A 103,863-nucleotide genomic window follows, 5' to 3' on the forward strand; every position below is an offset into this window, starting at 1 on the left:
CCTACTGCCCAAAGCCAGCTGAGATAGGCGCCAGCACCCCCGTGACCCGTGTGAGGAATAAGGGGTGAAGAAGATGCATTATTAGGGATGGGCGAATACCGATACAGTATCGGTATCAGGTTGATACCCAACGGGCAATCTCTTGTGGTCGTTGTACAAATTAGAAGAATAGAAAATTGATATTAATTTCATGCAATTTTAAGGGAAATGCTGTAGGTTTTTCTTTAAAATTATTTCATTGTTTTTGGGTGAAATTTTATGTATGAAAAATACTAGTGGTATCGGTACGTGGTATCTATCAGTGACAAGAGTTGAGTACTCGTCCTGGTATCGGTCTGAAAAAAAGTGGTACCAAACATCCCTAGTCATTGTCATTTCTCAAGGGGAGTTTCAGTGATATTATTTATTTGTTGTTGCTGCACTATTACACTGTAAAAACGTTTTCCTTTTAACCAAAAGTCAGAAACTATAAATGACACTTTTACAGTAAATGTATACTGTAGTGTACTATTTTTTTAAAAGACTTTTTTTTAGGCCCATGATGATATGTTCAGATACACTTAATGCTTTATGACTTAGAATGCCAATAATAATGTTTCAGTAACAATTATTATTGGCATAAATAAACTTTCTCGTCAGTGCCCTCATATGGAAACTCTGGTCCCAAGACTTTTTCCTTGTCCAAAATTCAAATATTATTGTGTGACTGGATGCGAGCAGGAACAGGAAGTGATCATCACATTCAGCAAATGCGACTGTTTTAATGACGGAAAAGGGTGTAGGTGGCAGACAAGGAAGGGAGAGGAAGGGGACGCTGTGTGGACAGTCCCATTATTATCGTCGTCTTGAGAATTAACGTCGGCCTCGCACTGCGCACGCGTGATCCCAGCTGAGCCTGAGCCCCGCGAAGAGCCGCTAAGTTGCGAGTGGACGTCGCTCCCTCATCACATTTTTTTTGGTGTGTGTAAACTGATGTAGCTCCTCGTGCCTTTTTGTGGATAAAGTGCGCTCTGCCCCACCTCCCAAGGAGGAAAAAACAAACAAAAAAACAGCACTCTACATCTTCAGTTTATGAATGGCCCCGACATGGAGGAAGCGCCGTTTGAGAAAGTCCGAAGCAGGCGGAAGAGAAGTCCGTGTCCGCCGGGCTTCCCCGTGAGCAGCATCGCCTGCGAGGACGAGTTCGACTGCAAGGAGCTGGAGTCCCTGTTCCAAAACTACAACCTGAAGCTGGAGCAGACGTCCACGCTCAAGGCGCTCGCCGTGCTCATCTTCATGTCGTCGGCGCTGGCCGGCGCGGAGCTCCTGGGCGGCCCCGGCCACCTCACCATCTCCAAAGGCTCGCACCCGGTGCACTGCGTCGTCTTCACGTCGCTCTTCATCGTCACCAACGTCAAGTACCTGCAGGTGACCCAGTTGCAGCAGATCGTCAACCTGAGCCTGCTCTTCGGCTTCACCTTCGCCTTCCTTTGCTGTCCCTTCTCGCTGGGCGCCGCCGGCTCGGAGACGCAGACGTCGCCCGACCAGGGCGTGTGGCAGCTGGTCCTGGTCACCTTCGTCGCCTACGCGCTGCTGCCCGTCCGGACCCTGCTGGCGGTGCTCTTCGGGCTCATGGTGTCCGTGTCGCACCTCATTGTGACGGCCACTTCCGTCAGGACGCAGAAACTGTGGCGGACGGTGAGTACACAACACGCACACTCATGTACAAAACAAAAACGTATACAAACAGCACTCACGCTCACGACAGGAAACTAAACTCACACTTGTACGTTCACATTTACATGTTGCCTACATTTATCAAAACATCGAATGAGTATTAGTCACATGTACATTTGCACATACTTATTGAGTGGGATGAGGGCTGACTTATTTTTTTTTCATCATCCAGAGGCGATTCTAGGATCAGTGGTTTAGGGGTGCTCGGGTAGGCTACTAAAAATGGGGGGTTCTTGGTGAGGGTATGTGATATGTAGCTTGTCGTGGTTTGGGGGTACTGAAATTAACTAAATGAAACACACAACACATCAAATATAATAACTAGGGGTGTGAATTGCCTAGTACCTGACGATTCGATTCGTATCACGATTCACAGGTCACGATTCGATTCGATACCGATTAATCCCGATACGAATTTATAAGTCGATTGTTGCGATTTTTTTTCATTCAAATTTAGAAAATACTAATCAGTAAGCTTGTAGAGTGTAAGATTTATATGAAAATGTATTATTTATTTATCTGAAATTTCAGTCTTATAGAGGTTGTAATCTGTTTCATGTTTGAACAGCATTAAAATAAAATATTAAGGCTTAATGTTCCGTTCATATAACATTCTTCCATGCTCAAGGTGTGAATCCTAAAAAAAAAAAAAAAAAAAAAATAAAAAAAAAATTAAATAAAAAAAAATCGATTCTGCCCTTATTGAATCGATTCGAGAATCGCGCGATGTAGTATCGCGATATATCGCCGAATCGATTTTTTTTTAACACCCCTAATAATAACAGACATTAAATTAATACATAATGTTTGTTTTTTACGGAAGCATAGAGCTGCCATTGTGGAGTAAACATTTTTGGCTGGTCTGTATGTTCGAACATACTTGCAAATATGTTCGAACATACTCACAAATACGTTTGAACATACTCGCAAATATGTTCGAACGTACTTGTAGGCTACACGCTACAAAGTTAGCATACCTTCCCATAATGCCATGTGGTATTATTTGCGCATGCGCGAGTGGAAAAAAATGATGAACCTAAATCATGCACGGCAGACCGAATAAATCATTTTTTGTTTACTTAATTTTCTAATGAATTGGTAATGTGGCCCACATGCCTAAAAAAAATGTGGTTTTGTTTTCACTCGCGCATGCGCAAATAATACCTCGTGACATTATGGGAAGGTATGCTAACTTTGTGGCATGTAGCCTAAATGTACGTTCAACATATTTGCGACTATGTTCGAACATGTTTGCGAGTATGTTCGAACGTATTTGTGAGTATATTCGAACGTATTTGCGAGTATGTTCAAACATATTTCAATACGTTTGAACATATTTGCGAGTATGTTCGAACATATTTCAATACGTTTGAACATATTTGCGAGTATGTTCGAACATATTTGCGAGTACGTTCGAACATACTCGCCAGCCAAAAATGTTTACTCCACATTGGCAGCTCTAAGCTTCCGTAGTTGTTGACTATACTTGTCTGTACTGTTATAAAACATGTACATTAACATATACATAAAAAAAAAAAACAAATGTACTTGGATCTACAAAATAATATTAATGCATGTACAATGGGTGAAATTCAGACATCATATAAAACATTAACAAAACAAATTGACTTTAGCGCTGTTTGTGTCTGCTTTTTTACATCTTAGCTTTAAAGCGATACAACTCTTGTTAATCATTTTCCAGTATTGGATTAGGCATTGTGTACGAAGAATAAAAGTGCAAATATCTTCCGCATCTTATTCCCTGAATTTTATTTTAAACCAACTAAGTGTCCGAATTTGATCATACGGTGTGGGATGCCATGTTCCTGGTCACGTGATCGTGATGACGTATCCCGTGGGTAACTGCAAGCCGTCTTCGTTCATTTCATTGGGAATTTGCTGACGTAATGAGTGAGAAAATGACGTCCTGGATCCCAAATACTGTTCAGAGTAAAGTCCTCAACACGTCCGGTTTCATGTCATTCCGTGTGGGGGTGGGCGCTCCTAATATCAGCTAAAATGTGCTTAGCACACGACATGTAGCTTCGTCAAGTCACCCGGATGTTTACCATCCACTTGGACTCGCCGACGGCTGGATCTGCCAGTTTTATCCGGCTTTCGGCTGGAAACAAATCTTTGGCGTGTCCTCCATGGCTGTACTGCTTTTGAAGAAGTGCTTCTTTGCTCTAAGGCGAAATCCAACCTTTCATGTCCACAGTTGGACGCGATAATTCCTTGTGAATTCTTTGTTGTCATTCATTCAACGTGTATTTTACGCACGCGATACGTCAACACTTTTCCCCCTGATTAGCAACATGATTGTGAAGCAAAAAAGCAGACTACGAATGAAAATGATGTGTTGGTGTTGAGTGGTAGAAAGTCGGAAACGTTTCGCATATCCATGTGAAAGTAAGGAGCACTTTCACTCGACTATACGTACCCTGTGACTGAACTCAAGGAGGACTACGCGTTCCGCTTTGCTGTCTGCGCTTGTAAGCAAAAGCAGAGGTGGAAGGGACTGAGGTGGATCAAACCATTTTCAATCAAATGGGGTGGGTGGAATGTGTTTTTGTTGTTTAAATATTACTTTGAAACTATGGTTTATATGGTATATGGTTTATATATATATATATATATATATATATAGCTATGCGTCTAGGTTATTAACTCATTTGCTCCCAATAACGTGTAAATACGTTTTTTCAATGTTTTAAGTGTTCCAAAGACGTATTTATCCGTTTTTATTTTTTATTTTTTTATTTTATTTTTTTATGCTAGAGCATACAAAAGGCTTTGATGCAGCCTCTCAACTGCAAAAAACGGTTTCAGATATGGTAGTTATTACACAAACGGCCAGCAGGTGGCAGCAGAGCAAGAGATCAACCAGAGCCTGTTATGGGGGGCCGGGGTAGCCGGCGAGAGTGGATCCCAGAATACGCAGACCAGAGGAAGGATGATAAGGAATTTATTCCGCTGAGATGCGCGGAAACAAACAACCGAAAAAGCTGGTCAGACAACCAGTACAAAAACAACTCAACCGAAAACACTTGCAAAAGGCAAGGAGAAAAATAGTGATTAACGAAAAACACTTGCTTACAAAAAGCAAGGATTCACAACAAACATCATACAACACGAAATAGAAAGTTTAACTTAAGAAAACGTGGCCAACAGCGCACACGTAAAAGGTAACACTACAAGTCTAGGTGAGAGAACGGAAACTAAAATCCAAACATTTTACAAAGTACAACAAAGGGCGACGTAGTAATACATGACACGTGAAAAACTATGAAAGACTATGAAAAACGCTCGAATAAACACTTGGCAGCACAGCAGTGAGCAAGATGAATAATCTGGCAGTCAGCAGTAGTGGCGCAGTGGCTTTTAAAGTCCATTGATTGTCCACGAGGAACAGGTGCGGTCATTAAGGTGGGAAACGCCCACCAATCACTTGGGTGCTGGAAAGAAACAAACAGAGGCCTGAGAGCCAAACCATGACAGAGCCACGTAGAAAAAAAGCTAAATTACTTACAATTTTAAATAGATTTGCGAAAACTGATGAAACTTAGCTCTGTTCTAATGCTAATTGCTGCAAAACGGAAACAGATAGAAACATACTTTTTTTTCCTGATGAAAGAAGAGACTTTAATCTTGCTTTTATAGCAATAGAACACAATATTCTGTGGGCCTTGCAAAATCAGTCAAAATCCAGTAAAACAGCCGGGAGCGAACGGGATTGCTTCTGTGAAAATGGCTGGGAGTGAATGAGTTAAAAAGAACACACACTAAAAATATATCTTCATATATACCGTACTCTAAAAATTTGGGGGTGCTATTTTTCACTTTGGGGTGCCGAAGCACCCCCAAAAATGGGCTAAATACCGCGTATGATCATCACTTTGGAGTGGCAAGGGGCTGGGTGTGTTCAAGAACCCGCCCCGCTGCAGGTTTTCCAGAGGCGGTCCTACGGGAGGCAAAGGTCAAGGAGTGTGCAGTTGTCCCACCGCCCTCTCCTGAGGCTCTGCGTCACTGTCACAGCCCCGTGTCGCCTTGACAGCTTCGACATCTCCATGTACTACTGTGGATCTTTTTCATTTTTTTTTGAGGAGGTGACCTTCCTTGCATTTGAAATGAGCCCTGCTGCTGTTTTTTGCCGATGTTATATCAATAGTTACTGTCTTCTTATTGGGTCAGGGTTCACTGCGTACTCGCAAGGGAACGCATGCAGTGACGGAAGCTGCCACCAGTTCGCTCTTTCCTGGCGAGTTGCGAATGTGATTTCACTGTACGTCTTTGCAATATACAAGAGCTATACAAGTCATATTGTATTTACATTTGAACGTCTTTTTTGTATGCACAAATAAATACAGGGTCATTTATCACTATTTGAACTTGATTCGTTCCGGGAGGTGATTGACTCTTGCGACTGCGGAGAACCTTGAACAAAAGCTTCTTTCATCTGAAATGTGAAAATATATCACTTGACTTCAAACGGTTCAGTACAAATACAAGCAGTTGCTCTTCTATTGTATTTGTGTCCAGCAACAGCACGAGTGGCTTTATCATTCTGGTCGCTTCTCTTTGGCTATCGTTCCGTTTCATGTGGCAATCATTGAATCACGGGCGAGTCAAACTTGTTGACTTCACACAGAAACATTTATGATGGTAAATATTGAACAGGGTTAACATTTACAGATGTTGTCCCTGATCGTTTTCCGATCGGGTAGCGGGGAAAAAAAAAATCACTCTACCCACACTATAAAATTATCTGGGATCCAGGATAATCTTTTTGAGATATCCGATAATCACATTTTTGCTGGCTTTGATTACAAAGGAAAGGAAAATGTTTTGTTTGTGGCAAATGTTTTATTTGCGGCAAATGTCTGATAGTTGACTTTATTTTAACTGATGATTTGTTTGAGGCAATTGTCTAATGTTTGGTTTTATTTGTTTTATTTGAACTGATGCAATCGGCTTGTAACTATGTGATGTCAAGAATCTTTTATCTCTCTATATGGTTAGAAGCCAGTCAGCAGCGAATCAGATACCAATCAGCAGCGAATCAGATAAATCCAGGTCAGTCCTGTCTCAGCTCCTTATATGGTGAGGAGCCAATCAGCAGTGAATCAGATCAATCCATGTCAGTCCTGTTTCAGTGACCTATCAGGGTTACCCACATGTCTAGCCTCAACCAATGAGATCGATTCACTGTCTATTTAAGCTATCTGAGAACTGTGTGTGCTGCCGGATTATTAACTCTGCTCCATCTGTGCTACTTCGCAGCCCAAGAGGGCTTGCCGTCTTGTGACTCTCGATGCATTCTTGTTGTTTTTCGTTTAGTCAAGTTATGTGAATAAATAGTCAAAACCTTATTTGTGTCTGCGCTCTGCGATCCAACCCTTCAGCACACAACAAATTTGGTCCATCATCAGTTATCATCACTTATACTGCCATTTTTACATTGGAAATTAACACTCTACAATTGTATACATTGAGTAGAGTAAATTTTACTCTAAACAAATCCTGTGTTCCCACTCTAAACACAGTAAAATTTATACTTGCACGAGAGTAAAATATTTAGAGTAAATTTTACTCAAAGTATTTTTAGTGTGTACTTCAGAATTTGCCTATCACATGAAAAAAAAAAATATATATATATTTTTCACTGAGGAATTCAAAGTAATTTTTCCAATGAGAGATTTTAACTAAATTTTACTAGTTTATTTAAAAACAAACAAAAAGAAAGTTGCACAAGGGTTGAGGAACGAACTCACGACCTTTAGCTTGGGAGAATTCCACTCTACCACCTGAGCTATGCCATTCCTACTGCTTGCTTATATCCAAACGGAGACCAAAAACAGTTTTTAGCTTAGGGAGTAGATTGGCTGCATCCCAACCTGAAGTTGCGGGTTTGTTCCTTAACCCTTTAGTGACTTTTTTAAAATGATTTAAAAAATTTTTTTTACTGTCTTCCAAGTGTAAATTTTACTCTATTTAGCGTGGGAGTAAATAGACTCTGTTTCGAGTAAAATTTACTCTACAGAATTTACTGTGAATATTTGTCTTATATAGTTCTATTACTGCAAATATTGATGATAGCCATAACTGCATAACACTAAAAGAAGATATTAGGAGGGGACAATGTTAGTGTTATTACGATACATAAAAAAACAAGACATCAAGTCACTTATTAGCCTTTCACGCCCACCAGGGTTGGTGCAGGTGTGGTCCGTGTGTTCCGGGGTCATGCCAAGGGGCTCATCTCCAAGCTTAATGGATTAGCTCTCCCTCTCTATTTATCTGCGGCCAACACTGTCCTTCACACGGCTGCCGAGGCATCTCGTCGGCCGCAGCGACGCGGAGGAGGGGAAACAATCTCCTCGGCAAATACGCTGTCATCGGCCGAGCGCGTGATGAACTGATCGAATCTCAATTTGCTTTTCCCCCCCGAGAAGCGCACGTGGCGTCCGCGTGCTCAGGCAACAATGTTCCGCCGTGTCTGACTGACTGACTGATGTGAATGTACACGAAAGCAGGGGCAGGGGGTAACCAAGTACAAATATGTTATTATTGCACTTGAGTAGAGTTTGTAGGTATCTGCACTTCTAAAACTGCTGGGTCCAACATATAGCTAACCCACACTCTGAAAACAGTTGGGGCCAAAAACAGACCAATCCACTACTTGGCTCAATTTGGCCCATATTTATAGGCTGTTTTGCACAAAACAATAAAAAAAATAATAATTGTGCTGTGTGTTTGATCCAAATTTGGGGTTGTTTTATGCAAAACGACCTAATTTGGGTCAAAAATGGACCAATCCGCTTCTTTGGCCAGTTTTACCCAACTTTATGGGTTATTTTGTACAAAACAACAGAATTTTCTGCAATGTTTTGGACAATGCGATCCAATTTTTGCATTGTTGTATACCAAATGAGCCAAATTTTGGGGGTTGATTTGTGCAAAACAACCCCGTAAATTGGGTCATTGGGCCATTTCTGACCCAAATTGGGTTATATTTGACATAACTGTTTTAAGTGTTTGGTCAAAAAAAAGGACCAACCCAACTTTTCGTGTTCATAGAATAACCCACAAAACAGCCCCCAAAATTTGGTGGTTTTCTACAAAGCAACCCTCCCAAATTGAGTTGTTTTGTAAATAAACAACCCAAACAGTTTTGGGACAGTCCCGTTTTTATCCTAATTTGTTTATTTCGATCCAACTATTTTTAGAGTGCCTCATGGGATCATAAATGGACCATGCCAATGCTGGGTTATTTCCACCCAGCCCCAGTACATTGGATTGAGTATTGGACCCAGCACATTGGGTCAAGATTTTGATCCATAATAGAGGGGTACAAACAACCCATGCTGATGAGTTGAAACTACCAAGAAATCGTCTACCGGTATAGCTATGGTTAAGAATAATACTAATTTTAGTGCCAACATTTCCAAGAACAAGAAGCACCTTTTCCCTGGCAGGGGTCACCTACTTGGTCAAAATAATTAACCGAGGGTAAAAGCAACCCAGTCTGCTCAAAATCTACACATACGATTGTGTAGTTTCGGAAAACAAACAAACGTGTACTTTACTTATTCTTCTGACAACTTTCTACTTTTACTTACCACATTTGAAAACAGTGTAAATGTAAAATGTTTTTTAAATTTAATATAATATAATATAAATAGATTCTGTACTTTTTTACTTTTACTAATGTATAGTTGAATCAGCACTTCTACTTTTCCACATCTTTGTTTTCTTTATGCACAAGTATCTGTACTTCTACTTACGTTTAGCACGTGAGTACTTTTGCCATCACAGTGTTATGGTGCCAAAAAATTCCAGAGTTCCATTATAGCTTTTAAACATGTCTCGAGTTGAATGGTTAAAAAATGACTGGTGTGGTGCGTAGTTTTCAGACTTGCCCTACTTCTGCTCCTGCTGGCAGAATGTCGCTCCACTCCTTCATTTCCAGCCATTCTCCTCTGGGGCTGATTCATATCCCCCAGGGTAACAGTCACACGGTTTCTCCCTCCCCATCATTCTTATTTGTATGCCTCACCAGTAGCTCGGGCCTGCTGAAGTTCACAGTTTGTGTCAAATCCCTCCCAGGCTTGTCGTTTCAAAGTATTTTGCGAGGAAGAGACTGCACAAAAAGTGTATTTTCTCTGGCGCTACAGCTGAATGTGCTGTGAGGAGCTGTCCTTAGTGCTGAACTAGCCTGCAACCGCTCTGCTCTGCATCCTTCGCTGTCAGAAAAATGATTACGGCAGGAGTTCCTCAAAAGGCATGCTCTCTGTGAATGTCGGCATGGCTATTGGACTAGAAGTCATTCACATGGGAAGAAGGGCAAGGAGAAGAGTTTTCAACCACAACGTACTTAGTAGCTAAGAGTAAACCTAGCTTCTAATATTTCTTCTTCTGGCTACTGCTTTTCTTTTACCTATTCCTTTCTTCCTCTTCTACACCAGCTACTCTTCTTCTTCTTCTTCTTCTTCTTCTTCTTCTTCTTCTTCTGCTATGCTTCTACTATTTCTTCTCCAACAAATTTTTGTACTTCTACTTCTTCTGTTACTTTTTACGAACTAGCGAGTAAGCCTAGTTTTGACTATTTTGTCTTCTACTACATTTTCTACTACTACTACTACTACTACTACTTCTTCTTACTCGCTAGCAGTAGCCTAGCATCTACTATTTCTTCTTCTACAACTTATTGTACGTTTACTACTTCTACTACCTGTTGTACTCCTACTTCTTACTAGCTAACGGTAAGTCTAGCTTCTACTTGTTCATCTTCTGCTTCGACTACATTTTCTTCTTTTTCTTATAGTAATACTACTACTTACTACTATACTACTTACTATTTCTACTACTACTACTACTACTACTACTACTACTACTACTACTTCTTACTCGCTAGCAGTAGCCTAGCATCTACTATTTCTTCTTCTACAACTTCTTGTACTTTTACTACTTCTACTACCTGTTGTACTTCTACTTCTTACTAGCTAACGGTAAGTCTAGCTTCTACTTGTTTATCTTCTGCTTCGACTACATTTTCTTCTTTTTCTTATAGTAATACAGTACTACTTACTACTATACTAATATTTCTACTACTACTAATGCCTCCATTTCTTACTAGCTAACAGAAAGCCTAGCTTTGACTATTTTGTCTTCGACTACATTTTCTTCTACTACTACTACTACTACTACTACTTCTTCTTCTTCTTACTCGCTAGCAGTAGCCTAGCATGTACTATTTCTTCTTCTACAACTTCTTGTACTTTTACTACTTCTACTTCCTCTTGTACTTCTACTTCTTACTAGCTAACGGTAAGGCTAGCTTCTACTTTTTCATCTTCTGCTTCGACTACATTTTCTTTTTCTTATAGTAATACAGTACTACTTACTACTATAGTACTATTTCTACTACTACTAATGCCTCTATTTCTTACTAGCTAACAGAAAGCCTAGCTTCTATTGTTGTTGTTGTTTTTGTTGTTGTTGTTGTTGTTGTTGTTCCTCTTCTTCTTCTTCTTCTTCTTCTTCTTCTATGCTTCATAATAATGAGTATGTAACATGTTGTTGGGATAGGCCCCTCCTTTTGTCCATGCAGGTGTCATATTCGATTAATGCTGAGAAGTTAACATAGTGTGACTGCAGCTCAACTTTCCATAGCCGTGTGATGTTAGTCTTCTTTAGACAGCAAACTAGTTGGGATTTTAATGGCGAGGACAATCTATAGGAATGTTCTGAATTCCTATTTTCATGCAAGTATCATATTGAGCAAGGACTGGGAGTTGTTGTATTTCAGTCTCCATAGCTGATGTTTCGTAGCTACTTCTTTAGACTGAAATTTAGTTGAGGCATGAATCAACCGTACCTCTTTTGGTTGCAGCCAAGTACTGCACACCGACTTGCCTCCATTGCTGCAACACATGAATAGTCAACCATCAATTCCACACAATCGCCAAATGGATCCATTATTAAAAGGATGGCGGTATTATCTGCATATTCAGAACTTCCTGTGGTGTATTTAGTAAGAATGATGTTATATCTGTTGTGTTGTCATAGTGTGGAAGTCTCACAACTTCAAGCAGTTCAAATGTACTGCAACAACACACAATTCCAAAGCAAACACCCAATTAATATATACAGTTACTTTGTAATGACATCCATTAAAACGGACGCTTCGTCAATGCAATTTACAAATAAAACAACTGTTATTGCCTCGCTCATAATTCCTCCGCAGAATGAGTTTATAAAAATGTCAGTGCACATGTCCTTGTGGACGGCGGTGATATGGATGCACTAACTCCAGTTATTGCAGTTTGAAGGCTGGCCACAAAAGAGCGTCCGCATCCTTTGTGGTGAAATACGTCCATACTTATTCACTGCACGTGTGTGGTTCTGGAGGTGTATTTATTAGGGCTGGGAATCTTTGACTGTCGCACGATTCGATTCGATTACGATTTTTGGGTCTATGATTCGATTCAGAATCGATTTTCGATTCAAAATTATTTGATTGACAAATGATTTCTGCTTCAATTTACAGATATGCACAACATTGTCATGATGTACTCCAGTCGGCTTTGCAAGACAAAATGACAACTAGACATTAAAATGTCTTTTTTTTTTTTTTACTTTTATTAATTTTGTATTGTAAGTGCCTTTTTTTTCCACAAAAACAGCATGTGGGCTACAACTGCCTTTTCCCCTTCTTCTTCATTTCTAATTTAAATAAAATCGATTTTTGGATATTAATATCGATTCGATTCAATTAACTCATTCACTGCCAGGACATTTTCGCTGTTTTACTGGATTTTGACTGATTTTGCAAGGCCCATAGCATATTGTGTCCTATTGCTATAAAAACATGGAACCTACCAAAAGAAAGATTAAAGTCTCTTCCTTCATCAGGAAAAAAAGTGTATTTCTAGCTGTTTCCATTTTACATCAATTAGCATTAGAACATGGCTAAGTTTCATCATTATTCACAAATCTGTTTAAAATAGTGGGGAAAAGAGCTTTTTCACCTCTTATACTCTGCTGCCATCTGCTGGCCGTTTTTGTAATAACTACCATTGCTTCAAGCATTCTCTTCAGTTCAGAGGTTGCATCAAAGCCAAAACGTATAATTACATCTTTGGGAGCATGGTAATATTTAAAACAGAACGTATTTATACGTTTTGGGGAGTAAATGAGTTAATGAATTAGAATCTCAATTCTTTTATGAATCGATTTTTTGGCACACCCCTAGTATTTATTGTGAGACAAATCAGCACTAATGTGGCATTATGGCCAAGTTATGCATTGAAGTAATTCATTGTGAATTTTGTTTCTTGTTAAAGTGAATATTAATGATGAATGACCTAGAAATATGCTGATAAATTCCTTTTGCACCATGAATACTTGGGTATCAACGATGTCACACTGCGAAAGTGAATGTGCGGATCTTGTTTGGTTGATGTTCAGTCAACCAACCTTGGTGGAATGAGGGGTGAGGGGGGGGGGACCAAGGTTGAAAGCAGCCATGCTGGTGTGCGGTCATCCGCTGTGATGGATGAAGCAGCTCACACATCCACTCATGCTTTAATGTCGCAATCCCGTATACTGTATACACTATGGGCGAAATTTACATATTCACATTTTACTCTCTTCCAAGTATAAAGTTTACTCTGTTCAGACTGGGGCCAAATATCATCTTTGTCAGACTAAAATTTACTCTACAAAATTTACTGTGTACATCTGCATAATCATTTTTAAGTTTCCACAGCATCCCTTCACCTTCTTCTGAGCGTATAAAGTAGCATTTTGTTTTTCCTATTTTTGTGTTGGTAGCTGGTGGCCAACACGGTGCTGTTCACCAGCGTCAACCTGTCGGGCCTGTTTGTGCGCATCCTGACGGAGCGAGCGCAGAGGAAGGCCTTCCTGCAGGCGCGCAACTGCATAGAGGAGCGACTTCGCATGGAGGACGAGAATGAGAAACAGGTGCAAAAACTCTTAGACGCTGTAGAATCAAAAAGAGTACAGTTTGGCGGAATTGAATAGGAAATATCGAGACTATGTATACGTTTGCAACACCAGGCAAAAATTACAAATAGTTCGATTCCCGAGTAGAGAATCACAAATATGGGGGACTGTAAATGCGTGCAGATGTAAATGGCAAAATATTCTAACATTGATGGTGTTTTTGTTTTTCCTGCATCCAGGAGCGCCTCCTGATGAGTTTGCTGCCCAGGAACGTCGCCATGGAGATGAAGGAGGACTTCCTGAAGCCGCCAGAAAGGATCTTTCACAAGATCTACATCCAGCGCCACGACAACGTCAGGTAAAATTCACGCTCGGCTCCATGCAGCTCCACTGCTATCGAAAAGAACCCGCGTGATTTTTTTTCTTTTTTTTTTTTGGTACCCGGTCAGCTGGGGTTCAAAGCAGAACTACATGGGCGAATGTAAACCACTACTTTTTGGTCATTTACAGTATACGGTGAACATTCCAGATCCACCTGCAGTAAGTGAAAATCCACAATATAGTGACACCATATAAAAACACATTTTGTATCATTTTAACTAGGGTTGACCGCTATTGGATTTAAGGGGCAGATTCCGATATTTGGCAGTATAAAATTTTGATAACCAATTAATCAACTGATTAATAAAAATATATATGTAACTTGACTAAGTGCAATTTCTGTAGAAATTGCGTGGGAATGCTGAAAGCTAAATGCTAAGCTGAATGCTTATGAAGTAAATTGAAAGATAAATTATGTGAAAATTACAAAGTTTTAATTGAAGTTGAAAGATAAATGTATAAAAAGAAAACTTGAACTGCAATCTGTCTAAGGTGGGATTTAATCATTTCAGAGAAATTATAACCCATTTACTGACACGACAGTCAGTTGGTATCGAGCCATCGAATGTACTAAAATGTGGTCCAGGCGGGGTTTGATCCAGGTCCTCTGTGGTCGAGGCAATTCCTCTAAGGACTGAGATCATTTGCCTTGTTCAGATTCATGGCTAATAGTGTATTTATTTAGAAAAGTGTCATCTGAAACAGCAAGCCAACATGCATTTAATCATTACAGCAACATTATAATCCATTTCCACATACATTTAATAATTTCAGTGAAATTGTAATGCATTTCCTGATATGAGAGTCACTTGGTATACATTTATATCACTACGCATAATTGCCATGGATATATTTGCAATGTACAGTTGGAGGTGGGATTCGAACAAGTGCACCACTAAGCAGTGTCAGAGAGCTGGTAATGATGATCTGTTATATGTATGGAAGTGGGCGTGGAAAGTGAGACTTAGAAAAAGTTCAATGTCATTCACATTGAAAATGCATGGGGAAAAGTTGATATTTAACGTTAAACTGTGCGAGCACTGTAAGTAATGTGGAATCAGATGATATATACCCTGGAGGCCTTAGGAATTTTTTAAGCAAGTTGATATTTGAACGGTGTAAATCGGAAGTATTATGTGGGAGATGTTTCTCGGCAAAAAAGTGAGGAGAATACAAATCCGAATAACATATGTGGGATGCTTTCAGCGTTCCCACAACAAATAAAATAACACATTTTTGGTCTCTTAATGATAAAACAATGATATAAGTTACAGGCAGAAAAAGTGACATTTTTTATATGACTTTGTCCTTTAGTTTTTGCAACTTTACAACAGAAAGAAAAATCTGTTTATTTGCATGCATGTCTTTGAATGTTATCTTTGCCTTATGTTTTAATGTGTTAATATGTAAAAAAAAAAATAACCAAAGATATCGATTTTACAAGTGCTAATATCAGGTGATATTCTGTTGAAGTTTATTTTTAAAACTTACACATAAAACTAAAGAGAGTTAGTCATTGATAGTGGACACCAAATTGTTTCATCAAACCATTTACAGTAAAATAAATGGAAGTCTGCTAGCTAGCTTGTTTCAATGGGAAATGAAATAGAAGGCCTAACAGAAATTAGCATAGCTGTGACGGTGATTAAGCTTAGCTTACTTAGCTCACAAACCTAGCATGCAACAATTCTCACAAGAATAATTATATTCTGTCTGCTCTATGAGAATGACTATTTTTCTTGATCTTGATTACATTGCACCTCTTGCAGCGTCACGACACAATGTGGTGCTACATTGACGGTGCAAAACTCTTTGGACTTGAAAGATATGAGCACTTAAAAATACGCCTTAATGTGCGGCGGAAATGATCAAAATGACAAAATTGCTTTCAGTTTGTCGCGGTTTGGAAGTGGGAAACCGAAACGATTGTGGCAGTGGAAAAGCAGCGTCAGATATGATCGTACGTGCATATCACCGTGACCTTGATCATCAGAGCCGTCTGGGCCCTCCAAGGAAATGCACCAGAGACACATTGAAAACTTGCTTTTGGGAGATGTCTGCCCACTAGCATAAAAACTGCCTTTGTGCATTTAAACATTTGCCATTTTGGATCATTAAACAGAACCGACCCAACGTCCGCTGACATAAAAGATCCAATTAGGGACTTGCTCGGAATAGGATAATAGGCCACTGGTGGGCAACTTCGGGGTCATCAAGACTCAGCAGCACCCTGGAGGGAAAAAAAAAGGGCTTGTGAGGTTTCGGAGAAAGAGAAATTTAAATGAGGTTTAAGCCGATTTCTGTGGTAGTCAATTGAGCAAATGATGTTTCAGTGGAAGGAAGGCACCTAATGATTATTATGTTTCTCAGCAAGTGACACTCCAGAGAAGCATCTTACTGTTGCTGATCAACAGACTGTAGTTCCTCTTACGAGCTCATAAAACAGTGGTAGGAAACCTACGGCTCACAAAATCATTTAATCGAGATCGCCAGGCAATTAAAACTCATTGACAAATATACCTGCGCATAGATGCTGCTTCGTTGGGAATTTCAAACTTGGAAACAACTTAACTAATGCACAACCACCAGTAGATGGCAGTGATGCTCCATTTTTGACATGAGATCAGCACAGTTTGAGCCTCTGGGAGAAAAGAAATGGCTGCGTTTTGTGCAACCGTCCTTTTTTTCAACTGCTGATTCTAAAAGAACAGGAAAAGGACAGAATCATTTTTTTTTTCATACTGAAAAGACAATCTGTTCTTTCTTTTCTAGATTCGGTATATATTAGGGGTGTGAATTGCCGAATACGATTCGATTTGTATCACGATTCATTGGTCACGATTCGATTCGATACCGATTAATCCCGATACAAATTTCTTAGTCAATTGTTGCGATTTTTTTTAATTTAAATTTAGAAAATGCTAATCAGTAAACTTGTACAGTGTAAGATTTGTATGAAAATGTATATTTATTTATCTGAAACTTCAGTCTTATACAGGTTGTAATCTGTTTCATGTTTGAACAGCATTAAAATAAAATATTAAAGCTTAATGTTCCATTAATATAATATTCTTCCATGCTTAAGGTGTGAAAGTTAGACGTTTTGGTGAATATTTTTCCATCAAAAATGGATATTTAAAAATCGATTCGGCCGCCTATTGAATCGATTCGAGAATTGTGCGATGTAATATCGCGATATTGCCGAATCGATATTTTTAACACCCCTTATATATATGTAATCATTGAACACAATATCTTGTGGGTCTAAAAAATGTCAAAATTCTGTAAAAATGCTGGCTGTGAATGTTAAAAAACTAACAAATAAATTAAAAAGTCCAGAAACATGCCCCAAATATTTCGGTACACATTCAGATCCAATGCGAGAACTAAATCTAAACTCAAATCTAAATAAATAATAATAAATAATAAATCAATCTAAAACTAAATCAAATCTGTGGTCGGAGATATAATTAATAAAATAAATGTCATTTTTAGGCGGAAGTATTTGTTTTTTTTTATAATTTGTTTCAATCAAACAATGATTTAATCAAAAATAATTCGCTAAATTAAAATTGTACAAAAATTATGTTTAAAGGGATGCTTTACTTATTTATTTAGCCCATTATAGCAATAAAAAGTTAATATTTTGTCTATAATTGATTTGATACTTTCATTATTTTTCACGTACAATTAGTACCTTTAAAAACACATTTTGCAACTTGCTGTCGACTGAAAATGACATCACAAGAGCTCAGGTAACCAATCACAGCTCAGCTTGTGAATGTCACATAACCAAACCGAGAAAACAGGTGAGCTGTGATTGGTCACCTGAGCCCTTGTGATGTCATTTTCAGTCGATGGCAAGTTGCAAAATGTGTTTTTAAAGGTACTAATTGTACGTGAAAAATAATGAAAATATTAAATATAAAATACTAATGTTTGACTGCCAAAAATGGCTAAATGAGTAAAGTATCCCTTTAACTGATAACATGTTTTGATCACATTCAAATTAATTCCAAATAAAATATTTAATTATAATGTAATGTAATACAGTGCTTCTCAGTTATTATTTTTATTGTTCACTCCCCACACCCCCAGAAAGAAGAAAATATTCTGAGCCCCCCAAAACTCTTAAATACTATCTGAACTCTTAAATACTATCATTTGTCTATAAAATTGTTGCAATTACACCATACCCCAGGCTTTAAGAAGGACTGATCTTAATAGTATATTTTAATATGTATTTAGTTAATTCAAATGATCAAGTATTTGAATAAAATGTGGCAATTCTTCAACTTAAAAACATACCTCATTATTATAATGTATTTGCGTGATATTTTACTGTGGGCATGTACCTAATGTAGTGTCCAGTGAGCGTATGTTCGACTATAGTTAAATGTGTTTGACTTTTTTTTCCCCCAGATAATTTTTTCATGAGCAAGCTTAATTCCTTTCTTGAGTGCTCTCGCTGTCAGAGCATTAAAATGTGAAAAAGAAGGAAGAAAGTTCAAGTTAGTTTCGCCTCGGGTTTGAGACGCTACGTCGGAGACATTGCAATCGAGACGACGAGATTTTTGTCGCGTAACGCTTGAGTGTATGAATATGGATCCCATTTCTAAGGCATTCCCCTCATTGCTTTTGTGCCTTCCCTCCAGATCACGTGCTCCCCCACAAGGGAGAAACAACCATATTGGACGCGAGACGGGATTTATGTCATTCGGGTGGAATTTAATTAAAACGTATACACGGTGCGTAGCTCAGGATACTCCAAGCTTTTCTTTATTATGCTCGGCCGAGGTGGGCTCTGTTTTGATCTGATTACAGTCCGGCCAGGCGGATATTGTTGTGATCAGATGCTAAAAATAAAAAATGAGATTCAACTCCTGCAAAGGTACACAGGCTTGACATATAAAACACCTACATTTGTTTTATTTATTTTACAATTTAAGGCACTTTACTGTGTATAACATTTCTGTGACCTCATTGGTGTCGCACCAAGCTATAAAAAAAGTCACTTTTTCATAACATGTCCACTATATAAGTATATACTAATAACATCTTATGTTTTAAAAAACACATTCATGCCTGCTTTTACAGTACTTTCTAAATAAAGTGCCTGTAATATCCCATCTCAAATCATGCTTTTTAAGTCATTCCCAGCACCCCAGATTTAGTAACCAAATATGCAAATACAAAATGTCAGCTGTGAATAATTATAGCAGAGATAGAGGACATTGGAAATTTAGCATTTGTGGGTTCAGTGTATAGCACATGTATGATTTACAATATATAAATGCCCTTTTCTTTGACCATAAATGACAAATGAGAATATTCATTCTAATTTGAATATATGTCACCATTGCTAAAATGTGATGGAAACTGCAATATTGTGTCTCTTTACTGCAAACTAAACACTGGAGAAAAAAAACAATATTCATGATTATGCTGATAATATATCATAGACAAGTGATTACAAAAATATTTTAATGTATATTATGTATTTAATATCAATATTCTATCTATTTTTGGCATCTTTACTAACATTTGATTTCTGTATTTTCCGCACTATAAGGCGCACCTAAAATTCTTCAATTTTTTCCAAAGCTGACCGTGCGCCTTATAATCCAGTGCGCCTTATTTATGGATCAATATTGAGCGGCAACAGGTCTTGCTGTCAAGACGCTGTCGGTGACCCTGCACGATCGGTGACGTGCATGCGCGGAAGATCCCGCCATCTTGGATCACTAGCTAATACTTTACCTCAGAGAAAATAATAAAACAGCTGTTTATTCATTTTGGGAGTGAATGGAGTTGTCAGAAAGCTGGTTTGTAATCTATTAATAAAGTTTGACTGACCTATCTGACTGTTTTGTTGACATTCCCTTTAGCGCAGCACCATCTAATGGATACATAACGTAACCCCAGCCTCTACTGTAGCGCCTTATATATGGGAAAAGTTTGAAAATATGTCATTCATTGAAGGTGCGCCTTATAATGCGGTGCGTCTTATAGTGCGGAAAATACAGTAAATTAATAAAAATTCTATAAATAATGTAAAACATCTTTTTTTTGTATGTAAACACAGACTATTTATTTCATATGAATTAATTTCATCATCTGTTCAAGCCGGATATTCAATCCACACCTACACATACTTCAACTTAACAAAATAAATTTGACAAAAAGGACATTTTAGCTTATTTTGCTTAAAATAAACAACATTTTGCTTAAAAAAAAAACAACAACAATGATGTGTTTCTTGTTTATTTAAGTCACACACGTTTTATGCACGCATTACAAAGTTTATTTTGAAATTTAGCAAACAAAGTTACATAAATTCCCCTCTCTGAAAGTAAAATTGTTAACCCTAACCCGTGCTTATAAGAAAAGAACTCACCTTGGACGGATTTATTAGGCAATATATTGTATGATGATGATGAGCCAGAACATGCTCATATTCCAGGCCTTAAATCATTTCAGTTACACTGAAATTTCCAAAATGGCTCCAAGTAAAAGATTTCTTCACACAAATGCTCGTTCCCACAGCGAATTTCTTTGCCAGCCTTACAGATCACAAGTTCACATTAGTGCTAAATGCAGCTTTTACACCTCCGTGTTCCACGCCGGTTTTAAATAACCTTAATGCAGAGGCGAAATGTGCAACAATTAAAAAAATGGGGGGAGAAAAGTTTCATCAGCGTCTCTTGAACAAACTTTCTGTTATGACCAACAAATTTTAAATGTTTTACCTGTTTTTTTTTTGTTTTGTTTTTTTTTTTGTTTTTTTTACATCTTTAACCACTTTTTGAAATGTGAAACATGATGAGGAAAACAATAAAATAAATCACTGGTTGCACTTACGTCAAAGGACCAACACGACACACCACACCAAAAACCAGATCCCCTATATTTCTGCTGCAGTACCCAGTTAACCTGTTAGAGGCAGTATGGTGCCACCGAGAATCCAGATTTCCAGAAAATAAGAGCAAAAAAGTAGAAAAGGAAATACAAGCTAAGCTAAAACGTACACTGCGATCACAAACAAAAGATATTATAGTCAAGGGAAGCTAATGAAAAGACAAAAACTTAAATTGAAAACACATTTTCGTTTGTAAAATAAAATAAAAATGAACATTCTTTTTTTTATAAAAAAAAAAGAAGAAGAAGAAAACTAACTGAAACTACAATTTACATGGTTTATAACGAACTAAAGTATAATTAAAGCTAAAATTTCCTTTTTTTGTCATTAATATTTGAGCTATCAGGGTTAAATTTACATGTATTTATTTTGGTATTACGGCTGAACCATAAGAAGGAAGGTCAAACAGTCATTTGGGAATTGTTATTTATTGTACTTTGTTATGCAATACTTAAAGGTACTAGAGAGGATCACGTGGCAAACAAGTTGCCCAACGGCCGTTTGTGGTTTTCTCGATAGTGCTCACGCGTCAATAACAAAGCACCTTCGAATATTCAATAACGAAGCACCTTCGTTATTGATTGGCTACAATCTCACATTCCCCGCCACGTCCACAATTTATGAATAATATATTTTTTTCTGGGGGGGCATAAGTACAAGTCTGCTACAGGGTGACAAAGCGATTTTTATGTAGTTGGACAATTTTATTTATTTTTTTTATTTTTTTGTAAAATCTCCTTGATACTTTTAAGTGACTTTTTTTTTAAATCTGGCAATCAACAAATATTTCATATATTTAAAAAAAGAAAAAAGAAAAAAACATTAAAAACAAAACTAAAATGAAACATAAAAAAAAAACAGACTTGGTCTAAAAACTAATTAAAACCAACTGAATTAAAAAAAAAATCTAAACAAAATTTATTTATTTATTTATTGATTGAATTATTTTTTATTTTATTATCTGTTCTCATTGCTGCTGGACATGTAAATTTCCCAGAGGGAGCCATCCCAAAGACATCCATAAAGTCAAGTCTAAGTCTAAGTCTAAAAATTCCCAAATTATTAAACCCTAACTCAATTTTTGTAATTCATGTCACAATCAATGAGCGTGTGGCTCTGCCCCAGTTTTATTCATCTTTAAAATTGTTGGCTTGATAGTTTTTCAGGGAGGAAAACAAATTCCACTGAACACACCCCACACCACAGGATAATCGCTCATTACAATCTCATCGAGATATTTGTTGACTTTGATTGCAAGGGTCCTTCTCAAAATTGTCAGTATGTGTGTACCCTGCTTAAAGGATTCTTTGCTGCTGAAAATAACTGGAAGGGAAATATTCACTTCAGCAAGAACTAAATGGAAAAAAATAAAATAACTAGATTTGGCAGGGAAGCTTAAGTGGGCCCCGTGACAGGATCTATTGTGTTATCTTCAGGGATTAGATAACGGGACATGTGTTGTGTAGGCTGCCTATTCAAAATCAATTTGGGTTTTCTCCAGTTCTTCGCTCTATTATTGGCTGCTGTATGTACCCACAATGCAGTTACGTGTCGCATTAGGCCCACTGTTTGCAGATTTGCACTAATGCAACATTCAGCGTTCTAAATATTTGTCCGTCACAGATGGCGGCCAATTTGAGTGTTGGCATGAATTAAACCGGAGGCCCTCTTCTTTCGTGTGTCGCTCTCACACACGAAATGGAGGATCAACGTGAAACTGGCAATTTTCTGGTCTAGGAGGTGGAATGTCAATGTGTAATGGTATTCCGCATCTCATTACTTTATTGTGGGATGGCGCGTCGCTGTGAGGAAGCACACAGATGATTCTTATTATGGCTTTTAGGTGGCAATTTTATGGGATCTCCGTGTTAAAAGCGAGAACAGACGAGGAACAGGACTCTTTTGGTAGCGTAACAACAAATTTTTGTACCACTGTGAACTGGCCTGCTTTGTGGAAACTGTGCTAACAGGGATGTCACGATAAGGGCAATATCGTGATATCGCGATATTAAAACTGCCACAATATCGTCGTCGTCATGTTCACAATATTTAAAAGGAACACATTTGTTAAAAAAGTCAAGTTGATTTCCATTTGTGCAGTTATAGCACCCTCTAGTGGCTGGTTTATTAGTGCAATTTAATTTTCATTAGGGATGTTTTGGCCTTCTATGTTTAAAATCTATGCTAATTGTCAGATGAAGGGGAACCTAATTTGCTTGTGAAGCGATCAATGTGTGCTTGCATTAGCAAGTAAGTGCCTCAATGTTGTTATTAGCGTTTGTAGGTGGTTTATATGCATTGCTGTTATGTACAAAAGCACAATATTGTTCTTTTTAGCATTAGCGCTGTTTTTTACAATATTGTGATCTTTTTTAAATATCGCCAATATCGCGGTAATTATCGTATTGTGACCTTCGTATCGTGATAATATCCTATCGTGATGTTTGGATATCGTTACATCCCTAGTCCTGACAGCTGCCAAATATCCCTGAATGACTCCTCTAAAGAGCAAACGTCTTCACCTTGATCCCCGTGAGAATACTCCGGCTTCTATTTTCAGTCACTGTGCTTTGACTGTGCCGCCAGTCAAAATGGGGCCGACGCTCCCTCGCTCTCTTCTGTCTATCTCTCTCCCTCCGTCCTTTTTTAATCTTTCTTCGCCTGCTGCTGGCCACTAATTGCCATCTTTGATTCGTTCGCCGTCAAAAATCCAAAGTTGCTGTTCAAGCTGACCTCCTAAATGTCATTTAAAGAGCTCGCTCGCTTGCTAATCTGATCATGACAATAACACGCCATTTCTCCTTTTTGCCCGTGGCAGCATCCTGTTTGCAGACATCGTCGGCTTCACCAGCTTGGCATCACAGTGCACCGCCCAGGAACTGGTCAAGCTGCTGAATGAGCTTTTTGGAAAGTTCGACGAGCTCGCGACGGTGAGTCTGTTTGTATCACCGCTCGTTTTCAGTGGCAGTGTTAGTAAGTATACAAATATGATTGTGTAGGGTGATCAAATGTCCAGGATTATCTGGGACAGTCCCCGTTTTGAGCTTCGCCAGCCCCATTGTTTTTCCCCACTTTTACATAGGTCTCCTCACAGCCAAGCATCCCATTGACTTTTTTTTATTTTATTTTATTTTTTAAGTCAAGTCAGCAAGCCAATTCTTTGGGCCATATGTATGTCAACACAGTTGTCATAGCGATTCATGTGATAAAAAAAAAAAAAAAAAAAAAAATAGTAATTTAACTGTTAAATTCCTTCCTATTTACTTCCACATCAACGTTTGTGTTCTCATTCTCATTAGTAGGGATGGGCGAGTAACGATACCAGGTATCGGGTGTCGGGCCGATACCAGCCTTTTTTTCAAGTACTCGTGATGCAGACGAGTACAAGCGACCGATGGCAGAGGGGGAAGACGTTAAGTGAGTCCTCCTTGTCTGTGATTGGCGCTAGCTTGCAGCAGTTTTTCACCAAAACTTCACCGGTTTGGAAATACTTAAAAATTGTGAATCTTAAACTAAAAGATCCTTTTTGTGTTTTATTTTGAGCGTTAAGACTATTGAAGAGTGACTGTGCTGTTTTTTTTTGTCAAAATTAAAGGAAATATATTTGTTTAAAAATATCTTTTACTGATTTTTTATTTATTTGTCAAAATGTACTACTGGTATCGGCAGTTGGTATCGGTATCGGTGAGTACTGAGAGTCTGAGTATCGGTATCGATCTGAAAAAAAGTGGTATCGAACATCCCTACTCATTAGCATCGAATTGCTAACAGGCGTTTTTTCGTCATACCGGTGTCGGTACTAGATGTGATCGGGCTGCCAGATGGTATCGAGGGTCTCCTGACGAACACGTCCCGCTACAGGATTGGCTGGAAATGACCCAGTTGACATCAAACATTGGAAAGAAAATATTAAATATGACATTTAAATAACAAAATGTACAGACTGAAATTGTAAAAACGTAAGTAAACCTAAGAATATAACCGCAAAATAGATTGAATAAAGGATAAATACACAAAATAATTGTTTCAGTTGTAACAAACATTGTCATTTAATGTGTTCCTATTATCATTAAGACTTTTTGTTTTTTTGTTATTGTGACTGATTTGTGAACATCTAAAAAAGAAACCAAACCGAAGCTAACTTTGTTAGCGCTGCTGTACTGACGTAACCGGCAAGCGCGAAGGCGCTTCAATCTATTTTTTTTTCCTCACTCTTAAAGTATCACGCTTTTATATTTTTAGGTTTATTTATGTTTTTTTTACAATTTTAGTCCATACATTTTGTTATTTTGAGCAATTGTAAACGGACCATCACCGGACAATACTGTAGTGTGACGTCATCGGCAGGCGACCCGATACAATCTGGCAGCCCGATCACATCTGGTACCGACACCGGAACTATTGTAGAAGTACTTCCTGATTTTGTGTCTAAGAATCATGGGACACATAGTCCAACTAGCCAAATGCTGCGGTTGCTGCTGAGACCCAACACAAGCTGAGCTTTTCTGGCAACATATTTCCAATGTTACAATGAGGAACTGTGGTTCAAGGTCAGCAGCACAGCCGGCTTCCAATAGCTGCCAGGACCGAGCAAAAAAGTTTGGATCATGGTGAGTGCATTGCTTGTTTAGAGCTGTTGAACTGTCAACAAAGATAGCATTTAGCATTAGCTAAAAACACAACCACTGGTCATCAGATTGACTAGCCTGAATTTCTCATTAATAGTTCCTGGTGAGAATTTATTGTATAATTAATTCTTAGTGAAACTGTTGTGTCCCAGTTTTTAATTTTGAGAATCCGGTCACCCTAACTATGTGTACAGTACAAGGGTGAGAATATCGTTGCTTGCTTCAAGCTGTGTATTTTTCACTGGCAGTGGATGTTTCCTGTAAAACTGACACAAAACAAAAGAGAATTAAACATTGTGTTTCCAAACACCAAATGTTCTACCAAGGCATACAATTTCATCTACTGAGAGTCCACTAGCTTAATGCTAACACATAAATCAAAACGCCATATATGGGCTATTGGACATTAGCATAGGTATTTCTGTAATGATAAACATTCAAACATCTGCTACCTGAAGAGGGTGTCGAGTCCAACATTTTCTTTACGATAATATGTGAACAACTGTGATGTCGCTCTAAGTCGACAGTAAGTGGCAAAATGGCCGCCCCATGTGTTGGATAAAAACAGATGGCTTTTGCCGCAAGCTTTTTGGTGTATTCGACTTATGAGGTTTCACTCAATAATAATAAACACTTCAATCGTTCACATCATATTTTTTCATAAATGTAGCATGGCCCTCGGCAGATTTTCTCAAAAGTGAAATGACCCCTGATAGGGAAACGCTTCCCCACCCCTGGCGAGTGCAACGCTCTTGGCTGTCAGCTCAGCGTGGTGTCACAGTGAATACTGGAAGGCCTTATGATGTGTAATGTGATTACTGAGTTCTTCATTTGAGGAAGACTCTAATCTAGTTCATGCTCGCCCCAGGCTGATTTTTTTTTTCCTCCATGCTGGCTGTGCGAAACGATTGAATGGAGTTGCAACTCCAGCTCCACCCATTTGTAAATAGTTGACTGGAAATCTGCACTCACTCAAAATGACTACTTGATTTTACTAACATTTTGAAGTGGGGCAGTTATATACGCTATATTAATGAAAATCACGCGACAACATGGAAAGCCACAATCTGTCTTTTAATACATGTTGGACTCAATGTGTAATTTGGCTTGCTTGGCTGAGTTGTATTTTAATTTGCTTGTTTACATGCATCCGTACATAGAAATGACTAAGACTTAATTTACACTGAAGTGGCGCAATTCCATTTTTTTTTTTATGTGTTCCAATTGGGATATGTGTCATGACAACACTTAAGTAAAAGAAGAAGAAGAAAAAAAAAGCAAACCCACACAAGCACAGGAAGACGTGCAAACTCCACACAGGAAGACACTGATTCAAACCTCCAAACTCAGAATTGCGAGGCAGGCGTGTTAAACACTAGTTTACTGTTCCACTAGCTTAAATCAATGCTTCTCAAACATGGCTCCCTCTAGTGGCATGCAAAAGAATCCTTGCCAAAAAGTACAGTTCAGTTGTATGTAACTTATTGGTACAAAACATTTGCACTTAATCTTTTAGAAGTGAAATTTTATCCATCCATCCATCCATCCATTTTCTGAACCGCTTGCCTCACAAGGGTCGTGGGGGGTGCTGGAGCCTATCCCAGCTGGCTATGGGCGGGGTACACCCTGAAACTGTTTGCCAACCAATCGCAGTGAAATTTGATTTCAGTTTAATTTGTAATTATTTTTAATTAAACCATTATTTAAATAAAATTGTTATATTCCTACTTATGCCTACTCCTCTTATAGGATTTTTTATGTTTAAATTTTGGTCATGTTGGTAGTACTTGGAGAGCTAGGTATTAGTAGCAAATAAAAGTGAAAATAAAAATGCATATAAATAATATAATTTCAAAATAAAAAAAAAATAAAAAATAAAAATAAAAAATAATTGAAAAATAAAAATAAATAAAAATTAAAAATAAATACAAAACGAGATTAAAAAATAATACCTATAAAATACATGTGGAAATAAATACAAAAATAAAAAGATTAAAAAATAATAATAAATATTAAAATAAATGTGGAAATACAAAAATAAAAATATCACTCATTAGATAATAATATTCTGCTCTTGTAGTTACCAGTATTTATTTATTTCATGCTGCAGACAATGTCAGCATGAAATACGTCATGAAATGTCATTCAAATGAGGGGGCGGTCCTAAGTTGTTTTTTGTGTGTGTGTGTGTTTCTGGAATTGTTTACATGTTTGTATTGACAATAGATTCGATGCGTTAGAGCTTGTCATCCGATGTCATAGCCTGGCCCCGACCCGAAGCTCCCCCTCACTCTGATCCACTTGGGCAGGAAGTGGCAGCTAGCGGTGACTCATCATAGCGGCGGTCATTTTCTCTCATTTTTTTTCTTTTCTTCCGAAGAGCGGATGATGGCACATGGCCACTGGGCGTCATCTCGTAATAGCATTCCAGCACCAACCCCACACCACCTGTCCACTCTCTGGACCAGTGCAAGCTGTATGGGACGCGGGCCAGGAACACAAAGTCCTCCTAAGGAGGCTTCATAATGCACACCATTCTTTTGGATGTTTCTCATCTCTAATTTGTCACAATATATTTTGGATAGAAAGAAAAATTGCGGGAAACACTATGTACTATTTCGCAAGTCTGCCTCGTAGTTATGAGGTTTGACGTTCGAATGTCCGCCGGCCTTCCGTTGTGGAGTTACAAGAACAAATTTTACTGCTTTCTGAGTCATCACTGCAATTCCTTGTCTGATTAAGGCCACTAAACAAACATTAGTGTTCCAGAATTTTAGCCTCTGTTAAATTCCGACTAGGTCTTCCTGTCCCATGGGAAAAGAATACATAAAAATTGGGTTTCCAGGAAACCCACTCACACTGATAAGTGTCGGCAGTTTGATTCCCACCACCCACTTGAACGCAAGCTGAGAGTAATTATAACTCTTCAGCGCCGTCGCCAGAATCTGCTGACTGCTGCTGAGACGGAAGATTAGCGCCGTTAACACCTCAAGAAAGCTTTGGGACTTTACCGCTCTCGCCCCAAAAAACTCATCGTTGAACAAAACACCCCATTCCTGTAACACAATAAATCTCAAGTTGTGCCGTCGTCCATCAAGTGAGGACAGCTAAGAGATGGTGGTTGATTTGCAAGCGTGCAAATTGACACCCCAACTGGTCCCCTCACTCGAGAAACACTTCCACTCCTTGGCTGAGTCTGCAGCAGGCTGTGTCGCACCCAAAACAACAGCTTCTGTGCTGAAAGGCGTGCTCGTTGCAACTTTAACACTGTAAAAAATGGCCGTGAAATTTACAATGAAATGCTGTAATATAATGACAGAAAATGTAAATGTACAAACGCAATAATCAGTTGCATATCGCAGTTTGTGAAGGCAAAATTAGCATTTTGAAAAAAAAAATTATTTGCCAATGTTACGTTTAGCGGGGTTGTCGGCATTCGTTGAATATAACTAATAAAGAAACTTTTAAAATGAAATAATCAGTAACTTCTTAAGTTACTTATATGTTTTGTTCAGGGCTGATACCGATGCTGATTATTTGTAGTCAAGGAGGTCGATAACCAAAATTTGAAGCCGATATTAAATTTCAGTAAAAAGAGGGGCAAGAATATACATCCATCCATCCATTTTCTTAACCGCTTGTTCCTCACAAGGGTCGCGGGGGGTGCTGGAGCCTATCTCAGCTGGCTCTGGGCAGTAGGCGGGGGACACCCTGGATTGGTTGCCAGCCAATCACAGGGCACACAGAGACAAACAGCCATCCACGCTCACAATCACACCTAAGGACAATTTGGCGTGCCCAATTAACCTGCCATGCATGTCTTTGGAATGTGGGAGGAGACCGGAGTACCCGGAGAAGACCCACGTGGGCACGGGGAGAACATGCAAACTCCACCCAGGAAGGCCGGAGCCCGGACTCGAACCCGAGTCCTCAGAACTGGGAGGCGGATGTGCTGGGAAGAATATTGGCGTCAATTTTTTTAAAATACAAATGTTAATCTTGACTTTGTTGCAATGTCTTAAAGCATTTCTGCTTATTGAACATTTTTTCAGACTTTTCAAAATGTAGCTTTTTTTTTATTTTTTTTTTATCTTAGACATTATACTTCAAGCGACGAGGATGGAACTGGCAACTAGTCCCAGGTGTCCCCCGCCTACTGCCCATAGCCAGCTACGATAGGCTCCAGAACCCCCCGCGACCCTAGTGAGGAGCAAGCGGTTCAGAAAATTGATGGATGCATGGACAATATACTTCATTTTAATATTTAAAAAAAAATAAAAAATGTTCAGGGAGCTCCCAAGGTTAGTATTAGTATGTTTTTAACTCATTCACTTCCATTGACGGAAAAAGACGTCAAATGATGCATTTATGGGCTGGCAGTGAATGTGCTAAAAGTTAAATGGACACTTAAAGAAGTAAATACCATAGCTTTGTTTTTTCCTAAAAAATAAAAATAAAAATAAAAAAAAATAAAAAATAAAAATCTTAAAACTCTTTGACTGCCAGACGTTATCAAAAACAAACAAACAAACAAACAAACAAAAAACCCAGTGCCAGCCTATTTCGAGTATTTTAACTCATCTTTCAAGGCAACAAGAATATAGTTTGTTTTTACTACATATACAGTGTGGGTACTAAATGAAAGATCGCATTCCATTCATCGTAATTTTACTAATCATTATTAACCGTCTTTGGCAGTCAAAGAGTTAATCTCAGGAAACTATTTATTTAAATTTTCAGTTAACTTAATGTGATGCTGCTGACCCTGGACACCTTCTAAATCTTTTGTTTTTGTTCAACAATAAAACAAAGAAATGTGACAGTTTAAAATCAAGTACTAAGCAAAGTAACTAAGTAACTTTTTCAAGGTGACTGTGGCAGCACAGGTCTATATAGGCGCATGCACATTATCATCGCTTGCCTCGTTGTCGTGGTTCTCGTGTGTCTTTTTTTTTTTTCTCTCTCCTGTCATAACACCTCCGTGCATCACGGCTTCCAGACTCCTCCGCTTCTTGTTTCGCAGCTTCTTGATTGACACGCAGCAGCCTACTTCCCTCAACGGCGTCTGTTATGTCCCGTGGTTCTCTCTGCACTCCCTCTCCCAGCTCTGTCTCGCGCTTCCATTTTTAGATGGCTCAATGATGGATCCATCGACTGCCTTTTTTTCTCTTTGAATGGGGAAGAGTCCCCTCGCACTTAAAACAACTTGAGAAATTCTCACCATTGTTATTGTTTGGCATTTTTCTACAGTGCATGTAGTTTCACAATGACATGGCAGTATGGCAACTCTAAAAATAGAAAAAATATATATACTGAGTTGGACTCTTACAAGAATAACTTAAAATATATGAAAATGTCATAATTTTATGTGATTTTTTTCCCCTCTAGATAATGTCATACTCTTACCAGAACGTATATAAATCAGACGCTTTAAAAAAAAAAAACATTTTTTTTTTTTTTTTTTTTATGCAAGAAGAAAGTCAATTATTAGTTAAGGAAAACAAATTCAGAATCTTCTGAAAACAAAAGTCTTAAAGGTGCATTGTGCCGTTTAAAAAGGTAATGTTAAAGCTTTTTTTTTTTTTTTTTTACACATCATGCATGCTCAACCAATGCCCAAATAAGTACAAAGCTCCCTGACTGTTTTACTCTAACTGCACCTATCAGCTTATATCTTCACTTTAAAGAAGAGTGTGCGGACCCTGCTCACTCCACCGTTTCTTTGGGGAGGGGCGGAGTTTTTCTTACCTCATTTGAAGTCATGTCTTCGTTTGTCAAATGTGGCTGTCACTTTTAAGATTATGCACGTACTCGTACGGGCACCATGAATGAGCCTGACAAATGCTGCAGTTGCACTTTGGGCCAGAGGTGGCAGTCGTGAGTAAAAAAAAAAATGACCTCTTATGACGGTTAATCAATAGACGAATCATAAAAGGGTACTATCATATTCTTCTGAAAGTAACATTGTAATCTTGTGGAGAAAACTCCTATGAGAATAAAGTCCTACTGTAATAACAAATGGGTAGTATTTAAAAATAAAAAACAGTAGTACAGGTAAAGAAGTTACAACGTAACAAATTCTTATTCTTAAAAAAAAAAAACAAAAAGAAATGTATTGTGCCCTGCGATTGGCTGGCAACCCGCCTACTGCCCAGAGCCAGTTGAGATAGGCTCCAGCACCCTCCGCGACCCTTGTGAGGAATAAGCCGTCTAGAAAATGGATGGATGGATGGAAATTTATTTAATTCTTGCAAGTTACAAAAAAAGTTACATTCCCAAAAATAGTCTAAATCACACCCAAGTTTTAATCCTGCAAGAATTAAGAATTAGGTTTTTTGTTTGTTTGTTTTTTTCCGCTCTAAGAAAGTTGTGAAAACAGAAAGTTGAGAAATGGGTGCACTTTTTGAGCAAAACAGGAACGTAATAGGACAAAAGTACACTGTAATCTAATCGTGTCATCGAATGCAAATATTTTGGCTGCGAGTGTTTTGTTTTGTAGATAGATGTGATGTTGCAAGAGTAAAAAAAATAAAATAAAAAAAAACATAACATGAGAATTTTTTTGTAGAATTCTTGCAAGATTAGTCAAATGTGAAAAAAGGTTAATTAATACATTTATAGTGTTACAAGAAACAAAATATATAGTGGCAATAGTAGCAAAAAAAAAAATAATCCACACATCCTGACATTATGATTGTTGACATTCCTCATCTTCAAGCATGTGTATATTTTCTCATCATACAATTCTGACCTTATTCTTGTATGATTCCAACTTCATTTCTCATAGCATCACGCCGTCAATAGCGTGGCTGTGCCAGTATCTGAAATGTGTCGTGTAAACAGAACCCAACTACTCTAATGCGGTTTGCCGCGCGAGCAGATGCGAGGATCACCGCTAAGTCCCACCCCCGTTCCCGTAAGGCGACGGTGTGCTCGCTGCTCTGCGTTGTGCCGACTGGAGATCCGCTCAGACCAAACAAGCTCATTTTAGATTTTAACAGTGTCCCAAATGATGAATAAGTATTACAGTCAAAGCTTTTATTACATCCAAAATCTGACATTTTTTCCTGGTAACTTCTGAATGTTCAACATAAACATGATTTTGCATCATTTGTCATTGAGGTTATAAATCTGGAGTGGGTTTGATGCTTAACATGGTTGTCATGAAAATGAGCCACTGCTCACCCCGCACACCTGTAGAGCGGGTTGTGCCAACGCAACAATGGCTTTTGTTGCCATGGCGATGAAAGGTGGAGCAAGGTAGAGACAAGACGTGTGACCTGCCAAGTGCCTGTGAGACAAGAAAAGCTTTTTGGATTGCATTTTCACTCGTGGAAGCAGCACTTCGTCACTAGTAGGATAGTTATCAGAGGGTAATGCTATTCTACGTTAGCGATGCAGCTCTGCTTACCTTTGGACTTAAAGATGATTGTGCTTTCCTGTTGCCTGGTGGCCAGACTTCGCCCATTGCTTGGAAATGTTTGATCTGCTGCCAGCTTACCTGCCAAGTCATTATTATTATTATTATTATTATTATTATTATTATTATTATTATTTTATTATACATCCATCCATCCATCCATCCATCCATTTTCTGGTCGCGGGGGGTGCTGGAGCCTATCACAGCTGGCTATGGGCAGTTGGTGGGGTGCACCCTGAACTGGTTGCCAGCCAATAGCAGTATTATTATTATTATTATCATTATTATTATTATTATTATTATTATTATTATTATTTTATTATCCATCCATCCATCCATCCATCCATTTTCTGGTCGCGGGGGGTGCTGGAGCCTATCACAGCTGGCTATGGGCAGTAGGTGGGGTGCACCCTGAACTGGTTGCCAGCCAATAGCAGTATTATTATTATTATTATTATTATTATTATTATTATTATTATTATTATTATTATTCCTAACATTATTTTTTTAAAGCAACAATGTGTAATTAAAAATATGGTTTTTGGTGTGCAAAAAAATGGAGATGTATTTCAATTTAATTTTCTTCCCCATTTTTAAAAATTCAAATCACATTTTTCTTCCTTCAAATAGAAAAAAAAAAACATCAAATATATCTCAAAATATTGTAATTATTTATTTTAGGGGTGCACCGATCGATCGGCCGCCTGATTTATCAGCCCCGATTTCCTTAATTTTTTATTTTTTATTTTTTTTTTGGGGGGGGGTCGGTGATCGGCCGATCCCTTAAAAATAAACCGATCTTTTCCACCTCTGTCATCTCTCTCCTCAGAGGCCTGAAATAGTATCCTCTTTTGATGAGATGCTTTTATTAGGCTTTTATTTTAGATAAATACTTCATGTGTAGTTAAAACAAACTGATTGATTTCACAGATATTGTTCAGATATTGTTTTTTTTTTGTTTTTTTTTTATTTATTTATTTTTTTTTTTAAACAAGATTGGTACACTGAAGGTGGCTTCTTATTATGAGAAAAAATCGGATCGGCAAAAATCGAGATTTTGGTGCACCTCTAATGTATGTATTTATGTATGTATTTATTTATTTATGTATGTATTTATTTATTTATTTATTTATTTAATCCATATGTATACTTTTTTCTCTCAAAAATGAGACACTGCATATGCTTATCAATGGATAGTGATGACATCAGAAAAGCACTATTTTATTTTTTTTTTAAACATAAATTGTTAATCAGGTCCCATTTGTCTTGACACTTTCAACTACAGTATGTGTCAAACTAAGTGGCCCAGAGCCATCGGAGCGTGAACGATCCGATTTAAATTCATGTGCAATATCATCAACGTGATCGCGCGAGATGCACGTTGCGGATGAACTTCCCGCTTGATGCTTGGCGAGCAAATTTAGCCGACGGAAGACCCTACTTGCTTTGATCGCATTCAGGGAAATTGACATCCAAGTCAAACCACAGCGACGGTCAAAGACACGCTTCCATCCTCGGGCGCTTTCCAACCTAAAGTTGGAGGATGTTGTGGATTTGGAACAAATAACAACATATCATCGGTGACTCATAGCACTGCTGCTGCTGTCATCTCCTCATATTTGTGTGTGCGCGTGCGCTTTTTTTGACAGCTTGTTTGTTTCTTGCTTTGTGTTAACATCATTGTTGGGGTGCTCATTTGCAGCAATATGCATATGGATCGTTATGTGTGTGTGTGTATATGTGAGGCTCCAGGTTCACATCTGTGGAAGTGCACTATTATGATTGCGATAATTAACACCTAATTGAGGAAAACAAACAAAAAAAAGGGCAAACGTGTGCTTTTTCTTCACGTCTTCCCTCGATTAAACCATACGGTCCGCCCTCCTTGGGTCACGTGACGTGCGGTAATCTCGCTCGGGTTCTCAATCAGATCCTAAAGCCACAGTGCAGATTAGCACAGGAAAAGTACAGAGTGGCAGACTTTAAGCACCGGGGCTTTCCCCCCAAGCTCGCCACAGCCTCGCTTCGTTGCCATAGCGCCATCTGTTACTGATCCACCACCTGACCCGAGATAGCCAAGAGGCCCGATTGGCTCGCTGACAAATCTGTTTGAAAGCTGGATTGGAAACGTACTGATGAATTGCTCTTACACTGGCGGACTGTTTATAAACCAATTGTAAAGAACACCCCAAGACATGAATTTGCAACGATAAACATGATTCAAAAAGCTCATAGCCGAGAAATTATGTAACAGTGATGCTAATTTACATAATAACCAGCCCCGCATTGAGTTTCTTCACACATGACGTGATCAGCTTGCATGAGCAGAGAGCCAGCGCCACTTTCAAGTGACTACACTGTCCAGAACATGGGCACCAAGTGGGAAAGTATTTCATGCCACTATTGTGTTGCTGTTAAGCCTCTCAACAGTAATTGGGAATCATAATCTTTTTTTTTTTTTTGGACAAATATTATGGACCAATCATAATCAATTAATGTTTTGTGCAGATCAATCAATCAATATTCACAAAACAGGTGTTATTGGAATGGGAATTTAATAAGGATTCCAAATCAGTCATCATTTAAAAATTGGGGCAGATTGATTAATTTAGTTGACTTTGTGGATCACATGACCATAACAAAATTTTTCAGGAAGTATACGCTCATAAAATATAATCACTGATGAATTCTTTTGTGAAGATTGAACCGGTAGTTCCTGAGATACTAGGTTTCAAAGGAAGGTGGCCACGCCCCTTTTTTTTTGTGCTGAAATTGACAAAATTCAACAGGCCTTAGCTCACTTACCGCTGCTCCGATTCATCTAAAATTTCAAATTTAGTGTTGTGCCATCACAATCCACAAGTACACCAAGTTTCATTAAACTCAAAATCTGCTTGGTTAAAATTAAGATTTTTTTTGGGGGGGGGGTTAACACACGGAGCAAATAATATTTACATTTAGTGAGAACAAAAATCTTAACCGTCTACATCAATGCCAAGAAAGTTCAGGCAAGGCAGAGTCATTTATACAGCATCTTTCATACACAATGTTCTTCAGGCAAGAAAAGACACGACACCTGAACGTGTTTAAAAACACAACAGCTAACCACATTCCGAAGCAGAAAACATAAACTGTCGATATTAACTCATTCACTCCCAGCCATTTTCACAGAAGCAGTCCCGTTCGCTCCCGACTGTTTTACTGGATTTTGACTGATTTTGCAAGGCCCACAGAATATTGTGTTCTATTGCTATAAACGCATGGAACCTGCAAAAGAAAGATTAAAGTCTCTTCTTTCATCAGGAAAAAAAAGTATGTTTCTATCTGTTTCCGTTTTGCAGCAATTAGCAATAGAAGAGAGCTAAGTTTCATCGGTTTTCACAAATCTATTCAAAATTGTAAGTAATTGAGCTTTTTTTCTACATGGCCCTGGTTGATCTCCTTTGCTCTGCTGCCACCTGCTGGCCGTTTGTGTAATAACTACCATTTCTGCAACCGTTCTTTGCAGTTGAGAGGCTGCATCAAAGCCTTCTGTATGCTCTAGCATAAAAAAAACAAACCAAAAAAACGTATATATACGTCTTTGGGACACTTAGAACATTAAAAAAACGTATTTACATGTTATTGGGAGCAAATGAGTTAAACACATTAACAGAGGACTTTGAAAACATTTCACTTCCATTGGGAGTTTATTCCATTTGTGTGCAGCATAACGGCTGAATGCCACTTCACCATGTTTGCTTTGAACTCTGGTCTCCACTAAATGACCCGAGACTGCGGAGAACTGAGGCAAGATTTCTTCTTTGCAAGTCTAATTGTTCATTAACTAGGTCATTCATGAACCAAGGACCCAGTATATCTTAACTGGCCTGTTTAGTTGTCTTTGTAAGCATCCCCGGAATGAGCCACACTCGCAGACAAACATGGCACACGAGTGTCACTATCACTGCAAACCGCTCGTCGCCACAACGCACGTTAAAAATAGCCCGTCCGTCTGCCTCGTCGTGCGTTCCCCGCTCCCTCCGACGTGCATAATTATGAGTCTTTGTTGTTCTTCGCATGCACGGCCAGTGATCCCATTACCTCCATGGAGACAATGAAGGGGTTGTGAGCGACGGCGTCAATGGTAACCCGCTTCCCCTGCCTGATCCGCTCCCATAATGGCGCTTTGTATTCGCCGGCCCTCTGTTTTCCATGGAGGGACCACTCTTTACCATGTTGGAAACGCAATATATCCATATATCGAAACCAAATATACATATCTCATTTGCATAATATGTGACACGCCTTAAGCATTGCGGGGTTACTGTGACGAATGATCAAATCTTCCCGAAGATTATGCACGATTATACCCGATATATATATGCCGCTATTGTCCCGATGACAGTGTGTATTTGTCATGTGTGTTGCTAGGAGAACCACTGTCGTCGGATTAAGATTCTGGGGGATTGTTACTACTGCGTGTCTGGCCTGACGCAGCCCAAGACGGACCATGCCCACTGCTGCGTGGAGATGGGACTGGACATGATTGACACCATAACGTGAGTAATCTGATGGTCCGGCCGTCCCAATTTTTTTTTTTATGGTGCTAGTCTTCATTTGGGCAGCCAATCACAGATCACATATACACAGTAAATTCTGCAGAGTAAATTTGACTCTATTTAGAGTGGGACCAAATAGTCTCAGTTTTAGAGTGATATTTACACTTGGAAGAGAGTTAAATAAAAAATTGGGGGGAAAAAGTCACTCAAGGGTCGAGGAATGAAGTCACGACATTCAGCTTGGGAGACTGCTGATCTACTCCCTGATCTTATGTCGCTCATGTCACCTGGAATTCTCGTAACTCCAAGACCAAAAACAATGTGTTTGGTCTCCTCTTGTATATAAGCAAACTGTAGGAGGGGCATAGCTCAGGTGGTACTGTGGCAGTCTCCCAAGCTGAAGGTCATGAGTTCGTTCCTCAAACCTTGAGTGACTTTTATTTTTTTCAAATTCTTTATTTAACTCTTTTCCAAGTGTAAATATCACTCTAAAACTAAGTCTAATTGGTCCCACTCTAAATAGAGTTAATTTACCATTTAATAATAATATCCATCCATCCATCCATCCATTTTCTTGACCGCTTATTCCTCACAAGGGTCGCGGGGGCTGCTGGCGCCTATCTCAGCTGGCTCTGGGCAGTAGGCGGGGGTAACCCTGGACTGGTTGCCAACCAATCGCAGGGCTTAATAATAATAATAATAATAATAATAATTTAGTATAGGGCGGCACGGTGAGCAAGTGGTTAGCACGTCCCCCTCCCAGTTCTGAGGACTCCTGTTCGAGTCCAGGCTCCGGCCTTCCTGGGTGGAGTTTGCATGTTCTCCCCGTGCCTGCGTGGGTCCTCTCCGGGTACTCCGGTCTCCTCCCACATTCCAAAGACATGCATGGCAGGTTAATTGGGCGCTCCGAATTGTCCTTAGGTGTGCTTGTGTGCGTGGATGCTTGTTCGTCTCTGTGTGCCCTGCGATTGGCTGGCAACCAGTCCAGGGTGTCCCCCGCCTACTGCCCAGTACCAGCTGAGATAGGCGCCAGCACCCCCCGCGACCCTTGTGAGGAATAAGCGGTCAAGAAAATGGATGGATGGATGGATGGATGGATGGATGGATGGATGGATGGATTTAGTATACAGAATTTACTGTGTTGACAAAAAAAAACAAAAAAACATTCAGAGTCAGATTCCCATCTCAGGGCGATTTAGAGTCTTTAACTCGTTTACCGCCAAAAACGTTTAATGGCGTATGCTAAAATCCTAATGAATGCCGCCATGAACGTTAATTGACGTTTACTAAGGTTTTGTTTTGTTTTTTTTCTCAATAGGCAGTCTTGTGCAGCACTGCCTGCTCAATGGGTTGTGGAATCAAAAACACCCACTAATGATGGCCAGCAGATAACAGCATTGTATTTCTTTTAAATGGGCTCACGGCATATGAAATTACAATGAAACACGACTGATATGATGAAATTGAACATTTTCAAGGATGACGTGAATAATCAAAGCCTTTGTCACATTAAATCAAATTCACAGAGCGTCAATAAAAAAAAAAAGTGTCTAAGTCACTGTTGTGCAAAAAAGGTATCTTTTCAATGTCACTCAAATTACCTATTTTCAAATGGTGATTACTAAAGAACAGAATAAGGTAGAAACATACTTTTTTTCATGTTTATGTAGTCATAGCGCATAATATTTTGTTTGTCTTGAAAGATGAGTGAAAATGTGTGAAATCGGCTGGCACTGTTGGGGTTGATTTTTGGATAATGTTTGGCAGTCAAAGAGTTAAGTACTTGTATAACTATATTTCAGTATCATTGTCCAATTGGAGTAGTACTAGTATGTCTTGTCAGATTGCATTTGAAAACTATAATCCCCGGAGTTTAAACGTGCACTTTCTCATTGGATCTCCTCCATATCCAGCGTGAAGGACAGAAAAAGATCATTTCTAATTTGATACGTTCATGACTTGATTTGAGTCCGACTATGAAGATTTGGACCTTGATTAAAGTTGCCGTCTTCTTTTTTCGTCACGTCTATTTTAGGATTGAAAAGCAAATTATAGCCCATTTAAAGACATTTAGTCCGTGTCCAGGTCTGGAAAAATTCTTTTCAAGTCTTAGAAAGAAGAGGAAAAACAGCGTTATTGATGGTAACTAGGGGTGTTAAAAAAAATCGATTCGGCGATATATCGCTATACTACATCGCGCGATTCTCGAATCGATTCAATAAAAAAAAAACGATTATTTATTTTTTTTATTTTTTTAAGAGCTCAGAATTGTTCATTCGGTAGTCTTACCGATTCAACGTCTTATCATCATTGCCTTTTTTGTGTGTGTGTGTGAATCGATTTTTAAACTTCCATTTTTAATGGAAAAATATTCAACAAAACGTCTGACTTCGGGTTAGGATTCACACCTTGAGCATGGAAGAATGTTATATGAACGGAACATTACGCCTTCATATTTTATTTTAATGCTGTTTAAACATAAAACAGATTACAACCTCTATAAGACTGAAATGTCAGATAAATAAATAATACATTTTCATATAAATCTTACGCTCTACAAGCTTACTGATTAGTATTTTCTAAATTTGAGTGAAAAAAAATCGCAACAATCGACTTATAAATTCGTATCGGGATTAATCGGTATCGAATCGAATCGTGACCTGTGAATCGTGATACGAATCGAATCGTCAGGTACTAGGCAATTCACACCCCTAATGGTAACGTGTAAAAGGTTATTGTTAAACGGTATTTGCTGGACAAATTTGCGAGAGGTAAAACAATTGTTCATCAGACTGTATAGTTAACAGAACACAACATAAAAGTCCAAAAGTCCTCCAAATATTGCCTGCAGTAAGCCTCCCCACCTCCCACCATCCACCCCACCCATCCATTGTGGGTTCTGGGTTAGCATCCCACATTTTAGGTGATTAAAAAAAAAAAATAGTTTATAACTATTTTGTTCTACTTCCTATTTATTTTAGTGTAATTCCACTGCTGGACACTAGATGGGTGCATACTATTTTGCTGGAAAAAGTAAAAATTTGAAAGAATGAAAGCAGGAAGTATTTCCACCTTAGCCTAGTTTTTGCTGGAGATTATTGTATGTCAAATTCTCTTCAATCCTGTTTTCTATGCCTACATGAAGCGAAGGCTGTAGGTTCATTTTATATTGTTCATTTTTAGGCATTCATTATTATTGATGTATAGTATGAAACGATAAGTTTAATTTGTTAGTTTGGAAACTTGCTCTCATTCAATTCTATCGACTGTTTTGTTCTGCCTCCTATTATTTTTGGGTGTAATTCCACTGTCAGACACAAGATGGTGTATACTACTTTGCTTGACACTGAGTAAATTTGAAAGAAGAAGAATGAAAACAAGATTTCAGCTCAGCCAAGTTATTAACGAAGATTATTGAATGTCAAGTCCTCTTCAATCCTCCTTTTTATGCCAACAGAAAGTGACAGCTGTAGGTTCATTTTACAATGTTCATCTTCATTGATGTATGTATGTGAAATGATGAGTTTGTTAGTTTGGAAACTATTGCTCGCCTTTATTGTATTATGTTTTCAAGTGTTTGTATTATTTTAAAAGTATACAGTATAAAATCATGCCTAGGGAATATTTAAATTGTGTGTTTTCTATATCGCAGATTTTACTTAATGCGGGCGTGGTCTGGCCTAGTGTAACTTAAAATATCTTAAAAATAACGTAATTATTTATTATTATTATTATTATTATTATTATTATTATTATTATTATTATTATTATTATTATTATTATTATTATAAGAATAATCCAATATGGGTTGTTTTTAACCCAGCAGTTGTCCAGTTTACTGCCATGCATTTCTCACCATGTTGACCGAATGTGTCGCTCACCCTCTCAGGTCAGTGGCAGAGGCCACGGAGGTCAACCTGAACATGCGTGTCGGCCTGCACACGGGCCGGGTGCTGTGCGGTGTGCTGGGCCTAAGGAAGTGGCAGTATGATGTTTGGTCCAACGACGTCACTCTTGCCAACGTGATGGAAGCCGGAGGACTGCCTGGGTCAGTACTGCGTAAGATTCATATTCACATGAATCGGGTCTGTGAATGCTGAGAGACAGACGTTTACACATAATGTGCTGTTTGTTAAACTGTATAGTTGCAAGTGCTGAGAGACTCATAATATGAATTAAAACAATTTAGGTGAGAAATCACAATAAATGCTACAGTGTATCAAAATACATTTTTAAGTGGATGCTGAGAAAAAGAGTCAGACAGACAACTATTCCTAATACCCTGAATAATGCTAATGCAATTGAGAGGGGAAAAAAGTACAATTGACTACGTGTGAATGCTGACAACGCAAGCATTCACACGGACACTGTTTTGTATGAAAAGAAAAATATTATGAAGGGTACTATTCAAATGCTGTTCGTAAAAAAATGTAGCATGAATGCTGCGTGACAACCATACACACAAATGCAAACGGAGCCCCATTTTCTTTACTGTTGAATGTTGAGAGAAAACAAATCACATTAATGCTATTGAGCGTAAAAAAAAAAAAAAAAAAGCTCTGTGAATGTGGAAAGTTAAGCATATAGACTAATGTTGCTTGCTCCATTAATGGTGAGAAACAAGCATTCGAATGCATATCGTTATGGAGGACCAAAACTGCCAAAATTCAAAATAAATAAATAAATGACTAAATAAATAAATAACAGAATAAAAGTGAAAATGAAAATGGATATAAAAAAATATAATTCGAAAATTATATAAAAAAAATATATATATAAATTGAAATAAAAAGAGCAAAAAATATCTATATATAAATAAATGAATACATTTGTATTTAATTTTTTAATTCTATATTTTTATATTTGTTTTTATTTTCACTTTTAGTCATTATTTAATTAATTTATTTATTTATTTATTTATTTATTTATTTTGTCATTTATTTATTTTGTCATGTATTTATTTATTTATTTTGTCATTTATTTAGCCATTTATCCATCCATCGCGGGGGTGCTGGAGCCTATCCCAGCTGGCTATGGACGGGGTACACCCGGGACTGGTTGCCAGCCAATCACAGTTTTTAGCCATTTATATATTTTTAATTGTGGCAGTTTTGGGCCGTACTGCCAAGTCGAAATGTTATTCAAATGAGGGGGGGTCCTAAGCTAACCTTGCTCTCGCAAAATGATTTCTCGCAGTACTTGTGAGTTCACAAACTCCGGAGAATACATCTTGTACCGCTCCCTTTGATTTACACCGATCCGATCCGATTTTTATTTTCACTTTTTGTCATTTATATATTTAGTCATTTATTTATTTTGAATTTTGGCAGTTTTGGTCCTCCATATATCGTCACCCTAAAATAATTGCCAGTCTTTTTTTTTTTTTTTTTTGCAAAAATATTATTTTTGCCTAAATCATCTCATGATGTAAATGGTTAAAAAATTTTGTGCTTCCTGAAAAAACTGAAAAAATGACTTAGACGATTATTTTAAGAAGGCGTTGATATGTGAATGCAGAAAGACGAGCATTTTAGCCTAATTAATGTTCTAGGATTCCAAAAATATTAGTATGAAAAAATAATTTTTACATATTATTAACTCATTTACTCCCAAAAACGTATAAATACGTTCTATTTTAAATATTACCATGCTCCCAAAGATGTAATTATACGTTTTGGCTTTGATGCAACCTCTGAAGAAAAGGAAAAAAAAATGCTTGTGAATGGGGAAAGACAAGCATTTATTCATGTTTATTTGCTGACTTTTATTTGTTGTTTTCCACAGGAAGGTCCACATTACGAGATCCACACTAGAGTGCCTGAATGGAGACTACGAGGTGGAGCCGGGAAACGGTCACGAGCGCAACGCCTTCCTCCAAAAACACCAGATCGAAACTTTCTTTATCGTGCCATCTCACCGACGCAAGGTACGCCATTTCCTATTTGTCGTGTGCTGTTTATGTCCAGGCCCTTGGAGGGAAATTACTACTGCCGCACTTTCAGTTGTGTTCTTTATGAGGCCGTGGCCCCAAGTGAACCCTTAATACCTTCAAGGGTGTACTGTGCAGAGATAATCCACATGGAAAGTCAGACGAGGCTCGATTGAAGGAGGAGGAGGCTTATCTTATGGTTGCTTCTCCTGCACTAAAATCTCACAGGAGGAGAATGGGGGAGAAAACAAAAAAAAGCACCCTGAATGTAGTGTAAAGCTTCAAGCGTGATATAATGGAGCTCTCGCACATTTGATGTGCAGATGATGTCACTTCCAGCCTGTAATGGATTCAACTCTTTCATCACAGATTTGCAGAGTTGAGCATGCATACAGATGCCCGCAAACATGTCAACAAGAAGTTCTCTTCTCACGTTTGGCTCTCCTCTAGTGGTGGGAATATGAAGTGCTAATATACTGTTCAAGTACGAAGATCATAGGAAAGATTACTTTTGCTTTGAGAGATTTGAAAGATTACTTTTTACTGTTGCTTTGAGCTCGATGACTGAGCTCAGATGTCCTAAAACTAATAATATGACCTGTGGGATTGAGCTCCATTTGTCACCGTGGTTACGGTGCAAATCCAGGTAATAATGACTGCATGATGATGTGAACACACACATTCAACAAGACACCTATGCCAGCGCAGCTTATCATGACTGACAGTTCCCGTCTCACGCAGATCTTCCCAGGATTGATCCTGTCGGATATCAAGCCGGCCAAAAAGATGAAGTTCAAGACGGTGTGCTACTTGCTGGTGCAGCTCATGCACTGCAGGAAGATGTTCAAGGCCGAGATCCCCTTCTCCAATGTCATGAACTGTGAGGATGGCGATAAGGTAACCACTCCTTACTTAGATCATTTTGTTACTTTTTCTTTTGATTTGAGATTTTGTGTTAGTAGACTGAACACCCTACATGGTATATGTGACTTGGCTACAAAAATAGGGACGTCATGTTTAGTACCTTCAAGCCATACACTAACATGTACAAGAAATGAGCTATTTATTTAATTATTTATTTAAGAGTATTTAATGTACAATTATGATCTCAACATGTGGAATAGGGGTGGGAACCTCTGGGTACCTTACGATATGATACGATATGCGATACAAGGTTCACGATAACGATTACAGGACGATACTGCGATTATCGATATATTGGTCAGGTAATAAATCCACGATAATCTATGATAAAACTACTCAAGACATCAGCTGATGTTTTTTTTCAATGAGAAATTATTTTCTTTTTGTACCATCACTGAAACACAATAATAAAACTGGTGTCTCCTTCACAGTCAATACTTTAGTGCAGGGGTGTCCAAACTTTTTCATTTGAGGGCCACATACAGAAAATCCGAAGGACGCAAGGGCCACATAATGTTATGAAGAGAAATTGTGTTTAGTCCTAAAAATTGTACAAATAATTTATTTGTGCTTTTGCATATTTAGAAAAATGCGACAGTATATAAACCAATTTATTTGTAATATGGCAGTAGGATTATTATTGTTTGGGAATTTTCCATTTTAGTTTTTGTTTTGAGTTTTGTTTTTTTAAATTTTGTTTGTTTTTATTAGTTTTCAAGGAGGGTCTGTTAGTTTTTTTTATTAGTTGTAATTATTTAATAAATGCTTAGTTTTAGTTTGTTTTTTGTTTTTTTATGTGTATTACTTGTGCGCAATATTTAAAAAAACACCATGGGCGCAACATCATTATTTCGGTTTATATCTCAATAAATCTACTAAAACTCACATTTAAAATAATCCCCAAAGGCTGCATTAAATTAATTACTAAAGACTAAAACGAAGGACGTTTGCTATAATTATCGTTAGTTTTATTTTAGTTAGTTTTGTAAACATAAAATGTAGTTTCTGTTAGTTTTTTTTTTTAAAAGCATCTTCGTTTTTATTTTATTTCGTTAACGAAATTGTTTTGAATTTTAGTTTTTTCGTTGGTTTTAGTTAACTAAAACAAACTTTAATAGCACCTGTGTTTTTCGACATCCTCCCTTCTTACTTTGACTATCTCCAAACATTTTTGTTTTTATTTTATTTGAATTAAGTCAAATGCCATTTTTAGCATATGTCGCGGGCCACAAAAAAATGGCCGGCCGGCCGCAAATGGCCCCCAGGCCGTAGTTTGGACACCCCTGCTTTAGTGTGTGTGTGTGTGTGTTTTGTTTTGTTTTTTACAAATACAAATGTCTTCTTAACAGAGACCATTTTCTGTCAACAGATTTGTGTCTTTCTTAAACATTATTGTCATGCAACATGTCAGTCAGTCAGTTTAATTTTATAAACTGACAATTTTTCGTGTAACATTGCAAAAGTAAATAAATACAATTAAATCCAATTAAATCAATATCAATATTCCTCAGAAATTGTGTGCTTCAAAAAGTCGAAACATAAAACATGTTTTAAAATTTTAAAATTGAAGCTATAATGCACATTTTTTTTATAGAAACGTATGCAAAACCGAGTCAGTTGCTGGACAGATAAATGTCTTTCATAAGCAAGCTAATGAGTCTTCTTCGCGTGAAGACGTACATTTCCCCGCCACTTTTATGAGGCGCTCCCCCTAGTGGCCCGCCAAGTAATTGCTCAATAAGTAATAAACAATGGAGCTGTTATACTGGCTGATTATTACCTACAAATATCGCGATACTTGCGTAGACGTATAGATAATCTATCGGGAGACAAAGTATCACGATTTATCATGATATCGATATATCGTCACACTCTTAACTCATTCACTCCCAGGACATTTTCGCTGTTTTACTGGATTTTGACTGATTTTGCAAGGCCCATAGCATATTGTGTCCTATTGCTATAAAAACATGGAACCTACCAAAAGAAAGATTAAGTCTCTTCTCTCATCAGGAAAAAAAAAGTATATTTCTAGCTGTTTCCATTTTGCATAAATTAGTATTAGAACATGGCTAAGTTTAATCATTATTCACAAATCTGTTTAAAATAGTGGGGAAAAGAGCTTTTTGAGCTCTTATACTCTGCTGCCATCTGCTGGCCGTTTTTGTAATAACTACCATTGCTTCAAGCATTCTCTTCAGTTCAGAGGTTGCATCAAAGCCAAAACGTATAATTACATCTTTGGGAGCATGGTAATATTTAAAATAGAACGTATTTATACTTTTTTGGGAGTAAATGAGTTAACGTGGAACAACAGTTGGAAAAACAATCAGTTATTCGACATATATGAATGGGTACAGGGCATTACATTCTGCTTTACAAAATTCCCTCTTAACAAAGCATTCTCGTTCGTATGTTTCCTTCAAAAAAGTCTTTTGGAGTCATACACTAAACTGAACAGGAAGTCTGCCATTTTGATTTTATTTGGACATTTGGCGCCATTTCTGCCCTTTTTTTTTAAATACATTTTTACAAACTCCTCGTACAGAATGTGTCGGATGGTCTTCAAACTGTGGCTATTTCATTTAAAGACGTTTAGGATGAAAAGTTAATGAAAGCGTTTTGTTTCATTGCACGCTGTTGCCGTGGCGATGCGCTGTTCGCAAAGAAAAATGAGACGAAACTTTGCTTGGCCCTTTATAGCTGCTCGTAGCTCTAGTTTTATTTTATTGCCTTAATTTATTATTCTTTTTTTACCATCGCTCTAAAAATGTCTGTTCTTAAAAAGCCAAATGTTGCCTTTGAGCATAAACATTTGCACGCTCCTGTTTTAGATGAACAAACAAAAGCGCTCTGTACGGTATAAATGGAGACAAAAGAAAGTGAAAACGGAGGCAATGTGGTTCCGCTCCAGTGGCCACTATTTTGCACCTCTCCTCAATGTGGCTGCCAAAGACACTTTAGCCTCAGCAGGGCGCATCCACTAATGAAGTTAAATGTGACGGCAGCGGCGTCATTTGAAAGTCTAATCAGCGGCCCGCTCGTATCAGCCGTGTTCCCAACATGATGACGCTCCCCAAGTGCAGTTTCCTTTTTCCCGTCATTTTCTTCTTTTCTCGTCAATCTTCCCCGCACACAGCGGCGGGCCATGAGGACGGCGCCGCAGAAGCTGAGAAACCGGCCCAACGCCAACCAGGCCAACGTGGTCCAGAGCAGCCCCAGAACGCGGGTCAACCGCTACATCGGGCGGCTGATCGAGGCCCGGCAGACCGAATCGGACACGGCCGACCTCAACTTCCTCACGCTCATGTACAAGTGCTCGGAGCGCGAGCAGAGGGTGAGCCACGCGAAAAGGGAAAACAGAAAGTGGCACAGTTCGGGTTGGAGCGTCACTTTCTATTCGGGCCCGAGAAATGTGACAATTTTCTGTGTTGCTGTTACAACCAAGTCCATCCATCAATCCAACATGCATTTATTTGCCTTTGACTATCATTTGTCTTCTGTTCAAGGTTATTATAGTTAATGAAAACTTATAAACTAACTAAAAATGAAATTGAAAAAAAATACTGCCACAGGTTATCAAAAAAAACTATGATATGACAAAAGCTTTGATCATTCACGAAAAGAGATACAATGCTTCCATCTGCTGGCCATATTTAGTGGGTGTTTTTGATTCCACAACCCATTGACCAGGCAGTTGACGTCATTTAATGTTTATGGCGGCACACGTCGTGATTTTACTGATCATTATTAAACGTTTTTGGCGGTCAAAGAGTTAAAGAGGAAGCGAAGTCAAACATTTTCATGCGACTTCACATTTGTGATGTCATGTTACGCATCTTAGCAGCCATTTTGCCCCTTGCTGTCGACAGGAAATGACATCACAATTGCTCATGGCTCAGGTAACAACCAATCACAGCTCATCTGTTTTCTGAGTTTGGTCACGTGACAATCGCAAGCTGAGCCATTATTGGTCATTAGCTGAGTCCTGAGCAACTCTGATGTCATTTTCAATTGGCAGCAATTGGCAAAATGGACAAAGATGGATAAAAATGGGTGGTGTGCTACTGAATTCATACTCCACCAATGCAAATATTAACCACAATAAACCGTGTTTAAAACTACTGGGATCACTTTAGAGAAAGTGTTTTTTAAGAAAAAAAGATGACTAATTGAAACGACATTTTATGTTTGTGAAGCAAACAATAGTTACTGTTTGGCAAAAATGTCGGGGTTTAATTTACACATTAATTTTGGCATTACAGCCATCGTTAAGACAGAAGATTGAACGGTTGTTTGGAAATTGTAATTTACTTTTATTTTTTTTTTACACAATACCTTTCTATTTTATCTTGCATTCCACAAATAGTCTATCTAAAAAAACATAACTAATAGAAAAACAAATGAACACTAGACTAAAATGAAGCATTTTTAATAATAATAATAATAATAATAATAATAACTAACAAATCCACTCTAGAAGCTAATTAAAGCCAACTGAATTTAAAATATAAAAGTCAAAATGTGATTAAAAAAAAAAAAAAACACACCAATAATACAAAATCCCAAACCATTAGATTTTATATATTTATATATTTTTGCAGAATCTCTCCCTGAAAAAAAAAAAACTTTCTTGGGCACCACAAGGAGAGCACTAAATTCAATGAATTTAGGATTTTTTTTCTTTTCTTTTTATTTTTTATTTTATTTTTTAAATCGTGTTACAACTTTTGCCAGTTGAAAACGAAAACATTCCAACCGTATAACATACTTAAGTGGACGAATGGTTATAATGGTCAGTACTGATCACTATTTGCTCTTTTTGGTACCAAAAAGTACCATCAGGTTCCTGACGAGTACTTCACCAGTGCGGTGGTTCTTTCTCTAATTCTCGCTGCCTTGTGTGGCCTTGTCTACCTTCTCATCATACCGCAGTATGTACGGCACATATACAGATACATACTCTGCATTATTTGTCAACTGATTTTCCTGCCGTTTCTTTGCGTGCTTCAGGGGCACAGTGGTGCTGGTGCTGCTTGTCTTCTGCATCTGTTTCCTGGTAGCATGCATCATGTACCTGCATATTGCCAGAGTACAGGTGTGTGCAACTTTTTATCATCATGTTCTCTTAAGAGCAGACAAGTTTCACTTTATCCGAATTCTGAATGATCAGTTCCGTTATAACCGCAAAAATGTCCATCACAGCACGCCATATCTGAAAATATGACTGGATAGCCGTAAGCCCATACACGCCCGTGCTAGCTGTTGAAGTCACAGGGCGGCCATTTTACTCCTCCCATCTCGCGAGCAGACTACCATGTAAACTGTACGGTATACGTACAGATTAGACATATACAGCTCGTAGGAAGTTAGTATAGTGGTGGTTTGTGGCTGTTTGGTCACTATTTTTTAACAAGTAAAAAAGAAAATGAACAAGTATGTTGGTATGTGCTGCTTTGAAGACCAACTTTTATCACTCAGTTTCTTAGACCCCAATATTGCAATGTAGATTTGGCAGAAGCATCTTTTGTTGAATTACAGTTATAACTAGAGCTGCGAGCAGCTATAAAGGGCCCTCGCAGCCCGGGCCACGTTGGAGTCCTTGCACGTTGGGGTACTTGCACGTTAGGGTACTGGCACGTTGGGGTACTGGCATATTGGAAGCAAAATTTCTTTGAAAATGGCATAATAAACGTTTACATGTAGAATATTTTTTTACCAGTGTGTGTGTCAAGCTCAACGGGTTTTGGTGATTGTTAAGACCTGCAAAAATCAGCGTCCTTTTTTATTTTTAGGCAATGAGTTGCCCTGATTGGTATTTTTTGTAAAAGTGTACATACACATCATCGCTCGTTGTACTCATTGCACAATGTTACTTTTATTGTCCAAAGGGGCAATCAAAAATGAATAAAACAAAATGGAAACGTACATACGTTTGGATCGGTGTGAAGCCAGTGAACAATTTGAGTGGTGGAAACTAAAAGAATATTCATAAATGACTTAGTTATCACACTTAGAATGAGTGTACATTTTTTGTACAAAATACCGTATGTGGGGTATTTTTTTTTATATATATAATATGCCTCAAGGGCTAGGTGGCGCTGTATTTATAACTGAATGTTGTCATAGAGATACCTTCAGGCCTTGATTATAAGCATACATGTCAAGTGTGGGATTTTTTTTGGAGCATGTACCGTGGAGTTATTAAGCATATCCTTCATTCACGATATTGCTTTTAATGTCCTTAGAGGCTATCAAAAATAAATAAAAATATATATATGTTTGGATAAGTCTGATGCCAGTGAACATTTTGAGTGGTGGAAACTAAAAGAATATTCATAAATGACTTAGTTATCACACTTAGAATGAGTTTACATTTTTTGTACAAAATACCGTATGTGGGGTATTTTTTTTTTATGCCTCAAGGACTAGGTGGCGCTGCATATATAACTGAATGTTGTCATAGAGATAACTTCAGGCCTTGACGATAAACATACATGTCAAGTTTGGGATTTTTTGGAGTATGTACCGGGGAGTTATCAAGCATATCCTTTTTCATTGCGAAACACAAATTTTGATGCCCCACCCTCATCATATAGTATTTCGAAAAGTCAAAATTTTTCCCCCTGTCGTTGGCTCAGGTCTTGACATGGTCCAGGCCAAGTCTTAACTCAGTCGGATGAAACGTGTAGGAGAAGTGGGCAAAAGTCTGCCCCCTGTGAATGTGCAAAAATCGTCAAAAATCGGACATTCAAAAATTCGTAGCTCACTTCCTGTTCATTTTAGCATATGGGTACAAGAGACTTTTTTGTAGGTCTTGGGCTCCCTCATACACCTAAAAATATTCGTCGTTCTTGCTTAAACGTACAACCGGGGCTGCTTCGTTAAAAATGTCTAGGGGGCGCTATTGAGTCATTTTTGTAAAAATAGCACAATCAATAATAAAATATTGCTCATTTTACCTGGCCAGATGTGTGTGCCAAGTTTCATGAGTTTCTGTGCATGTTTAGACCCTCAAAACGGGCGTTGTTTTCTTGGCGAACAGCGCTTAGCCACGCCCACAGCAATTTGCGAAAACTCACAAACTTCGTGTTGTGACATCATGAAGGCCGAAACCCTCATCTGAGCAAATATGAGGTAGGTCCAGTTAACGTGTTTGGAGAAAAACGTAGAAGAAAATTCGTAAGAAAAAAAATTGCCACTAGGTGGCGCTATCAGTTAGATGAAATGTAAGTTAGTAGATGTCTTTAGAGCTGGACTCTCATCAAATGTGTGAAATTTTGAGAAGATAGGATCATCTCGGTCAAGTTAATGCAGCTTTTATTGTCACGAAAAATCTTCAGACTTTGCGTCACCGTAGCGGCCACGCCCTTTGGCGAAAAGTTACAATATTCGGTGTGGGGCATGATCAACATCTTAAGCCTTTTCTGACCAATTTTCAAATGGATCCCTTCAACAAGCTCAGCACAGTAGCTAAAAACGTAAAGTATGACATTTATTGTAACCACTAGGTGGCGCTATATGTATAACTGAATTTTATCATATAGATGTTTTCAGGCCGTGACTATTACGTTGCCTGAGAAGTTTGAGATTTTTTGGAGCTTGAACATGGGAGTTATTAAGCATTTGCTCTTTCTGGACAAATGAAATTTTAAAGGCAATATTTGATGCCCCGCCCCCGTCATATAGTATTTCAAAAAGGCAAGATGTTTTGCCCAGTTTTTCTCTCAGGTCTTGAGATGATAAATGCCAAGTTTGAAGTCAATTGGATGAAAAATGTTTGCAAAGGGAGAAAAAGCATGACCACAGTGAATGTGCCAAAATAGGCCAAAATTGGACATAAAAAAATTCATAGCTCACTTCCTGTACATTTTAGCTAGACTTTTTTGTGCGTCTCGGGGTGCTACACGTGCCTGCCAATTTTTGTTGCTCTAGCTCAAACGTGCCGGGCTTGGTTTTTATTTTTCTACGCTAGGGGGCGCTATAGAGTCGCGTTGTTATAACGACTTCATAATATCAAATTTTTCGGTTCGGTGAGTTTTCGTGAATATTTAGGTACCCAAAATCGCGATTGTTTGCGGAGAATAAAGAAGAAGAAGAAGAAGAAGAAGAAGAAGAAGAAGAAGAATTTTTACAAAAACAATAGGGACCTCGCAGCGGTCGCTGCTCGGGCCCTAATTATGGTTACGGATGGGCGAGTACCGATACCAGGTATCGGTATCGGGCCGATACCAGCCTTTTTTCAAGTACTCGAGTACTTGTGACACAGACAAGTACAAGCGACCGATGTTTTTTAGGTTTGGTCATGTGACATTCACAAGCTGAGCTGTGATTGGTCACCTGAGCCCTTGTGATGTCATTTTCAGTCGACAGCAAGTTGCAAAATGTGTTTTTAAAGGTACTAATTGTACATGAAAAATAATGAAACTGTCAAATTTATTATACCCAAAATATTAATGCTTGACTGCCAAAAATGCCTAAATAAGTAAAGTATCCCTTTAAGGTGTCACCCGTTTTTTGCTGGAAAAACTCATCTATTTGCTGTTAGCAATAACAGTATTGCTTTGGGGCCATCTGGTGGCATCTTGGTACCAAGGAAACAATTTGAAGTCAGCTAAGTAGCTACAGGGACAAAAGTAGTCCTTTGAGTTTTCGTAAATGTTTAGGTCCTCAAAAATGCGATCGTTTGCGGAGAATAAAGAAGAAGAAGAAGAAGAAGCGGAATAATAATAATAATAATAATAATAATAATAATAATAACATCTTCAAGTAATTGCAAATTCTTTAGAGAGGGCGTCAACTATAGTGCACAGGGATTATTACTTGAAAATGTCAATTTTGTCGTGGTTTTGTGAATCAGTGTTTTCCAGGGTGCCTGACCATTCAGATTCGCACTGCACTTTGCATTCTCATCGTGCTCTTAATCTATGCTGTGGCCCAGGCCTGTGTGGTAAGTCACATGACACTCGGTCAATTGAGTTGATCACATGATAAAGTGCACGTGTTTACTTTTATTTGCCCTTTGCACAGGTGGGCTGCATGCCCTGGCTGTGGGGTCCCGCCACCACCAACAGCTCCATCGTCGTCATCGACGCAGACGGCGGCGCCAACCGCACCATGGCCGAGCTGCCCTGCGAGGGCGCCCGCTACGCCTTCCTGTCGTGCGCGGTGGGCACGCTCACCCTGGCGCTCTTCCTGCGCGTCTCCTGGCTGCCCAAGATGGCGCTGATGCTCCTGCTGGGCGTGCTCTACATCACCGTACTGGAAGTCAGCGGTTTTCGCAAGACCGCCGGGTGGGTGCGGGCTCGGCGTCGGCGGGGGGGCCGCCGACATCAGACGGGCTGCTCGGAAATCATGCAAATGAGACGCTTGTTAGCGCCTTTGATTTTCCGCCATTTCCTCAAAAGGAGGTTACGCGCGGCCGACACATTTCATTTGGGAAGTGTCACGTTTCTCTGATCTAGTGAAGGAAGCAAATTAGCGGGAGTTAGGGGAGCCTTTACAGTACATATGCACAGATGTACAAGCACGTGTGTGTGTGTGTTAGTCCTGCCCTTTTGAAGCACATACACTCCATTATAAAGTCTTATGGTTTAGCCTGTTTTTTTTTACAACATGGTTGTCATATTGTGCTGTCGTTTAATGGTAATTTTTATGCGAGAAGCCTTTACATTGGGAAAACATTTTTATCACAGCTTGTGGTTATTTCGATATTTGTTTCAAAACCTTTGTTGTGAGGATAATGAAAAATGTGTTATCGAAAAGGAAATATATTCAGAGCATGTATTTTGTCCATACTTAAAATAGCATTTTTGTCATACATCTGGTTAGGAAGTGTGTGGTCCCATCTGGGCCCCCCAGGAGCACTGATGAAAAATTGTGCCCCCCGCCCCTCCAGCATTTAAGTTGCCCATCCTATGTATAGAAAATGGATGGACATGACAACTATAATTCCTCAATGATAAATAAGCACCCTATTTTGTGTGCAATTGGAATGATAGCGATTCATAACATTACAAACCATAATAGTAGTCCTGGAAACCATGCAAATATGCCCCCTAGAGGCTGGGATCTGCATAGGCAGGGACATCTGAGCAATCTGATTGGGACTTTTATTTTTTTGCCAACAAAAGTGCAATATTTAGAAGAATAAAAGAAATAAAGCTTAACAGCATTTGGACGCACATTTTGTCATACACTTGACATGAATTAAGAAATCACAATGATGTAATGTGCTGTTTTGAGTCCCACGTTCACATAATTCGACAATGTCAACGTTGGAATGAAATCCACATTGTTGTATAACTTCACACGTGTTTGCTGCCGACTGTGTGGGGGATCGCTTCAACTTCAAGCCTCCCGTGTAGTTTTTCCTGGGTGGTCCGGTCGGGCCCCGGTGCTGACTTTGTGCCTTGGTCTCTTCCACAGTGGGGGGTCCTTCCACATCCGGGGCTACGAGCCCATCCTGTCTCTGTTGCTCTTCGTCAGTGCCCTGGCCCTCCACTCCAGGCAGCTTGACCTCAAACTGCGCTTGGACTTCCTCTGGGCTGTACAGGTTAGCCAGCGTGTCTTCATCACAATACAAGCTACACGGATGATTGATGTACATACATAATAATTGTGTATAGAGAAGTCTGTCCTTTGGCAATAATGGTGGTAGGATGTTTGTTTTGGCTCCGTTTAATTTGGAAAAGGACTATTTTGCATAGTGAGAGGCTGTAGTTGGCAATAAGCAGTGTGATGAAGTGGAAACCTACACATTGGAATGAATCACTACCGTGTAAATTAGTATCTTCCGATTATGTCACGTCTTTATACGCCACCACAATATATTGGAGCTTAAAAATCAGCATGTGATTTAGTGTAGATAAAGTTGACAGCATTTAGCCCGAAGAAATTGCAGCCATTTTACATAGGAGGCATAATGTATAAATACATTTTTTTTTTTATAATTATCTTATTGGAGATTCCTTTGAAATTTCATTACAAAAATGAGCGCAAATATTTTGCATCAAATCCCGAGTTTGAGTCAAATTTATGTCGTCGACAGTGCGCCCTACAGTGGATAAAATTAGTAACAACAGTTAATTTTAGCGAAAAAGTGCAGTTTGTGTTCTTGACAGACGAGATCTGACGGGGCGGGACATGTTTGACACCCCAGTTTATGCACTGCTGCGGTTTCATCAAATATAGGCCAATCATTCTTTGAACTCAAGGTGTTTACTGTATGTATATTTGTCATAATTTCATAGTGAATTTCACTGAATCATGACTGTAAATGCATTTACGTCTTTAATTTCTGAAACACTACTTTTTTTTTTTTTTAAAAGAAAAAAGTGGTGTCAAAGTTCAAGTGTTAACTAGTTAATTTATCACAAAAAAGTATTGCATTAATCATGTATTAATGCAGATGAATCGCACTATTAATTTTGACGGCAAATGATCCTTTGATGGTTATGTTAAAGGTAGCACAGGTTGTGTTTGAGCAATAAACATAACTACATTCATTCAAGTAAAAATAAATGTTTACATTCACAATATTTGTTCACGTCAAACTATTGGGGTCATTTTCTTCCCATTTTAAATTATGCAAGTAATTAACGGATTAGAAAAAGAGGAGGATGAGCGTGTGTGGTGGATCAAAAAAATTGTTGACGACATCCTCATAACATTACATGTCGAAAGAAATAACACATAACAGGTGCTCTTTAAATTTGGCAGGCAAAAAATGTTGATAAAAAGCCTTTTTAATTAAGCGATTAATCAAAATTAAAAACAATTATTCATTTGACAGCGCTCATGAAAAATGCAATACAGTCATTTGTTCTATGGGCCTACAATAGTCTTATTAACACAGTATTCTTATTAATTTCACATATGTGGAATATGAATTAAGCAGAACAATCCACCCATGGGGCGGCCATTTTGCCTTGTACAGTCGCTTCCTGTTGACTCAGGCCTCAGGTCCAATCGCAACTCACTCGTTTCCTGGATTTGGTCACATGACCTTTGTAATCCGATCCCCGTGGCACTGTGATGGCAAAATGGCCGCCCCATGGGTGGATAAAAGCAAGTGGATTTCTTAATTCATTCCACAGATTATTAGTTATAAACCCTCGTTTAACAGTAGTAGTGCCTCATGGAAGATATTGTAAAGACGTTTTTTTGCCTTGACATCCCCAAAGTGGTGTTTTTTTCAAGAGATGTCAATGTATGGGGACGTTTTGTTGAGTTACTTTTGTGTTTGTGTGTCACTTAACGGTGTGTGGTGACAGGCGGAGGAGGAACGGGACGGCATGGAAAAAGTCAAACTGGACAACCGGCGGATCCTGTTCAATCTGTTGCCGGCACACGTGGCCCAACACTTCCTGCTGTCCAACCCCAGGAACATGGTGAGCCCAGCTCATAGACACACAGACACACAAACAGGTAGACCATCATCACAAGTGGCAAAGGAATGCGTCACAGTGACAGATAATTTTTTTTTTTTTTTTAACAAGGATCTCTACTATCAATCCTACGCACAAGTCGGCGTCCTGTTTGCCTCCATCCCCAACTTCAACGACTTCTACATCGAGCTGGACGGAAACAACATGGGAGTGGAGTGTTTGAGACTGCTCAATGAGATCATTGCAGACTTTGATGAGGTTTACTTGACTTTTATGTTTTTACTAAGACACACTTGATGTGGATTTTAAACTTGACTGTGCATCTTCCAGCTCATGGATAAAGAGTGCTACAGAGACATTGAGAAGATCAAGACAATAGGCAGCACGTATATGGCAGCCGTGGGCCTCGTTCCAACTATTGGAACCAAGGTAGGGCTGCATGATTATGATGGAAATTATTAATCACGTTTAATTTGGTGATAATTGAGATTACGATGAGGGCGATCGATCATGTGTTTTTTGGCGCCAAACAAGAACATGTTTAAATGTAAAAAAAAATATTAAGATACATAAATGAAAATAAATGAATTAAATTAAAATAGATTTTGTTAAACCAATATAATTATGCAAATTTCTTTTTCTACCAAAAAGATTTTTATTAAATTAACATAAAAATATTAAGATACATAAATAAAAATTAATTAATTCAGTTAAAATAAATGTTTTTAAACCAATATAATTATGCAAGTTTCTTTTGGACCAAACAAGGTTTTTATTAAATTAAGGTAAAAATATTAAGATACATAAATTAAAATAAATTACTTAAATTAAAATAGATTTTGTTGAACTACTATGATTATGCAAGCTTCTTTTGGACCAAACCCGATTTTTTATTAAATTAATTCTTTTTAAAATTAAAAAAAATAAAAAATTTGAAAATATATACATTTAAACAACTCAAAATTAGTATTAATAATCTTTTATTTTTTTTGTTTACGATTATGCCAATGTTGTAATTGTGGAGTGTAGTAATTGAAATTGAAATTGAAATTGAAATTGAATTGTGTCGTGTGTTGCTCTCGGCTGTTTGACTGGCTTTGGACTGATTTTGCAAGGCCCACAGAATATTGAGTTCTGTTGCTATAAAAACATGGAAGCTACCAAAATAAAGAATAGAGTCTCTTCTTTCATCAGGAAAACAAAGTAAATTTCCATCTGTTTCCGTTTTGCAGCAATTAATATTAGAATATAGCTAAGTTTCATCATTATTCACATTCCTGGTGAAAACACTGGCAAAAAGAGCTTTTTGCAACATGGGACTGGTTGCTCTCTTATACTCTGCTGCCACCTGCTAGCCGTTCTTGTAATAACTACCATTGCTTCAACCATTCTCTTCGGTTCAGAGGCTGCATCAAAGCCTCTGTCTGCTCGAGCATAAAAAAAAAAACATTGACAAAAAAAAAACTATAAATAGGTCTATATAGAACGTATTTAGAAGTTTTTGGGAGCAAATGAGTTATGTAGCACTCGGACATTTATCCTTTTGAGTGGTTGTTCTGTGATGCCACTATTAGCTAAGTTCTGGTGGCCCAGATTATTTAATATTTAGCATCGTTATACCTTATTATTTAAGCATTTAAAAATATTACTTCTATAAAACTGCTCCATGGTGCTGCAAGCCAAAATTCCATTTACAAGCAAGCTGAAGTGAAATGGAAAAAAAAGTTGTCCACATCAATAACATGGTTTGTTTGCTTCTTTAGGCCAAGAAGTCCATTTACGACCACCTGAGCACGATAGCGGACTACGCCATTGAGATGTTTGACGTGTTGGATGAAATCAACTATCAGTCTTACAACGAATTTGTCTTGAGAGTGGGTACGTCTGCGCACCCCCACCAACAACCACGTACCAATCAAAGTTTGAAAAGTTGTTCACGGGTTATTTGGTTTGCTCAATGTCCCACGCCGGCGCAGGGATCAATGTTGGGCCAGTGGTGGCAGGGGTCATCGGGGCACGGCGACCCCAGTATGACATCTGGGGGAATACGGTCAACGTGGCCAGTCGCATGGACAGCACCGGAGTACCAGGGAAGATACAGGTGACAACGTCAGCATTTTTTATTTGTTTTTTTTCTTAGCCTTTCTTGGTCAAATTCAGAAATGTAGTTAATTATTACTAAAGACAAAAAAAGTGATATTTTTTATGAAATATCTGTCTACGGAGCCAGTTAAATGACATGGGCTGAGGGGGGGTGAAATATGTTTCTCATTAAAGTTTCTCGTCCTAATGAGAAAGTTTTTCATTCGAATGCGAAAGTTTTCTCATCGCAATTCACTCACCATTACACAAGCTTTTTCTTCAGTCCTGACAGCTATTGGAAGTTGGTTGTGTTGTGTAGACAAGGAAACAGGAAGTAGTTCTAGTTCCATTGTGATGATTTTTTTTAACCCTATAAAGCCATCATCATCATTTTAAAGACAAGACATTTTGAGCCCTCTATTTCATGAGTATAATTATTTTCCCATTAAAACCCTGACGTATATGATCTGACACATGCATTGCACGGATAATCCATTAGAGGGCAGTGTCACCCAGCTGATGGCTTTTCCAGCGACCTTGCAAGATTGCCCCAATTGAGAAAGGAGAGACACTTCAACTTATTAATAGTGGGAAATGTTCTTTCTGATTTTTGGAAATAAACTGTTCCTGCCTGGTTTATCATGGGTGGTACGTTCCAAAAACTACCCGCGATAATGGAGATCCATGTTAATTAAAATAAATAAATAAATAAATAAATCCCATCAATTATATATATTTTATCATTTATTATAAGTTTTTTCATTTAGGTATGATTTTTACTTTATTATAAATGCGTATTCATTCATCTTATATGCTCTTTTTTTCATCTACATTCATTTTTTTTCATTCAGTATGTTTGTTTTTTTAAATTTACAGATTATAGTATACAGCACAGTATATATTTTTTTTCATTTATTATATGGTTTTTCGTTTTGGTATGATTTTTCTGTTTATTATGAATGCTTTTTCATTCATCATTTGTTTTTGTTTTCATTTACAGTCATTTTTTCCATTACAATTATGTTATTGTTTTAATTTACTTGTTATACAGCACAGTATATACTTTCTATCTCTGGAATGCAATGTCGTGGAGCAACGGGACAGACCATGTTGGAAATATGGATGTCCCGATCACATTTTTTTGCACCCGAGTCTGACTCTGAGTCACTTGATTTTGAGGATCTGCCAATACAAAGTCCCGATCCGATACCTTGGCAAAGAGAAAAAAAAAATGTGCTTCCAATTTTTTTTTTTTTTTTTTTTTAAACAAAACCATCCCAATAATTTCTGGGGGTGCCGTCAGAAGTGCACAAAATAATAAATAAAAATAAATAAAACATTTTGTTTGGCAATATGTTTACCTCTGGATGCTTTTGTTGCATTGGAGCCCCTATAATAATAATAATAATAATAATAATAATAATAATAATAATAATAATAATAATAATAATAAAACAAAATTGCCAAAAATGAAATCCCCGATCATTTTTGCCCAATACCAATCATCTGAAAATGACGAGATCGGGACTCGGTTTCCGATCATGTGATCGGGATTGGGACATCCCTAGTTGGAAAGGTTTCACGAGACGAATCCGCGGATGCCCGTATGTCCCCCGTCGGACCAAACAAACCAAAAACCATGTCAAAAAAAAAGAAGAAAGAAAGCACGCTGTAAAAAAATCCGCGATTGACAAGGCCACGAAAGATGAACCCGCGATAAACGAAAGAACACTATACTAATATGTTTGATATGTCTTTTTATTATTATATTTTTGACAGTTATAAATGTACGAATTTAAAGCATTGTGACCGGATGTATCAAATATGACACAAATCAAAAGTGTGGAAGTTGTTTTTTTTTTCTTTTTTAATTAAAGTTTGTTCAAATTATTATAAAATACTTTCTCTCTTTTTGTTTTTTTTCCCCGTTCGTTTCCCTTAACTCCGCCCACGTTGAACCCAGGTGACGGAGGAGGTCTACCGCCTGCTGAGCGCCGACTACGACCTGGTGTGCCGCGGCAAAGTGAGCGTGAAGGGCAAAGGCGAGATGCTGACGTACTTCCTGGAGGGCAAGGTGCAGGGCGTGGGCACGGCCACCACCTCCTCGGTGGTGCGCTCGGCCAGCCTGGCGCGCCGCATCCACTCCTGCGGCAAGACCAGCGTGCCCGCCAACCTGGGCAGCGTCTCCCCCAACAGCCAGCCCGCCTGCTTGCCCTCCTCCCGCGTGCCTGCGGTGGGTGAGGAGGAGGAGGAGGAGGATGTCCACGTGAGCGAGATTGAGATTGAGGCGGTGGCCGCCGTGGCCGATGCTGCGGTGTAGACACAAACACGAGCGTGCCACCTCAGAGAAGAGCCGAGATGGAGACCGGCCGGCGCGTTTCCTGCAGGTGCGACGCTCATTCAGGAAATGAGTCCAGACAATCATACTTGCTGTTTGTTTTTTGTTTGTTTTTTTAAGGGGAATATCAGCTGCTTGCCACTCAGACACACCAACCTTTCTTTGCAGGTAAAATCCTCTGCAGGTGATGATATTCTATAATATGTGCATTTATCTAAAAAGACAAAAAAACAGACTGATTTTGCTATTGCTTTTGCACCGTCTTTCTAATGATGCCAAGGATGCATTGTATTATTTACAGTTGTCACACAGTGTTTCTTATGGTGCGCCTAAGCATGCGTGTGTGTGTATGACGGCACAATGACATTTGTAACATTTTTGCAGACCCATTTATGATTACTGGTGCATGTTTTTTACAAGCTGACACTTGTATGATTCACCCTTAAAGTAAACCAAAGTAATGAGGTTTTCAATAAGACGTCGACGAGATGAGCACACACTTCCAAACACCATCAGATAAGCTCAAATGTAGGGAGGTTTGATACCACGTTTTTTTGTTTTTTTTTCACACCGATACCATTTCGAGTAGTCACTGATACTAAGTACCAATACCAATAGTAGTAAATTCTCCAACGTACATTTGCTTCTATTTCGAGTGGGACCAAATAGACTCTGTTTTAGAGTCATATATACGCTTGGAAGAGACTAAAATAAACAATAAAAGTCACTCAAGGGTTGAGGAACAAACTCACGATCTTCTGTTTGCGCTACGCAGCTCTTGCCGTGTGTTAGTATATCGCTCGTGTCAGCTGGAATCTTCCTAACTCCAAGGGATCAAAAACATTGTTTTTCTTGGAGATAAGCAAACAGTAGGAGGGGCATAGCTCAGGTGGTAGAGTGTCAGTCTCACGAGCTGAAGGTCGTGAGTTCGTTCCTCAAGCCTTGAATGACCTTTTTTTCCCCAATTATTTATTTTACTCTCTTCCAAGTGTAAATATGACTCTAAAACTGAGTATATTTGGTCCCATTCTAAATAGAGTCAAATTTACTCTACAGAATTTACTGTGTACTTTTTATATTTCCACCCCTTGCTGAAACAAACTACAGTGGAACTTCTCAGGTTGAATGTAAGTCACTGAAGGAGGCTTTAGTTTTGTTGGTATTTTGATTGTATTTAAATAAAAATAGGAAGGATTATGGTCCAAAATAAGAGGTCAAGTTGTCACACAAGTGGGGAAAAAAGTTTAGCCCTGTTAATAATAAGCCATCCAAACAAGAATGTGATTTACATCGTAGTTACGTCTCATTGTTTAACAATCTTAACTCATTGTGAAAGAGTAGGAAAAAAAGTTACCCCTCTTTTATATAAGCAGTAATGCCCTTTCCTTTGGAATAAGTGTTGCTGGGGGAAAAAGCAAAAGTTTTCATCCGATGTGCAAGATGTCACATGACTTTATGCCAGGTGAAGAGAAAGCCAAACAACAAGCAAAACACATAATTGAAGTGGAAAACGTTCATTTTGCAACTTTGGACTTTTAGAGGTTCCACTGTATACGTCTCAGAACCTGTTCTCCGGACAGGTTTGTGTATATTATTTAATGAAGTCAACATATAGTTGTGCCCTTTAAAAAAACAAAAACAAAAAAAAACATGCATGTAGGGAACATGAGGCCAGTGGGCCAAAGGTGGCCATATATATTTGCAATTCAACCACTGGAAAAAAATGATTCATTGGACAAAAAAAAAAAAAAAAAGCTGTAAATTGTTAGCTACATTTATTTAGTTTTTCTCAGTATATTCATGATTATATTCATGATTCACTCTAACTGAATGAATAGTATAGTGGTTAGTTTGCTTGCTCTGTAAGCAGCAAGTCACTGGTTCGAAACCAGCCTGTTTTTTAGCCACTCTCTCTATTTCCCTCTCCTCCCCTCTTCCTCCACGATTTCTTGTGGTAAGGTTTGAAATGTTTATTGAACAATCGGCTTGCGTCGAGTTGCATCGCCATTCAGAGGAGTGCTCAAACTCAGAGCTACAACAGCAGACTGCAGTCGGCTCGCCGGGGGCGTGGCAATCACATGGGGAGAGGCGGGGTTTCACTTTACCGGGCGTTTTACTTCCGCATAAAAAAAACTAACCAGCAAAACACCTGATATTTCATAAAAAATGACATCACCATGGAGTCAAAGATAAGATGTAATCATTATATGCCTATAGTTAACTTTTGGAAGGGCTTAAAATACTGTGGTGTAATCCCTTTACATTGAAAATGATGCTTTCAACCAAATTATGAATATAACGAGGAAAAACTACAAAATTTAGATGTAACAAATTAAATTTTTTTTTAGTTTAGTCCAACAAATCATTTTTTTTTTCGGTGAAATAAAGGAACTCTTACAAAAATCAACCCACTCCAAAAAATATCCCAGATTAATAAAGATATGTAGTTTTATTATCAGATAAAAAGGGGTTCCCAAAACCTCTGACACATTCTATTATGTAAAGACATTATTAAAGCACACAACTGCACAAAATTAAACGTACTTTACAACACATTTATAACACAAGCAGCCACTGAAAGAATGGTGGTCCGCATTGCACTTCTAGCTATCCAGTGGACCGCCACATTCAGTTCAGCAGTTCTTTGGAATTCTATCCTCCATTTTCCATGAAAAAAAAAAAAAAAAAAACTCACCTGTTCCTGATTTTCCGAAACATGGCTAAGAAAAAAAAAATGTCAGGATTTTTTTTTTTTTTTTTTTTTTATAAATGTTTTGGATCGCATTTTGTGGTAAATTGGGATTTAAATAATTTATTAATAATTATACCACTGTACATCATACAGCTGTATCTTGAGTATATATCTGCACTTGTGTATAATATATACGTCATGTTTTTCTGCCTTATTCCATGTCAAGCTTCACCGTGTTTGCAACCTGCCTTTTTACGCATCATTACTTTGATATGCAGGTCATACTCTTTTATGTTCTTCTCTGTAAATATCCAAACACCTGTAAACTATGTTACAACTTGTACAGTGTAAAGATGGTTTATTGAATATTTTGTAATAAAGACAATATTGGTGTATAAAATAATGACAGATTGTGGCGTCACAATTAAGGAGAAAAATTTTCTTGATTTGCTCAAGAGCACCTCAGTAGTAGTCAGGAAACAATCAAGCATCCGTCTGACAATCTGCATTTGTCTGCACGCAGACTAAATGAACGGAACGTGAATGGGACCTTTGCGTCAGTTGTCTTATAATGAAGAAGTTATAGGCACAAATAAAAATAAAATGAAATTTATGTTAATTGTGACAGAACAGGTAAAATTAAAAAAAAATATATTCTCATATATATATATATATATATATATATATATATATATATATATATATATATATATATATATATATATATATATATATATATGTTATTAGGGGTGTCAGGCGATTAACATTTGTAATTGTTATAGCATGACTTCAATAATTAACTCATGATTAATCAATAATTTTATATCTGTTCTAAATGTACAATAAAATGTCCAAAAACTTTTCATACCCTTAACATATATGTGGGGAAAAATGTTAAAAAGAAATATGGCTGCATCTTTTAGTCATTGACACAGTGAGTTAAAATTAACAAGATAATGTACTGTAAAAAAAAAAAAAAAAAAGAGTGGGATATTGATTTGGGTTGAGGGCTTTTTTCTGCCACTAGATGACATAATTGCATTTGTAAGACGTTTGTGACAGCTCAGTGCATTTTTTTCATATTAACTCGTTTGCTCCCAAAAACGTATAAATAAGTTTTTTTTTAAATGTTTTTAGTGTCCCAAAGATGTATTTATACATTTTTTTTATGTATTTTTTTTTAATGCTAGAGCATACAGAAGGATTTGATGCAGCCTCTCAATTGCCAGCAGGTGGCAGCAGAGCAATGGAGATCAACCAGGGCTATGTTGGAAAAAAGCTCAATTCTTCACTATTCTAAATAGATTTTCGAAAATTGATTAAACTTAGCTATAATCTAATGGCTGGGAGTTAAGCACTATCTAATTTTTAACATGAAGTAACTTGTGAAATTACACACATTTTTAAAATTGTAAAATACAACTTGACCCCAGTCTCCACAAATATATGAATTATTATTCAACGTATTACTGCTAAATTTTGACAAGGACGCGTCTGCTGCGTTGCGACTGGAATTCCCCCAGTACAGGCTTTGCAAGTAAGTTATTAAAAAAAATAATAATTGTGACATTAAAGAAACTTGACATTAATTCCAAATTAACGCACGCACACGTATAACAAGTTCTGTTATTACCGAACATTGTGACTCACCATTAAAAACAAACACAAACAAACAAACCTATGAGTTCCCAGACAAAAAGCTTTTTGTTTCAGGATGGTGCTGAAACGCAGGCACAGGCACGCACGCTTAACATGAAGCAACGAGAGGGAATGTAAGGTAAATGACATTTCATAAACAAGCCGCCCCTCCTCCCACCACCCACCAGCAGCCAATCTAACCTGCTTACTGGCATGTACACAAGATTTCAACACACTTGTTTTTTTTTTTTTTTTTCCAGCCCCTTCCATCAATAGAACACATTCATTTTACACATAACTCTTTGACTGCCAAAAACGGTTAATAACGATTCGTAAAATCAAGATATATGCCGCCATAAACGTTAAATGGCATCAATTACGTTTTTTTTTTTTTTTTGTTCGTTTGTTGTTGTTTTTTTAAATCAATGGGCAGTGCAACATCTAAGTCCAGCGCTGCCTGTTCAATAGGTTGTGGAATCAAAAACAGTCAATAACTATGGTCAGCAGATGGCAGCATTGTATCTCTTTTCAATGGACTGCCGGTGTATGAAATCTGATGAAATCGAATTTTTTCAAGGATGATGTGAATGATCAAAGATTTTTTTTGATAACTTGTGGCAGTAAAAGAGTTAAATGTGACTTGAATCCTCTCTTCTTGTGCATACATAACATTATAGAAAACATTTTAGGGGACATCATCCCCCACCGCTCATGGTCTTCCTGCCCTGTCACGCCACCTCAGACCATATTGTGTTTATGTTTATGCTCTTAAATATAGCGGAACTATTTTTTTCCCCCTTCGCTCTTGACCTCGCTAATGAATTGAACAGACTTGACTTGAGTTGATATTGTCCCCACCTGCTTGTAATTAGGCGTCAGCGTTGAAATGAATCCGTCTTCAAGCTCCACACCGTTTGACTGCAAACGGGAGCCATCAAAGTCCCACAATGGAACTTCCTCCACTGCATGTGAGTTTTGATGTGCAGTTTTTCTCCAACCGTTATTGGGCCAAAACGCATATTTGAAATCACTCAAAAATGATACACAGGTTAGTTATGTATACTGTCTTAATGTTAATGATCACAGACAAGCCTTTTTTTTTGGGGGGGGGGGGTTGGAGGTGCCACCAGCAACATTTGTTCGGTTCCTAATTCACACAGCACGGGGGTGCTGGAGCCTATCCCAGTCTGCTTCGGGCAGTAGGCGGGGTACACCCTGAACTGGTTGCCAGCCAATTGCAGGTAAGGCAAGTAATCACTAATTTTTTGTGAGTGGTGTCACAATTGCACATTGATTGTTTTGAATGTCAATAAGGAACCTTGGAGCGCAAAAATTCCCAGTTATCCTCAACTGTAGCTTTAATTTCCAAATAGTATTCATCACTCCAAGATCAAAGGCTGTCTCGCATCCCGGAGGAGTCCGAGTTGGACAGTGGAGCCGGAGCGAGCCGCCCACCGGACCAACAAGATGGTGAAGAACGTGCGACGTCTGGAAGTGACGAGGACGACGTCCCACTGAGGGCTCTCGTGTCTGAACGGTGGTCTCGCTCCTTAAGCGGGGGGCCTTCATCATATATGACGTCTCGCCGAGACCATCTGGAGTCGGCGCAGTTGGAGTCGCCGAGGAGGCGAAGCGGTCAAATAGCTGCTCATCCTGACTTATGGAACCAATCCGGATGGTCAGTGAAGAAGGAGCGCAAAAGAGCCGTGAAGAGGAGGAGGAGCAGACGCAAGAAATCTTCGTTGCAATACATGGTAAGAATAAAACGTGTCCAATCTTATCTGATTCAAGTGCAATGTCTATGCTAGTCCAGTAGGTTTGTTCCAACTTCCAAACGCAAATAATGCAAGCAAGTAGAATTATTTTGTTCCCGGGTACAATTGTTGCCGTGATCAAACCTTTTCAAGTAACATTCTTAACTGTCATACATGTGTAAGAGTGTTTAGAATACTATAAAACAAAAACTATTCATGTAAGGCTCAACTTTTGTATCATAGAACCTTTAAGATGGTTCAAAGAAGAACATTATAAGTTATAAGTGTAAAACCAATATGACTATAGAACTACTCACCCATGAAATTGTTCCAAACTTAAATTTTCAAAATTAAGCCTTTTAGTGGCGCTTTTATGTTTTTAATCACATTTTAACATTCTTGCTCTTATCCAAGTGTAAAAAAAAAAAGTTAACCTTAAAAAAGTAAAAAAAAAAGAAAAGAAAAAAAACCCAAACTCAATTAACTCAGTAATGTTTCAAGTAACACGTTCACGTTCTTAACTGCCATAGGATGTGAAAACGCAATAATGCTCAATGAAATAGTCAAAACTACACAAACTGTTGACAACTCATTACTTGGGGTAGTATATTGACAATAGCCTCGCTATACAGAGGTGGCGATACGATGCGTATCACGATGCACATGTATCCCGATACATGACCTTCAAGCCGATGCGTATGCACAAATGCTGGGTGGTAAAAATGTTTACCCGTATTTTCACGACTATAAGGCGCACCTAAAAGCCTTCAATTTTTTTCAAAAGCTGACCATGCGCCTTATAATCAGGTGCGCTTTATATATGGATCAATATTGAGTCGCAACAGGTCTCGCTGTCAAGACGCTATCGGTGACCCTGCACGATCGGTGACGCGCATGCACAGAAGATCCCGCCATCTTGGATCTCTACCTAATACTAATACTTTACCCCAGAGAAAATATTAAAACAATTGTTTATTAATTTTGGGAGTGAATGGAGTTGTCAGAAAGCTGGTTTGTAATCTATCAATAAAGTTTGACTGACCTATCTGACTGTTTTGTTGACATTCCCTTTAGCGCAGCACCATCTAATGGATGCATAACGTAACCACAGCCTTATATATGGAAAAAGTTTTAAAATATGTCATTCATTGAAGGTGCACCTTATAATGCGGTGCGCCTTATAGTGCGGAAAATACGGTAGTTCTTCTCATGTTAGCAATGATTCTGGTTTATTCCGGTTGAAATGTGTGCCAGTATGGAGGACATCTGTCTGTCTATCTATCTATCTATCTATCTATCTATCTATCTATCTATCGTTAGCTATTGTTAGTTAGCAAGCTAGCTATTGTTAGCTAGCACGGTAATATTGTTACCAATGTAACTATCTATCTATCTATCTATCTATCTATCTATCTATCTATCTATCTATCGTTAGCTATTGTTAGTTAGCAAGCTAGCTATTGTTAGCTAGCACAGTAATATTGTTATCAATGTAACAATATCTATATCTATCTATCTATCTAGGCCCTCCATATCAGGGTTGCAACAGGAAAATTTATGAATATGATTGTGCCGTATCGATTCTGATGCCTCTGTATCATTGTGTATTGTAAAGATGCCCGCAACGATATATTATTCTCATATTGCTGTTTTTTGTTTTTTTTGTGCACACCCCTATTTATTATCTGTACCTCTCACCTAAGTATAAGATTATGGAGAATTTATCAATAGTTCATCAGTCTCATAACCAGATTTTTTTTTCTTTTTAACTATTGTCCTCTATACCTGTTGCAGTACGAGCAGTTTCCCCAGTGGCTGGTGAATGTGATGATCAACATCGAGGAGGCCACAACACACCAACTGCTGATTGAGTAAACGCCAACCATGTGCAAGTCTTTTCTCTTTTTTTTTTTCTTCCTCATCTGAATGAATGAATTCACTTCAATATTGATTAATCTAAACACTGGTGTGAAATAATATAGCGGAATTTCTGAAGAGCTTTCGCTTAATCTGGGCTTCGATGTCTTTGTCAGAATGCTGTGAATGCTGAAATTCGGCCTGATTCTTGATGTTTGGACTGTGCTTTGCGTTATTCATGTTGTATACTTTTTGTGGGGAGTCAACAAGTTTCTTTCGGGCATGGGCCTTTCTTTGTGCATCATTCTCATTCAGATTGTTTTGGTTTGAAATCCCCTGCTCGTCTCATTGCTGTTCTACCAGCAAAAAGTTAAAGCAACACTGTTAAAATAATGAAATATTTTCAGAAAATTAAGAAGTGTTTTAATGCCAACGGTTTTGTCTCTTAAGATGGAAAACTACAGGTGCACAGGCGGAGTTAATCTAACACTCTGAAGAGTAAATCTAACACTGATTCATCAACTCAAAAAAAAAAAAAAAAAAAAAAACACCTACCCTGGATACCATTTAACATTGAAATTGTTCCAATCAACTCTTAAAAATGTAACCCAGGGATTTTCCATTCATACAACAGAATAATAACTTTGTTCAAATAAACAAGCCCAGATTTTACACTAAGTAAATTGATGAGCAAGTTAGATGAGAAAATTATTTCCGTATATGGTTTCAGCATAAGAATTTTTGTTTGTTTTTTTGCCTTAAGATTTTCCTAATGTACAACATGTGCCTCGACTCACTAAACTTTCGTTTTAATAAATGTGTTAACTGCTGTATATTTAACAGAGCTGAGTATCGATTCTAATTTTCTAAATTGATTCGATTTCAATTCACAAGAGATCAGTTCAATTCGATTTCAACGTTGTTCCGATTCGATGCACTTCAGTTAAGTCCAATATCGACTAATTATGGCACATCAGTTATTCATAAATGTCAAGGACATGATAAAAACTTCACAATTATATTCCAAAGTAAATTTTGGAGAGGCAACACAAACATTGAAATCAGCAAGAATGAGATGAAAATATTTTCATAATCCAATTCAGTAATTATAAATAGAAATTAAAAGGATTCCGAATTGTCTTAAAGTGCAACAAGTCAGGTCTGTCAGAAATGTCAGAAAGTACTTTTACATTCACGTGAACAGTAAATTTCAAGAAAAAAAAAATATATATATATTTTTTTTTTGGCCTTTAAAATTCAATTTATGGGAAGAACAGATGTATAAAATAATTTATTTGTGGTTTTATGAATCAATATTAGGCCTGAAAAGGAAAATTGATTCAATATTGATTATTTAAATATTTTTTTTAAACCCAGCCCTATTCAACAGACAAAATTAATAAAAATCAATTTAACCCATTCCTTATAGTTAACATGAGACAAAGCAATTTGGAAGAGGTTATCTTGGTGCGATTTTCAAATCGGGTCAGCCGTGATTCATTGGGTCACTGTGTCACCACTTTACGTGCCCAAAACGTGTCTCACTCACTTGGAAGGATCCTCATTGATTTCACTTGGGGCAGGTCAAAGTAAATGCTTTAACATTTTTTTTCTTTTGGTAGCGTAATACTTGTGGATAGAAGAGTGTAAAACATCTCAAGTGAAGCCTGACACTTTCCACCAATACTACACGGAAGGAAGCGACCAATTACGGTCAGTCGTCTTCACACAAACATGTTGTGACTCTGGCAGGATTATGCAATAAAAGGGGGTGCGTGCGTTGGTGTGTGGGTGTCTCATGGCCTTGTTTATCTCCCTTTCCTGATAAGATGAACTTTGACCAAAGAGGCTACTGGAACAAAACGGCTCGGTGTCAAAACAGCACACAAAACCAAACATGTTATTCGCTCCTCCATTGAGACATCTTTTAAAGCGACAAATGTTTTTCTAACCTCTTCAGTTCACTGATGAGTAAAACGACCGCCTTCCCTCCAACCGAGCTTGTTTTGATGTCCAATCACCGCCTTCCAAAGTCAATATTGACCGCAGACCCCGTGAACCTTCAACCACGCACGTCAAGCGGGGTCAACCTACTGTTTACTGCAGCTATGTCACAAATATTTTATATCTGTAGGCGGCATGTCAATCATTAACGCTCGGCAGCAATGCATAAATACGGCCGCGTGGGCAGACGGCGGCAGGAAAAGTGCAAAGAGTCGACATGTGCGGATTACGCGAGAGGAAGATGCTGGCGACGGCCGTGGTTTTGGCGGCGGTGGCGTTGGCGAGGGCGTCCCCGGTGTTGGGCCCCGAGCCAATTCGATGCGCCCCCTGCACCCAGGAGAAGCTGAGCGAATGTCCCGCCGTCCCCGTCGGCTGCGGGCAGGTGCTGAGGGAGCCCGGCTGCGGCTGCTGCATGGCCTGCGCCCTGGAAAGGGGGAGCGACTGCGGGGTCCACACGGCCCACTGCGCCCGCGGCCTACGCTGCCTGCCCAGGCCCGGAGAGGCCAGGCCGCTCCATGCCCTCACTCGGGGCCAGGGGGTCTGCACCGAAGACCAAGGTAGTTGTTCGAGTTGCTTGTCGCTCTCAAAGACGTAAACGCTCATTGAAGTGTTGTTTGTTCAGAGGATGCTGAAGGGGAAGCGGACCACAGCTCCCTGCAGGACATGCTGGGCTTACCCAACCAAGACGCCCAGGAGAGCATCAAGGCCAAAGTCAACGCCATACGCAACAAACTGGTGCAGCAGGTGAGGAGAAAAAAAATAGATATACAGTGTTCCCTGGTTTTTGTTACGATTTCGAGGTAGAGTTAGATGTGGACTGGATGTAACTGGACTTGACTTTATAGAACTGCATGTGAAGTGGACTTGACGTGACAAAACAGGAGGTGACTGGACTTGACTTGACATAACAGAACTGGACGTGACTGGACTTGACGTGACAGAACTGGACGTGAATGGACTTGATGTGACAGAACTGGACGTGAATGGACTTGATGTGACGGAACTAGACGTGACTGGACTTGATGTGACGGAACTGGACGTGACTGGACTTGACATGACAGAACTGGACGTGACTGGACTTGACAGAACTGGATGTGACTTGACTTGACGTGACAGAACTGGACGTGACTGGACTTGACAGAACTGGATGTGACTTGACTTGACGTGACAGAACTGGACATGACTTGACGTGACGGAACTGGACGTGACTTGACGTGAAAGAACTGGACGTGACTTGATGTGACGTGACTTGACTTGACGTGAAAGAACTGGACGTGACTTGACTTGACTTGATGTGACAGAACTGGACGTGACTTGACTTGACGTGAAAGAACTGGACGTGACTTGACTTGACTTGACGTGACAGAACCGGACGTGACGTGACAGAACAGGACGTGACTGGACTTGACTTGACGTGACAGAACAGGACGTGACTGGACTTGACTTGACGTGACAGAACTGGACGTGACTTGGCTTGACGTACAGAACTGGACGTGACTGGACTTGACGCGACAGAACTGGACGTGACAGGACTGAACCGAACGTGGCATGACAGGACAGCACTTGCCTTAACGGGGAGTGACTGTAGCTTGACAACACAGTACAAAGCTTAGTAGGCGAGACACCCAGCATGACCCACAAGACACCAGCAATGCACCCACATATATGGATCAAAAGTTAAACTGGTGTCGGTCTGGAAAAAAAAAAAAGTGGTATTGAACATCCCTACTAATTTTAGTCGCTCAATGAGAAATTCAATTCAATAACAAATATTTGATCGTCAAACAGAATACTGCACGATCACCACATTTGGTCCTTGGAGGGCTCAAAACAGAAAGTTTCCCACACCTCCTTTATCTCGACTTTCAGCAGCAAATACGACAACAGCTACGCAAGAAAAACGAGAGGCAATCAGTGCAACTGTGAAACTTGTGTGTAGCGAAAGAACTAGCGCTTGATGTTTACTTGTATTCCCCATAGGGTCCTTGTCACATTGAGCTCGACTCTGCCCTGGACGCCATCGCCAGCTCCCAGCAGACCCTCGGCGACAAGTTCACCACCTTCTACCTCCCCAACTGCGACAAGCACGGCTTCTACAAGGCCAAGCAGGTGAGAAGCAGAAAGCGTTAGCTGACCCGCCCTTGCTCGAGTCGTCACCTTCCCTTCACCATCCCCTCTTTGTGCTTAAGTGCGAGTCATCTCTGGCGGGCGTGCCGGCTCGCTGCTGGTGCGTGTCGGCGTGGAACGGTAAGATCCTCCCCGGAGCCGGCGACATCCCCGGCGACTCCGAGTGCCACCAGGAAGTCACTCACTGAAGCAGGAAATGATCCACAAACACTCATGAGGACACCTTCCCCTTCTTCATGAAGCCGGATTGTAAATTATTTTATTTATTCAAGTTTTTTTTTTTTTTTAAACTGTTCTCCTGTCTTTTTTTTTTCTCCCTCTGTCTTCAATTGTAAATGGGGCAACACTGTTATACATTTGTTTTTCTGACTAAATAACTCCATTCCTTCAAAACCACAGCACTGCACAACCACTGCCAAGCCCCGTTTCAGAGCCTTCCCCCCCCCCCCCCAATTCATTCACATCAACACAGCCGCTCATTCATGCAACATGTTGACATTGTCTGCATGCATCTTCATTTCCTCAATGGGGGATACTTAACGTGCCGCAAGTATGTGTATGCTGGTCAAGCACAAACATATCAGAGCTCATCCAAGCTTCTACATTTGTCTACCTCTGCAGTTACCCACAAAGTCCCCCCCACACACACACACTTCTGTCCACAGGGTCACTGCTTTTTTTTTCTTTTTTTTTAAACATAATCTGCATTTATTCTAATATTTATTATCATGTATTCTGTTGTAATCCAGGACTGATGTACAGCAGTTGCTGTATATTATTTATGCGCATATGTAAATATGCAGGTCTGTGCAAAAGTCATGTTTGTTTTTGCCTTGTGTCAAAACCACATACTTATTCTAATAGAATCAGAAATGATAAAGTAGTAAATGAGATTCAGCAATTTGGACCGTAGGTAATAGTATTGGGAAATCAGAAAATGTTAGTAAAATATGAAGTATTGTTGTAAAGTAGTCACAAAATCTTCATACACAAAAAAATCCCACAAAAGGAATGTAACAGACATTAAAATACACACCATGCATAGTTTCCGTTTGCCTTTATTAAGTAAAAATAGATCTTTGAGAGTTGCCTTACTGTACATGCAAACTACATATTTACCTCAAGTAGGGTTTCCCAAATGTTTTCAGCACAAATATACATCCTGTTTTACCCTAGCATTAACGTACATGAGCCAATAGTAATGAATTAATGCAAACGTGCGTCAAACAGTATTTTGTAAGAAATAAATTGTGCGCTTGTTCAATGTTAAAATGGCAATCCAATAAAAATGTGCCTGGATACCATTTTGGGCACCTGACCACAACAATGTCTACAAAACCGAAGCAGTTGCAGCCTTTTTTCTTATGTTGATTAGATGTTAGCAGTTAATAAGAAACCGTCATGCTAATTTCTGTGCTAACTGATGTGATGTGGTATGCACTGGACAGGCTAGCTCCCTGAGTAATGCAAGTTTCCTCTGGAGAACGACTGCAAATATATGTTTGGAATTATTATTAGGGTCGAATTAAGTAGCAGGCAGCACAAAAGGACCTTATGGAATTGATGCGTTTACTGTTATAAAAGTACGGAAGCATAGAGCTGCCAATGTGGACTAAACATTTTTGGCTGGCGAGTATGTTCGAACATATTCGTAAATATGTTCGAACTTACTTGCAAATGTGTTCCAACATACTCGCAAATATGTTCGAACATACTCGCAAATATGTTCGTACGTACTCGCAAATATGTTTGAACGTACTTGTAGGCTACATGCTACAAAGTTAGCATACCTTCCCATAATGCCACGGGGTATTATTTGCGCATGCGCGAGTGAAAAAAAATGACGAACCTAAATCATGCACGACAGACATAATAAATCGTAAAAGTTACAAATAAACACTGGTTTTTGTCTACTTAATTTTCTAATGAATTGGTAATGTGGCCCAAATGCCTAAAAAATTGGGTTTTGTTTTCACTCACGCGCGCAAATAATACCCTGTGGCATTGTGGGAAGGTATGCTAACTTTGTAGCATGTAGCCTACAAGTATGTTCGAACAAATTTGCGAGTATGTTCAAACGTATTTGCGACTATGTTCGAACATGTTTGCGACTATGTTCAAACATGTTTGCGACTATGTTCGAACATGTTTGCGACTATGTTCAAACATGTTTGCGACTATGTTCAAACATGTTTGCGAGTATGTTCGAACGTATTTGCGAGTATGTTCGAACATACTCGTCAGCCAAAAATGTTTACCCCACATTGGCAGCTCTATGCTTCCGTATAAAAGTAAAGTAAAAAGCAAAAGTAAAAATGTTGTGTTTGTGGGCTCAGCTAATAACCAATCACGGATCACCTGTTTTTTTAGTTTGGTCATGTGACTTTCGCAAGCTGAGCCATGATTGGCCGTTACCTAAGCCCTGAGCAACTTGTGATGTCATTTTCCGCCAAAAGCAAGTGGCGAAATGGCCGCCCGCCACCTGAGAAGGATTAAAAACGGGCAGATTTTGCTTCTTAATTCATATTCAACAAGTGCAATATTAATCACATTATGTTGAGAGGGTCGCACAGAACGAATTTTGGAAAGCTTAACATGCTTGAAAACTCACCAATTTTTCCATGTGCTTGTATTCTGGTGAAAATGTTATTTTAGTGGTGCTGGAAATGAACCCCACACACACAACAAACATCTCATTAGAAAAATTGGAAATTTTCAGCAATCGATACGAAATGTTATATATACAAACAAATCTTAAGAACTGAATTGGAAGTCGGCCATTTTGGCGTGAGGAAGCCATTTTTGTCCAATTCCACAGCTCATACTTTGTCCAATTCTGACTAAGGAATTTGTCCAAATAAGGCCCGATTGGAAGAAGGTATTCTTGACAGACATTTGGGAAGCTTTTAAGCTTACGTCATCTCATGTGGGTTAATGACGTCATCAAATTATGGCAGTACAACTGTGCATTCCATCAGCTTTGGACAGCAATCGCTCGACTCTTCTCTGTCAGAAATGTTCATGAAGAATCCATCTTGTTCCTTGTATAAAAAGGTCCCGCAGATAGAGAGAGCAAACATCCACGTATCGGCTCTCTCCCAATATCCTCAGTGTCTCTGCTTGTTTACAGATTTTTAGCCCTCCCCCTCCCTCAAGTCCCGTTTGGGCTCCTTATTGGCTCTGCGAGCTGAAGTGCCGGGCGACTCCTCGCTCCTTCCCATCGAAACCTGGCAAGGGCTGCCCGTATTTGTCCACACACCAACAGAAGCCTCGCTTTCTGCCCTTGGATGGTCGGCACTGCGAGTGAAGAGGAGGGACAAGGTGAGGCTAAATGTACAAAAAAAATAAAAAAAAATAAAACCTAGTTGAATGCGCGGCATTATGGCAAACGGGCCACTTTAGTCAATGAAGCGGAACGGCAATAGTTAAGAGGCATTAATGGGCAGATTGTGCTTGAGTGGACGCAGCCTTGGCCGCGCGGCGTGCTGTGGTATTTTCAGCAACTTTTATGGTCCACCTCCTGTTACGCACACATATAGAGGCCTTAAAGGTAAACAGAAACCTGCTCAAATATTTGCTTAGGGACCTTCGTGAACAACTGAGAACCCAGATCTATTTTCAGGAGCCGGTGGCAGCACGAATCATCTGTTGCTGATTATACCCCACAGCTCCAAATTATGGGTACTACAAATGACTTACAGAGTCTGTGTGGAGCAACCAGAGGGCTGTTATTTTATTGCCAATTTTACTAAAGGTCAACCCCCGCTCGAGTAAAACACGCAACCGTTCGTTACCGATCGGGATGGAGGTTGTGTGTCTGCATCACAACATGCTTTATCTACACTCTAAAAACAATATTTAGCCTTAAAAAAGGGAAACAAATCAACGCAACAGTTTCCAGTAGTCTTTCTTAGTTGTGACAACTTATTTGAATGGTGTCGAACCAACAAACATTTCCTCTTCATTAAAAGATTATCAAGTACTGCTTATTTGGACACACTTTTAAGTTGGTGACTCAAAATATGCCATACGACAACTGACTTTCCCATATTTTGAAGTACAAGTAAGCTAGGCTTGCTACTTTAGCGAGGCTACTCGTATTTTAGCATTGATGTATGCTAGGCTACTTTTAGCTTCTTGTCTTAATTATGAGTGGTGTCGTGTACATTTCTAAATACAAGTAATACAACTATAGTTGTGATTGAAACGCTTCCATCAATTATTCTGCCAAACACATACAAGCTGCATTCCAAACTCAGAAGCACATTACAACACGATTAGCAGCTGCAGTTCACTGCCTGTGGATTGCAGTATTTTACTTTTAAGTAATGGTGCGTCCCTCACGCATGTGTTTTCATGTAAAACTAATGAATAATAAAAAAATACAATATAACTAGGAAAACCCCTGACTCCTAACACTGTAGTAGCTTAATCATTAAGTCACTTCACAAAAACATTATAGAGAACATAACGGAAAAGTCTTGTATTTACCCTGGCTTCATGTGCTATGGTAAAGACGGACCTTACCACTCGGAAACTCCTAATTACGACTGAGCTGTGTTCATGTGCTTTTGTTGTTAGAGCAAAAAATACACATGGCAGCTGACGTACTCTTTGCTCGTAAAACCGAACAATTACGGCAAATAATGAGTTGTAAAGGAAAGGACACTGAATTGTGTATGCTAAGTTAGTGTGTAGATTTTAAAACAGCCTGCTAGTGGACAACAACGTTCATATTTCTTGTCATTCAGGAATCCCGCGGCTCTCTCCGCCATGTTGAAACTTGAAAAGCTCTCTCAGGTCGGAAACTCGGGTATCAGAATTAATTTTCAGTTGTCCAGTGCAAAATACGACATGAGGCGGCATTCATGTACAATTTTCTACTCGACGTGTGGTATTTACCATAATTTCGATACCACATAAAGGCAGCATTACAACTTGAACATGGAAAGGCATTGTGGGATTATTCAAAATGGAGTAATTGTTGAGAAAAATTAAGTTATCAAGCAAAGTTTCCGAAGTTATGCCAACTTAAATTTTGTTTTCAGCCGACCAACAGTGAATTTTGAGTGTACATGACATGCTAACTCAAGTTGATGTAATTACTAGTGTTGTTCCGATACTGTTTTTTAGCCCCCGATACCGATCCCGATACCCAGCTTTGCAGTATCGGACGATACCGGCACAATACTGATACATAGGTTGTTTTTTTTCCTCAACATGAAAAAGCTGTCCTGCCATTGGTTCAGAGCATTCAAGGGCCAATAGGATATCTTAGATCGGCATGCAGTGAACATGTCACATACCAGTGAATGTCGTGCACGAGCAAGACACAAGATGCTGGATCCAAAATCCTATATTAGCGTTGGAATTAATGGTATCGGCATGTTACTTGTGAGTACTCACCGATACAGATACCACTATTTTAATGCAGTATCGGCGTCTCTGCCGATACCAGTATCGGTATCGGAACAACACTAGTAATTACCATTATTAATATTTAATCTCAACTGATAAAATAATGTTAACAACTTAGAAAGTTTATATCTAAATCAATTAATTACATTTTGTAACGTTTATGTATTAAATCAAGTGGTATCACTATTAACAGATCCTCCGAGTTAGTTTTTTCATTTTATTTTTTTCGAGTGTAAGAACAGCAAAATGTCTCTAAGGGGACATTTATTGCTATTAAGGGATGGTTTGGCCCCACATTACGCGCATGCCCAAATTAGAGCCGACAACATGAACGGAAGCAGTGGAGGCCTGCGTGCACACTGCACCGCATCCACTCTGCATAAACAAAAGACAATGAACCCGGCTGCTTATGTACGGAGCCCCTAAGGTGACATGGTAGAAAGAAAAAAATCTTTGCGTTCCCTCGCAAAACAACTTTGCAAAGTCTGCGAGGGAACTCAATCTTTTCGTTCGAACGCAAAGTTGTTTTGCGAGGGAACGCAAAGTTGTTTTTTTCGCCTACCATGTCACCTTCGCTGCGCCGTAAACACTTCCGGGTCATCTTCCATGTGAACAAAAGCGACGTGTAAACAAAGCAGTGGAAAAATACATGCGCCATCCTAGTCGCTTTGGGAAAGCTTTCCCACCGTTTTGTTTCATACTTACAAACCTCGTCGCTTTTGTTCACATGGAAGATGACCCGGAAGTGTTTACGGCGCAGCGAAGGTGACATGGTAGGCGGAAAAAACAACTTTGCGTTCCCTCGCAAAACAACTTTGCGTTCGAACGAAAAGATTGCGTTCGCAAAATGTTTTGCGAGGGAACGCAAAGTTGTTGTTTTTTTCCTACCATGCCACCTTAGGGGCTCCGTACTTATGAGACGATTGCGGGTCGAAGATAGAGCGCGTCCATTAAGCAGGAGGCCGCGCTGTGCAATAAGAAAAGCGACGCAGCGGCGCCCTAAGTGCCTCCATATGAACGCGTCAGAACCGCTCATTTATTACAAACCCCGTTGCGGGCTGAGCCGCCGCTGCGCGAGGGCTGCGGGAGGGGTGGGACGGCGGGGGCACGGCCCGCCCGCCACTCTATTTCTGGGACGGCTTCTCAAAAAGTCCGGCAATTATGGGGTGAGGACGTCGGGTGCCGGCAGCCACCTTGACGTCTGTCTCGCTGGGAAGATTCCCGAGCGTCGTCCCAGCCAGGCAACGCCACTGGGGTTTGGGCTCCTGCGGTCGCAGTCTCCAGTGCCAGTGGCTCGGGGTCTACCTCACTGGTGCGGCGGTGCAATGATGAGGCTCTAATAACTACCGATGAATACAGGAGGACAGATTCACGTCTATAATTGGGCTGCAGTTTGAGTCACTGCAGTCGGGATTCAATCTCTATTAACGCAGCCTGCAATAAGTAAGACATTTGGGCTTGCTAGTAATAAAGCGCTTAGGGGCTGTTTATGTTTTGAACGGAACTATTTTGGAACCTCAAAACAGCCTTACAGTGTTGTTGTTGCAACTTTCAGCTTGTTCCCTCGGCACTTGCCACAGAGAGTCACTGATTCGTTTGGCGCTGTTTTTACGTTGGGTGCCTTTCCTGAAACAACCAACTCGTTTTTGATCCGAGCTTGAGACCAGCTACTGAGTATTTGAAGTTGAACACACAACAATTGCATGAAAGCATGTACCTGGAACAGTGCAACAGGTTTTACAATGTATATATATTTTTTTTAATGAGCCGTGATTGAACATGCTTCAAACGGAGGACCAACTGAATGTAAAGTTGACTCTTACTGTCACTGTCTAATATCATTTTTGGATGCGCACTACAGACACGACAATGTCTCACTTTGGCGAGTTGTGGAAACAGGGAGACCTCGAGTTAAGGAGCACTCAACCTAAAGCGTTTCGACTTCACAACGGTCCGGTCCGCCATTTTGGCTCCCCGCCATATAGCCCGCACTGTTTTCCCCTCGTCCGCTATTTCGCCCTTAGCTAGTGCTAGCGCTTGTGCACTTGTGGGAGCATCTTTGGCTTTTTCGCCCTCTTATTTCCACATCATGGCCCCAAAGAAGAAAGCTACGTCTTCTATCAATGTTGGTCCAGCCAAAAGAAAAGCAATAACCATGGAAAGGAAGCTAGACATCATAAAACGATCGCAGAAAGGCGAGACACTGACCAACATAGGCAAAGACTTGGGTTTCAGTCGGACAGCATCTTATTTTAACGTATTTTAGATTTTTTTTATGTAAATTATTTTTATGTAAATATTGACTTTAATGGGGAAAGTTGACTTAATGGGATCGTTCGGCTTTTTTAACATGAATCTCAATTTGATCCTCACCTCCCGTGTGTGCGATCAGCACTGACTTACCCCTGACAGCGTTCGGTGACACGAGTTCTGGTCCGGTGTTGGACGAGAGGGAAATAGTCCAGCAAGCTGGCTGGGGTCTCGGAAATAAAAGTGTTTTTCTTCTAAAAACAATTTGTGTTCAAAAGAGTGATACATTTGCATCAAAATACTCTTTTGTCAGACGCCATTACCGCCAGGCACTACTTTTCTGTTCGTTCGTATCACTGCGCATCGCCCTGTAGACGGCTAATCGACGCGCTGCAGACAGCTGATCCTTCCGCCTTCGAAAAGACAAACAACTTGTAGATTAGTGCGCGTCTATCAGCTGCATGCGGGGCGCCGCACAGTGATACGAACAAACAGAAAAGTAGTGCCGGCGGTAATGGCGTCTGACTTTTTTTTTTCAGAAAAGGAGTATTGTGATGCAAATGTATCCACTCTTTTGAACACAAATTGTTTTTTAGAAGAAAAACGCTTTATTTCCGAGACCCCAGCCAGCTTGCTGGACTATTTCCCTCTCGTCCAACGCCGAACCAGAACGCGTGTCACAGAACGCTGTCAGGGGTAAGTCAGTGCTGATCGCACACACTGAAGGTGAGGATGAAGTAGAGATTCATGTCAAAAAATCCGAACGATCCCTTTAAGTCGAAATTCGAGTTACATCGCCAGCGTAGGAACGGAACGCTGATGTAACTCGAAGACTCCCTTTATAAATAATAGGCACGTTCCTACTTTTAAAGGGAAATCAACCCTCATTTTTTTATTGACAATATGTTCTATGCAGCCGCACTAGTCTAAATACAGTCTGGTTAATATTATGTTAGTGGAATATGAGTTCCACTAAGCATCAAAATCCAGCAGTTTTTTTTTTTTTTTTTTTTTATCAATATCAGAAGGCAGCTATTTTGCCACTTGCTGTCTGACTTGCTCGACTGAAGATGACATCACAGTTGCTCAGGTCTCAGGTAACAACCAATCACAGCGCAGCTTCACAAAACAGGTGAGCAGTGTTATTGGCCGTTGCCTGATGCTGCATTCCAGGAACGTGGGAATTCGAACGTTTCCAACTTCAAACCAGGAAGTGTGTGCAGGAAATCGGAAATCCCACTTGCAAAGTCGGGGGGGAAAAAAAAAAGTATCCCGACTTTACCAACCGACTACAATGGGATGTCACTCTACAATGGCGACCACTTTGGAAACACAGACTGTAAATGGTAAAACGCAATTTATTTGAGTATAAAATACTAGATCATATGTGACAGTTTGCCACTATCTGAAATTATCATGAAATTATATGGTGAACTCCTGAAATGTATGGAATAATAATAAATGTAAGATAAATACGTCAATGAATGGCGAGAAGGCAAGTTTGGTGGAGGTCAAAATGTGTTTTGAGGACCAAAAAAAAAAAAAACAGTTTACCACTATCCGCCATTTTGGTTGTTTACGTTCATCTCGAACGGTTTCAGGTCGGAACTGGGAGAATCCAAGTGAGATAAATTCGACTTCCGACCCTCCTCGAATGCAGCATGAGCCCTGAGCGACATTGATGTCATCTTCAGTTGACAGCAAATGGCAAAATGGCCGCCCCTGAGATGGATAAAAAACGGCTGGATTTTGCTGTGTAACTCATATTGCACAAATGTAAGATTAATCAGAATGTTTAGAAAAAAAATAATAATAAAAAAAAAAATCTGAATGTTTAGAATAGTGAGGTCACATTTAACATATTACTGTCGAGAAATGTTTAAGGTTAACTTCTCCTTTAAATCAGTGGTTTCCAGACTATGGCTTCGGGGCTATTTGTGGACCACCATCCATTTTTCTTCATCAAGACTGTGATGAATAAAGACAATTAATTTTTACAAAAAAATAAATAAATCTACTGTTAAGGTTCAAATCGGGAAAATATCACATGAATGATTGCCAACTAACTGCTTAAAAAAAAAAGGTCAGCTTTGGACAGATCTGATACATTCTGGTCGATTAGGGTCCGACCACAGCAAAATATTGTCAAATCCGAAACTATTTGCCTTTTAGAGAGCTGTTCAGAAAGCATTTTTTCCCCCAAAACAACACTGGAATGTATAAACATTACACAACTGTTCGATTGACTGATTTTGAAAAATAAACGTTGCATCCTTCGATTTTTCTGGATGTGACCCTCAGAGGAAAAAATGTGAAAATTCAAAAGTTCCCTACCTGCTTCTTCTTATAAAAGCCCTTTTTGTCGCAATTGGGTATGCGGAAACCTCGCGGGTTGAGGATGTCCGTAATCTTGAGGCTGCTGAGGATGCTCTCGATCTCTCGCCGACATGGACCCTGCACACAAAAGAAGGCGTAAGCAGTTAAGATCAATTCATCAGAAATTGTTGCGGGTCAGTGGTTGCCTCTTCATGTTCAATTATGGCTCAACTAAGACATTTCAGTCGTCGGGTCTCATGTTTTTATCATCTCATATCTGCAGAGGAGTGATACGGAAGGAGGTAGAAATAATATTTTGGAAAAATCAGGCAAGTGTTTTTGCTCTCTTTTCATGCCGATATCAAGTAAAGATGTCACGTCATTTCTGTGCGTAATAAATGAATCGTCTGCGTGGCTAAATTACTAATGTGACTTTATGCGTTTTTAGATATTTTATAGTTACTTTTGAAAGTTTTTTCTTCTTCTTTGTCAAAAATACATTTTCTGACTTCTTTGGTAATTTTGTGTCTATAATATGGTATTTTGGGGGTTTTCTTCTTTTGATTTTGGACATTTTTTAGTTTATCCGTTTTGAATGTTTCCTTTTTTTGCCTTTTAAAAAAATGTTTTTTTTTCCCTGGCTTTTTCTAGCAATTCCAAAGACTTTTTATGGAAATGTTCTGCCTTTTTGATATTTACATTTTGTGGTTACTTTTTGAACAGTTTATTTTCTGCCATTTTAAAAATATATTTTCAGATTATTTTTATTTTTTTTTTGGGGGGGGGGGCAATTTTGTGTACATTCTATGTTAACTTTTTGCTTTTCCTTTTGGACCTTTTATGGTCACTTTTTTGACATGTTTAGATATTTAAAAAATAATAATAATAATATATATATATATATATATATATATATATATATATATATATATATATATATATATATATATATATTTTAAAAATATATTTTCAGATTTTGTATTTTATTTTTTATTTTTTTTTGGGGGGGGGGCAATTTTGTGTACATTCTATGTTAACTTTTTGCTTTTCCTTTTGGACCTTTTATGGTCACTTTTTTGACATGTTTATATATATATATATATATATATATCTTTCGTCTCTCTTTTTATACATTATACACTTATTATTTATTTATACATTTGGACTAATTATTCATTTTTAATCTAAATCATTAATTGAAATAATATTTTATCTAAAACTTAATAATAATAATAATAATAATAATAATAATCCATCTTCTGAACCGCTTGCTCATCACAAGGGTCGCGGGGGGTGCTGCAGCCTATCCCAGCTGGCTATGGGCAGTAGGCAGGGTACAACCTGAACTGGTTGCCAGCCAATCGCAGTAATTATAATAATGATGATGATGATAATAATAATAATAATAATAATAATAATTAATAATAGTTTCTAGATCCACAGGGAGCCACAGGAGTGGGACTAAAGAGCCATGTGTGACTCCCATTGCCAGTGACAGTGTAAACTTGAGTGTGAAAGTTTGTCTGTCTCTAAATGTGCCCTCTGATTGACCTCAACCAATCCTGGGTGCAAGTCTGTCTTTCACCCAGTCAGCAAGCTCTCCATGACCCTGAAAAGGGTTAAGAGGTCAAGAAAATGGATGGTCGGATAGTTGTCTGCTTCCATACACGTGACCCACATCACAAATTTCTTCAACAACTGATATGTACGTTCTTTATTCTGTTGTGTTGTAAGAATGGAGCCATTGGTGCTGACACGGGAGGCAGATTGCTTCCCACTTGGTGCCATTTTTCCGTTTGTTGTGAACTGTTGGTCACAAGGTCAAATACAGAACGCCTTTCGGGTGGAGTGCCAACATCCTCTTGATCGACTTCCAAGTCGGAACTTGTGGGGAGAAACCACGGAACAACCCCAGAAAAACAGAATCCAATTTTCTTAACTGTTTAATCCAGGGGGCAGCAACCTTTCCTGTCAAAAGAGCCATTTTAGGCCAAATAAATAACCAAAAATCTATCTGGAGCCACAAAATGTTTGAACACTTTTTGAGGGGGTGTTCCAAAGACATTTTATGGTAATTTGGGGCATTTCTTCTTTTGTTTTTGGACATTTTATGGTTACTTTTTGAACATTTTCTTTTCTGACTTTCAATTCAATTCTCTGACATTTTCGGCATTTCATGTACATTTCATGCTTATTTGCTGCTTTTCCTCTTCCTTTTTTGACATTTAAGGTCACTTTTAGGACATTTATAGGTATTTTTGTTGATTTATTTATTTTTTAATCTACCTTGCATCTCTTTTTTTCTGACAATTTGAGAATTTGGACTGTGGCATTTTTAAAAAAATATTTAATTATTATTTTTTTAATATAAATTATGAATTTAAAGAATATTTAACTTAAAAATCTGTTCTACACTACGATATCTACACTGACTGTAGATATCGATATAAATTGTCCAGTTGTGCAGTGTTATCTTACAAATGTTTATGCACTTTAATTGGTCTCACTTTACAATCTTTACAGTTAAAAGACTAAGAGGCAGTGAGCCACTCTGCAGAACTTTGCACATTGTTCAAAGTTTTGGCATTGAATAAATGCATAATTGGACATTTTCCTTTTTATTGGCATTTGTTGGCTTTTTCAGTCACATATCGTGATATATTGCTAAAAATATTTTTGACAATATATTAAAAAATCATAGCTATCGTGTATCGTGATATTATTGACATCGTTAGCCAAATATCGTCACAGTATCGAATCGTGGTTTACCCGTATCGTCCCACCCCTAATATATATATATATATATATATATATATATATATATATATATATATATATATATATATATATATATATATATATATATATATATATATATATATATATATATATATATAATATATATATATATATATATATATATATATATACAGTTCGTCAGCCGAGGTATCACTGTATATATACAGTGATACCTCGGCTGACGAACGCTTTAGCTCACGAACTTTTCGCCTCACGAACATTAAATTCGCGAGAATTTAGTCTCTGCTGACGAACTAGTTTTCGGCGGACGAACCAAACCACGCGGTCGAACAGCGCCACGGTGGCGGCCACGAGAATTAAGCTGACGCACGCTCACGGCGTCCCAGTTCGTCACCCCCTTTCTTTTAGTGCGGACGCGGTTTGTGTTTGATAGACATTTTGAGTGTACTTTTGCTATTATGGGACCGAAAAAGACCCCACCACAGGCTAGTGTTAAGCCTAATGCTTACCAGCGAGGGACGGCGATTCGGCGGCGCGTTTGCATTGTAGTCAATGGAGTTCGCGCCACTAAAAAAAAGCGAAAGTGCCATCACGTACCTCAAAAAAGGAGAAAATCGTGCCACGGCTGTTTAGTCCCAGGAAAGAGGTGAAAGTCGTTGGCGGTGCTCACTTTTTGTTGACTTTATTATACAGTACAATTTATTTCTTTAATTACAATACAATAGCACATTTATTATACATAAAATAAGGTATATTTTTGTGTAGTTTTAAGGCTTATTTAGTAGAAAATTATGTTTTATAGGGACCTGGGAACGGATTATTCTCATTTTAATGGTTTCTTATGGGAAATAAATGTTCGGAAGAAGAACTTTTCGGCTTACACACACTCTCTGGGAACCAATTAAGTTCGTGAGCCGAGGTATCACTGTATATGTATATATGCACATACATACATTTATTTATACTATTTTTATTTAGAGATCCACAGTGAGCCAGAGGAGAGGGACTCTAAAGAACCAGATGTGGGTCCAGAGCCACAGGCTGCAGACCCCTGGTCTAATCAATGCAGCTAATTGATGAAGAACTTAATTCTCCAGGTGAGAGATTTGATTTGGTCTGGACTAATTTATGTTCCCACTCTAGTATTCTGATCACAACCAGGGTTTGAAAGTCACATCCTGAACTTATTATTTGCCAAAATGCAAACATTCCGAACAACAATAATGTCGGCCATTATTGGTAATTACTTTTCCTATGTTTTTATCTCTGGTTTTAGTCTTTGGGCTTTGCATCGTTCTTACTTGAGCTGATCTGAACTGTGCGCTTGTTCAGATCAATCTTGCTCAAATACCAAGTAGAGCAACCGGAGTTTGTTTTAATCCAACCCAACACGTCAAATGTGAACAAAGCCTTAAAAATCCTTTTTCAGCCACACAAACTCCCTAATTCAATTTCCTGTAATGTTGACTTGCGACCAGACCAAGGTGTACCCCGCCTCTCGCCTTCAATCCACTGGGAAAGGCTCCCCTGACACAGCCTAAGCGGTATAGGAAATTGATGGATGGATGTGGGAAGGGGGAAGCTTAAAAGCGGAGCCAAAAAGGCCTGTCCTAAGCTCCAAGTACTCTGGTCGCTAATTAAAGCGAGCATGCAGCCAAAGCCCAGTTCTCGTGTGCGTTCACGTCTCTGGCCAAAAGAGGAGATGGAAATAGTAGCAGGGCTTCCCAACAGGCACTCGAGCCGGCCAATCCATCATCCGTTGGCTCTCGGCGCAGCCGGCACGCGGACGCCTTGTGGTCAAACAACCGCCTGACCCGGGTCAGCCGCAGGGCCACGGTCCCCGCTCGCTGTCGTGCCATTCTGTTGCTCGCCGCGCCTGCCAACCTTCAGCGCGCTTCCCCCAAAACATTTCATCACCCGCAGGAAGAGAAAAACACCAAAACACGGAGTGAGAGAGGAGAAAAACATTCCAACTCCGTGCTCCAGAGGAAGGAAACTATTGGCTGTGCTACTTACATACTCAGGCTCCGGTTTGATCTCGAGGGAGAAGTTCTGTTGGTCTGTCAGGAGTGGTCCGGGCACTTCCTCCATTTTAAAGCTTTGAATTCTCTTTTGCTGCTCCCGTCGTAGGATGTCAGCCTTGGCAGAGGGCAGGAAGGCGTTTAGCGGCGGTCGCACGGGTCTGCTGTGCGTCTTCTGGAGGACGGCGCCGGTAGAGTTGTGCTCCTCGTCCTGAGTCTCGATGGTCTCTGCCAGTGTTTTGAAAGAGCACGTGGTTGTTCGCTGAGCTGTCTTTTGGTTGCAGACTCAAGCACACACATTCAAATACTTATAATTATCATGATCAATGTTTTTTGCAGTATGGAAGTGACTCTGACACATCAAGCGGTTCAATTGGTGTCAGTCCCTAAAGGTACAATCTAAAGTACTTATTATAGTTACAGTAATTATAGTGTCAAGGGTGCACTATAAAAAAAGAAAGAAGAAGAATCAATCCATCCATCCATCCAATTTCTGAACCGCCAGCTCCTCAAAAGGGTCGCGGGGGGTGCTGGAGCCTATCCCAGCTGGCTATGGGCAGTAAGCGGGGGACACCCTGGACTGGTCGACAGCCAATCCCAGAAGAAGAAGAAGATTTACTTTAAAAAAAAACTGTAAAAAAAAAACTAAAAAAAATTTCACCCAGAAATTCTTAGTAACGTTTACAAGGACAGTTTTGAGTACATTTTATCAGTTCAATTAAAACAAAAAAATTATGGAAGGGTTGAGAAACTAACCCACAACCTTCATCTTGTGAGACAGCCACTCTACCACTTGAGCCGTGCCGCTCCTGCAGTGTGTCTTTATATTGATAGTGTCAGGCAGAATTCTTGTACCTCCATTTTTTCTTTTTTTCTTTTTTAAGTCTCATTTTGGACACTCCAGCAATTACGGCTGTAACGATACAAACGTCACGATATGATATTATCACGATATGAAGGTCACGATACGATAATTATCACGATATTGTGGGGGAGTTGGCGATATTTAAAAAAGATCTCAATATTGTAAAAAAAAAGAGCTCATACTAAAAAAAAGCACAATATTGTGCTTTTGTACATAACAGCAATGCATATAAACCACCTACAATCTCTAATAACAATATTGAGGCACTTACTTGCGTATGCAAGCACACATTGATCGCTTCACAAGCAAATTATGTTCCCCTTCATCTGCCAATTAGCATAGATTTTAAACATAGACGGCCAAAACATCCCTAATAAAAATGAACTTGCACTAATAAACTAGCCACTAGAGGGTGCTAGAACTGCACAAATGGAGATCAACCTGTCTTTTTTTTTAACAGATGTGTTCCTTTTAAATATTGTGAATGGCGATATTGTGGCAATTTTAATATCACGATATTGCCCTTATCGTGACATCCCTACCAACAATGCAGTATAGTGACAAACGACAAGAGCGGCATGGCTCATGTGGTAGAGTGGCTGTCTCCCAAGCAGAAGGTCATGGGCTTGTTCCTCAATGCTTGAGTTAGTTTTTTTTTAAGGCTGGTAAAATGTACTCAAAAGTGTGAAGAGTGAAAAAACTGTTTTTCAAGTAAATATTACTCTCTCTCTCTCTCTCTCTCTCTCTCTCTCTCTCTCTCTCTCTCTCTCTCTCTCTCTCTATTTATTTTGGTCCTGGAAAAGGCACTGGGGTGTCCGAAGATAAGAGCAGTTGGACTCATTGATGTATTTTGTAAATTGATTGCTGGAAATATGATTTATCACTGGAACGATCATCTCAGCTTTGCACAATCAGTATTGTGGTAGTTTGCCACAAGACTAATGAGGCAAATTGGTATGTTGTTGTAACTTGATGGATTATAAATTGAATTACAGCATGGATTGCATATAGGATGGTACCCTTTAAGTCCTATTGTTGACCTATAACCTTTCTACCCTGGAACTAGAACGTTGGGGTACAATAACAAGCAATAACTGCTTCAACTTTGGAACTCCATTTGGAGCGGTATCTCTAGAATTATTTGGAGATGTAAAGATATAAGTCAAAGAATTAAGAAAACACTAACTTAATTATAAATAAAGATGTGTGCTCGTGAAAATGATTAGCAACATAAAATGCCTTCCATTGGGATCTGTCCTCAAAAAGAAACCATTAACTTAATTTGAAATAAAAATATATCTGCATAAAATATATGAACCGAGTAGTGAGTAGTGGTCTTGTGCTTCACACAGGATCTTTGTCATTCTTGGTGGAAGGGAGGCAACGATGCTGTGATCAAGCTTTTTTTTTTTTTGCATGGATCCTACTTTTTAAATATCATACATACCCCCTGATGTGCCTCTCTTCACGTACCCTCATTTAAGAACCACTGCACTAATGCACACCATAAGAGTTATTATTGGCCTTATCCTGGTCCTTGGATGGTTGTATAATTAATAGTGTTGTTCCGATACCGATACTGCATTAAAACAGTGGTATCGGTATCGGTGACTACTCACAAGTAACATGCCGATACCATTAATTCCAACGCTAATATAGGATTTTGGATGCAGCATCTTGTGTCTTGCTGGTGCATGACATTCACTGATATGTGACATGTTCACTGCATGCCGATCTAAGATATCCTATTGGCTCTTGAATGCTCTGAACCAATAGCAGGACAGCTTTTTCATGGTGAGGAAAAAAAAAACGTAAGTATCGGTATGGTATCGGTATCGGTATCGGCCGATACTGCAAAGCTGGGTATTGGTATCGGTATCGGGAGCCAAAAAACGGTATCGGAACAACACTAATAATGAAGCCACATGCCAAGGATGCAACAGCCGGCCACAAGATATAGTGATACCTCGGCTGACGAACGCTTAAGCTCACAAACTTTTCGCCTCACGAACATTAAATTCGCGAGCATATAGTCTCTGCTGACGAACTAGTTTTCGGCGGACGAACCAAACCACGCGGTCGAACAGCACCACGGTGGCGTCCACGAAAAGCTGACGCACGCTCACGGCGTCCCAGTTCGTCACCCCCTTTCTTTTAGTGCGGACGCGGTTTGTGTTTGATAGACATTTTGAGTGTACTTTTGCTATTATGGGACCGAAAAAGACCCCACCACAGGCTAGTGTTAAGCCTAATGCTTACCAGCGAGGGACGGCGATTCGGCGGCGCGTTTGCATTGTAGTCAATGGAGTTCGCGCCACTAAAAAAAAGCGAAACTGCTATCACGTACCTCAAAAAAGGAGAAAATCGTGCCACGGCTGTTTAGTCCCAGGAAAGAGGTGAAAGTAGTTGGCGGTGCTCACTTTTTGTTGACTTGCTAAAGTGCTCCACTTCCTTGTTCACCAAGGGACACGCCTCCTCCGCTCCGGTGAGCACGAAAGCGCGAATGAACGACAACCGTTCCATAAACACTCTACGCGGTGAAACGCTCGCGAATGAAGTAAGTCTACCATTGCTACTAGGGGTGTGAATTGCCTCGTACCTGACGATTCGATTCGTATCACGATTCACAGGTCACGATTCGATTCGATACCGATTAATCCCGATACGAATTTCTAAGTCGATTGTTGCGATTTTTTTTCATTCAAATTTAGAAAATACTAATCAGTAAGCTTGTAGAGTGTAAGATTTATATGAAAATGTATTATTTATTTATCTGAAATTTCAGTCTTATAGAGGTTGTAATCTGTTTCATGTTTAAACAGCATTAAAATAAAATATTAAGGCTTAATGTTCCGTTCATATAATATTCTTCCATGCTTAAGGTGTGAATCCTAAAAAAAAAAAAAAAAAAAAAAAAAAAAAAAAAAAAAAAAAAATCGATTTTGCCTATTATTGAATCGATTCGAGAATCGCGCGATGTAGTATCGCGATATATCGCCGAATCGATTTTTTTTAACACCCCTAATTGCTACCATCCTTAAGAACTACCATCACAAAGTAAAATAAAACGACTTTATTATACAGTACAGTTTATTTCTTTAATTACAATACAATAGCACATTTATTATACATAAAATAAGGTATATTTTTGTGTAGTTTTAAGGCTTATTTAGTAGAAAATTATGTTTTATAGGGACCTGGGAACGGATTATTCTCATTTTAATGGTTTCTTATGGGAAATAAATGTTCGGAAGTAAAACTTTTCGCCTTACACACACTTTCTGGGAACCAATTATGTTCGTGAGCTGAGGTATCACTGTATGTCATCTTTAAGAGTACAATGATGATCATATGATGAATGTATTAGGTCCACTTAATATTCTCATTTGACTGCATTTCGACAGCACGTTTCCTCATTGGGGTCACGGATGAGCCTTTCCCATGCTGACTTTGGGTGATAAACAGAGTACACCCTCGACTGGTCGCCATGCAGCTATAATCAATAGTCTAATCAGTAGGGGTGTGAATTTCCTAGTACCTGACGATTCGATTCGTATCACGATTCACAGGTCCCGATTCGATTCGATACCGATTAATCCTGATACGAATTTATAAGTCGATTTTTGCGATTTTTTTTTCATTCAAATTTAGAAAATACTAATCAGTAAGCTTGTAGAGTGTAAGATTTATATGAAAATGTATTATTTATTTATCTGAAATTTCAGTCTTATAGAGGTTGTAATCTGTTTCATGTTTAAACAGCATTAAAATAAAATATTAAGGCTTAATGTTCCGTTCATATAACATTCTTCCATGCTTAAGGTGTGAATCCTAAAAAAATTTAAAAAAAAAAATAAAAAAATAAAAAAAAAAAAATTAAAAAAAAATCGATTTTGCCTATTATTGAATCGATTCGAGAATCGCGCGATGTAGTATCGCGATATATCGCCGAATCGATTTTTTTTAACACCCCTAATTGCTACCATCCTTAAGAACTACCATCACAAAGTAAAATAAAACGACTTTATTATACAGTACAGTTTATTTCTTTAATTACAATACAATAGCACATTTATTATACATAAAATAAGGTATATTTTTGTGTAGTTTTAAGGCTTATTTAGTAGAAAATTATGTTTTATAGGGACCTGGGAACGGATTATTCTCATTTTAATGGTTTCTTATGGGAAATAAATGTTCGGAAGTAAAACTTTTCGCCTTACACACACTTTCTGGGAACCAATTATGTTCGTGAGCTGAGGTATCACTGTATGTCATCTTTAAGAGTACAATGATGATCATATGATGAATGTATTAGGTCCACTTAATATTCTCATTTGACTGCATTTCGACAGCACGTTTCCTCATTGGGGTCACGGATGAGCCTTTCCCATGCTGACTTTGGGTGATAAACAGAGTACACCCTCGACTGGTCGCCATGCAGCTATAATCAATAGTCTAATCAGTAGGGGTGTGAATTTCCTAGTACCTGACGATTCGATTCGTATCACGATTCACAGGTCCCGATTCGATTCGATACCGATTAATCCTGATACGAATTTATAAGTCGATTTTTGCGATTTTTTTTTCATTCAAATTTAGAAAATACTAATCAGTAAGCTTGTAGAGTGTAAGATTTATATGAAAATGTATTATTTATTTATCTGAAATTTCAGTCTTATAGAGGTTGTAATCTGTTTCATGTTTAAACAGCATTAAAATAAAATATTAAGGCTTAATGTTCCGTTCATATAACATTCTTCCATGCTTAAGGTGTGAATCCTAAAAAAATTTTAAAAAAAAAATAAAAAAATAAAAAAAAAAAAATTAAAAAAAAATCGATTTTGCCTATTATTGAATCGATTCGAGAATCGCGCGATGTAGTATCGCGATATATCGCCGAATCGATTTTTTTTAACACCCCTAATCAATAGTCTAATCAGTATTTCATCAAATGCTATATAATATATTCCCCGCAAAAATTCTACATTCAATATCAATCCATGCATGCCAAGAGTTGAACATTTTTACTTTTGAGCTCACATTGAGGACCCTCTTGTGTCCCCCACCCCCCCTAACACTTAATTAGAAGCCTATAAAGGCCCAGTATGAGCCATAAAGACAACCCTGTACTCATTTTGCGCGCCGTTCCAAAGTCCTCAATGCACGCCAGTGTGCGCGCATGCACGCCGGTTAAAGCGAGCGTGATGAGTAATCAAGGTGCACGCTTGCATACCTGGCAGTTCATTGACGCGAGGCGTCGGTCTCTCCGCGAGCCGCCGAGCGCTCGTGGCGTTGTCGCAGACCCCTCGTCCCTCCAGGAGCGCCTGCAGAGGTCTGGTCTCGCCGGCCTGGTGCCGGCAGGAGAGCCCGGCGCCGCATCTGCCCGTGTACACGCCGCAAGGCTGTCCGAAGCTGAGCGCGCACGTCAGGCAGCAGCCGCAGCCGGGCTCCCGGACCCTCTCGAAGCAGTCCTTGGGCAGGGGCTTGCAGGAGAGGCGCGCGCCATCGTCGCACGGCTCGCACCTGATCACCGGGCCCAGCGCACCTGACCCGCGGCCAAAAGACACCAGCACGATTGTCACGCAAAGTGCGCGGAAGCACGAATCCATGGCGGCGTGTGTGTAATCCTGCCCTGGTGACTCCTTCTGCGCTCTCATTCACGTGAACGCACCGCACAGAACATCCCAATATATAGACCCTGGAACTGTAGTCACTCCCCCCGTGGAACTCCACTGATGAATTTCCTCCACTCTACTCTGCCATTTCTAATCACCGCAATGCACTATAACTTTATCTACACGCGACTATTTTTTTTTATACCTCCACTATAATGTATTAATCTGCAACTGTGATTTAGCGTTTAAAAAGCACCTAGAATCAATCATCATTGCAAAAATATCATTTTTGTTTCCCTGGGCAAAAGGCAAACTGCATTATCATGCATTGTGCGTATAATCATTTCACTTATGAAGTTGTGAATCACTGCGATTGGCTGGCAACCAGTCCAGGGTGTCCCCCGCCAACTGCCCAGAGCCAGCTGAGATAGGCTCCAGCGACCCTTGTGAGGAATAAGCGGTCAAGAAAATGGATTGATGGAAGTTGTGAATCAACTTCGTCTTGTGTTTGAGTCGTGCTTATACACAAAGTCGTCCATAGGGGGCGCCAAATACGAGCCAGTGAGTATGCGGATGTATGTGAGTGACGCGTTCAATGTCCCTTTGTTGTCTGGTCTAGTCAGGCCCCAAAAGTTTTGACTACTTTAGCATATGAGGTGTGTCAGCAAAGTACCAGGACTGACAGCACAAATGACGAATTTCAAACTGTTTTCTGCACGTAATCCCCCCCCTGGAACAGCCTCAAAAAGATTCTGTGTGACGTTTGTTTTGTTTAGTGCACAAAAAAAGGCAGTTGTGGCAGAACAAGGCGGCGCTCCTGCTCACAATATCCTTATTCCTGAGCATCTGACAGTTCCTAGCCGAGAAGCTGCAGAGGATCCTGGAAGAAAGGGATCTCTTAACACTGAAAATCAAACATTGCATTGAGAAATAATAATTTAGTTCTGCATTATTTTAAATTAAATTATTGTATTTTTTTTATAATTGTGTCATTTAGACAAATATAGAAGCAATCTGAATGAAAAATAGGACAACTGAAGCAAGCATGATAAAAGTATAATATTCTGTAAGTCACTGTAAAAAAAAAAAAAAAAAAAAAAAAAGAATACTTGGGTAATAGAAACAACAATAAATGTAATATCTAAAATATCCTATACAAATAGGGGCCTATTGCTGCAAAATATGGTGCACATTTCGATATTCAGTCATAATTGGGGCGGCATAGTGCCCTAAACAACATTCCAAAGACATTAAATTCATTGAAAACTTGAAATTGTCCTTAGGTGTGAATGTGAGTGAACTGTAGGTTGTTATGTCTATGTGCCCTCCAATTGGCTGGTGAGCAGTCCAGACAGGAAGCAGGCCCACTTGCCATCTAAAGTCAGCTGGGATAGGCTCCAACAATGATTAGTTTTACCAATCACTTTCATATAATCACATTTTATTTTTGCATTTAGTCTATTTGTTTGTTAATACACGTTTGATTTGAAGGGTATCGACGTGACGTGGCGTGTAAATTGAAATATTAATGTATTCTTAAAAACAAATTAAACTTCAGAGGGAAAAAAAAAATCCCAATAAACATTTAAAGAACTGAATAAAAATGCTTTCGATTCCGAGATGAGACAAAGACACTTGACCGGTCTGGAGAACTACAACACTGGTCATATAGGCACAAGCCAAAAGTATAAAACCGCTCTGCACGCATTATTTATTATATAATAGCTGTAATAAGCGACAACAAATTATGATTTGTTTAGTTGATCAGTCAGTCATTCAGCTCTGCATACACAAGTAGTTTACTTCTATTAGTAGTGTAAACAGTGAAATACGAGTCTGTCAGCAGTCACTTTGGCAACCTGTGACATTCTGATGAGGTCGTTTGTATCCTCTGGCTGACCACAAACTGTTAACTGTTTTTTGTTTTTTTGTTTTTTTCCCAGTAAACAGGTTATGTAATAGCATTTGATAACTTTAGCTAGCTGGCTACGCTCTTGAGCGACCTAGCGAGATTACATTACTAGCTAGCTCAAATTGACATTAATAGCAACTAGCAAGTTTGCTGTTGAGCTTGCTAGCTAGCTAGCGGTTTGTGATACAAGTAGATTAGATAACAGCTGTATTTGTTTCAAGTTATCAATCATCCAAGCCATCGAGGAAGCTGACCAACAGAGGTTATGGTTATTTGTCACTTTCAGGCAAAAAAAAAAAAAAAAAAACACCCTGTAAAATCCCATAGATGGAGAGAAAGAATTAGCTGTTTTCATTTTGGACATAATAAGACAAGGCAGTTTCATTTCCAAGGTGTTTCACAAGTCTATCACTTTTGAAAAATTAATAATTTAAGAACGGGAAAGGGTGGTGAGATAAAGCTACTTTTGCTTCAAATGTGAAATATTCAAGTTATTTACATGCTGATGTTGTCAGACCACCAATATTTTAACATTTTGTGTAAAACGTGATTTGCAACAATTTCATTGGCATTTACTGATAATGCAATTCACAACAGGAAAAGGAGAAAGGATAAGGCATTTTGTGTCTTAGAATTTAATGAGACTGAGTTGTACACACGTGTTCAAAGGAAGATTTTGGATTGTATTTTCAAAGCATTTGGCAAGATAGGGAATACCGTTTTGATATTTGCCATAAAACTAAGGGCTCGCATATGGAACATTTGTGAATAAAAATAATTAAACGTTTCTTGGATTTATGTGCTTTTTTAAAGACAAAAACTTAACATCAATGGCTTTCAGAAAATATAAGGTAGGTTCATATCTTGAAAAGTAATTTGATACAAGGTAACGTAAAGTGACACAGACGTATGGAATACCCTGTTTATAGCTCATTTCATACTTATAATTAAAACAAACATTTAACAGTATATATGAACAAAAGAACTTCAAATATTTAAAGGCAAATTCGGCAAAGATTGCGAAGGAACGCAAAGATTGCGTGTCCTCGCAAAAAACTTTGCGTGCCCTCGCAAAACATCTTTGCGTTCCCTCGCAAAGTCTGCGAGGGGACGCAAAGTTGTTTTTTTCGCTTACCATGTCACCTTCGCTGCGCCGTAAACACTTCCGGGTCATCTTCCATGTGAAGATTGCGTTCCCTCGCAAAACAACTTTGCGTTCCCTCGCAAAGAACGCAAAGTTGTTTTTTTCGCTTACGATGTCACCTTCGCTGCGCCGTAAACACTTCCGGGTCATCTTCCATGTGAACAAAAGCGACGTGTCAACAAAGCAGTGGAAAAATACATGCTCCATCCTAGTCGCTTTGGGAAAGCTTTCCCACTGTTTTGTTTCATGTTTAGAAACGTTCCATCCTTGTCGCTTTTGTTCACATGGAAGATGACCCGGAAGTGTTTATGGCGCAGCGAAGGTGACATGGCAGGCGGAAAAAACAACTTTGCGTTCCCTCGCAAAACAACTTTGCGTTCGAACGAAAAGATTGCGTTTGCGAGGGAACGCAAAGTATGACATTCCAACTTAATTACAGATCATTTTAAAAGTCAATAAGGTGCCTCCCGTCCCCTAAAAAGCTTTTGTCAAACCAGGCCTGGCACTCTGCCCTCTGTCTCCAACTCTTAACTAGGCAGCTCTACAGCAGAGAGTCCTTAATTCTCACTGGAATGCCAAACTTTTGTTTCATATTCAGGGAAAGAGCGGAATGCCGTTTCTCCGAGCAGCCACTCAATAAAGAGTGAGTGTGAAGAATGCTGCCCGTGCGCACACACGGTTATTATTGTACTTTACATGCGTTCAACGTGGGCTGCCGAGTTGACACATTTTAATCTGGTGCAATTTGACAAGTGTTTTCGGACCATTTGGCCGGCACTAGCCAGGCAGGTGTCGCTAAAAATAAACCTTGTTGCAATGTGTGCGCCAGGTTTACTATATCACTTATGTTAAATACTCTCAACTCAATAACGCCTTTATGTGGCATTTTTTTTCCCCCACTGTGCATTAAAGTGTTATTTCACCCCAATTACATGCTAATGATGCACCTCAGCAAGAGTACACATTTGTAGTCTGACCAAATTCAAATATGGCCTGTTAAGTGGTGGCCGCAACAATTAGTCACTGCAGATTTGAGGTGAAGAAATTAATCCACAAGAGGGCGCCTAAAACTGGGTATACAAATAATGTCAATCCAGCAGGGTTTGTTTGGTTGCCCCTTTCCGATCAGTCAGCCAAGGTCCGATTATCAGATGTCTCTAAAAAGATGATCCAACTGTAAATTTTGAGCAAGGGGAAAAGACAATCAGGCCTTGATTGGAAAGTGGCCATAATTGGCATTAAGTGAAATTGACTGTGACCACTCCCACAATGGCGCATCTCGGATTTCATCAAATTTGGGAGTTATTGCTCTTATTGTATTTGTAGTAGAATAATTCTTTATAATGTTCAATCAAACCACTGCTCTATATTACCTATAAAATGCATATTAAAAATTAGGTTGTGTCAGGTGATTAAATGCGATTCAAAATTTTAATCGTAATTAATCACATGACTTCAATAGTTAACTCACGATAAATCACACATTTTATATCTGTTCTAATTGTAAAATAAATGTAGAATATTTTTTTCCTCTAACTTTTCAAACTCCGGTTGACATAAAAGTGCAAAAAACTGTTAAACTAATAGAAATATGGCTGCACATTTTAGTCATTGATACAGTAATTTCATAATAATTCATAAAATTTAGTTAAAATTAGAAAGATGCACTATACTGTAAAAATCTGGTGTTTATTTGTGTTGAGGTAAAAAATTTTGCCACTAGATGGCATAATTGCATTTGGAAGACATTGGTGACAGCTTAGTGCATTTTTCTTTTCATATCATAAACCATCTAACCTTTAATATGAAGTATCTTGTGAAATTATGCACATTTTTAAATTATAAAATACAACTTGAGCCCAGTCTCCACAAATATATTCATTTTTATTGTTAAATTTATTACTGCTAAATTTTGACGATTTCTGCTGGCGGTCATTTATATATATATATATATATATATATATATATATATATATATATATATATATATATGTATATATATATATTAGGGATAGACCCCGGCCGATTATCGGCGTCGATATTTGTCATTTTGACAAATATCGGCATCGGCCATGTTTTGAATCTGAAAGCCGATAAAGCTCACTGAGCAGGGGATACTTGCGAACGTAGCGAATTTGGGGTTTTCATCAGGATTTGTAAGATGTTCGCAGTCAGTTTTTATTTGTCGTAAACACATTTGGAACATATTCACACAATTTTTCACCGCAAAAATCTTTTTGAAACGTTTTTACGAACCCTAACAAAAACCCCAAATGAGCTACATTCACATGAATTTGTTACTCAGTGAGAAATTATATATAGTTTGAAAGAATTCCCCCCCCCCCTCCCCATTTTACTGCAAATGAATATCGGCTTGAAATATCGGTTATCGGCCAACTTGACTACAAATAATCTGTATCGGTATCGGCCTTGAAAAAACCATATCGGTCTATCACTAATATATATATATATATATAATCTAAAAAATAAATCGAAAAAAAATCTGGCATTAGAGGAACTTTAAAATAACTCAAAATTAACACACTAATTTTGACACCCCTATTCAAAATAAAGCCATCTGGTTAGGCGTTGCCCCTATGTACCAGAGTGACTAGTTTGATTCCTTTTATTTATTTATTTATTTATTTATTTATTTATTTCAGAAAATACCCACCCTTTTCCAAACCCTTTCTACCACAATGAATTCGAAGACGCATGGGTGCAGCCACATTTTCCACGACTTGAAACCAGTCCAAAGACCAAACTGTACTGTTTGTTATTTTTGGATAATTACCTCAATTTGAACCCCATTCTCCTAACCAGTGTTTATGTCTACGAACACATACATACTGTATATTTTCTGTAGGTGTGTTTGGGTGAGACAGGACGAGCGGAGCCGTTGAGGAATGAGTCTGTCGTACATATCACATGACTAGTCGGGGAAGGTCAATGTTTTTCTTTTTCGTTCTTTGCCCCGCTGATTTTATCATGGATTGCTAACGACTAATGTTCTCATTCTACCTGTTTAATCTTTTTTCCCCTTTTTTTTTTTTTTTTAACATATAGGCCTACAGTCAACTAAATGAAAGTGAAGCATCTTTTGGGTATCACACTTGGAAAATTATCCTATCACTATTGGCTCATATCTGATCTGAAGCACTTTGGAATCAATACATCATACTCGCAAGAGATGTTGAATATTAAATGTGTTGTGTGCAGATTACGATAAGTGTGTTTGACTTGGCAGTTAGCTGTAAACATGTTTAGGATCACAGACGACGGAGAAATTCTATTGTCATCCAGGACCAATTTGTCCAATTTGGCCCTGCCAGGACAAATTTAAATTGTGATTTGTTCAAGAAACAGTGTCACTACCGATCTATCTATCTATCTATCTATCTATCTATCTATCTTTATATAGCACTTCCTATACAAGAAAAAAATGCAACTCCAAGTGCTTTACATAGTTTAAAAAACAAACAAATATCCCCAGCCCACACACTCCACAATACCCCCCCCCCCCAAAATAAATAAATAAATAAAATAAAAATAAAATAAAAATAAATATAAAATAAAATAAATATATAAAATATTATGGGCTGACACACATTCTGGATTCTGATTGGACACCGTGTTCCCACTCCAGGCATCAGCAAGGTATAAGGATGTTGGGAGATAAGCTTGGAACTTTTCTTGAACACAAGAACAAAGAACTGTGCTTTAATTTAATTTTATGTTTAGCCAAATTCTCTATTCACAAACGAAGACTTCTTAAATTGCCTCCCATCTTTGCTGTTTTTCTGATAGAATTTGAGTTATATTTACAATCCCTTGATTGTATCAAGTCTGAGCTTTATGAAAACATTTATGTATTATTGTCGACTCTTGTATAACCCCTTGAAAGTGAATTTGTTTTTGTTTTGTTGAGCTTTGTAATCATTGTTTTGTATTTGAAAGTGTGAAATGAGTAATAATAAAAAAAATGTTGGGAGATGAGCTAGCTAGCTAGCTAGCTAGCGTAGACCCAGTTTGCAGGGTGTTCATTTAGAAATTAAGTTTGCCAGGTGTAAGATAATTATCGTATGTGTACGATAATTTGACCCTCTGTACGATCAATAATCCTAAAAAATGGCAAATGAACGATAATTTGACCATTTCTCATCATTGCCGGTAAAACTGAAATTGCCGTTTTTTTGCGAAACCTGAAGGTATCTGTTCTCATGGGACATAATACCAGCCAATCGCGCTTTGCTGAGCACGAGAAACGGGTCATTGATTGGCTGAATGGGAAGTGTCCGCCCCCAGGAGGCGCTACCAAACAGGAAATCGTGCAAAACTCATCAAAATACTATAATTTTGAGACTATGGTACAATTATCCTATATTTCCCACCTGGCAACGCTCCCTCCCCTTCGCACTAGTCTCGACTCTGGTCCAGACTTTTTAACATGTTTTCACACATGCGCGTACATTTCATCACGTGTGTGAAGGAGGTCTGGCCGCTCTTGTCAGTGGCGTACGAGTGGTCGACAGAGAAAGACACAAAGTGCCTTTTCATTCACGCTTCATTTAGTCTGTTCACACTTGACGGCAATGAGCCTGGCTTTAAATATACAGTGAGTGAAAAAGCACCTGAACCAAGTGGCCTCCGCCATGTGCTGTATCATTACAGACGCGCCATTAGTCATTGTAAACAAAGACTCAGTTAGAGTGACGATATCCCTCACAGAGCCTATTCTTAATGCGCTATTTGTTTTTGCAAGCGCCGGTGGTCTGCAGTTATATAATGTGATGTGAATGTTGTTGAGAGCAAGTTATCACTGTTGAATGTCAATAGCAGTCTGCAGAATAGGCAGAAGTGGGCAGGGGGGTCGGTGGGCCAATACGGGGCCATTGAGAGAGTTTGATGCAGCTCACCACAGAATTGTAAAATCTAATAAAACTGTTTATTGGGGGATCCCCAATAGATTCCACAGCAGTGGTTGCTATTGTTCCTGGGGTCCCAGTTAAAAATCATTTAATCAAACATTTAAAAAAAAAAAAAAAAAAAACATTACACAAAAAGCATCCACAACAAATGAAGAAAAAAAACTAAGTACAAAAAAATACCCCCCAAAAAAACATCAGCAAAAAATACCAATTTACAAAGGAGAACACCCTTCACATATAATAAATAGATTTCATTTTTTTTTTTTTTTTTTTTTTTTTTAAAGCACACACACATACTCACATGAACAAACGTGTCCTTTGTGTGGGAAGCGAACCCGCGCCGCCAGCACCGAGGGCAAGCGATGCTACCACCTTTCCACCCAGAACCCCATATTGGCTGTCTTTTTTTTAATTTATTTATTTTTTTTTAATTATAATACAACAAAATGCACAAACCAAAACCAAAACCAATCAGTCAATTTACAATTCAAACAGAATTTCAACTCCATCAAGTGTGACATGAAAAACTTTGCTTAAATACATCAATGTATATACGGTGAGCTTTCTTATTTTGGACACTGGACAGCACATTAACATATGATTTAAGTTTGATAAAAAAAAAAAAAAACAACAACAACAACAACAACAAAATACTAGGAGGCATGGAAAAAAAATATTAAAGTCATATTTTTTTGTCATCAGATAAACGACGCTGTCGCTTAATTTGCATAATTGCCAATTTACATGTAATTATAATGGTTACTGTAGAAGAAAAGAATAACGTTGAGAGGCACAAAGTGAATAAAAAAAAAAAAAAGAACACCAGTAAAGGTTGCTAGATTTGTCAGCGTTTTTGACATAAAAAAAAAAATAAAAAATAAAAAGTCACAAAGACGCTTTGAAAAGTTGCCAGATTTAGAGAGAAATTCGTCAAATTGGCATCACGGAATTGTCTTGTTGCGTTGATGAATCAGGTAAAGTGCTGAGTGTAACAATTGACCTGACCCTACATGCTAAAATCAGAATTGACTATTTAGACTACTATTGGACGATTCATCTGTAAGACGTGCATTCTCTCTGTTCATTTCCCACACTTAACTTAAAAATGACAAAAAAAAAACGAGGGGCTTGATTTAGCTCACCAAAAAAACTAAAACAAACGGAGGCCACAAGACTAATTAAAAAGGACTTAAAGTGGGTCTGCATGCAAAAATAGGCTCTCATATTATCACTAAAGTATCTGGCATGCAACTGTTTATTGCCACATGCCTTCTTTACTGTACAGGGAAGATTTAACGCTTTCAAACTAAAATCTGGTCTGCTCT

The 103,863-nt window shown here is 38.8% G+C and overlaps 4 protein-coding genes across 7 annotated transcripts; 3 read left to right on the plus strand and 1 right to left on the minus strand.

Annotated features, from left to right (window-relative positions):
- The first annotated feature begins 826 nt into the window (after positions 1-826).
- On the plus strand, positions 827-64,329 carry LOC144017996 (adenylate cyclase type 1-like). 3 transcript variants are annotated; one of them, XR_013283319.1, is made up of 21 exons: positions 827-1,677; positions 13,552-13,701; positions 13,923-14,041; positions 23,802-23,913; positions 37,445-37,572; positions 41,462-41,620; positions 43,357-43,498; positions 44,243-44,398; positions 47,565-47,762; positions 49,262-49,359; positions 49,439-49,523; positions 53,286-53,375; positions 53,456-53,718; positions 54,854-54,980; positions 56,701-56,817; positions 56,926-57,072; positions 57,145-57,243; positions 58,578-58,692; positions 58,791-58,915; positions 60,860-61,283; positions 61,355-64,329. XR_013283319.1 is itself a non-coding variant. In XM_077520050.1 (20 exons), the coding sequence occupies exons 1-20, from the start codon at positions 1,072-1,074 to the stop codon at positions 61,214-61,216; spliced, it is 3,393 nt and encodes a 1,130-aa protein (XP_077376176.1). In that variant the 5' UTR covers positions 828-1,071; the 3' UTR covers positions 61,217-64,329. The 3 variants fall into 3 exon arrangements, 2 of the variants coding, with proteins under 2 accessions (XP_077376188.1, XP_077376176.1); XM_077520050.1 differs by having other exon boundaries at positions 828-1,677; positions 60,860-64,329; XM_077520062.1 differs by lacking the exons at positions 47,565-47,762; positions 49,262-49,359; positions 49,439-49,523 and having other exon boundaries at positions 60,860-64,329.
- Positions 64,330-66,462: 2,133 nt separating this feature from the next.
- LOC144016440 (uncharacterized) lies at positions 66,463-69,463 on the plus strand. Its single transcript, XM_077517637.1, has 4 exons — positions 66,463-66,532; positions 66,725-66,805; positions 66,938-67,318; positions 69,113-69,463. The coding sequence occupies exons 1-4, from the start codon at positions 66,512-66,514 to the stop codon at positions 69,191-69,193; spliced, it is 564 nt and encodes a 187-aa protein (XP_077373763.1). The 5' UTR covers positions 66,463-66,511; the 3' UTR covers positions 69,194-69,463.
- Positions 69,464-70,448: 985 nt separating this feature from the next.
- On the plus strand, positions 70,449-74,603 carry LOC144016506 (insulin-like growth factor-binding protein 1). Of its 2 annotated transcripts, none has more exons than XM_077517759.1 (4): positions 70,449-71,739; positions 71,802-71,923; positions 73,160-73,288; positions 73,369-74,603. In XM_077517759.1, exons 1-4 carry the CDS (start codon positions 71,397-71,399, stop codon positions 73,492-73,494), a joined length of 720 nt encoding a protein of 239 aa, XP_077373885.1. In that variant the 5' UTR covers positions 70,449-71,396; the 3' UTR covers positions 73,495-74,603. The 2 variants fall into 2 exon arrangements, with proteins under 2 accessions (XP_077373885.1, XP_077373976.1); XM_077517850.1 differs by having other exon boundaries at positions 70,449-71,736.
- A 966-nt stretch (positions 74,604-75,569) lies between these two features.
- Positions 75,570-94,707, minus strand: LOC144016602 (insulin-like growth factor-binding protein 3). The gene is made up of 4 exons (XM_077517975.1): positions 94,173-94,707; positions 88,067-88,299; positions 83,309-83,428; positions 75,570-76,603 (listed from the first exon to the last, which is right to left on the minus strand). Exons 1-4 carry the CDS (start codon positions 94,594-94,596, stop codon positions 76,478-76,480), a joined length of 903 nt encoding a protein of 300 aa, XP_077374101.1. The 5' UTR covers positions 94,597-94,707; the 3' UTR covers positions 75,570-76,477.
- Positions 94,708-103,863: the final 9,156 nt, after the last annotated feature.

The sequence above is a fragment of the Festucalex cinctus genome, chromosome 1 (genome assembly GCF_051991245.1).
Source record: "Festucalex cinctus isolate MCC-2025b chromosome 1, RoL_Fcin_1.0, whole genome shotgun sequence".
Taxonomy (NCBI): Eukaryota; Metazoa; Chordata; class Actinopteri; order Syngnathiformes; family Syngnathidae; genus Festucalex; species Festucalex cinctus.

What these genes read in the sequence shown, in the direction of transcription:
- LOC144016506 (XM_077517759.1), top strand. Translation starts at nt 71,397, where the DNA reads ATGTGCGGATTACGCGAGAGGAAGATGCTGGCGACGGCCGTGGTTTTG. An exon ending in CTGCACCGAAGACCAAGGTA is followed by an intron (nt 71,740 to 71,801) that starts GTTGTTCGAGTT and finishes TTGTTTGTTCAG; the next exon opens with AGGATGCTGAAGGGGAAGCG. An exon ending in GCTTCTACAAGGCCAAGCAG is followed by an intron (nt 73,289 to 73,368) that starts GTGAGAAGCAGA and finishes TTTGTGCTTAAG; the next exon opens with TGCGAGTCATCTCTGGCGGG.
- LOC144017996 (XM_077520050.1), top strand. Translation starts at nt 1,072, where the DNA reads ATGAATGGCCCCGACATGGAGGAAGCGCCGTTTGAGAAAGTCCGAAGC. An exon ending in TACCTTCTCATCATACCGCA is followed by an intron (nt 49,360 to 49,438) that starts GTATGTACGGCA and finishes TGCGTGCTTCAG; the next exon opens with GGGCACAGTGGTGCTGGTGC. An exon ending in CTGTGGCCCAGGCCTGTGTG is followed by an intron (nt 53,376 to 53,455) that starts GTAAGTCACATG and finishes CCCTTTGCACAG; the next exon opens with GTGGGCTGCATGCCCTGGCT.
- LOC144016602 (XM_077517975.1), bottom strand. Translation starts at nt 94,596, where the DNA reads ATGAGAGCGCAGAAGGAGTCACCAGGGCAGGATTACACACACGCCGCC. An exon ending in TCGCGTCAATGAACTGCCAG is followed by an intron (nt 88,300 to 94,172) that starts GTATGCAAGCGT and finishes AAACACTGGCAG; the next exon opens with AGACCATCGAGACTCAGGAC. An exon ending in TCAAACCGGAGCCTGAGTAT is followed by an intron (nt 83,429 to 88,066) that starts GTAAGTAGCACA and finishes TTTTGTGTGCAG; the next exon opens with GGTCCATGTCGGCGAGAGAT.
- LOC144016440 (XM_077517637.1), top strand. Translation starts at nt 66,512, where the DNA reads ATGGAACTTCCTCCACTGCAT. An exon ending in TGGTTGCCAGCCAATTGCAG is followed by an intron (nt 66,806 to 66,937) that starts GTAAGGCAAGTA and finishes ATTTCCAAATAG; the next exon opens with TATTCATCACTCCAAGATCA. An exon ending in AATCTTCGTTGCAATACATG is followed by an intron (nt 67,319 to 69,112) that starts GTAAGAATAAAA and finishes TACCTGTTGCAG; the next exon opens with TACGAGCAGTTTCCCCAGTG.